Genomic DNA, 144,179 nt, shown 5'->3' on the forward strand with positions numbered 1-144,179 from the left:
ATCTACTAACATTAAATATAAAAAATATATGTAAAATCTAAAAGCAAACAACAACACAATCACAAGTTTAAAAAAAATTTAAAAAAAAATGTGAAAGGACCTGCGGATAATCCGATCCCCTATAATCGGGAGTTTACTGTACTTTAAACCAAATTACTGTTGGCACAGAAAAATTTGACAAAGGGGACATTTTTGGTGGTTTTTGAAAACAATTGTATTTAGAGTTCTTTTTAGTTGCGAAACCAACAAGTCGATGCGACGGTGTTTACATTTCACAAAGACGGTACCGCATTTGTTTGCTCGTTTTGGAACTCAATAGAGGGCCAAATACAGTAGACCCCCGTTTTACGTGGGTTTATTTTACCCGGATTCGATTATACGCGGTTTAAGATTTGACACTTTTATTTTATTTTATACGGATGAGTTTCGGTTTTACGCGGATGCGACAATGAAAACAGGTAACATTTTCCTCTCTTTCAAAATCGAAACCCCTAAAGATTGCAGATTACACGTAATAAAACTGCATTTTGGCGTGCTAATAATCGAGCTTGGGCTACGGGAGACATTTTATGCAATTAGTTCCAAAAGTAAAGTTATAAAACTCACACAGCCCAGAACTCACTGGAAGAAGAGCTAGTGACAAAGGTGGCCAAAACCGACATCGGTGACACAAACCAAAAGCGTTCACATTGAAAATTTGGAGCCATTCCTTGACAATAGAAATTATCTTTCTGATTTGTTAGTGAAGGAAGGTTCTATCATGGAAATGACGCAAGTGGTCATGAATGCGTTAATGCTCTGCAAAGAATTACGCAGAAAAATTCTTAATGACTGCCAAAAGACTATCATAGCCAGCTCCTCTTTATAAACAGGACACGAAATTAATTTATGTTTTCTTTATACATGTTGTGCATCAAAATCGATATAAGTACACATTAAACTTATTATACAATTAGTCATCACTAGAATGAAGTAGTTTTTTTATCTACGGAACCTAACCCCTATTTTAACACTATTATTAAGTCTCAATTTACGCGATTTCGATTTACGCGGCATTTCCATAGAACGTAATCCCAGCGTAAAACGAGGTATCACCTTTTTTGAAAAAGCGGTAAAGATGTCACGCTTGACGAAGTTGTCCCGAGTAACGGTAACAAGGAAAAAAAATTACGAACGCAAAATGTAGTTAAATATGTAAACTTGCAGAAAGTAACTTTAGCTATACTGCCGTGTGCAGGTAAACGGCAGTATCTGCAGAAATGAGTTTTCGAGATGTGTGTTAGAATTATACGTTTCTTTCGCGCCTTTTTTTCATCGGAAACCAAATAAGCATACTTAGACGATAAAGCTAACGTACAATAGATGACAAAAACGCAAAAAAAAAAAAAAAAAAAAGAGAAAAAGAAAGAAAGAAAAAAAAAATGAAAAATGAAAAACTTGCAGTTGCTGCCCTTTACCTGACCTGATGACTAATGAATTCATCTCATTCGTGATTAATTGCATGGAACATTAAATTTACTTTCAATGCGACCGTGTTTAATATTTTGCTTAACATTGCCTGTGACAGTTAAACTGTAAGTTCTGTAAGTATACAAAAGATACATTACCACAAACTTTCATTACTTATGTTAAGCATCCTACTTCTGTCTTGATGACTTCAGTTAAGTTTCTTTCTTTTTGGTTTCTTTTACTAAAAATCACTAGAAAAAAAATTGAGAACTTCTTTGTTTTGAAATCATGATTAATGATCAAAAGTTTCGCTGATAATAATGATGCGATGTTGGAAGTATCTGTAACAGAATAAGTGTCAAATTGCTCAATCGAACCCTGTCATACAAGAGGTGTGGTTGTGACGGCTCAAATAGATCCTTCAATGGTCTGATTCTGCAGACAGAATACTAATTTTATAATCATAGATTCTGTTTCTTTTCCTCCAACCTTTTTGCTGTTACTCGTCATGGCAAAGAAAAAAACCTCATGTTGTCATTATTTTAATTTCTTTTAATGGTCCATAACACAGAAATATTTTTAATACTGCTGGAATTGTTATGAAAGCGTATACCGTCATGACTTTTTAGCTCTTCTCAGATTATAAAGTTTTATTTTAATTTTCGAATAAATAGTCAAGAGTTCGATCCAGAACTTTATTTCTCGTAATAATTCAGCTTGATTTTATGAAAAGATTGAAGTTCTCGTTTGGAGTACGTTTCTGTCGGGAAACTTGATTTCTAACGATATTTTTGGAGTTGAACTACGGACTAAACCAGGTAAGTTTTAAAGGGCACCCAAGAAGCTCACACGGTTGGGAGATGGTTGGCCAACGGTGACTAACGGTGGAAACTGGTGGGGAATGGTGGGTTGGAAACGAACGATGAACCAACAACGGCCCTACAGTTTCTGGGCATCGTTGAGCCAACCGTGAATAATTTCGATGGGCCATCATTTTGAAATTGTAATACACTGTAGCAGGCCGTTGGCAAATGATTGGTTGGGTAACGGTTGCCAAAGCGGACATAGCCTACCGTTGGCCAACCATAAGCTCAACCGTTGATCAACCATCTTCCAACCGATTGTGCTACTAGGGCAATGATCATTTATTACATAAAAATAAAAATTATCTTTTGAAACTTTCTCTGGGACCCCATTTTGTCTCAAAGGCTTTGAAAATTTAAAATGTGGATCACTTAAAGCTTTAGGCTAGAGTTTAGATTAGGAGTATATTGACGACACAATCCATTTTAGAAAACCAGCAATTTTCTGCTTCGATTATACAGCAGAACTTCATTAATTCGGACAAATAGGGGATCCAGGTCGTCCGAATTAATGAAAGTACGCATTAAATAAAATAACATACAAATTGATCCAAAGTACAAAACAAACAACTGTACACAGTAAAAATTGTATTTTGAATTCGAGAGAGTGAAATATAGAACTGCGTAAGAGAAAATTACAAAAAAACATTACAAACTACAGAATAAGAATACGGATTACAAAAATACGTTATTGCGCAAACTCGCCTTTTATTTATACACTAGAAAGTCGCCCATCAAGGTATGACGGGTGAAAATCGTTTCTACTATTCTACATTTTAACGAAGCAATAGCCTATTTAGTGATATTTCGATAGTTGAAATTTTAACCCTAAATCCAATGGATTAATCCATAACTCCAGTAAGTAGTACTCATTGCCGATCCCTTTTTCGTTTCTTCGCCCTCCTAAAATGACGGTTTTACCAGCAAAACAGATAAGTTACCGGATCGAGTTCAGTCTTGTCACAATAAAGCCTTTCCCTTCGTGTCAAACATTAGCAAAAAATATTATCAAATTATCATGCGGTGGCGTGAGTTTCATTGTTGATGACGTCAGCGTTACTCGATAATTCGTTATTATATATATGAGAATTATGTACATTTAAATGGCAGTACAGATTCAGCGAAGTCCGGTTTAACAGGATCCGGATTAATGAGGGTTTTAAGGTCTGTGTTTTTTGCATCCTTACACAGGAAACGTTAGTATTATTTGCCGCCATGTTTGGTCTGCTAAATGTTACATAGAAACTGGTCATTTGGCTATTCATACATTCTTCTTTCTTCTGAGGCTTTTTGTAGCTTTCAGTTTATTTGTCTCATTTCAAGCACTATTTTTGACCATTCTACTAATTTTGGGACGTCATTCTTTAAAGAAAAAAATAAAAACGTCAAAAAGCACTGCAGATTACTGCATACACGTGTTTCGGCGTTATAAGGAATGCCTTTTTCAATGCAAAAAGTAACATCCATAAGCTCATTACTTTTTGCATTGAAAAAGGCGTCCCTTGTAACGCCGAAACACGTGTCTGCAATAATCTGCAATTTGAACTTTTTTGACGTTGTTATTTCTTTCTTTATTTTTCAGCACAAAGGTATTTATTTATCTTACGTCATTCTTTACTTTCACATTTTTAAGGTAACTTTATTAAACGAGGTTTCTTTCTCTCAAAGTTTCATTCTTTTCGACGCATTTGATAAGTACAGTTGGTTCTCTCTTTAACGACCCTCTATTTGACGACTATCTCTATTTAAAGACAGCTTCTCGTTGTCCCGAACAACCCCTCACTGTAGTGTTTCCAAAAATTTTGTTTAAGGTCGCAATCTACTGAAAGAGTAGTACTTTTTTGTAATCCCTTGAAAATCGTTAAACGGAGAACAAACTGTTAATTATTTCGTACACTGATAGAAAAGAAGAAAATAAAAACAAAAATAGTGCCCCTCATACGCCGATGAAATAAAACTACTGTAAAATTTCTCTTATGACTAACCGGGAGAAATATCCGCTGTGCAGGTGTGTAGTTGAAGTGTTTATCGTGCATTTGACATTTCGTTATGTATGTGATATTCGTTTTAATGCATTTATGCCTTGTGAAGAGATTTTTTTTAAAATACTGTTACGGATACGGTGCAACTTTCAACTTTTTTTAAGTGACGACACAGTTCTTGAGAAAACACAGGAGATTTATTTACAACTATGTACAAGAAATATCGTTAACAACTGCTAAATTAACCATAGCAAATAGGCAAATATCAATTAACACCGTAAACTCAACGGTAAAACACGTATTTACATCAAAATACGCAAAAACACAGCGCAAAGGCTAATACACACTTTCGAAACGCAACGAGAAACGAAACTCCACAGTTAGAAAGCAAACTACCTGACTCCTCCATTTACAAGATGCCCAACGTGTTACAACGAGCAAAGAAATATCCAGAAAATCCTGCAATGTTCTACAAATTTCTCATATTTTCTTTTTATTCCATTTACAAATCTTATCATTCAGAAATGGAGGGCCCATATACTTCATTCAAATTTAAGGGGGTTGTATATTCATAACAAGAAACTATTTACAGGTTACATTACTAAGATAATTTTAGGTGAAACATAATGGCATAAACGCCAAATGTAGCCAGATTACAACAAATTAATCATGTAAATAATTACTATTTACAGAATTTGTGACAATACTTTACAAGATTCAAATTTTGTAACGTAATATGTTTCACAATTCAAAAAGGAATGCTTGTAAAAACATAATACGTAAGTTTTTCAAAAAAGATTAATTTCCTTTCTAATTGCACTGTTTTAGGTCACCTGTGATACCTGGTGGACTCTTTCTAGTCCAAAAATCATGGTTTGAAGAATTGGGAGGCTTTGATAAAGGCTTGGAGATATGGGGAGCTGAAAATATTGGTATGTCTAAAACTTCCGCTAATTTTTCAGTAAGGATAAGAACAACAAAATCATTCCATATGATAGTGAATTCTGGCTAATTAAAGATTACAATTAAGAAGTTCTCAAAGTAACAGGCTTCCAGTACCACGTGCATAGGGGTTATCGGAAGTATAGTGGGTCGCTGATAAGTTGAGGTATGACATTGTTTACATCTTTTTGAGGATTTCAGTGAAAAGGGGACGTGTTACTGACGCAGATTTGAGCTGGAATCGCTTCGCAAAACTACTACAAGAGTTTACCTACTCAACTCAGCCCCGACTGCCCCCAAAAGAAGTAAACATTGTCAAAGTCATGCCAAGGACAAGCCTCAACTTATCAGAGCCACACTATATCGGAGTATCCCCATCGGATCGAAACAAAAATAACTCCAATACAGGCCAGAAAAAGTGTGAGCGTAAGTTATGAAGTTACTCATTTCAGATGTGAGATCGATCTTAAATTTATTTTCGCATTTACTGCTTCAAAATGGCAGAGAAGCTAAAAGCCTCCATCTATTCATGTAAGCCCCTAGACATAGGGGAATGCACAGAAATTTTGAACCCGTCAAAAATGATTTTTACTGCCCCCCCCCCCCCCTCCACATTGTTTACCACTACGTTCCTAAATATTTCACCCCTCATTTTAAAAATATCGGGTCCCTTTCAGGTTCGGGCCCGGGCCATCAGGTGTCCCTTCTCCCCCCCCCCCCCCCCCCCCATGCACGCCTCTGCCTAGACCCCTTCGATAGATTTTACTTTCAACTCTTAAATTCTATGTAGCTTTCTGGGGATGCTTAAAAAGAATACCCAGGTGGTTTGGTTTTAAAACGAATTTCAACGGAACGAAATTTTTTAATCAAAAATTAATTTCTTCATTAAAACTTGCTCTTTTTTCTTAAATTTTACAAATCTAACTTGCATAACAACAACTTAGTTGAGCGGATTCAATTTTTTTTTTTCATCTATTTTTAATTTTTCATAAGCTCTCATCACTCTGGTACATTAGTCCCGACTCTTGCACTATCAGTCACTGATAAACGATACAAAAATAAAGATCAAACATCAAGTGCAGTGAGGGTTTGCATAGTCTTAGCTCCATTCCATTAAGGTTATTTGGCATTGAAGTCACCTTCTCATTCATTTTTCATTTCTTAAAAGTTCTTGAGGAAAGATACAGGAGAGGAAACTTTGGGGCAAGCTTCAATGCAGTCGATTTCAGCAGTCAAAAGTGGCTTCCAAAAAATAAATAAATAAAAATTAGGAGTGGGAATTGCTTTATGAAAGAAAAGATTGCTATTGCCCCTTGTATAATATTTCTTCTTAAATGGAAAGCAATCGACTCAGCTGCTACAATGAGTTTATTCCTGTATATTTTTACGCCGATCTGCTATCACTCATCTTTCAGATGAATCTCAATTTGGTTTTGAGTACAATAATGGCCGCAATCCAGTTAGACGGTATCCCATCTAACCAGGAAACCACACAATTGTGTAATAATGATTTTTTTTTTAATAAATAGAAATCGAAAGAGCACGGTAAAAGATGTTTGTGTGTGCATAAATATTTTGCCTTCGTGCCACCGATATCGGAATATGAAGTCCTAAAAGTCTACCGAAACTTCAAGAAAAGTCGCCAAATTTAGCAAGCTTCAGTGAGAATAAGGGGACATCTTTCACACGAATTGTAGATGGATACAGATGGTCAAATTGAATCATCTAATTATTGCCAAGTCTTTAAATTTGGCGCGTTTCTTGAAATTTCGGCAGACTTATATCTCGATAACAGGCATACGACGGCAACTAATTTTTGTCGAAGGCAAAAGTATGTCTCAAGATGCTTTTTCGATTGCTACCTATTTAAACGTTTTCCATTATTACACTACTCATGCGGTTCCCTGGTAGCAGATAAGCAACCTTTACATAGCTACAGACCATGTAAAAATTTGAAGATTGCTGATTGTGGTTATCAAGTAAATGTGTCATCTACCTCCTTTAAAGCATATTTTGCATGCTCCAATAATTGTTTCATTTCCAAATACGATCTTCTCGACATTATTCGAAGAGGGAAGTGGGGTTAAGCACACTCAAACCAGCATTCAGAGCTTCTAAAGGACCAAATTTGTTCTCATACCTTGGATGGAAAAAAAAAACATGACCAACGGATTTGTATCGGCTGGCCAATCAGAAGCTCTAAAACTATTACAAGGTCCCTAGCTGAGTAAAGGTTGTTTATATGCTCCCTGGTAAGAATAAAAATCTAAACGCGATGGAGAAAAAAGTCCCGATTATGCGTGTAATACAAGACTTAATTGCATGGGAGCTCACGGTAGCTCTGCTCCAGCCCTTAATTTCTTTGTTGCTGATTTTTTCCTGATTTTACAGAATTTCATATAATTCACGTATGAATAAAACACTCTCATGAACAAAGAGCTCCTGCACTTGTTTTGTTTGAAGATATAGCCCTGATATGGAAATTTTTATAGTTGACCAAAAACTCATTCTGCTAATTGAGAAATTCTAACGATTTGCAAAGAAAATAATACTAAACAACAATGAAATCAATCCCTAAGTCAAAACGAGTCAAGCAACTTAATCAAGGACCCTCAATCAGTGTGTCTTGGGGGCTATTGTAAATACTGTCCAAACACGATCCCTGTGAAAAAATGGCAAGTGGCCAGTTAAGAAGATTCTATCTCAATGAGTCTTGTCTATCAAAAGAAAAAGAGTGAGAGTATTTTAGTGCACGTGTTTCGTTCATTTCGATGTGGTTCTGCTTCGAATTTGGCAAACTGGCACTCCTGCAAATTATTAGATGTATCCGTTTCATTTTATTCACCTTTCCTTCTAATCAGTGGTCGAACAGTACTCTTTTTAACCGTCCCCCCACCAGAGATAATATGAATTTTTATTCAAATATGTTGCTTGAAGATCTGATGGATATGTAATATAAGTATTCATAATTATGTTTTGGAATTGGCACTTAGAACTCATCTTGCCATTTTGCAGAAGTGTCTATCAAGGCATGGCTGTGTGGGGGAGAAGTTTTGACTGCTCCATGTTCTAGAGTGGGTCATGTTTTCCGGGAACGTCACCCGTATTCCTTTCCTCCAAACGGCAGTCTTTCAATATACCTCAAGAACTCTCGGAGAATTGCTGAAACGTGGCTGGACGAGTACAAGTATCAGTTTTATGAGACCGAACCTCAAGCGAAAAATATTAATTTAGAGATGTAAGTATATTTTAGCTATGGAGGAATATAGCCTGCATTTAACACACGCACGTTACAGCAGACCACGAACAAGATTAAATTTTAATCCATACGCTAAGGAGGAACTAAAAGTGATCGTACTGCTTCATAAAATGTCTAAATTTTCTGCTTAACTTGGCATGAAACTTTTGAACTGCAAGTCATGTAGTTTGTTTTAATAAAAATTCTGAAAAACATTTAAGACGGAGCAAAGAAGAAATATAACGATAGTTATAAATAAACTAGCTGCGTCGCCCGGCTTTGCACGGTCTACCTCGAAAATAAAACTTATGTCAAGTGACGCGTTTTCAACAGTCAGGCTTAAACAAAATCTTTCTTCTCAGTTATTTTCTTCACGCTACAAATTTTAATAAAAGCAATGTTACAAAAAGTTGAGTTGAAGCACTGAATAATAATTTGAATGGAGGAAAGCCTTCGAAAAATAGAGATTTTATGTCAAAATCCAAGTACTGTCTGACCACGGATTGTATGGAAAGACAAACATCCGTTTTACAGCCGGAAATAGACAAATCTATTATTTTTTAGCGATGTCAGCTTTTGCAGAAGAAAAGTCTCATTCAAATGAGCGGAACACGCGCATCAAATTTTTAATTTCCCCCCTTATTCACATAGATTCGTCTTATCTGGACGTTTGAAAATTCCATGCAATCCGTGGTTGGACAGTATCATCCATCATCCATCCACTATAATATTAAAATCTGTTCGCGTCTGTCTGTCTGTCTGAAGATCTATCTTCTCTAGAACCACAACGAATCGGGAGTCAAACGAGATACCGATCAATTCGAAATTTTCCAAAGAAAACAATAGGACCAATCTCGTAATTGTGCGACTTTAATTAGCAGAGATATTAATTAAAACGTTAATTAACATAACGTTATTAAGGAATTTTTATTACTTTCCTGTTGCCATTTTGCATATGCGCGAGCAAGTAAAATTCTAATAATTGTTTTGAAATAGATTTTTTGGCTGCTGTCCAAATCTTAAAACAACGTTTTCATCTAGAATTTCATTTTAAGTTAGTTTAAAATTGGTTGCCCTATTCTGACAAAGCCTTTATTTTATCGTTTGTCCTTTTTTTATTTTTTACATTCAACGTTCTTAACTCTTTTCAGCATAGGAAAGTTGTTTCTTTAGCTATTTTTATTGATTGTAGTGTAAGTTTATTATTCACCGACTTCATATTTTGGTACATTTAGGATGTGCGACTAATTATGTTTATTTTGTTGCACTTTTTCCCGTCACATGGGTGAGTTTTCGAATTGTAATAACTCTCTTTTTCCTTCCTGTTTTGTACAGTTTGTATCGTTGAAAGAACATGTTAAATTAAGATTGTTTGAATTTCTTTAAGTGAAACAGAGTTGAACAAAAATATTGTTTTTAAGGATTTTAACTAAAGCTTAATTCGAATCTGATGACTTGGTATTAAATTAATGCTAATTGGTATTTACTAAGTCTTGGTGCTTTAGTTTCACGTAAGCAACCAAAAAGTATGTGTCATTTTATGTAAAAAGCTGATCGTAATTGTACATACAAATGTTTCAGATATAGTCTATCAGATTTAATTCAGTTTAAAGTGAGTACAGATTATAATTGATAATGCATGTATTTTTATCTTTTGTGCTAATTGAAAATACGCATAACTTGCATTATCGATAACTATGATTAACTTTAAAGAGATTTTTTGCCAAAAATATGCTCTACTGGTGTTTTGCAAACCTTGCATTACGCGTATTTATTTACTCCTTAGCGCTTTAGAAACTGATGTCAGAGTAATGTAAAAACATCAATTGGAAATCTCTTTCGTTTTTTACGTAGCCTGTGCAACGCCGGGCAGCAGCTAGTAATTAATAATTCTTAATTGATATCTCCGCTAATTATTATCAGATGATTTTGTTAAATAGCCAAACAAAGACGGGAAAATTATGAATCTATCGATACTTGGTTCGATGATCAGTTCACTGGCGTTCTGGAGAAGTAACTCGGACATAGATACATAGATAGATACATAGGTACATACATAGATACGCTCAGTTTTTAATTATGTAAGTTTGTAGCGGGTTTATTTGTTAAAAGCAAAATTATGCGGCTTTGCATGAGTCAGTAAAAATTATGCGAAACAATAGCTATCCTTTTTCTTTTTCTCACGGTTTATTCAGAATCTTGGTAGATTCGATCTCCGCTAACTTCCAGTCACTTATCATGTGAAGCTTGACAAACTTACCAAAAACAAAATAATTACTGTATCTAAGTGTTTAAAGTTAAATAAAAACGGTGTGTTTATAAAAAAAAATTCTAGTTCTTTAAATACCAACAGAATAAATTTGGACATTTTCTTAAAAGTTGGATGTATTGATAAGTCGAACTTTCGCAAATTTGTTGAGCTGTTACACAATTTCGGATGGTTAAATCGTAAAAAGATATAATTACCGAAAATTTACGTGTTTTAGAATAGAGATACAGATGTGGCGTGAATTTCATATGCCAAAGTTTCGAAAATGGTTAATTTTACATAACTCTTAAGTCTTAGCCAGAATGCAAAAAAAATAAATAAATAAATAAATAAAAATAAAACAAAAAAAAAATGTCAAAAATTTTGGCTAAATTTTCGATCAATTTTAAAATATGAATAAAGGTTGTGTGAATATTTTTTGTGGATATTCAATAGAATTAAAAAAGATCACGTGACCTTTATCTACCAATCACAGCTGCTCAAGATATACTATTATGACAAGTTTCTTTCTCTTTCAGAGACAAAAGTACATCAGTGATCAAACAAAGGTTAAAATGCAAACCTTTCCACTGGTTTTTAGATAATGTGTATCCTGAATTGAAGTGAGTGGTTTTATATTGTCAGTTTTTCTATGATTTCTTTTTTCTTAAACAAGTTTCTCATTCGTGGCTTGATTTCTAATGGCACAAGTCATTGTTTCTAGGTTTCTAATGAAAGTTATGCAAATACAAATACAAATACAAAAGTGACGACCAGCAACAGGCTCTGGGCCCAGCTAGACTGGTGCTAGTCAATTTACAATCCCCAGTAAAGATCAATGGCCCTCTTAAAACTGTCTACTCCCTTGCTCATTACCACCTCTTCCGGTAAGCTGTTCCAAGGTTCCACTACCCTGCTAAAATAATAGTTTTTCCTAATATCCATGTTAGCCTGAGATTTAAATAGCTTAAAACAATGACCCCTTGTCTGTTTTCAGTGCCAAACTTCAGCTCCGTAAAATCTTTCATTTTAATAAATTTAAACAGCTGAATCATGTCCCCTCGGTCTCTTCTTTGCTCAAGACTGTACATTTTTAGCCTTCTAAGCCTGGAATCATAATCTAAGTGGGAAAGTCTACTTATTAGCCTTGTAGCCCGCCTTTGAACCCTTTCCAATACATTAATGTCTTTCTTAAGATAAGGGGGCCAAAACTGAACAGCATACTCCAAATGGGGTCTTACCAAACTTCTATATAAGGGCAGAAGAATTTCTTTAGATTTGTTTGAAATAGATCTATTGATAAACCCAAGCATCTTATTGGCTTTGTTGCTAGCAATGCTGCACTGTTGGCTAAACTTTAAATCCTGACTTATTAAGACCCCCCAGATCAGTAACTTTGTCTGCCTGACTAATGACTGAACCTTGCAAATAATAATTTGTACACTTATTTCCATGCCCTAAATGTAGCACTGAAATGAACATATTAAACCAATTTTTAGAAAACTTGTTTAAGGAGTCCACCAAGATCTTCAGCTCTTGGTCGGTTCGCTTCCGTATTTTATTTATTTATTGATTTATCTTTGAGAAATTACCAGCTGATTATAGCCATCAAGCAATGCTGGGTCTTTAAAAGTTCAATCAACTCCAAACAATGTTCAAATCAAATTATTTTGCGGGAAAACACCTGTAGCTGAAACTTAAGAATTTGAAAAAGCGATATATTCAAACGAAAATAAATCGATTAAAAGAAAGAAAGGAAGAACAAGAACTATGTCATTGAATTAAGAATTAAAAAAAAAAACTCTTTTCGAGTAAATCATAGCTAAGAATAGTCTCCATCAAATCACCTTTCAAAAGAAAAAAACTAAATCAAAATCGGTTCACCCGTTCTGGAACTACGATGCCATAGACAGATACACCATTCACAAAGATGCACGTTAAACTTAGTGCCGCGTTTTTGGAAAAATCGGTAGCACTTCGCTTCGGATTGACGTCATAAGTCAGGCCTCAAGCCGTGCGGGGACAGTTCTATGCGGAGAGGGTTTGAAGGAGGAATATTGATGTCAATCCGAAGTAAAATGCTACAGTTTTTGTTTTTTTTTTTTGCTGGCATACGGCACTTATCCCCTTCCCCTGCCTCGGTTTGGGTCGGATGTTAAAAAGAGACGTTCCTAACAGAAAGCTGTTTTCAATGAGGAAAATTTAAAAAATAGAAAGCAATGAGAAAAAAGAAGCTCGTTCCAAATAGTTTTATAATCGTGGATAAGGAATCAATTATTTCAATTTCAAGTAGCTCTCTAAATGGCCTTAGAACTTTTAGCTTGCTTTTTTGGTTTCCGTTGGAAATCAAGTCCGAAAAAAGCGTCAAATTTCAATATTTCCCGATTGTTAGCATGGAATACAAAACGCATTTCTTTCAAATATCTCAAAAACTCAATTCTACAGATGCCGCCCTTTACCTTCCCAAGGCATGCTTCTTATATGAATAGCTTCTAAGACATTTTCAGAAGCATATAAAAGTATTGCAAACGTAATCGAATTGTTTTTGCATGCTTGTGATTTCCCTAACTACAATTTAGGGGATTGGGAACCATATAAAAATTTAGATTTCCTATTGTTTCACTTTTTTTTTTTCTCGCTTCAAACTTTTCTTGTCTAAACTCTGTTTCTTATTTTAACCATTTTTTTCCTTTTTTTTTTGGGGGGGGGGGGGGAGGAATATTTATCTAGGACTAACGGTTGCAAAAATACCCGAGGCGGTAATGTGTGGTGTCATTCCTCCCCCCTCTACAAACGCAAGAAAAATAATAAAGGTTTTAGTGTTCTATGTTAACATGAAATTCATATTGAACAACCATACTTAGAACGAAATTTTAAGTTCGCTATTGCACAAAAGACAAAAAAAAAACTATGAACACCTTTTTATACTACGCCAAAGGGCGGTCACGAGCTCAAAAAAGAAAATGGGGTGTATGGAATTAATCGCTCCTTAATTATCTCAAACACAGGGAAATATAATGGGTTTCAGTTTTTTGGTTTAAGAGGAAGTCACTACTAGGTCTAAGTATTGACAATAGGATTATAGTACCAAACATAATAATCACTGCCTAGGGGGTTTCTCCCCCGGAAATTTTTCATAGTTTTAATCTTAAAAATGCATTTTAGATGAGCTTTGATAACATTTGAAGAAGAAGAGGTTCGTCGTGGTGATGCAACTGCGTTTGATATAGTAAATATAATTTTAAATATTGGGGATAATTTTCTGAATATAAGCATTTATATTTTTCAAAACCTTGCAATTCCACTTTGTGTGTCATCCCCCAGACGGGCTACACTCGGGGCGGCTCGATCCCGCCGCAAAACGGTAGTGACGCCATTGTTATATACAAATATATATTTTTCAAACCTCATCAAAGAAAATATTCTAATTGTTTTATTCTCTATTTAGGCCCGTAAGCAAAGATGCTTTAGCATTAGGTCAACTTCAGCAGGAAAAAATGTGCCTTCAAAGTCAAGCTAAGGGGAACAATAAAGCACTATTAATGTTAGCTCTTTGCGATTATAACAAGCCAGAGCAAGTAAATACAACAATATTTCAAAAAATTTACAAAATTTCAAAATGTACGCAACTTTTATTATTTTAATCAATATGTGTTGTTCCCATACTTTTATAGGAATGGGCATTTCGCAGCATCTGGTGAACTGCTTCAGAATCAAAGCTGTGTAACTGTGAAAATTTCGAAAAGACCGAAAATTTATCTTTCGAAATGCATCAATAGTATGAAGCAAGTAAGTAGTTTATTATTCATCAGGAAGTTTATCTGATGATAAGTTGTTATTAAAATACCTGTTCTTATTTTGCTGTAAATTTTGCGTCTACATGGTTCAATGTAGGTTATTAGCATAAAAAAAGTTGTTTATTGTTCTTGTAGCCAAATTTATGCAGTTAACGAATTCACAAACATAAATCTCACTACGTACCGCAATTTTTTCGGCAGTTTTAAAAACTCCGGTGTCCTGTATCAGATGGGGGGAGGGTGATCATATGCTGCAAATATATGCACGAATTGTGCCCATGAGCGGCAAAAAAAAAAGAAAAGAAAGCTACCTGTATCGTGATATGATTCTAGGTGAAATGGCAAGATTGGCATGATATATATATATATATATATATATATATATATATATATATATATATATATATATATATATATATATATATATATATATATATATAACAAATAAAAGTAGAAAAGAGAGAGAAAACACAACTTTAACTTAAAAATGCGCAAAGCAGCAATTACAAAAGTCAAATACAACAATGTAGTAACAAAAAATGGAATTAAACATTAAAAAAAAGGCAAAAAAAAGGGGGTGGGGAGAATATTAAAAAAAAAAAAGGAATGAACAAAGCAAAAGTAAAAGAAAGAGAAAGGCTGCTTTTGAGATTGAAAAGCAGAATTTCTCTTTCTTTTGCTTTGGCTTTGTTTATGTATATACTAGAAAGTCGCTCGTCAAGGTATGACGGGGTGAAAATTGCTTCTACATTTGAACGAAGTCATTGCCTGCTTGGCGATATTTTGAAAGTTGAAATTGTAATTCTAACTCCAGTGGATTAACCCTACACTCCAGTAGGTAATGTTCATTCTTGACTTTTTTTTCGTTTCTTTATTCTCCTGAAATGACACAGTCCTTACCAGTAAAACAATTAAGTTACCGGATCGAGTTCAGCCTTGTTAAGTAAGCATGTTAATCATTATATATATATATATATTATATATTATATATAGTAATATATATATATATATATATATATATATATATATATTATCTATATATATATATATATATATATATATATATATATATATATATATATATACTAGCAAAAAATACCCGGCGTTGCCTGGGTCAGTAATAATTATTAGAAAAAATCGTTACTTGCTTTTGTTTTCTGGCTTTAAGTGAAAGAATTTAAAACACATCTTTTTGACGTGATTAAAAATCGAGTTTCTTCCTTACCCATAAAACTAAAATAGCAATAAGTATAAAGAACAAAGTAGTATAGATTTAGAAACGAAAGCACTATATTTAAGCATATACAAATTTAAAAAAAATGAAATTAATCTTCTCATGTTTAAAAAGATTAATCTGTTGATACTTTTTTTTTTTTTAACATGGAGTCTAAAACCTTCTCTGTATGGCTAATGAAGTACGAAGTGATTAAAAAAAAGTAGCTGCGCTCGTAATCCCCTTATACTTGCTTTAGTTATTGCGGGAAATTTCATCATTGTGGCTCTTGGTGCGATTTTACCGAATTTGCGAAAGTCGTTTCGGGGTACCTTCGATGATGCTCCCCCATTCTTTCCTTACTTTGTAAAACGATATGATATTAATTTTCGTTACAGAGATATCGTAGCCAGATGCTGAGATATTTTTGGTCACCATAAAATGGCGCTAAACAGTTTCATCCGAAATGTTACCAAAATAAGTAATAAAATTTGGTGATTGTTTGAAATTGTGCAAAAAGGAAAATTAATGGAAGTTTTTGTGCTGTTTATGGATTTGCCTAATTTAGTTGCTGGATTATTTAACACAGTAAAAAAAGTCTTTTGAAAATTCTTTGATTGGCGATATTTTGTTTACATGGTGAAAGCTGAGAAACATTATGACGTAGTCTTCGGCTTCAAAAGCAGCAACGTTGAAAAAACTGCCAAATACATCAGCTACGGAAATCTTACTGCAAAAATTTTGGCGATCTGCTGGTTGTTTGGATAATGAGTAAGTGTTCAATCAGCATAAATAATAATAAAAACCATTAATTACATTAAAGTTCCGTTTAAATGGAAAATCACCAGCCAAATCATGTATTATTGCCAATTTTGTGCAAAAATCTTACTTCAAGATTTGACTTGAGAAAAGCCCTTGAACAATCACGAAAAGCAAAGAAAGTCAACAATACAACAATTGTCGCTATCGACAGGGAGTTGAGATGATACACTAAATACTGTATTGAGTTGAGGAAAGCCTTCGAACATGGATCTAAAAAGCTCATAACTCGTTTTTTATTCTACTTAGAAATTTCGAACAGGTGCCATCTTCAGCAGAAAAATCAGAGCTTTCGATGGACATATAATGTAAATATGTGCAAGTATTTTTTCATCCCAATATTAGAGAATTTATACAAAAATTGTGTTTTATTGCCCCCTAAGGGGGTTTTGCCCCCCATAACGGGACGAAAACTACCCTATGTGTTATTCTGATGCATAAGCTATATTATTGTAAAGTTTCATCAAAATCCGTTCAGTAGTTTTTGCGTGAAAGAGTAACAAACATCCATCCCATCCATCCATACATCCATACAGACAAACTTTCGCAATATAATATTAGTAAGATTCATGAATAAACGATTTAAATAAAACTAGGGGGCTATCGCCCCCTGCTCGCTATCGCTCGCCAACCCCCGGAACTGCTTACGCAGTTCCCTGTGGATCGCTTCGCGATCCATGCTCGCTTCGCTCGCTCGCTGTATGCCAATACATTAGCCTAGCTAAAATTTTCCGTAAAAATTAAAGTTGGTAATTGCATTTAGGTCACCCATCCATTTAACCAATATGAAAATTACGTTCATAATGTTAATTTGTCTGCTTTAGCCAGATTTTCGACAGTTTAACTTTGCTGTATGTAAGATGACTGCCTTGGCAATGTGCACAACTTTACCATTATAGATACAAAAGTGTCTGTCATTGCTTTGGAGAGATTGCACTTCTACCTGTTGGTCCGCGGAAGGTATTTTATTTCCCTTCTACCACCCATTGGAAAACCAATGAAGGCATTCCCCTATCCGCCACCTGGGGACGCGCCCTCTAGGGGTTACAGGCTCCCCCAAGGGATGTATTTACATTATTTACACTCTTATATATTTACATATTTACACTCTTATATATTCTAATCTGAGAAAACTTCCTCATATACACAATTAAAAATGTCCCGTTTGGGAGCCACAACTGACACTGCTTCAAAAGATCTTGTTCTTGATAATGCCACATAGAGCTGGCCATGACTAAAAACAGGCTCAGAGAGCACCAAACATATTTTCTCAAACGTTTGTCCTTCTTGTTGTTATTCTGAATCCTTGCCACGTCACGAACAAAAAATGGTTTAACTAAAAACGCGAAAACTCGCCAAGGCTACTTTGCTTGCACAATACTAAAACTACTATAACCCTAAACAAATTTGGCGAAACCTTTCAGCTGAGAATAAAAGGAATAAAGTAAATTCTTTCTCGGTTATTCATTTTGAACTGAACTGTCGTACTGAAGCAGAGAATAGACGACGCTCAAAGCGCCTACGCGTTCAAAACAACATTGCCGATGGAACATGATTGTGGAGCAATGTGTGAAGAATGCGAATTTTGTGGTGCTCTTTATTGGCAGAAAGAGCGTAATACTGCAAATAAATATACTAAATGTTGCCATGACGGAAAGGTGCGGTTACCGGCATTGTGTGACGCACCTGATCTGTTGAAGGAACTGCTGACTGAAAATTCCCCAGCCGCTAAAAATTATCGGCAGCGAATCAGAGAATACAACTCTGGAAATGGCTCGTCTTAAATTGGATTCAAGAACGGTTTCCTGCCTTCTTTGAGCTTTTCTTTGCTGATTAAGGTTGAAATGGGCCCACAGCCCGACTCAAACCTCATCTCAAAAAAAAAAAAAGTTCGTTGAGTATTCTGTGATTCAAGATTTCAAAACAACGTAGAAGTTTGTTTACATGATTTATCGGCGAAGTGTTGCCAACAGAGGTTTAGAAATTCACCCCTTCATTTGCCGGCACGTAAGAGAATTATATATATAGATTCTTTCTCGGTTATTCATTTTGAACTGAACTGTCGTACTGAAGCAGAGAATAGACGACGCTCAAAGCGCCTACGCGTTCAAAACAACATTGCCGATGAACATGATTGTGGAGCAATGTGTGAAGAATGCGAATTTTGTGGTGCTCTTTATTGGCAGAAAGAGCGTAATACTGCAAATAAATATACTAAATGTTGCCATGACGGAAAGGTGCGGTTACCGGCATTGTGTGACGCACCTGATCTGTTGAAGGAACTGCTGACTGAAAATTCCCCAGCCGCTAAAAATTATCGGCAGCGAATCAGAGAATACAACTCTGGAAATGGCTCGTCTTAAATTGGATTCAAGAAACGGTTTCCTGCCTTCTTTGAGCTTTTCTTTGCTGATTAAGGTTGAAATGGGCCACAGCCCGACTCAAACTCATCTCAAAAAAAAAAAAAAGTTCGTTGAGTATTCTGTGATTCAAGATTTCAAAACAACGTAGAAGTTTGTTTACATGATTTATCGGCGAAGTGTTGCCAACAGAGGTTTAGAAATTCACCCCTTCATTTGCCGGCACGTAAGAGAATTATATATATAGATTCTTTCTCGGTTATTCATTTTGAACTGAACTGTCGTACTGAAGCAGAGAATAGACGACGCTCAAAGCGCCTACGCGTTCAAAACAACATTGCCGATGAACATGATTGTGGAGCAATGTGTGAAGAATGCGAATTTTGTGGTGCTCTTTATTGGCAGAAAGAGCGTAATACTGCAAATAAATATACTAAATGTTGCCATGACGGAAAGGTGCGGTTACCGGCATTGTGTGACGCACCTGATCTGTTGAAGGAACTGCTGACTGAAAATTCCCCAGCCGCTAAAAATTATCGGCAGCGAATCAGAGAATACAACTCTGGAAATGGCTCGTCTTAAATTGGATTCAAGAACGGTTTCCTGCCTCTCTTTGAGCTTTTCTTTGCTGATTAAGGTTGAAATGGGCCACAGCCCGACTCAAACTCATCTCAAAAAAAAAAAAAGTTCGTTGAGTATTCTGTGATTCAAGATTTCAAAACAACGTAGAAGTTTGTTTACATGATTTATCGGCGAAGTGTTGCCAACAGAGGTTTAGAAATTCACCCCTTCATTTGCCGGCACGTAAGAGAATTATATATATAGATTCTTTCTCGGTTATTCATTTTGAACTGAACTGTCGTACTGAAGCAGAGAATAGACGACGCTCAAAGCGCCTACGCGTTCAAAACAACATTGCCGATGAACATGATTGTGGAGCAATGTGTGAAGAATGCGAATTTTGTGGTGCTCTTTATTGGCAGAAAGAGCGTAATACTGCAAATAAATATACTAAATGTTGCCATGACGGAAAGGTGCGGTTACCGGCATTGTGTGACGCACCTGATCTGTTGAAGGAACTGCTGACTGAAAATTCCCCAGCCGCTAAAAATTATCGGCAGCGAATCAGAGAATACAACTCTGGAAATGGCTCGTCTTAAATTGGATTCAAGAACGGTTTCCTGCCTTCTTTGAGCTTTTCTTTGCTGATTAAGGTTGAAATGGGCCACAGCCCGACTCAAACTCATCTCAAAAAAAAAAAAAAAGTTCGTTGAGTATTCTGTGATTCAAGATTTCAAAACAACGTAGAAGTTTGTTTACATGATTTATCGGCGAAGTGTTGCCAACAGAGGTTTAGAAATTCACCCCTTCATTTGCCGGCACGTAAGAGAATTGTATATATAGAAGATTGAAGATGCAAACGCAAGAACATAAAAATGAAAAAAGGTGAACCAGGGACCGACACTTTCTGAAGGGGAGGACCAGGAGGACCAGTCCCTCAGTCCACAAGGCCCTTTCAGTTTAGCAAGAGGGAAGGTCCCAATAACTTGCTACCCTCCCCGAAAGCCCCTTGGAGGAAAATTGAACAAGAAAACATACCTGGAAAATAATTAACGAAAGCGTATTCAGGTGAACCATCAAAAGAAAGAAACAATCAGAAAGTAGATCTTGAAAAAGAAATGATCTGCACGCGCCAGGCAAACATGCAGTTAGGACACGGCAGCAGCAGAACCTGGATTTGTAAAACATTGGAGTTGAAAAAACCTCGTCTTTAAATTTCGAGTTTATTTTTGACATCGCACACACATCTTTTCATAAGAATCCCTTTAATAGTAGAGAATAAAACTATAAACACAATTTAAAACGTCTTTTATTTTCTACAGACTTTATATTAATTGGATAATTGTTTTACAGTAGAGATACCAATTGCTACAGATTTACATATAAACGCTCTTTTTTTTGTTATTTATTTTTATTATTTTATTTTTTTAAAAATTACGGTGGACATCTTCCAGCTTTCCGCATTGCCTAGTTGTTTCAATTGCCCCAACAGTGTCGTAGCCAGAAAAAAAAAACTTTCAGAGTGTTATAATAGTTTTAGACCTTTTCTGCGATCAATATAGAAACTTTCTGAATTTTGGAGAATACATTTCCCCTAATTGCCCTCCTACCGCCATACCATACGCCCGCTCCTGGCACTACACAGCATACTTGTACCACTTCCATGTAACGTTATGTTTTACTACAGGGTGGCGACAGATCAGGAAAAAGTCAGGGATTTTGATCACTCAGGGAAAAATCAGGGAAATACCAGGGAATTTTGAAAAAAATAACAAAAATTTAGGAAAAATTGATCAAACGAAGAAAAAAAAAACATTTTTTTCCCCGCAAACTGAAGTACTTTGATTCCCTACGAATTTTCCGCCAATTATTTGTTTTAAAAAAGTAAAATTAATGAGGTGTGATTATACAGTGCCTCATATTTGTGCAACTTTTTTCCTCAAGGTCAAAGTATTCAATCTCAGGATGAGCTTCCTAAGATTGCTTCTGTGTCTGTAAAGTTGTTTATTTTACCTTGCTTGAATTTTCCTTCCAAGCATTCCAAGCTACGTAAAATAAACAACCCTACAGGCAAAGAGGAAGCCGTCATTAATGACTGCTCCTTTGCTTTTATTCATTGTCTTGAAGTAATTAGCATACTGATATCACGATTTCAAGAGAAAAAAATCTTTGTTTTTTAAATTAATGGTGAAAAAATCTTAAGTTTTCACTTAGCGATTTTAATTTAATTGCTAAAATAGAATTTTGACTGAAAATCATTTTTTTTTTTTTTGCCATGGTATTATTCACTCTCACTTCAGATTACAGATATTTCTTTAAGAGTGGTTTTAATAATTTCTTAGAATGCTTATGTTAACTGGTTCCTGGAAGTAAAGTATTTATTTTAGATTTCCTTTCCTACAATATTTCTCTGTTGATAATTTAATATACTATTTTACCAAAAAAAAAAAAAAGAAAGAAAAGAACATCTTTTCAAAAAAATATTTTTAATTAACAGCTTAATCCATTCTAAACACTGCATTTTTAAAAAAAAATATGCAATACTTTTCAGGTAGGGTAAAAAAAAGGAAACCTTTATCATTGGTAACGTAAATCAGGGATATTTGGTGAAAATCAGGAAAAAAGTCAGGGAACTTTTTTTTCCAGTTCCTGTCGCCACTCTGTACTAATGCCTTAGAAGTTTTTTTAAACCCTTCTTTAGATTATTAATTTAACGTTTCAAAAAAGACTCACTCTTAATTATACTTAAAATCCTCATTTGTCCAATGAGGTCGTTTCCGAAATTTTAAAAGCATTTTTTTCTGAAAGAGCATGGTTAAAAACATAGGGTTTGACAATTTTTCAAATAATTTGACAAAGTTTACTATTTTTAAAAAATTATTTAAATCAGTGCGCAGACTCAATTTTTATTTTTTACGCTTCTGCGCATGATGAACTGCCATTCACTGTTGCTATTAGCGCAGAGCGCATTATTTAATTCACTTCTTTACTCATACGTATAGCAACGATATGGTTGATAGCAAGCGTAGAGCGCAATGTTAAATTCGCTTCGGAATCATCATAACCTGGAAACGCGGTTTACAGCAAGCGTAAAATTCAACGCGCCTGTGGAATGCGCCAAAGTACATCATTTGTGACGTCATAAAGGCCACGCCTTGTTTGACATTTTAAAAAATAACAGTTGGGAAAATGAAAGTATTTTCTGGGTTCATGTTTTTTTTTTTTTTTTTTGCTCATTCTATCAACTTCAGTGACTAAAAGTAGTACTTTTGACTGAAGGAAACAACCCCATTCTAACTCCTGCTCACCTTGGGTATCTCACATTGAAAAATTCAATTACTTTCCAACACTCAGTGGAATAATGCTAAGTTTACTTTTTTCTTCTCTTCTACAGAAATGGACTCGTCGACGCAGGTTGCTGATTTTCCAAGGGCAATGTCTTGAAACTGTCTTGGATATCATCCGAGGACATTATTACCTCACCTTAAATCCTTGTAGAAAGGACGCTTATTCCCAGCAATGGGACTTTTCGATGGAACTGCAAGCTTGGGAAGACAGGTGACCTTAGAGCGGAGCAAATAGGATTAACTTCACCACCATCTCTTTGCCCCCAATGGTTTCAAACGCTTTGACGTAACTGAAATTACTATGAATAGCGTGAAACATTTTCATTCGGTTTCCCCTCCTTTTTTTATTTTTGAATAATATCTTTTTTTTTCTTCTTTTTTTTTGGAACTTCTGTGAGTCTGGAGATCCCACACGAAGCCATATTGAGAATTCGAGTTGCTTTTGTTTGGTATTGACCCGGATGTAGCCACGTTTCTAAGTCGGCAGGGTCTCAATGGATATTAAGTTAAATGGAGAAAAATGATAGATTATTTTTTTTTATGTGTATGAGGTTGGGGGGCCATTCCACGAAAAAGTCAACCCTTTGTCCCGCACGTGACGCTTCATCTATTTCATTGAAAAGTGATCATTTTAAGGGGTAACGACGAAATATTTTGCGAAAAAAATCACACATAAAGTTGTAATATTTTAATGAAATATACGAAACGTTACGCGCGGGACAAAATGACCGTTTTCCGCGAAATGACCCTATAGCATTTTTAAAATTCATTCTGATTTGAAAAATGCTTCGTTTTTAATGGAATCATTTTTAGAATGAAAACTAATACATATTTTAAGTGGGGTAAATATTGCTGTCCACAAAATATCTTTTTTTTTTCCCTTCAATATACTTTTTTTTAAATTTTATTATTTTTTAAAAATACACAAATGAAATGCTAAAATTAATTTCAAGTTGTCTGTGATAATAAGTGCTTTTGAAAAGTACGAGCGTAATATTTTAAATGTATTTTTATGAAAAACAAATTTGTACGTAAATATTTTACAATAAACTTCAATTATTACATAGAAAGAAAGTGTTTTATTTCCTGTAGTGTATGCAAACAAAAAACAAAACCTCACCTTGAAAATGGTTTTTATTCAAATGAATAAAATGTTGGCAACATATTAGTCAAGATGATTTATTTAATCAATTTAGGTTTAAGCTGTCACAAATTTTAAAAAAAAGTGTGCTCAAAACACACAAGCTCAGCCGGAATTTTCTCCTGGGGAGAGGAGGATTGGTCATGAGCCTTAACTTGGTACAGCCTGAAAGTTTGAAGAGACAAAGAAAATAGGTGGGAAAATATAAAATCTAACTTTTTATACGGGTCCTAGGTCTCCTAACTTTCATTAAAAAAATAATCTCTATTAAAAAAAGAATTCCAAGACAAAAAGTTTGGCATTAGTACAACAGACAAATATTCACGGAGATGTTATGTTGTGAAATGCGGAGTTATTGCGAAATGCAGCGTTTTGTGACTTTCACCACTTCACATTTTCAGGTAATGACTTTTGGAGGGAAAAAATACTGGCTAACAAGGGTTTAAAATTATGACTGTATAGAGTGCTTTTTCAAATTGTATGAGCTGTTGTATTTTGTTTTTATGTATTATGGCATAACATTTGCTTTAATTTTTCAATAGCAATGAAAAAATAGAAATATTTTGCTTATTTCGACAACCTGTCATTCTTCTGAAAGGGCGATAAGATCCAATCTCATCTTCTGTACGGCCCCTTAATCTCCAATATCCCCTTGAGTTATGGTGCAAACGTTTCAAATTTTTTTGCGTTGGAAATATTTTTTAATGGAGATTATGTCCCTAAATAGAAGTTATGAGGCCTAAGGTTTATATTAAAAAGTTAGATTTAATATTTTTTCACTTTTTTTTTTGTTACTTCAAAAATTTAACGTCTTAACTTTGCTTTTTATTTTGACCATTTTTGCAATTATAAATATGCGTTTAGGCCTAACGGTTGCAAAAATAGAGGTCATGCAGAGTAAACGAGGACATGCTGTATTTGAACATACTAAAATTGACCATATGAACTAAACCTAGGGTTTCAGGGTAATTTATCCCCTTTTACCATATTTCTGACACAGATACATTTCCGATGGAAAAATTTTGGATATTAGCAATCGGTATGGATTCTACAACACTGAATACAATATTGCATAAATTCTGCTGCAAATGTCCAGTTAAATGCCTCTTAGCAGTATGGTCAAGGTTCATACCCTGCAGGGAGAAAAACATTCAAGCACTTTTCAAGGGAAATAATTTTGTTTCAAGATCCCATGAGGTTTCATTTTGCAATCTTCAAATTAAAAGAAGTATATTTTCTCGAATCAGCAAGCTTAAAAAAAAAAAACTTTCATGAGTACTTATTATTTTTTTTTTTTCTTTCTTTAATGAAAAGAAACCAAAATACCAAAGTTCAATGGAATAGCCCGAGAGAAGGTATGAAGTCACCTCCCCCTCCCCCTTCGGTTCAACATTTATTTCCCACATTAATACGGTAGTTTATACATGCTCAAATAACTTCCTCCTTATAATAAAAACAAATGTACCTAAGAAGCAATCAAAATTAAAGAAGATATGAGACCCTTCGAAGAATCTATTCTTTAAGTAACTTAAGAACAAATTAGATGATTTCTTGAAACTTGGGTACGTTGATAAATTAAAATTTTGCAAATCTTGAGTTATCATACTTCTTTGAATCGTTTTATGGTGAAAAAAATATTATGAACGCCAGTTAACTTCTGTAACTGCTTTTATCTTATACTAGCGCGCGGTACCCGCACGACTTTGCCCGTAGTAGAAAATTAAAAGGTTATTTGGTTCGCCTGTATATTTACAAATAATGGAGGATATTCTTGCCCATTTGCTGTATTAATTTGCTCGCCCATGTTATAATTTACTCGTCCACGTTATGATAATTTGCTCGGTAAAATGGGTTAAAAATTGGAATAGAAAAAGAACAAAATCGAATTTTAAAAAATAGTAAAAAGTATAGTAAAAAACCATTCAACATTTAAAATAATTGAAATATTTGGATGCAAAAAGATTGAAATCTCAAACGAGGCATGCAACTTTCGGTCCAGCACGTGTTTGACGTCGTTGGCACGATTCCAAAACATACGTTTTTGGCAGATATGTAGATATCGCGGAGGATAAAGATTCGAAGGGGAAAAATAAGAAAACGGAAACCGAAAGAAAAGAAAAATCGTAAACTTTTCCGATTTTTGAGAAAAATAAGAACGCTATGAGGCCTGAGAGAGGCAAAAAAAAAAAAAAAAAGGAGGAAAAACTTTAAAAGTCAACAGAAAAAGACGGAAAAATCTCATCCCTGAATATAGCATTGTGGGATCTAAAACACTATCATTACTTAATACAGCATGTTTTTTTAAGTAGAGGAAGATATACATCCAAAGCATGAAATTAATTCTATTTGAGTTGGAGTGTCAAGTAACTGATTGAAAGATTGTTTCCTTGTTTGGAGTTCTTCGGTGTGTTTGTGAAGGGGGGGGGGGAGGAGTTTTATTTAATATTTTTCTGTAATTTAATGTTTTTTAATTTGTCGTATAGTTTTGATAAATTTGGTTGAAAATTTGAAAGTAGAATTTCTTAATATTTTAATTTTTTGAAATAGATTAAAAAAAAAGAACTAAGTAATAAAATTAGTGGAGCAAATATTTTATTCCATGAAATGTAATGTGTATTTTTTTTTCTTTTTCAATTTTCTTTTTATTTGATTAATTTTATGGCTTTGCGATCGATACTTATTCTAAAAGGGGAGGGGGGGGGGGGGCACGATTGAATAAAATTGAGTTATTGGTCAGGTGAATGATAATTTGCTGTTTTAAAGAAATATTATAAGTTAAATGCTTAACAATCATTAAGACATACACACAATTGAAAAAAAATAGATAGATTTAATCAGATAGATTAAAAATTTTGCTACCATGTCTTGCTAAATTTTTACTAGCCATTACTAAGCAAGAGTGACCAAAATTGTACGCATCCGGAAATGTTTTGAAGAAAAATTTTGATCAAAATATGAACAGGTCTAGAGATATTTTGTAAAGAATAAAATCTCTTTGTTTCAAGCTCAGTATTCAATCTGATTAGCTCTGAATTACATATGTGACTCTTGGCAAAACATCTTAATTATTAACATTTTCGTATGAAATCGATATTTTAAAGTTTTCTTTCTGAAACAAATAGAAAAACACGTTTTAAGATTCACAGAATTTAATTTTCTAATTTTACTTGATATTAAAAAAATAAAGAGGTCTGTGTCACGGAGTATGAAAAATTATGTGATATTTCAAAGCTCCTATTCACGTGATGATGAAAAAGGGGGGGGGGAATCGTACAAGATAAAGGTATCCTATTCCAAAAACTTGGGAAAAGTCTTCCAATTAAAATTGCTGAAAACTTTTATGAATGGGATGAAATAAGGTGAATACTACCAGGAGTAAAAGATTGTATATCTATACAAACATACAATAGGGGAAAGTAAAAACATCCCAAAATTCTATTCCCTGCTATTTGATAAACAGAAAAAGTTCCTATTTAGAGGTACATTTCATGAAATTCCCTCGACTTAAGCAGAGGATAAAACTGTTTGGAGGGTCAAAAATACTGACTTCACTGACCAAACTTTATAAAATACTGACTAATACTGACTAAATACTAACCAGATACTGACTAAAATTAAAAGAAATAAACTTTGGCATAACAAAAAAAAAAATATCATACTTAATGAAATAGATACTAGCTTTGCTTGTAATGTGCAGCAACATAATGTACAGCTAATTTAGTACAAATTTTGATTTTAAGTTTAGTTGAACTGATATATTTATTGTATGATATATAAAACTTTTCTGAAACTAGGAAAATAAATTAAAAGATCTTGCAATTGCTTAAAATATTATTAAGTGATTGAGAGCAGTTTTTTTTTTTTTTTTTTTTTTTCACTTTTTTTCTTTGAAAACTCAGTGGAAAACAAATTTAAGAAAAATTCTGAAAGCAGGAAATACAAAGTGAAAAAAAATATATAAATTATACACTTAGCCCTGTTAATTTTTAGTTAAAAACACCTTTTAGTAAACTAGAACACATTTAGAAGATTGTTTTATATTTACTTTTAAGCAAATATTTTTTCACATACAAAAATTACACCGTCCCAAAAATATAGAGACAAGCATAAAGTACATTTCACAGTAAAAATATGAATGCAGGGATTTATATTACATATGTGTATAATGATAACGAGTATGTGAAACACAAGTTAGGGTAATTTATTTTCAAAATACCAGGTGTTGAATTTATTAAGAAAATTAGAAAATAGGGTGTCCCATAATTACAGACACTTTTTAATTTATGAATTATATTTAAGGTTGAGAAAAACAATTACAATTGTAAATATGAAATTGTGTTTAAAGTTACCTCTAGTTAATCAAACACATGGTTTTCGATTGTAAGTATAAAGTTATTCCTGCGTCGAAAAATATTGGCTTCCAGTTTCATATAACTTTGATGCCTGATGTTGCCATACGTTTTACATTACTTTCAAGTTTGGGCTAACCGATGAAACTACAGATTTGTAGAAATGGATGCATCAGTAGGCGCTTTGTCTTGCTGAAATACAGTATGGTTCGCCCAGAAAGTCCTGCATTGGAATAAGATGGTCCTCTAATGTTCCCTAATACTCGAGATTCGAGAAAGCTCATTTTCTTGTTACAAATCGCCAAAAATGTTAGTCAAATAAATCCAATACCACAACAAACCCTACGTTTAAACCGGGCAAAAAAATGACGTCTTATGGTGACAAATAGCTTTCAACAATACTGAGAAAAAGAGGAATTTGGATGGACCCAATGAATAAAAATTTTACTGGTATGATTTAAAAAGTGAACAAAATTTTTTTTGCAGACAGGAAAGATGGAGGATAAGTAATGATTTCAGATGCTTTTGGATTCAATAGACAAGCATTTGTGGCAATTTCTAGCAAGAAAATGAACTCCCATGACTATCAGCAAACATTATAGGGTCATTTTATTCTGATGCAGGATTTACTTTGAGTACCACTCTGTGCATTTAAGATTAAGCACCTACTCATGTGCCTAACACACCAAATATGTACTATCAATGTCATGGACTGCCTATCGCTTAGTCCAGACAAAAATCCAATAGAAATGTCTGGGAACATACAGAAATAAAGACTAAAATGTATAAATAAATGGACTTTTCTTATGCTAATTCATAAGAATGCAACTTTATATTTGAAGGGAGAAGTTTATGGTTTCCACCCGCCCAGATTTTTGAGGCCCCGTTCTATACTTTTAGAGGTATTTTAATCAGTAAACTAAAGCCATCTAAAAATATAGCCTAATTTTACAAAAAAAAAAAAAAAAACAGCTTCAGGGGCGCCGCCCTGTACTTCTGACTCTTTGATTTTTTGGTGCACCACTTGCCTATGCTAAAAAGTATCAAAATTATGGGATACCCTAGTTCCTGTTTTTCTTCTATACACGATGCCCACCCCTTTAAGATCAAGGATGCATCCCCATAAATATTGCAAAGGCCCATCCCCTCCCAAAAAAAGGAGAAAAATACCCCTTGTCTCGGCCAGATTTATTCAGAAGAAGACACCGTGGCAGTAAAACATTGTGAAATGAAATTGGCAATAGTAAGAGATAAAAACAGAATGCATCATTCGAACGTTAGTTATTTCAGTTGTGTTTTGAAGGCGAAAGCCTAAATTTTAAGTTCCCTTTAATGTAAATAAATTTTCAACTTTACTTACCTCATGGTGTTTTCTAACTTATTTGAATTCTACAATTTACATACCTCAAAATAAACCCACCTAGAAATTTCAATGACATAATCTTGGCCATGACCCCCCCCCCCCCCCCACCCAGGTAGGCACCCCTGTATGTTTTTCGAAAAACTAGATCATCTCAATTCAATAAAATAGCATAAATTTTTATAAAGTAAAACTGACTACCAGGTTGGCGAAATTGGGCTGCTATATTAACAATTTATTGCTTTGTTTTGGCATTTATTAAAGTTTATCAGAAAACGAAAATAAAATTGACCATGAACATTATCTTAAACTTGATTAATTAGTAAATTTGCAAGAAAAAACTGACTTTACTGACTAAATTCTGTAAATACTGACAAACTTTTAAAATACCCACTTTAACCGACTTTTACTGACCAGTTTTATGCCCTGTTTAAGCCTAAATCTTGCATACTAGCAGGTCAGAGTGGAACTCATACGTATTTGTAATGCATCACCCACAAAAATATGAAGATGGTGATCGAGAATTTGATTATCTAAGACCAGTAGCTTAAAAACGTAGAGTAATTCTACTTTCAAACTTTCACCCAAATTTATTGAAACACATGAAAAATTTAAGAACACTAAGTTTCAGAAAAATAATATTAAGAAAAATCCCCCCTCCCTTTCACAAACACACATCGAAGAACTCCAAACAAGGAAACACTCTTGCAATCAGTTACTTGACACTATCCAACTCAAATAGAATTAACTTCATGCCTTGGATGTATGTCTTCCTCTACTTAAAACATACTATATTATGTGATGATAGTGATTTAGATCCCACAATGCTATATTCAATGAATTATTTCAACATGAACCCATTGTGATCCCACTTTGAACTTCTAAAGCAATTTCAATAATGTATAAACATTTTTTTTTAATTTAAATTTAACTAAAACAAATTATTTTCAAACCTAATCATGTTGCATATCATTGTAAAGGTCATTCAAAAGGCTGTCAAATGGCACTTGTTTCAGCTCTCTATCTTAATTAGAAAATGTTCTAGGCAGTTTTGGGCAAAATTGGGTCATTCACGTGTTTTGACCTATTTTCGGTTCTTTTACAGCGCTGTATCTTCAAAACCGTTTCGTATTTTTCGAAAAAAGATAAAAATTACATTTTTCTATGTCTATATAAATACTACCTATGTACAGCACAACCTCGATATCTCAAATCTCTCGGGACGGGGAAAATTGAGATATCAAGTTATCAAGGTTTTTAAAAAATTACCACTAGTAATTCTCACATTTACACACACGTACACTATATGCATTTATATATGTACTATGGGACCACTTCGAATTACGATTAATAAAGTAGTCTTCAATATTTCACTAGATAATTGCCGAAAGTACACAGGATGAGATTTTGAAATGAACAACAACTTCAACTTTGTTTTTACACCTAAAAATTTAAAAACTCTAATTTTATCTTTAACCGGTAACCTCACATTCAAAAAGTTCTCAGCAGCCATTTTGTAGGAGTTAAAAAAGCTGAATGATGAAAATGAGGAACGCATTTTCCGTTTTCGCTTGAAAACTGCCAGACGAAAAATTGATCCCACTTTCCTCAAAGTGGACAACATGTTCGAGAGAAATGCACAAAGATTCTAAACTCTGGGGAAAACACTGCACCCCTTCATGCCAACACTTCCCTATCCTCTTGCCCCAATCCCCTATTCACAAAATTTCCAAGAAAAGGGATGAAAAACGTTAAGCAATTGTCTCTGGAACTGGTTTTACTACAAAAATTGCCAAATCAAAACAACAATTGAAACTTGCTTTGTGCAAAAATTTAAACATATCAAGGGTTTCGAAAAATAAATTTCGAGATAACTATGGAAAATACATAGGGGTTTTTATATAAAATGCTGGGGAAAAATTTTGTTTCGAGACATCAAGGTTTGACTGTACCGAATTTCATCAAAATCTAAAATGGTGAGGTAAAATCAGTATGATGATTTGACACAAAATGACTCATATTTGAGTTAATTATTTTGGGAAACTTTAACTATTGTGGGTTCTTGGTGCAATTTAAAATATTACCAAATTTGCAGTAATCTTTTTGGGATACCTTGAATAATTCTCCCCTCCTTACTTTGAAACACAGCATGTTACTGATTTTCGTCAAAAAGATATTGTGGGCAAATGCTGAGATACTTATGGTGACCATAAAATGACGCTTAAAATGTTCATACGAAATGTTTCGAAAATAAGTAGTAAAATTTGGCGATTATTTGAAATTTTGCAAAAAGACAAATTAATGGAAGTTTTTTGTGGTGCTCAATTCAGTTAGTTGTTTGTATATCTTTTCATTGAAAACAAATGCAATTATAACAAATAAAAACTAAATCAATAAAAAATAATATCAAGCACAGTAACAAAATTAAACCGATGATATAAATGATTTTATTCATGCAAAAATGAAAACAAAATAAAGCGAGCAGTGTAAAACTTTATGAGTGAAAAGCAACACTTTTTACAGAACGCAATCTTCAAGATAATAAACTCGCCAGTATTCACTCTTATGATAATGCAAGGAGTGATGCTATAAAAAGTTATTTTTAAATCTCATGAATATTATATGAAAGCTGTCACAACTTTTCCAAATATAGATGACAAATGAAACTATAAAAATGCAAAATTCAGGTTTGTTTTTCATTCCTGGGCTGTGCAAAGCGTCCTCGATTCCTGGATCAATGGGTGTTGTTGAAATAGGCTCAGTAGTTGTGGGTACTGAATGGCAAGCTACCCCCAACAAGCATTTGACACGGCTGAAATGAGATTTATGCAATTTTTTAATGTTTTGCTAGGCTATTTCAGATTCATACTCATGCATGTACTTTGATGCCATGCAAGAAATCCCAACTTCAAATGCGTCTTCATGCACCTAAAAAAGAACTCCATGCAAATACTATTGGCTAAATGAGATCTCCACCATGCACATGAGAGTTTCAAACTAAAAGGTACAGTATGAAAGTTTCACCTATATAGTACTCCCCCTGTCCCAAGGTTAGTTCCTACATTTGCATACTTTTGTATTGCTGATTAATTCTGATTGTTTTATGACTTAGAACATTTTTTTAGAGATTTCATGGTGCTATGTTATCAACTAACATCATTTACATGAAATACACCGCCAGCTCAGTCAATTCCAGCCAAGAACTGCAGTTTCGTGCTTATCAGCACTCATCAGCCTGGCATAGGAGTGACTGAGCTGGAGGTGGAAAATCTCTTAAGGAAGCCTTGAGTGCCAAACAAACTGGCAGCTAATGCAGAATTAGCACTGACCAGACGAGTGACCGAAACAATGGTTCGGTTCAACTCGAATATTGAAGACAATTCTGCATTAGCTACCAGTTTGTTTGGCACTCTAGGCTTCCTTAAGAGGTTTTCCACCTCCAGCTCAGTGACTCCTATACCAGGCTGATGAGTGCTAATAAGCACGAAACTGCAGTCCTCCGCTGGAATTGACTGAGCTGCGGTGTATTTCATGTATTTCTGCCTAAGCCCTGGCTATAGGGCGGTAACTTACTGAATATAACATCATTTAGTTACTAAGCATTTCTTGCCACACTCTTTAAATTAGCAACAAATTAGTTCAAAAACAAAATCCAGATTTTGCGCACTTCTAAGCTTTTTACCACTTTGTAAAGGATCTATCACCAGAATACAAGAAAGATCAGCTTGTTTTTTAGTGAATTCAGGCATCATTAGCAAGAACAGTGGTGCCCAACTCTTTTTTAACCTTGGGCCAAATCAGATATTAATATGATTCTTGACGGCCAGAACATGGGGAGGGGGATGTAATTTTTTCTCTTTTTTTTTACTTGACTGCAAAAGATAAACGGAAAAGGAAACACAATTACTGAGAATTTTTGCTAAGAGACCTTGGTACTAATGCTATGAAGGCAAAGTTTGAATCTGCTTTCTAAAAACCAATTTATGAACATTTGGCTCCAACTTTGTAACATTCTGAATAATTGTGGTTATTGTTTTACAACCTTTAAGGAAACAGCAGGTCACATGGGTCAGCTTCACAAGCCACATGTGGCCTGCAAGCTATAGGTTGGGCATAACTAAGAAAGAAGGTAGTTTCATGCAGGGCTGCAGAGTCGCAGTCAGCATGATTTTGGAGCAAAGGAGTCGGGAGCCCAAGATTTTTAATTCCAAGAGTTTGAGTTGGTCATTTTGTCCACAATTCTGTTAGGGCGAACAGTTAGGAATTGGACATTTTCCTCCGTTTTCGCAGCCCTGGTTGATTACTGATGAAAGAGCCTTTAAAAAATGGAGTATGACTTAAGGGTAAACAAACCCTGGATTCTTGAAACTAATTTGTCACTGATTTAAGGATAGACTGCTTGGTAACTCAATGTTATTGATTGATAGCATTGTACCCTGAAATCGCCGAAAGACGATTAAATAAAATGATACTAACATCAGTTTCAATATTTAGAACAAAAGTGTTCAAATGTAGCAACTAATTTAGGACAAAATTTTCAGCCTAATTGTAGTGACTAAATTTGGGATGGAGAGAGTATATATAATTATCTAAACGCACACATATATACTATATCACAAATGCAGCTACTAATAACATAGGTTTTGTGAAATTCTAGTCAGAAAGTATTTAGTACACAGTAAGAAGACAAGTGTTAATATGTTAGAAACAACAGGAAAATTTGGTCAAATAACATTTATTACAATAATACAACAAGTAGGGTGTAAAACTTTTCCCACAGTCCGTCACATTATTTTTGAACATGATAAAAACACATGCAATAAGATAAAAAGACACAACACATATTTTTAAAACATATGCAATTCATGAAAGTGTGTTGTACAAAGAAAGAAGTCAACTTATTAAACACAGTCATATGAAATAGTGAGAAATTTTTTGCTGTGAAAAATACATTAATATCTAGTGCAACAGAAAGTTCATTGTTTATTTTTATTTAAGTACTCGGCTCACATAATGATACTAAATAAATAAATTTGAAGTCTGAATTCATTGTACTCTTTTGCTGTCTTGAGACATACAAAACAACTGAGATAAAATGAATCATTTGCAATAATGCTGCATCTTTTCGCTCGATTGAGAGGGATTAAGCAATTTAGGTCATAAATAAAACCTACATGTCATTTTCAAAACGCTTTTAAATGTAAACTCACTAAAAGCATGTGAATGAACATAAATTAAATAACTAAAATCGAAAACTAAAATTTCACTTTGTTTATATTCTGTTAAAAGCAAAGTTAAATGTATTTCTAACTTGCCATGGAATGTTTTCAAAATACTTTATTAAAAAAATAGAAAACATTTGGATGAATATTTCGAGTAGCAAGCAAAAAAACAAAAGAGGCTTGCACTTTCAAAATTTTAAATATTTGTGTGAAAACTTTCTTTTGTGTAATTTTGTTTTCATATCGTTATGATATGAATTTACAATATTAACCTGGAATGAAAGTCAGTCATTCCTATTTTCCTTTCATTCTTATTGTTTCCTAAATTTATACACTTATTGTGATAAACACTTAAAAATTCCAGTATTTAATATAATTAGAAGATATCTTTAGTCTTGTAACCTTTTACAAAGTGAATAATGAAATTATTTTAGTTTTATGTACATCATTAAGGATATAAATGTTAAAAAATTATTATTATTATTATTTTTTTTGAAAAGTAATGCTAAAAGAACATTAGAAAATAAGGATATGAGGTCAAACATTAAGAATTCTTATGCTTAACCATGTTCCACTAAGTTTCTGATGACCATCTGTTTATTCATTATTATTTTTATTACTTCACTTATTTTTTGGCATGAAATATATTTTGAAAATTTAAGTACATAATTAGCTTCAAAAGAGTCTAAATTAAGTTTTCTGGCATTGATTAAGTGGTCAAGTCATCAGATTAATTGCATCGATTGATTTTTTAAATCGTCATTGAAATCCTTGTGGTTTCAGTTTCAAAATTAAAGTAAATTTTTATCAGAAAGGAAAAACAATTATATATAATACAAAGGTCAATTGAATGACATAGCAATACACCAAGACTGAGAAATAGACGGATATGTTTCAGATCACAAATGCTGAAAGGCACTATAAGTTTTCAGGACTGGTCAAACAAAGTGTTAAAGCAAAAACATTGTTTAAACAAAGAGATTTTTTTTTTTTCAATTTATTACGTGATATCTTTGAACTTTCCAAGTGGATGAGCATATTCTGATGCCCAGTCTCGTTTGAAAACATCTTCAAGTTGATCCCGAACAGGGTTGTTCACTTCAGTGGAGTTCAAGACAGAATTTCTGAGAATGATTCCAACACCACCAGTCGTAGTAAAATAATCTTCAGCCCAATTAGACGTTCCTAAACCATCACAGAAAGAAGAAATGTTTTAAGTTCTGAATGAAGGGGTTTGAAGAAAATCAAAATCAAAATTTAAATATCTAACACAATTTAAATTTGGAAGGGGAATTTTATAGAATTTCCAGTAAAGCCTCATTACAGTCGTTTTGAGAACATACAACCAGGCAGGGGAAAGAAACTACAATCTGATTTTTATTAGAAAATATCTAAAGGATTATATTGTAATAAAAATAAATGTTATTAATGTTGCAAACTACTTGTTTTGGGAATTTCCTGAAAATAACTGAATTCAGCTAGCATGACCATTGTTTTTAATTTGATTATAACTTAGCGAGTGGGATCATCAAAACTTCATTAAAAATTCTTAATATAAAAGTTTTGACAGGACATGAAAGAAAATATCTTTACTACTGCAAATGGAACTCTATAAATATGCATCATAAACAAGAAAAAGTTACCTATATAAGCAGCATTATCTGTAACCATGTATTTATTGTGATTGACTCTTGAAAACGGTATTCTACTTTGAGCTTCAGTATAAGTTGGAACTATAAACAGTTTCTGGAAGAAATACCAATAAATATTAATTACACATATTTTAAAAAGTCATGCATAAGAGAAAAATCAAATTGCTTTTTGTAACTAGGTGCTCTTTTTATAATTTTATCATTAATATTAGTAATATGAACTCCCATGCAAGCTTTTAGAAAACATACACTTTAGCACTTAACTTTTGACACAGATTTTTGACTTTTAAATTTTATTACAATATTTTTACAAGAAAAAGAATAAAAGGTAAAAAATACTGAAAAGTGTACTCTTATATTCTGAGCTCAGCTGTCAGAAATAAGAGTTTTAAACCAAAAAAAAAAAAACTTTTCAAATACAAATAGATGTGAGAAGATTAGCAACATGCTCTAGGCCAACCTACGCTGGTCCATGGGGGGCCGCCAAGAAATAAGGCTGTCTTCTTGTCAGTTTAGTCCTTGGGGCCACTCCCACATACAAAACTTAAAAAAATTATATTGCTCCAGTTCTGAGCCAAGCCTTTAAAAGGGCCTGGCCTATAGTTTCGAACATGGCCACTCGTCAGTCATGGAACCAGTTCAATTAATGAATCCGTAATGAAGATAAGTACTATCTTAAAACTCTTCACCTAATTGCAAGAAATGACTACTTTTAGTAAAATACTTTAAAACTCTATACTCTTATTAAAGTAATAATTTTTATTAATTTCAAGATAAGTTGGGAATTCGGATAGCGTTGATTACTTTTTTTTTACTTTTTTCCCAAGTGGCGGACTGTCTATGAAAGAAATACAGTTGGCTCTCTATTTAATGACTTTCAAGGGACCACAAAAAATCATCCTTAAGTAGAATGGGTCCTTAAATAGAATGCTTCTAAAACTACAGTGGAGCATCCGAAACCGAGAAAATTCGTCCTTAAATAGAGAAAGTCGTTATGTAGAGCGTCGTTAAACAGAGAGATCGTTAAACAGATTGTCGTCGTTAAACAGATTATCTATTTTTTGAGAATAAATTTCTGAAGCTGCATGAAAAGTCATTTTGTTACAGTTTTCAAAATTATCTTTAATGTATAACCTGAAATGTTCTGAAGATAAATTTTTGTTTCTGATTTTACTTTAAGTTTTTCACAAATTCTTACGCTTCAGTCTGAAGACAAATAAAATAAATATTAAATGAATATGCTATTATTTTGTCAACCCCCAGCAATGCTGCGACACTGAAAAATTTAAACATAAAAACAAATTTCAATGATTTTTTTTAATTGTGCAACTAAGAGTAGAACCACTTCTTTTACAATTTTTTTTTAAATAACCCTACAATCTCTGATTCAGAATATGCAACAGGCTTTTGAATCTTCTATTTATTTTCTACACAGATACAAGTAGTACGCAGTACATTAGATTTCAACCTAGAATTTGCCATTAACAAAATAAGCCTTTGTTAAATTTTTGTGTCATCATATAAAACTGTAAACAAGCAAAGATAAATAAAGTAAACTTACTACTTCAATATCAAATAAATCACTGTTCAAAGCTTGAAGGGACTTCAAGTATGACATCATTGCAGGTTTAGTGTGGTTCCAATAGCTTGCTAGAATTCGAACTTGAAGTCGTTTCACAACAGTAACTCTTCTCAAGGCATCGTCAATGGCAGGCCAGTAACTAAAAGTAAGTACAAAAAGTCTCAGTAAAATAATATGGTTTTTAATGAAACTTTTGTACAGTGAACAAAGCCTAGTATAGTACAGCTCTGTTAAGAATAAGACAATTATTATTATTTATTTTTTTTGGGAGTTCATTGAAATAGGGGAGGGTTTTTGGTGCTGAGTTAACTTTGTATGAATATCGAATAAGTATCCCAATTCAAATATGCACCAATAACGCATCTTTTTTTCAGCAAATTCAAGGTCGGGCTTTATATTATCACAGTCATACTATAGAATACAAATTCAAAATAGTTTACTAATTTAAGCCAAGACTTTTTTCATTGTTTTAAACCTTCCACTGAAAAAATGTTAGAAAGAAGTTATCATACCAGAAAGCAATTTAACTGTTGCTTATACTGCTGAGCTAAGCAAAAATGTCGTATCTGCAACTGAGTTCAAAATGAGAAATTCCCGTTAAAGTTTTGCATCTCCATGCATTTGATTCAGATGCTACTTTCTCAGATTTTTTTAAAATAGTATTTCCTATTGACAAATGACTATAAAGCATTGTATTTAGGTGAAATATGTGACAAAAAACCACCTGGTGGTTGTAACTCAATTTTGATAAAAAGTGCAGGTAGGACTTAGTACTTAGCACAGCAGCATACTGAAATAACAGCAGTTTACAGAATGTTGGATATGATATCTTTTATAAAATTAATTTATTGGAAAAAATTTCCCTTCTGGGTATTTAATGCACTTACCTACTTCAAAGTAAAATAAAAAGGGCAATTATACTTGACAGTCAAAATGTAAGAATGTTGTTTAACATATTATACTGTAAAAAAGTAAAAATAAATTTCTGCATAAAAATTGTGCATTCTGTTACAGGTACTTAAAAAGTTCCCCTTTAACACTGATACAACACATGCACTGCTACTGAATGCTATTTCATTGCTAGCTAGTTCTGATTGTCTGTATCCTACTGAATATAGTTCCACATGTCCTTGTAATCAGAAATAAGGCTACCTGGAATCAACTTTTGCTGAAGGTTTATAATTAAATTAATATCCTGGAGAAACTAACTTTAAAAAATCAAAGGTAAAAATATATTTGACACAAGTATGTCATTTCAAATTTTTCCAGTATGGAGAGACGGGACAAAGATTAGTTAGCCAGAAAACAATAAAAAACATGCACACATCTACGGGTGGGGGGGGGGGTAATTGTCCCTTCTGACCCTCCTAAATAATGGGACTGATTTTATAACATTCAGAACATTTCTAATTGCATAAATAAAATATTCACAAATGATTGTACTAAATAATTTACCCAATGGAAAGTTAATTTTAAGACAATAAGGTAAATTCAAACATTTACTGAGTTTTGTCCATGTAAAGAGATGATGGGAAGTAGTCCATCACAGCAACATAAACAAAAGTATGAGCTCTGTTGATTGTATCTAGAATGCTGTCCAAATCAGATGTACGACCTTTAGCACAAAGAGGCGGTGGTGAACTCTGGAAAATGTATAAAATTAAGATGTATTTCACAAGAGGAAGAATATAAACATTCAAACAGCTAACTTTTAAAAAATCTATCAATTAAAAGCAAAACTATCCAAAGTAAGTTTTAAAATTTAGTAAAATATACATATAGCAAGCAATTATGCAATATTAAAGAGCTCATGTTTAAAATTTAAATTATTATATTTAGTAGTTGAATCTTTTTGAAGAGAAACTTTTTATGAAAGGGCTTTTACATTCTGTTCCTCAACTTTTTTGTGAGATGGAAGAGACATAGTTTTTTTAATTGTTGCCAAAAACAAAGAAAAATAATTGTGATTATAAATTTTGTTTTGTTGATAAATATAACAAATTAATTTCAAGGCTGAACCTAAGCAAGCCCATATTTGTGAACTTCATTCATTTTAAACTTTTCAAAGAATGCAGGTTTTTGAAGATTTCTTTCATTCAACTCAAGTCATCTGCTTAAAAGTGCAATCCGCATTGCTTAAGTTCACCCATTAAATAAGTTTGTTAACCTTCATTAACAAAACTAACTTTTTAATTACCATTAATTTTCATTGTTTTTGGCACCAATTAAGAAGCTGATTTCGAGCAATGTTTAGTTTTCTTGCTGATTATAGTATATGTTCCATAGACTAATAATAAGAGTAGACCGAGCTTTCTCATTCTTGCTGATGAAAAAAATTGGTTCATACATGTATCATGTGACTGGTGTGGGGGTTTGGCGAAAACTTTGGCAGCATGGTTGCTAGATGGTGCCATTATCTATAGTTTGGCACTCAACATTTATTTTAAGATGGAATCGACTTTCCTAAGTTTCTTTTTTCTTTCCCCGGTAAAGAGATTGAACTGTTTTTCTTTTAGTTATGAATTATTTTGACATTAGTAATTAGTTTTAGATAACAGTTTTCAATAATTTTTATTTCAATTGGAACTGATCATTTTAAGTGTAATGTTATGCATTGACTAAAAGTATTCGTTGCAAACGAGTTGAAACAAGTCGACTTGTATATTATGCTGAAACTTACTGCCTATACTACATTTCTTGCAATAGTGAAAGAAATTAAGGGATACTACGTTTCTAATGAATGCCGAAGGAATTAAGAATTTCTAAAAGTTGCTGTCTACGGAAGTTGTCCACCGTAAGCTATACTAGATAGTAGCCAATTTAGAAATCTGTCACTGTAGTAATAAACTAAACAATGAATTATTTTCCCACTTTAGATTCTTAAATCAATATGATAGAAATAAGTTGTCTTCTCAAAACAAGTTTGGTATTTCAAACTGTCTAAATAACGTCAAAGCATTATTAAAAGGATATCATTACAAATTAGAGGAATCAAATTTGACAATCTCGAAAATTTTAAAATTTCAACATATAAATACGAATTATTTAAAGATAGTACGTGTACATAAAAGAGAAAACTAAAAATCAAGATTATTTTCATTTTAAAAAGGGGAACTTTCCAACTGGCGGAAAAAAATTGTCGCCAACATTAAGACTAACTTGCTATTACATAAAAACCTTTTCAAAATGCATTTCACTTTCTCTGAGGATAAAAAAATACTTCCAGAAGCTAGCAAAATAGTGTATAAAATGTATTCCTATGAGTTTCACTGATAGAACTTAGTATTTAATAGAAATAGTTATGAACTTCATATCGAAATACAGCTAGGAAAAGAATAATTGCAAGAAATGAAATAAAATGTAATATTAATAGTACTGCATACTTGTGAAATGTTACAGGTAATCCTTTTACATATTTTTCTATGCAAGGAAATGTGCAGCAATAGCGAACCATTTTTCTTGCACTTGGATGTTATGAATATGAAAGTAAACATAGCGCTTGGCTTTCTTTAGGTATGGAAGATGTCGTCTGCTACAATCAACACTCGCCGTTGCTAGGATACCCACTAGTCACATGGTTTGGTTTGTGAGCAGCAAAAGGGTTACTACAGCTCGGTCTACTCTTATTATTAGTCTATGATATTTTCTTCATTAAAATATAAAATTTTTTTTCTTTCTTTTTCCTTTTTCTTTTTGAGAATATGCCTAATTCAGAGGCCGAAAGAACAAGGGTGAAAGAAAACATGTGAGTGAAATGACAGTTCAAAATGTAAAAAAAAAAAAAAGAAAGATAAAAGGTTCATTTCTTTTGTGTCATTACAACACACATTTTTTTTAAATATATTAAATCTTTCATAATAAGAGTTCCAATGATCTTGGTGGAAATAATACAAAATTTTTTGTTAGTTTATGTACAAAATCACATCTTACGGACATATAGGTCAAAATCTGGGAGTTATTCATGGTGACAGTAACTGGATTATCCTTATTGATTGTTGTCTGCACATCTGCAGGCCACTCTGGCGGTATGTATGGATTAGGCACTCCCAATCTCCAATATATTTCGAAAATTTTGAAAAGGTCTAGGGCAAGGCAAGAGCAGTTGTAAATTGCTACACCAAGTTCTTTAACCTACATTGGAAAGAAATATAAATGCATATCAGCAGTACTCAATTTAAGTTGGGAAAGTCAACATTTAACTAGTATGTTGGGGCCATTACGAAACTTTCTTCCATATTTTTCTTTTTTTTTCTGACCCCTCCCCATGCTTGACGAGGAAGCAATATTCCCAACAAAAACAAAATTACACATGCAAAAACTTGACGACCATCCCAATGTCTGAATTTTTGCAAAAGCAAATCAAAGAGCGAAAATTGAAAGTTATTTTAAAAGTCTTGCTTGAATTAATTACAAATACAGTAAAACCCCTCCTAACGGACACCCCTCAAAGGCGGACACCCCTCTTATGCGGACAATTTTTAATTCCCCAGTTCCAATGCAAATAACATTATTAAACCCCCGTCCTGCGGACACCTCTCTATTGGGGACACAAAAATTTGTCCCGTTAGTGTCCGTATTAGAGGGAGTTTACTGTATTTTATTTGTAAACAAACATAAGATGGCAACAGTTAAACATTTTAAATCATTGAGATAATATTTCCGATCATTTCCATACAATTAAAATCACGAGAAATATGCAGACGACAATCTATTACGATTTATCTTTCTTATTGTTGAATCAATAAAGCTATTTTTATTCGCAAAAAAAAATCAACACATCTTGGAACGATTGGCGTCAAAATTGAACCAAAGCCTCTTTACATATGGATTCACATATATTCCAAATTTCAACCAGAACGTAGCATTACTTCTTGAGATAGGGCACTCACAATGGAAAAAAAGAACGGGTGATTGCGCTACCCCCTTTTTAGCTGTTGACCACCAAAAGAAAATCAGCTCTTATACCCACTAAGGGCTACTTGCCGATAAATTTTTCTTTCATTCCGTTCATTATTTCTTGAGATACAGCAGTCACAATTGACGACAAAAAACGTTCTATAGCTCAACCCCCGTTTGAGTTATTGACACCAAAATTGAATGAGCACCTGTTCCTGTTACTGGCAACATATGGACCAAATTTTGTTTGATTCTGCCAGTTACTTCCTGAGGAATAGCAAGCACGCGTAACTCAAAAAACGTCCCATTGCTCCACACCCCTTGGAGGAATTGGCACCAAAAACCAATGGGCACAAGTTCGTATAGGGGCACATATGTGTACAAAATTTCGTTCGATTTCATGCGGTAGTTTTTGCTGTAGAGCGGCCACAAAAAACTGGTCACACACAGACGTGACACAGACACACAGACATTTTCCAAAAATAGTCGAAATGGACTTAGCACACCTCAAAACGATCGAATCCGTCAAAATTGGAAATTTGAAAATTTGCACGAATCCAATACTTTCTTCTATATATTAGATATAGAAGAAAGTAAAAAGCAACAGTATTTACTACTTTAATTTAGATAAGGAAACAGCTTATAAAAGTGTGGAACAATGCTACAAACAAAAAGAATATTTGAAATGTTAACTGCTAGCCACAGCTTGTATCAAATACACAGTAAACATAAAGGAAACATGTAAGTACAGTTTAACATTTCAGCAAAAGTTATTCTTAAATCATGATTACATATAGGGAAGACCGGGGCAAGATGACGAATGCCTTTTTTTTTTCTGTTTTCCTCTAGTTAACAGCATCTACTGCATACTACTGGCTCTCCTATCCGCTGTTCGTTCAGCAATAGTATAGAGAAGCTGAAATCGCCACATTTGTGTTAGATCTGAAGCTCTGATTGTTTACCGTTTCCACGTTATAACTTTTGTGCATGTGTAAATGAGCTATGCTACAGATAAGATATCTTGTGTCTCTTTAGTATTTATGAGAAACTTAGTTTAAATACTACTTATTACCATGATTAAATGTCAATAAATTGCCTTCCTTTATGGCAATAGAGACAAATCCGATCAAACAGGCAACCCGGGGCACAATGATGGGTCGAACCGAGGGGCAAGATGACAAGCTTTATTGGAATTTATTAAACTAACTACTGTCTGTTCTCGAACTCCTCGACTAGCAGCCACAAGCGGTTTGATTTGAAAAAGAGGTAATGGGTTAAAGAGGTGCGCCTCCCGATGTCTGCTTTGATTCGGAACTAGTGAAAAAATTTGGTTTGCATTTCTAGTTTCACATTGCATTTGTGCAGAAATTGTTAGTTTGGGTTCTGTTTTCTGCGCAAATGTGAAGTGGACTTGGTCTGTGTAAACATGTCGTATCATCGTGCTTTGTGCGGGAGGCTCTATGGGATTTTTGCTGAATTCAAATTTAATTTATAAGGCCAATACAACACAAGGAGACCTCCATGGGCAGATAAATTCAAATGTCTTTGAAAAATGGGCAAGAGAAAAACTTATTCCAAATTTGCCATTAAGTGCAGTTATTGTTATTGACAATGTGCCATATCACACAATACTAATTGACAAGTGTCCCAACTTCAGTAGCTGCAAAAGAGAAATTTTGGATTGGCTTGCTGCAAAATCCATTATTCATTCTCCTGATGCCTTGAAATTAGAGTTGTTAGAGCTTGTAAAATTAAATGCTCCTAGGCATAAACCATATAAGTTCGATAAATTGCTTCAAGAACATGGCCTTCAAGTGCTTTGTCTCCCACCCCACAGCTGTAATTTTAACGCAGTTGAAAATATTTGGGCCGACATGAAAAGAGAAATAAGAAATATAAATCCCACAAGTGACTTGAACATGAATAAATTGCTAAAAGAAACATAAAATGTTATAAGTAAAATATTTAGCACTAGGTGACAATCTCACTGCAATCACATTGAAAAACTAGAACTTAAATCTTGGGAAAAAGACACTATAATTGAAGAAATATCTGAACCCCTGCAAATTGTATTGACTGACACTGAAAAAAGTGACAAGGAATGGGATAGTGAAGCTACAGTTTCGGCAGAGGAGGATGAATAAATATAATGAGTGAAGGGTTTTTTTTCTGATAAGTTCTGGTTTTATTTATTCTTCTATAGCAACTTTTCATGTTGATTTTTTTGAATAAGGATTGAAAAAAAAAAGGAATTTTCTTGTCCATCATCAGCATTTTGTTTTGACGAATATTTTATTCGTTAGATACTTTTTATGTATTATACAGCGCTCGCCGTTTATTAAAATCACATTGATTCTGAGACAATTTGATTTTATAAATCGGCATCCCTGCACTTTAAAACGTAAGGGGTTTTAAGTCTCAATACTCTGAAAAAAAAAATGAATAACTTTATTTATATTTTATATTAAGTATTTCAAAATATGGTTGACATTTTAACTAAATATAAGGGTTTTTTCTTTTTTTACATAAGGATCTCAAAGTATTGGCGTATTTTTGTGTGATTAAGAAGTGCTTTTCTAACATCTATTACAGAGGGCAAATTTGGCATTGCGATTCAATCCTTTTCTTACACACTTATTCCCCCCCCCCCCCACCTTTTTTTTGGGCAGAATATATAACTTTGGAATTTGTAATGTCTGTTGCAATTTTTTACGAAGCATAAATATCTCTTTCCATTTTTAACAGATCTTTCTAAAAGCTTTATTTTATGAAATGGCATTGATTTTATTAAAGGATGGTTTTGACATGGTCTGGTAATGTAATGATTCCGTTCTTCCAAATTTGACTCAAAAAGTGGCTGATATTATTATCCAGTGATTTTATAAGTGGCAGTTAATGCATACTTATTTATTTTATTTAAAAAAAAAACTGCTGTAAACCTATTTGAAGTTCAAATTGAAATTGGTATAAAAGAAAATGCACTAAAGCAGCATTTTTGATAAATCCAATATTATTTTCCTAGATCTGATAAGGAAGAAATTGAAAAAAAAAGAAAAAGAAAAGAAAATGCAAACCAGCTCATCTAACAAATGCATCCTGATTGAAAAAAAAAATCTCCTCACATCCTTATCTCCAGCACTGTTATTTTGATCAAATCAGAAAAGACCTGACGCATGCGCAAATTCAAGCAAAGTTTCGCTTTAAAATGTCAGACAGTATGTTGTCCATTCTATTAAATCCTGCAAACTCTTACTTGTCTGTGTGTTTGTCCACGCAACCTTAGGGGCTAAAGGACGCATTGAATATAGGGAGAAGTCGTTTGAAAACGGATGCCCAGAGGTTATTTATAAACTAGTTGGCAAAATGACTAGTTGACTGAATGAAACCAAGCAAAGAATCTCCTGCTCTGTAGATTATTGACAATCGTAAATCTCACATAACTTTGCAGGCTATCTTATACTGCTGTGAGAAAAACATTATCATGGTTGGGTTGCCGCCCCACACATCGCATCATCTCTAGCTCCTGGTGTGTTATTTTTCTGCTCATTAAAAACTTACTATCGCCAAGCAAGTGACAACTTTATGGTCATTTATCTAGAAGAGCAGTTCCCAACTGGTGGTTCGCGAACCCCTGGGGGTTCGCGAAAAAAATATTGTAATGGCAGAGTTTTAACATGCCTGTTTCGGATGTTCAAGTGGTTTCAGGCAAATTTTTTTCCTTTTTTATTCATTTGTCTCTCGCACATTCGATTCTCTTAACATAAAAATATTTGCATACTTCCTGACACATTTTACATTTAAATGGTTTACTCTGTCATTGCAAAGTGCCAGTTTTAGCGCTTCCATTGACAATGATAGCCCTGAAGCCATGCTGAAAAAACTCTTTTTGTGAATACAGTGTCCTCAGATGAAAGAATTTGAAAGCTTTCGTCTCCTCACAAGCTTTTGACAGAAAAGTTTGATTAAACTTGATAAAAACATTACATGGAGCACATACGAGTGTCTAAAATATTTTGTTGTTTGGTTTCTTTACCATTTGAGTCCAACGAAGAGCTATGGCTCTTCTTTTGTGTTGAGTCAAAAATGAAGAAGTGAGATTACGCTGTTGTTAGTTGCTATTATTTTCACACTACATCGACTAGAATTTACTTCGAGCTTTCTTGTCGAAAAAGGGAAAGAATGGCTAGCAATCCAAGAATACCACGGGAAGTATGAAAAATTAATTACTATAGAAAATTTTCGTGGTTGAAATTTTGGCAGTGTGAGGTTTACCCAGTAAAAAAAAATCAACCGACTTTAACCATGCAACTTAATTTGCGCTATATGTAAATAAGGTATTTATGAAATTTGTGTAGAAAATTTCTTTTGTAGTAAGTGAGCTTAAAACTATTTGTCTTGGTAAAAATTATGTAAGAATTGGAGTAAATGCGTATATTGGAAATAGATGCTTCTATTATTTTTTAATATACGCCGTTTATTCACGCAGTATATCTTTATCAAACAGTTAGGCTCGTAGTCCTTTTCAAGAAGACTTAGACCTAGAGATCTGTCTCATTTTATTTCAAGAAAAAAAGTTCATTTAGTTAATCTGAGAGTTCCCTGAAAGGTATTTTAAAGATCATTCTTTAATTGATTTCTGATTTAGTTGTTGGAGATAAATATATGTATCCTAGGTCAGAAAAATGTCAACCAAACTTTATTTTTGAGCCTCTTTGTTCCACAAATATCCCATTTTCAAAATTTTTTCATAGTCGATGGAAGCTCAACACAGAATAATCACTGTGTTTATTTTTCGGTGAATTTGTTTTGTATTCATTTTTTAGCAATGATTTTAGTTCGTAGCAATATTTGTAATTCTATATTTTGCAATTGTGTTTTCGTTCTTGTTATGAACTACGGAGCAGCATCAAACTAAAAAAAATCTCTCAATATTATTGTCAATGCGTGTGGTGTGTGCGCGCGTCCCCCCCTCGTTTGTTATTTATTACCTAGTACCCAAGGGGTTCACCAACTTCTTTCGGAGTTTGGAAGGGGTTCGCAAGGGGGAAAAGGTTGGGAACCGCTGATCTAGAATAAACTGTCACCGACAAAAATATTGGAGTGTTTTTGAACTGCTTACTTCAAAGCAGCTACAGTTGGAAATGCTGATAAAGGGTTTAAAGAATGTATGATAGAGACTCCTATTTCTCTTGTTTTTAGCGGACTATAACGTTGTTAGCAATGAAACTGAGAATAATAGTGCTAATCCTCAGACCTTGGTAGTAGAAAACCAATGTATAAACCCTCCAGACGAAGCAGAACTGATGGCAAATGCTGATTCCGATGCACCAAAGAAGCCTGTTAGCGTTTTTGATTTCAATGCATTGCCTAATGCAACACAATGTGAGAAAAAAAAAGAAAAAGCTGAAAGCTAAACTTAAACATTCTTACAAGTACACACATCAAAGCAATGTCAGAACAAGGAGCAAAGTTGAAGGAAAAAAGGATTATTAAAAATAAATAAATAAATAAATAAATATGCTCGTGAAGCTAAAGAGGGAGTAAAAAAACTCAAACTAAGTTCCTGGAGGCTCAAGTCTATACAATTCATGACAAGCAATCCAGTTGCATCAACTTCAAAAGATAGTGTTAAAAGATACCCTGCTAATAAGAGGAATATTGTGATCCTCCAACAGAAGAATGGATCCAGTGCTGTAAAAGCCAAGAGTGGTGAAAAATGTACCAAGTATGAAAATGGCATTTTTATTTGTGTCTATTGTTAGCTGCACAACTAACCACTTCAACATTAGGCTACAATGCATGACGCTTAACTGGATACATTGTAAGAAGTAAAAGAAGGGTTATCTTTTGTTAAACTAGGTAACAAAATTCAAAACATAAAATATGTTCAACCTTTTTCAATGTTGTCATCTTGCCCTAGTACTGGGGCAAGATGACAATTTGTTAAGGTTTTGAAAAAATAAAAATATCCTTCATTTTTTTTATTTGAAAAATGAAATGGCAATATATTTAATACTGCAAAGGATTTTTCTAAAAGCTCATGTAAAATTAATTTTACTGTCCTTAAAAATAAATTAATAAAAAACAAAAATTGTTAACATAGTCATCTTGCCCCGCTCTCCCCTACAATTTAATATTTTCATGACATTAACAGCCATCTGTAAAAATCAATTGAAAAAAAAATAGAATGGATATAACTTGCATCTGTAGTGAATTCAACAATACCTGAGTCAAGGAACGCCAATCCATGTTTGCACTTCCAATATAAAAGTGCTTTTTATCAATGAGAAACATTTTTGTGTGCAGAACCCCACTTCCAAGCATTTTTTTGAAATCTACATTTCTTACTTTGGCAGCACCTATGACGAAACAATATATTTAAATATCGACATTGAAATATTTTTCTCAGCAACAAAGAAACTACAATCAAGATAAAATTATGTATACATAAAGCTTCCACAGCTTTTACATAGTTTGTTTTAAATTTGAGCATGTAAAATATCCTTTTGCGTTGGGTTTGGGACAGAAGAAATAAACTTTTGCATCAATTTTGGAAAAAAGAAAATTAACTTCAACGTCATCAAGAGCAGGTATCAATTAATCATTTTTTGAGCAATTTTTTATAATTTTGTAAAAATTGTTTCCTTTAATACGGCTTTTTGAAGGAAAAAAATGGTGTTTTTGAAAGTCAAGTCTACAAAAAATTAAGATTCTTCAAACTAGGGAAAAAAGTAACCACAAAACAAAATTAAAAATAACTTGAGAAAGAACAGTTCTGTCATCCTTCAAATGCTAAAATTGGATTATTTTTGAATGGTTAAAAATGCATAATTAAAGAAGGGAAAAAAATTAATTTTGTTTAAATTTCTAATTATTAGTTCACAAAAAAGTTTTTTTTTTTTCCTTCTATGCTTAGGATCACAGTATTTTGTGTAAATACTAGCCGCCTGCGGCGACCAGTTAGTCCGCCTTCTTATGCCATTCGCCTTTCTATGCAAGCAGCCACCTACGGCGACTGCTTGGCTAACTTGTCATTTACCTTTTTACGTCAAGTTTGCCGCCTTCGGCGGCAATTTAAATAAATTTGACAGCAGTATTAATCAATCCATCTCCATCTTTTATGTGCCATTCATCTTTTTACACCAAGATTGCCGCCTTCGGCGGCTATCTACCCTTACGATCTATCTTTAAATTTTCTTATCCATCTCTATTTATTTTACCCCCGCCCATTTCCTAATAAAAACAAAGATCACTCAAAAAAAAAAACGCTTTGTTTTTTTTAAGTAGAGCAAAAAAATAGTTGTCTTCAAAATTCCCCGTGTGTGCAAAAAGTAGCAAAACGTAGCGTTTGCAAAAGCAAAAAAAAACTCTTGTTTTTTCTGTTTTTATTGAATTAAATGCCCACAACTATGTAAGGTATCGTAATATAGATACAGCAGAACGTTCAGCTTGAGGGGGGGGGGGGACATTGGAAAAAGAAATAAATGCAACCCCTAAATAAAACGGAAAAAGGAAAGAAAAAAAGCAAGTCTGCCGGAAAAACACATGGTCATGATGTCATAAAATGTAGAAGTAAGCAATATAGTAAAAAAAAAGGATAAACATTGTAGCGATTAAGATTCGATCCCTCAATATTTAATCGAAATCCAGGGTGTTACGTCAGCAGATAAGAGAAGAAGGTTTTTTCGACCGATTCGACCAATGGATGAAAATATGATGTTCTGCATTTTAAAAATTGTAAAAAAAAACTACTGCATATTTTTGAAAACTTTTTTTTCTGAAGAGGGTGAAATGTTTTCACCATTTCATACTTAATTTTCAGAAAGGTATCTTTTATACTTTTTGCGGGATGCGTTTAGAAAAAAATTAAACCTAGGAAAAGATGCAAAATAAAGATTTTTTCAAAAATTCATATAAAATGCAAAAATTGATCCGTCTTCAAAATGTTTTCGGTCGTCACATTTAAAATTAAATTTCCTACACTATAGTACAAAAAATATTTGCGTGGCGTGATTGGTTCGGGGTCTGTGAGGTAAAAAGTACTAAAAAGTGCTTAAAATCACATAAAACATTAAATAACTTTTTTCTAATTAAAATATCAAAAATCGAAGCCTGAGGTGCAAAACGTCGGTAAAAACTGCACCTATATACCAAATTTAATCTTTCTAGGATTTACCGTTTTTCCGGGATGCGCGCCACACAAACAAACATCCTATTTTTTTACATTTGTAGATGTATTTATTCAAACTGATACAAAGTATTTATTTTAAAACTTAATAAATATTAAATTTCATTTTTTTAATACTGCTTTTTATATCTTTGTCAGAATACAGATTTTAGATTCAACCATTAAGATGGCAGTAACAGCAAATTTTGATTGAATTGAACCAAAATCGCATATTTTATCAGAAATATCAACATTAAAATTTGCAATTTATACTAAATGTTTGAAACAAAGCTAGTTTGCTATCTTTCAGTATAATAATTATTTTACTAAATAAAATAAATTTCTCCATGTGTAACTTATCTATAAATTGTAATACTATTATTGTTAATGATAAAGATTATCTGATTTTCATAATTTTCAAGAAAGTTAAAGTTTTAAATTACATATTTTAACTCAATTAAAAAACAAAATACACTTAAAGTACTTCCTATTAATAATGTGTTGAAAATTTCATAACATCCAATAATCAAAAAACTTGTTTGTTGTCAATTAAAGTGTTTTATAGAAGTAAAAATAGAGATCAAAGTTGGTAGAATGTTTGAGTCTCAAATATTATTAGTCATACAATGGTGTTAATAAAGAAACTGTTACATTAAAAGGAAACTAGTGCTTTTAATGACAGAAATACACATTTAAATCTGATATTTTTTTTTATTTCATTGGTTAAAATTTTTTTTTTCAATGTTTACCTTCTCAGTTTTGGAACTTTGGTTTAGCATCTACTTGAAATTAGTAGCGTCAAGTGTTTTCAAATATAGATCAAAGAATCATACACTTCATTACAAAAAAAAAGATTAAACAAATATTTACTCTTTTAACATATTTTAGGTTATAGTATGCTTCATAAAAAAGCTACAGCTAACTCGCTTCTAACCAGCCCTGATTTAACGATAACACTCATTTAACATGGAAATCAGAATTACTTGGTTAGTACAATGCTAAGTCTACGGGCTTTAAACGTGCTTTTAATGAGTATATCTCGCTTAATGCGAGGTCTGCTTGTTAAAATCGTTGCAATAACTTTGTGATTCATAAAATTTTATAGACTTCCAACTCAACTTCACCTTTTTTGAAAAAATTCCTTCAATGCTCTAAAGACAAACGAATGTCCAAATTTTTTTCATAACTTGGAGCAGAGAAGCATTACAAAATTCTACATTAGTTGAGCCAATTTTATAACTTTCGAAGTACAGTGAAGCGCCATTTATACGTTTTCGTCAATGATATGTTTTTTAAATTGGACCTTGCAGTGCCTAATACACATTGACCTATACTTGTTATACGTTTTTTCATTTTTACACTTCTTTTATACAGTCCCTTCAAAAACGCATTAACAGTGCTTCACTGTACACATTGCGGATATAACTTGTTCTAGATTATAACTAACACAGAAGCAATCTACTTTAATTAAATGATTAATTTAAAAAATATTTTAAATAAAAAATGCAATGGATTTATCATATGATAATTCTAATACATGCTATGATGTAAAATCATTGCAATAATTTTATGCCTTAAACATCAAGAAAATTAGTGGCTTTTATTTTATTTCATCCAAATTTTTTCTGGCATCCCAGACTTTCTACGAAACAAAAAGTCAAAATGGCAATCCTGTGTTCCATACCTTTGACTTCTAGTTCTTTGGTATCATAATCAGGCATGGATTCGGAAGGTTCATTCTGCACAATTCTAATTCTAATACCACGTTCTGTACCAGCTTTCATGAGGTCACTAAAAATCTTGTCTCCCTAAAGAATAGAAATAATTTTGAATCAATACAATATAAATTTTAAATAATTACTCTTCTGAAAGAATTATACATAAAAACTGTCACAAGCATGATAAGGCGTCATAACTGTATTCATCATAATACAGTTCAACCTCAATATCTCAAGACAGGAAAAAAACTCGAGATTTCGAGTTCTTGAGTTATCAAGGTTTTGAAAAAATCGCACAACTACCTCTCTCACTTACACAAGCATACCCAATATACATTTATATATGTACTAGGGGACCACTTTGAATTACGATTAATAAGTTAGTCTTCAATATTTTACAAGATTTGAAATTTTATAATTGTTGAAAGTGTACAAAATGAGATTTTGAAACTAATAAATATTTTGACTTCGTTTTTCCATCTGAAAATTCTAACTTTATCTTCAACAAGTAAACCCCCACATTCAAAACCTTTTTTGGCAGCTATTTTGAACAGCTAAAAAAGCAGAATGATGAAAATGAGGAATGCATTTTCTGTTTTCACTTGAAAAAGGACGAAAAATTGACCCCCGTCCTCAAAGTGAACAACATGTTCGAAAGAAATGCACAAAGATTCTAAACTCTGGGGAAAACTCTGAGATAAAGAGAACCACAGCACCTTCCTCATACTCCCCTATTATCTTGCCCCAATCCCCTATCCTTAAAATTTCAACAAAAGGGATGAAAAACTTCAAGCAATTGTCTCTGAAACTGGTTTTACTACAAAAGTTACCAAAGAAAAACTACATTAGAAACTTGCTTCTGTGTAAAAATTTGGACACATTAAGTGTTTGAAAAAATTACTTTTAAGATAATCATGGAAAATATATAGAAGTTTTTGTGGGAAATGCAGGGGGAAATTTTTTTCCCTGAGACATCAAGGTTCGAATGTATTACTGTATTTTCAAATCAGTAGTTTTGTACAAATTCATTACAGCAAAATGAAAATTTTTGAAGATCTCTGTTACTTCACGAGGGAAATCCAGAGAATCTTTGAAGATGTTTTAAGAATTTTAAAAATTAGCAATATATATCTTTTTAAAAAGTAGAACATGTTGTTAAAAAATCTATGCACAGTTAAACACCTAGAGTAAAATTAATTGAGATGGATTAGTTAAATTGAAATGTACTTAAAACGAAATGGCACTAGTTATTTCCTGCTGATAACCAAACTCATTTTAGAGTAATAATAAAAAGAAGTGAAATAATAACAATATTAATAATATAGTAAAAAAAAATACAAACAGGTCATTCCATATCAACCAATAAAAATAAATTTTGAAGGTCAATGTTTTAGATTATTATAATGTTTTGTCTGCTTATTATACTTACCTTCAGGATGAAAAAACTGAAGTTTCAATTTTTTTCAACAATTCTTTCCAAAGTTATTCATTTTTTAAATTTTGGATGAATCTTAAATTTTGCATCAATCAAAATCTTAAGAGGTCTGTTATTAAAGTACTATTTGACTTAGAAGTATCCAATTGATGCTGTTTTGTTCAGTTCTTTATGAGGTTTTAAAAAATATATAAAAAAGTCTAGTTGCTAAAAAAAAAGATTGATTTTTTAATTTTTTTTTTAAATTTGTAAAAATTCAAAATCAAAATTTTCAATTTTCTTGAAAAAACTATTTGTTGCTTAGCCTTCTGTTAGCAACATATGTTCAAAATTTCAAGCAGGCTTTCTTTTGGCATCATGCAGAAAAAAATATTTCTTCTTTCAACAGTTGTTTTAATTCTAGTTGTAAAAAACACCTGATCTGTTAAAGAGTAATTCAAGTACACATCATAGCTATTGCATGAAAAAAAAAAAAAAAACAAGTACTTAGCAATTACATGCAGTTGCAACAACAAGTACAAGTCATTTTTTGGGTGAAAAAATTTATAATTGAAAAACAATTAAATTTGAAATTTTAATTTAAAAAATTGATTTACTGAACCTTTTTAAGCACTATTTTAGTAACAAATTAACTATACTTTTATCCAATATGTATATTATACATACACAGGCACTGGCGCCGACTCCATGGGGCTTGAGGGGGCCCGAGCCCCCTCAATAGTTTGTTTTGGGGAGCAGAGCCCCCTCAATAATTTAAGAACATTATTTGTCATATTATGGTTTCTAAAATCACAAAATTATGTTGGTATTTTTTACTTTAATTGTTTGAAGATAGTTACATTGTAAAATACATTCAGTAATGAATAAAAACAAATAACTATTGCTGTAGTAAGCAGGTTAATTGAAAACTAGTGGTGTGAATAAGGATAGTGTTACGGTGCTGAGAGCACTCATAGAATTTGTCCCAGTGCGCTAACCTTCGGATGAAGTCTCGCTGGCGGCGCTCTCATCTAAGTGTTGCTGATCTGGAAAAAATATATCAGGGTTTGATTTGTTCATTTAATGGAAGGCGTGATAGTTTTCTTCAATTATTAGAGTTAATGAAGTAATCTGTTTATTAACTTTTTTAACTCTATTAAAGCATTAATTTTGAGACATTATTTTTATTTAATGAACTCTGGGCCTTATTCAAAGCAAGCTTAAATTAGTTATTTCACTTTTAGTAATCAAAGTGCGACATCAATCTTTTATGCTTTATTCTTTTAATGATAGTTTAGATTTATTTAAATATCATTTCAATCTTTTCAGAGCTATATATTCACTGCTAATAGATTAAAAGTATAATTATTACTGTAAATTAAATTAACTTTTCACAAAAATACCATTTTTTTTTTTTTCAAAGCCAAAAATTGTGTCGTCTTGTCGATTTTCTCAGAGTGACGATTTAACGAGAGTCGAGTTTTTGGGGTTCTAATGTTGATCATATGACTCTAAAATGCTTAAAAAACTTTAAAACTCACTATTTTTTTTATCTCAAATTTAGAAAATTTCTCCTGGCAAGGCCCCCGTTACGGTAACCTCCCCCCAATAGTTGTTTTGAATCGGTGCCACTGGGAGTGCCTTTCCATGCAACTCAAGTGCACTACCTTGTATAGTGCCGTAGCCTAGCTATGGTACTGCACGTCTCCCCACAAAATGGAACTGTAAAATTATCCCTCACTTAAGGCAAGTGACATGATCTGATTGAAGCAGAAAATTTGTGTACCAATTTTTAGATTGTTTTACTCTGAAAACGCCCTGTCACATATGTTTGTTTGTACAAATTATACACACCAGAAAATATGTAAGTTGGCATTTTCAAGGCACAAAAATCTGAATTTTTTTCGGGGGGGGGGGGGGCTCCGTGCTTTAACATACTCCCTAGACCCCGGTAACATCCGGCCCCCCCAATAATTTTTCCAAGTCGGCGCCCCTGTACACAGGGTTATTTGGTTTTAAAAAAATGCTTTTTTTTGTACAACAAATTTTGATTTTGAGTTTTTTTGAAATTATTATTATTATTATTTTTTTTTGAAAAAATAAATTAAAAAATAAAGGAAGAGTAACTAGTCATGTCATCCATATAAATAAAACAAAGAATATGTGTGTATGTGGGTAAATATATATGTGTGTATGTTGTCTATACAAATCCCATTTTGTCAGATCTGGATCAAATTTGGCAGGGAAGTACTTGGGCACCCAAGAAGGAACATAGAAGGGGGGGGGGGGGTGTCGAAAGGCCAAAAACCGAACCATTCGAATTTCAATTTTAGGACCCGAAAATGGTATTAAATGGCTCTTGCTACCCGAAATAGTTATCCGGCCAGTTCGATTTTGGCGGCATTCGAAAGCCCGTGAGAAATACCCATAGATTTTATTCACTTTCTTGGAATTTAAAAAAAAAGAGGCTTTAAAATCACCGAGGAAAAACTTAAAAGCATATTAAGCCTAATGGAACTGGGTTTTCACATCAGAAAATTATCGTTTTCGTAATCTCATTTTAAATTAGCGTTCAGAAGGTTGCCACCTTTTTTCCTCGGCTGTGATTGAATAAAATTTTGTTTTTGCTTTGAAGTAAAAATTTCCCCTTTTGATTATTATTTGGCAATTTATCTCCTTTTTTTAAAAATGATTTCAGTAGCTTGCATTTAATTTATTTGGGAATTTTTGAATTGTCGTTTTCTTTCTTTGAGAATGATTATTTTGAGGGGAAATTATATTTTTTTTGTCCAATTGAAACCTGATTGTTGAACATATATCACTTTTATTTTTGAGGTAGACCGTGCAAACCCAGGCAATGCAGCTAGTATATTTTATAAAACCTCTTCAAATACTGAACAAAACAGTGCCAGTTTTAGCTCTTTAAGTCAAATAGATTTTTAACTATCTACCTTTCTAAAATTGTTCAGTAATGCAAAGATAGTGACTTCGTCAAAACTTGAAAAAATTTATAAATCAACAACGAATGATCAAAACAATCCCAATGAAAAAATATGAGGTTTTGGTCATTGGTTGATTTGATGTGGAACTACCAAAAAAAAAAAAAAATCAATTGACAAGCTATTTCCTGAAAGGAAAGAGCTAGTATCAAAACTTTTTTGTACGAACCCTAGTCACCCTCCCCCCAACAAAAACCCTTAATGTGTCATTTAGTCTAATCACTCATTATTTCATTTTACAGCCCTATCTTTAATTTTAATTACTTTCTTACTTGCCAAGATGAAGGATCTGGATCATCAGGTTGAACATCCTGGCCTTTGAGTGTAGAATAAAATGTCGCTATATCTATTGATCTTTCAGCCAATGCAAGTAGCTGAGACCAACTCTCAAATACTGATGTATGCACAGGTTCACCATCGGCATATGTTAAGTTCTCTGGTATACTTTCGACTAATGAAATGCTATGAAAAGAGAAATAATGGATGGAAGAAAGTTACTAATAATTAATGAAGTAAAATGAAAAATGTTACACAATTAATCACTTAATAAAAAACTTATTTTTGGTAAAAAAGGGAAAATCATTAATTCAATATATACTAGGGCAGGGTGACATTGGAATTTTAACACCATGATGAATTGCTAGCCTTAAGTTTTGTTACTGTAATACATCCAAGTGTAAAATGTAACCGTAAATATGATCATTGAAAATAATTGAAATTAATCCTAGTTTTGAATAATTTGATCGATTGTATACGCTTTTTTTTAAAAACATATAGACTCAATATAACTTTTATTTTGAATTCATATTTTGAACACCGTGCTATTTAAAATGCTAGGGAGATCCACCCCCTGGCGCTCACCGACCCCCAAAGATTGCTTCATAATTTTATTTGATCCTCAAAGATTTAAATAGTCGGTTAGAAAGAATCAGATTGAAAAGTTTTCCGAGCACTTAGAACAAAATGGAAATACACTTTTCCGTTCTGTAAAAAATAGAACTTTAGTAAAGAGTTCATATTTAGAGCACAATCCTGCTAGCACCCGAAGACAAAAAGAACTTGATAGAAATATACATAACCGATATTTATAAAAAAGCGGTCAGAAGAGCATTTTTTCCCCGGGTTCCTAACTAACTTGTACCTACTTGTATAAGGTAACCAATAAAGTTCTAGCCATTTTTAATGATGGAAAAAAAGTTGGCTTACAGGAAGTATAGCCAGTTGTTAATCCTTGAAATAATCTGCACCGTCATCAAGGATCTTCTGCCAACCTGTCTCTAGCTGTGCAATCCCTTTGCTGTAAATTTGGGTGTCTTGGATGCAAAGAAGTCTGAGTGCTTTGCGCAAGTCTACTTCTCTCATGAAGAATTTTCCCCGAAGATAAACGCACAAGGATTGAAAGATGTGGTAATTGATTGGTTCAAGGTCATATTAATACAAAGAATGGTACAAAGTCTCCCGAGCAAGTCGTTAAATGGTATCCATGGTCACTCGTGCAATTTACGGTTGTGCGTTATCATGCCGGAAGAGTACTTCCTTTGTGATTCACCAGTGACGGCTCCTTCGTTTGCAATGCTTATTGTATATGTTACAATTGCTGCGAGTACATGGCCTCAGTGATGGTTTGGGACTCCGGAAGCAGCTCATTGTGAACAACTTGGCGACTAGTCCACCGTAAACAAAATATGTTATCGTGTGGGAGCATAGGTGGCCATGCGGTGAAGGGGCAGTGACCTGTGATGACAACCAATGTTTGGAACACTTGGGAGTGTCATACATGCCCAGCTTTTCATAACTAGAAATCACTCGATCAAGTATGGGTGTGCTACAGTGCCGAGAAAGCAACGACACATAGGCTGCTACTCGTTGGTTCATATGAATTTCTAACCGCTTGTGCAGAAACCACTTGCTTAGCCTGTATGACTTACCTAAAGGGTGCAGATGAAGTATAATTGTTTATCAGAATCTTGAAGCTATCTTGCAAGTTCACCACATGTTAGGCTACTGTCCTTGTTGATGATCGACTGCAGGGCTTCATTATCCGAAGTTGGTGGACGCCCACTACGAGTTTCATGACTAAGAGACAAAACTCCAGATCGGAATTTTTGGAACCGTTGCCTTGCTGTATGTTCACTCACAACACTGTCCCCAAATACTTGACATATTTGACGAGTTGATGCAGCTGCTAAAAAACCATTTTAAACTCATAAAGCAAACAATATTGAATGAGTTCCTTTGACTCTTCCATTTTGCTATCTTACCGTATGGGTCCTGCAAGAGGTAATCTCGTCCGACAGGTGTTAAAAACATGTGATACACTAATTTACATACCTGACAGCTGCTTAAACCCAGTGACATATGAATTTGCATACCTATTATCACTTCTTTCAATGGCAAAGTAAAAACTGCAAGAACTTGATTGGTTATCTTATACAACCATAGGTGCTAACCCCCTGCTCCCTGACACTCACCAACCCCCTGAAAATTGCTTCGCAATCTTATTTGATTCGCAAAAATTAAAATCGTCAACTAGAAAGAAAGATTAAAAACACATTATGAGTTCCCTTTGGAACTAAAAGCACCCTTTCCCCGGGTTTCAAAATAACTTGTACCAACTTGCACAGCCGTAAGGGCTAAGGGGGTCCTGAGCACTGTAAAACTGCAGGTTTGTATGTTTGAAAAGTAGCACTTCAAACTCATGGTCTCTAGTAACATATTTTGCTCCTTAGCCCCAGGCTTAAATTGAGTTGAGCCAAGAACTTTTTGCTAAAATCGAAACCTATCTGCTGTTCTAATTAATTGAAGAAATGGGAACAAACTTGATCTGATACAGAAGGAAAGTCTCTTTTGAATGACATAGAATGTTAAGGGGTAATGGAAATCTTTCACCGCTTAGTAGGCAATTTATGTGAAATTTTAGCTTAAAAAATTATTACAAATAAACTAATTCAAAACTTAAAAATAAAATTTACCCAGGTGCACACTCCACCTGGGCTCAAAGTAATTTTGTACAAATTTCAAGGCTATGGGTGCTATGGGCCTAATGGACCCAGGACTACAGACTTCCTTTCACCATTTTTTTGACTTTTTTTTTTAAATAAATAGAGAAAATACATGATTTGTGATAGAGTAAATTAGGAAATAAAATAAAAACGTGGACCAGATCAGAAACTGGACTAGACTGACTAAAATCTCAAGCCATTCTTTGCACTGAGCAGCATGAGTGGATTTTAACTCAGTCACACACGGGTTTGCGACAAAGAAAGAACATATGGTGAAAATATGCTATAGTGAATGTTACATTAAAAAAAAAAAAACTAAATGCCCATTTTGTAATCCAGACAAGTATACCAGTATTCATTGGATGTTACAGTAACGGAAGCGCACGTTAAATTAATTTAAATATAAATTAAAAAGTAGATGTTTGGAGAGATTATATGCATATGCGATTATTGATTATTAATTTATATATACCCTAGAAACTCCATAAATCCTCCTGGTGGTTGATTTTCTAAGTTAAATGTAATATTTTATGTATATGTGGAAATAATATCAACACTTAATTTAATGATATTTTGACTTATATTACTCATGCCGGTACCATTGTTCTGCTTTAATTATTACATATAGAACTTATATTTCAAAATTCCGACTTTTTCCCTTGGTCCATCTGAGTTCGCCTGTACTGAAAATTCATAGTATATCATGTTACTTCACTTATCTCAGATATATCAAATCATCCAATTTTTACTGAATAAAGATACTGCGTTAAAAAAAATATTTTTATGCAAACTTCAAATCAGTTTTAAAGTTACATTAAAATGTATAATTCTGTTATAAGTGACTAAACAAGGCAACATCACATAATAAATACAATTTTAAACTGTTCATTTTGAAGTTAGTAAGTGTGTGAGTGAGAGAATATGAAGTGACAGTATAAAAATATACAATGTCAGGAGGGGGGACATGGGTTGAGGCCTGGAATTAAAATTGGTAGCGAGCCCCATTGGAGGTAGAGGCGGCCCTGGTACTCACTATATACAGAATACAAAAGTAATGTTTTCTCGTCCAGAATGAAAGACGTGAGCAAGCAAGTCATTTCAAATTTTTCCAGCAGGATACATTGCACTACTCAATGCAAATTTTAACAGAAAACAAAAACCATAGTCACTTATATGTAAAAACATTAACTTTTCAAAGTCAGGCATTTAACCTGCTAACCTCCCAAAACGCCGGGCCTTGGATGAGGGATCAAAACACTCACTGTCAGACTGTCACATAATCCCAAAAGCAAATTTATCCAGTCTACTAACAATAACAACTTTCTTGGTTGGTAAAAAAAGAGTTAAATGTACAATTTGTATCACATTTACAATATACAACATATTAGAAAAAGACTTACGCGCAAGGACTGGAACAATTTTTAAACACAGGATCATAATCTCCAAGCGTTATGACTTCAACTGATTTCACTTCATCCTGGCCAATGAGAGGCAATAAAACAACCAGTATGATGAGGACAAGAATGATGGTGATAGGAATACATGAAGGCTTCAACCATCCTTTCCATTTTTTCTCTTCAGTCTCTCCCTTAAGCATGTAGCGTGAGTCGAAGAGCTGAAGTTCAAATTCTCCAACGTCGAGCTTCCCAGTTCGCTCGACGACAGTCTAGAAAAGTAAAAAAGCAAATGATAAGTACATCAAAGATATAAATATTTTACCTAGAATGGTATAACAAATAAGTTAACTGCAGCTTTATTCTCCTTCCTGCATGAGCTATGGCCGGTAGGTAAAATCTGCATAGATTTATAAATTTGAAATGGGAACTTGGAGAACTTTCAGTTCAAGAACATATTTACGTTGTACCAGTTCCCATTAATGAATACGGAGGATCTTTGATAGTCTGGCAATAAACCCGGGATCCTTCAGTAATAAGCCTGACGTCACTCTCTCGATGTTGTACTATAGTGAGTATAACAGGTCTGACATTTCGAATTTTTCCGACTGGGGGAGGCGGGGGGCAAAGTGCATCAATATTTTTTTTAAAAACATAACCACATTTATTTAAAGCTAGGGGGGAGATTGCTCCAACCTGAAACGTAAAATGATAGGCTTGCAGCACATTGTAAGAATTACCTATAATAGTAAACTGTTTCCCAATTGTTCAATGAAAATGCAGTAACATGATAAGTCAAAAAAAAAGCATGTTCATTTTGATGTGATAAACAAGCAATTTTTGTCTGCATGTACCAAAATGGATTTTGAGCAATACAAATGATTGTAAATTGCACAAAACATAACATAAAATAATAAATATGGTCTCGTATTTATTCTCAAAAATGCATCATTTTATTTTAAAATATTTTCAAAGAAAAACAACACAAAATAGGCAAGATACTTCTATAAAACAAAACTGATAACTTTTTAAATTGTACACTACATACGAATTAAAATACTCATAATCACAATAATTTCAAAGTTCAACAAAAGTGGTACAATACTAACATGAAACGTTGTGTAACCGAACATCAAAACATTCTAATAAACTTAAAAAAAAAATTTTTAAAGCATATCCACTTGATTTGAACGCATTTCCATTCTGTTTACAAGAAAACATTCATACAACTCGTTGTTTGTACTGCTAAAAACACAACTAAAACTTCCAACAAATGAACATTTCGTACAAAATATAAAATATAATGACCTTAAAATAACTCACTTATGCATAAAAAATACGTTCAGCAACACCGTTCACCGTGTGAAAATCGCTAAACCTACTTTAATTTACATAAAAACCTTCAAATCCACAGAAGTCCCAAAACAAAGTTTACCTACCTACCCTCACAAAAACTCAACAAGGAACGAGGACTTAGGTTACTTGAGAGAGGGGAGGAGGAAGGGGGGAGAAACCAGTTCATCCGTTCAACGCGCATGTGTTCCGTTCTCCGCGATGTGAGAAAGTCGGTTTCTCTTTTTGGCGCTAAAATTATTGCGGCGTTTTCGCGCTTTTTAAAACATTAAAAAACAAAATTCTTGCCCTGATGACTAGCTAAGCAATCGAAAATTTTTAGTAGCATTTCTCTTTGGGACAGTGCTCTGTATTACTAATCTAAATTTACATCGGAGATAGGATGGTATGGGGTAATTTTCTCCTAAGAGAAAATGTATTTTACTTTCAGTTTTCATAGTTCAGATTTTCAAAAATAACCTAGAAAATTACCGTTTAGGAAAATGGGTTTGTGACATTAAATACAATATAAAGTTGCGTACACAAAAGGACATAACATACAATTACATAACGTTACAATACGCAATTTAAGTTTTTAACAAAATTAAACAAAAATTAACTCTTATTATTACTTACTGAAAATAAAGAAAAAATTAAAAATATTTTACAGTATTGCATGTGCGTGATTTTCAAATGCAATTGACATATTAGGTTCGACACAATTTGAAAATTTTTGTCGTTACAAACATTAAAATGTTCCTAGGTTCAAATTCTTTAAAATTTATAGCTTTCTAACTTCTAACCAGAGGATTATTTGTGAGTTAATTTGCTTAGATTTTAGAAATTTAAAAAAAACTTCTTGGTAAGTCACCCGTTTTTCTCATGAGTGTTTCCTTTATAAAAAAAATTATGTAATTTCTTTTCGAACAATAAATAATCTAACTATTTAGTTTTAACTCCGTACTTAAATACTCCGTAATAAGTCAAAATGGGGTGAAAAAAATTATTCAAGAAATTTTCAGTATCTGTAAAGAATTTTCTCATGAGATTTACTTTGTTTCCTAAAGAAAGAGTAAAGTTTACGATAAAAACATTAAATTCAGCATTAAATGTTTTCGTTGCAATTACCATGAATAGCTAAAAAAAAACTTCAATATTGAAATCCATTTTTAAAAATTAACAAAAAAGTTTACTAATAAAAATGCTGAATTTTAGCTATAATGACCCTTATGAGAGACGGTAACCCTCATGAGAGATAAACTCATGAAATAATTTATTGTAGAGTTTGGGCTTTAATTCTCCTAAAATATGTAGTTATTTGAATACCATATGTTAAGAGTTAAAGATTTTTCTTAAACAACGCACCCAAATTTCATTTTTGCAAACATTAGCATTGCATCAGTGTTTACTTTTCAATTTTTTAATAAATGTGAATTTATGTATGTCTATATGTGAAAAAAATATGTCTCTTTGATAAGGGTATGTGTTAAAGGTAATACAATATCCATAGCTATGGTTCTACTCATTACTTTTGGGTCTCTTTTATCATGAACGAACGTTACTCCCTTCTCATCAATGTTACCTTTTAAAAGTAACACTCATGAGTGAAAACACTCATGAGATGTATAGAAGAATTCTTCGCTGGAATAAATTCTACCGGTGTTTTTGAAAATTTAATTAGGTCTTTTGTTTCCTTAACAAAAAGCATTACTCTCTAATTGTATGTTTCTATACTTAAGGAATTATGGGTCAAAATACCTAGACATCTTAATATTTTCTAAAGTATATAATATCCTGAATTAAGTATTAAAAGTAAAATATCCTGATAAAAGGATTTCATTTGGCAATGGAGTAGGCTTACACAAATTAGAAATTATTCAAATAATTCCTTTACCTAAAATTGCTTTATTATTTATTAAATTTAAATTTAAATAAGCGACCAAGAATTTCCCCGGATCGGGGCAATTATGGGTCACACATGGGGTAAATATGTGTCAATTCCTTTTTTTTTTTTTTTTTAAGTAATTCCATTTCAAAAGTAATTATACTGTTCTAAATTATCATTTCTTAGCCCACAAAAATTGGTTATTATTCTTTGCTCTAAGCCAGTTGTTCCCAACCTGTGTGTGCGACCCCCAAGGGGGGTCGTGAAGCCATTTTTAGGGGGTCGCGACACTATCCCTACATCTAAAAATATACCATTGCATAGTTTAAAAATTAAAAATACATGGGAGAAAAAGTAGCTTCATTTTAGAGTAGCGGTCGAACTTGAGCGCAATGACAAATTCAGGAGTAGAGCAATGGGGGTTGCAGCAACTTCCTCCCCTATCTCTCATGCCAGAGTAACCTGATATATATATATATATATATATATATATATATATATATATATATATCTTAATATATAAAAATCAATGTCCTGAGATAATATATATACATATATATATACATATATATATATATCAACGCACAGCCGAAACCGCTGAAAGCTTCAGACTTGAAATTTGGCAGGCATGTCCGCATGATTACGAAAATAACCACTAAGAAAGGATTTTTTTCGAAATCTCAATTAGATCGGGAGAAATTAATTAAAACCTCTTAATTTCTGAGAAATTAAAACCTGTCATTGAATTCAAATCCCTTATTTTCGAAGGCTTTCCTCCATTCAAATCATTAATTCAGTACTTCATCTCAACTTTTGGTCGATAGCGAACTATAAATTTGATATTGTTTTTGTTTCTCACGTGGTTCTTCGAGGCTTTTCTCAAGTCAAATCATAATGTTTCTGTCTATTGCTTTCATTTCTTCAAAACTAGAAACGAAGTTTTTAAGAACATCATCACAGGCGAACTATCCTTTTGAACTTTAGAAGAGTACAGTTTCCTGTTAAAGTTTGCTTTGCAATAACCATTAATAAATCACAAGGACAGACATTAAAAGTAGCTGGGACCAATTTAAGAGAAGACTTTTTTTTCACATGGCCAATGTTATGTAGCTTTCTCCAAAGTCAGTTCATCAAGCAGCTTAATAATTTTAGCACCAGAAAAAAAAAACTAAAAATGTTGTATACAAAGAATGTTCTTGCTTAAACATAGGTATATCAATAAAAATGTGGATGGCCTGTGTTTGCAAAGATAATCAATACTTTAAAAGGATCGTTAATAACAGTTTAAAGATCGGTTAAGGACAAAGGCATATATGTAAGGAGTTCAGGGGCCACGGGATCCTCCCCAAATTAGAAAAAGTTATTGGTAATAAGTAATTATTATAGGGGATTTTCGAAACTAGGTGCACCAAGCACTGTTAACCCCTGCTAATTCCATTACCCGAGCAATGCCGGGTACGGGAATGCTAGTGTATATATATATGTTATCTCAGGACATTGATTTTTATATATTAAGATATATATACATATATATATATCAACGCACAGCCGAAACCGCTGAAGCTTCAGACTTGAAATTTGGCAGGCATGTCCGCATGATTACGAAAGTAACCACTAAGAAAGGATTTTTCGAAATCTCAATTAGTTCGGGAGAAAAATTGATTAAAACCCATTAATTTCTGCGAAATTAAAAGCTGTCATTGAAATTCAAATTCCTTATTTTCGAAGGCTTTCCTCCATTCAAATCATTATTCAATACTTCATCTCAACTTTTGGTCGATAGCGAACTATAAATTTGATATTGTTTTTGTTTCTCACGTGATTCTTCGAGGCTTTTCTCAAGTCAAATCATAATGTTTCTGTCTATTGCTTTCGTTTTTTTCAAAACTAGAAACGAAGTTTTTAAGAACATCATCACAGCCGGAATATCCTTTTGAATTTTAGAAGACTGCAGTTTCCTGTTAAAGTTTGCTTTGCAATAACCATTAATAAGTCACAAGGACAGACATTAAAAGTAGCAGGGATCCATTTAAGAGAAGACTTTTTTTCACACGACCAGTGTTATGCAGCTTGCTCCAAAGCCAGTTCATCAAGCAGTTTAATAATTTTAGCACCAGAAAAAAAAAACTAAAAATGTTGTATACAAAGAAGTTCTATCTTAAACATAGGTATAACAATAAAATGTGGATGACCTGTGTTTGCAAAGATAATCAATACTTTAAAAGGATCGTTAATAACAGTTAAAGATCGGTTAAGGACAAGGGCATATATATATAAGGAGTTCAGGGTCCCCGGGATCCTCCCCAAATTAGGAAAAATTATAGGTAACTAGAGGACCCGACAGACGTTGTTCTGTTCAAACTTTGTAAATTGAAAAGTAAAAAAATTTCAATAAACTATCAAGTGTTTGAACTGTTTTGTTGAAAAAAATAAGTAAAAAGAAAAGGTTTTAAGCTGTTTGGTGTCAGAATGCGTATATTTATTACGACTTGATTTATCTAATGCCCAGTGAGCAGTTGTTTTATTAACTATTTTTTCTCCCGTACTTGATGGTTTTTTCTTTCAGCCATACTCAAAGGATAAAAAGCGTCCTCAGATATTTTAAGTGTAAAAAACTAACTACCCATCTAGAACAAACGGGAAATCCTGTTGCAACATTCCCATATGAAAAAGAATAAAACAATAAAAAAGATATCGTTTAAAAAAATGATAAAGGTAAAAACAGTTCTCTGAATAAGCGAAAATCACTCATCTCTCCCCCCCCCCCCTCATAACGATGTAAAATAAACGCTTTCTTCAACTAAAATGACTAAAAACTCTTTAAAAACGAAAAGCAACTCTTTGCAATTGGAAATCATTCGCCAAATAAACAAAATATGCAATAAATTACATTAACAGTAGCTTTAAAATGTAAACAAATGATCACACAACTCTATTGTTTACAGCCAAAGTCGCCAAGCCACCACGTTACTGTAATCCAGCCGATCAGAGAGCGCAGCCAACTCCGACCGATTAGCGCTCCGATCTTTTGATCGAAAACTTTTTAAACTTCATATATTGCCTAATTTGTTCTTTCCACCAAAGATAAAGATCTCCCACTGCACTGATCTTTCGTGTACAGAACTACCCTATTGTAATTTATCTGGACGAAAATAAAATTTGTTTCGTCTTTAAATTCTATCATCTTTTCCTTTAATAATGTACTGATTAGTTAGATAATCCTTAACGTATTCTTGACATTGGTGCCAAAACTCAGATGGATTTCAGCCGAGAAACAAATGTTGCCAAGTACGGACGGTACTTTCTGATCATTTGGTTTGGAAAATCTAAAGCACCGATCCGGTCACATGGTTCAACTACGACGACAGAACACACGTTTTGCGTGAACCTTCCAGTACTTTACTTTAAAATATATCACGGAACCTAAAATCGTTGCTTTTAAGAAATGGAAGGATTCATTCTCTCTCTACGTTTTATCTATTCTCAATTGACATATCACAGTAAGAAATTTCATTACAAAAAGCAGAACTGGCTTTCTTATTGTCCTTTGTCAACAGGTTAAATATTTATTTCAGTTCTCGCTCAACAATAGGTTAAAATAAATATTAATCATTTGGGATGTATAACCGTCCAATGTTTAAATTAATTAATTAATTAATTAACAAAAACGTTTCCGATTCGATCCATCGCGCTTCGAAACCATGCTTGCACACAAAAAATTTGATCAAAATTGGTCCAGCCGTTTAAAAGCCTTATGGTGACAAACGTCCGCACAGAAGATTTTTATATTTTAAGATAAGTAATTATTATTACAGGGGATTTTCGAAACTAGGTGCACCAAGCACTGTTAACTCCAGCTAATTCCATTACCCGAGCAATGCCGGGTACGGGAATGCTAGTATATATATATATATATATATATATATATATATATATATATATATATATATATATATATATATATATATATTTATATATATATATATATATATATATATATATATATATATATATATATATATATATATATATATATATATATATATACAGTAAACTCCTGGTATAGATATGGGAGACACATAGGGGGTCACGGGTTGTTTCGTTGGTGAAAAAGGGGTCGCGACTTGGAAAACGTTGGGCACCACTGTTCTAAGCCCACGATTCAGTGAAGAAATTTCTTTAATATTTGTATGCTAATTTCATCAATCATGTTTCTATCAACTGCGAGGATTTTTCTTTTCAATTTCGATTAACTAGACTGAAAAAAAAATGCACTTAGTTCAAAGTAGGGGAGAGCGGGGCTAGAAGTTCCGTTTTTTAAACAAGCTCAAAATTTGTTATGAAAACGTTGTTTTAGAATTATTATTCTGAGATTAAAATAGAGTAATATATGCTCCTGTGATGTAACAACTTTTTTTTTTAGCATTTTGTAAGTTTTTTTAATAATTAATTTTATAGTACCAAAAGTCGAGAAGGAACAACTTGCCCCTTCTTGGGACTAGTTGTTCCGCAGGTGGGGCAAGTTGTTCCGATATCAACACGACGACGTTAAACGATGATGACTTCGAGGTGAACATTGTTTCGAGACAAGTATTTGTTGAAGGTCTAATTTGTGATAAAAAAAATAATTGTTGATAAAAAAAAAACAATTGTTTATGTAAAGATTAATAATCAATATCGTCCGAATAATCAAATTTTTTTCTTAAACTTAAAAATAAATTAACTTATTTTACATTTTATCATTTAAAATTTGTACTTAAAGGTTGAATTATTACACTTTAAGTACAAATACATATATTAAGGCACACTTAATAAGTATAGTAATATTATAATATATTAAAATAGTAAAATATAGTAGGAATAGAATAATGCAGTAAAATGAAATAAAATATTTAACAGCTTCTGTAGCTAATAAGCTACGACAACTAGTTCAGTCTGCAACCATAACAGAAAACCATCTTCGATTATAACTGATACGATACTTCGCAGACGATCCATAAAAGAGGTTAGTGCAAATGATAACAATGAACTCCCAATCCAAACTCCATATGCCTGTAAACGAGTGACCGAGCCAGTTTTGCTAGAGAAAATTCTCCTGATTTACACGTTTTTGGTGTAACCTAAGTTAATTTGATCTGGTTGATCGTTTTGCAGGATTTTCTGTGTTCCGTTTGCAGTAATGAGCATTTTTTTTTTTTTTTTTTTTTTTTTTGCATTTACGTACATTTTCTACATAGTACAATTGTCACTTTTAGTCTTAATAGTTTAATTGTTTGCCTCTAGCATCGTTTTGTAAGTCTGAATGTATGTCAGTGTTCTTGATTTTCATTTGCTCTTGTATATAGGTACTAGTGTTGTTTTTCTTACCTATTGTGCAACATCAAACAAATATCCGCGAAATTTGCTTATCCGTGGTTACAGTGGCACCCTATTCCGCGGGTAACCAGGAGTTTATTGAACATGCATGATATTCTAACTACCATTTTCAGCGACTGTTGCAACTACCTTTCTCTGGATTACGAAGAGGAAGATTGCTTGCCTTTTTAATTTACACCTCCAATAATGAAAGTCCTGCACAAGTTTGACCAGGAGGCTAAACTCACAAAGGAGAAGCTACAGTTTCTGGCTAATGACGGCTAAACAGGTAAAGCCTAGACGGATCCACTCGCGTAAGATATGATCTGTTTAATAAGATATCTGTCTTCTCTGAGCAACATTGAACTGCTTTACCTCTCTGATTATTTTCTCAAACCACCGCCAGGCGGTGTAATCAGACTTTAGAACAACAAATTTCGCAAATTTCATACTTTCATATGAAAGTACGAAAGATAGTTTGATTCGCATTTTGATCTTCAAAAATTTCATTTTTCTATCTGTCTATAAGTAAACAACGAAATATTTCCGATGAATCACCGGTGAGAGTTGACATTCTCCGATTTCTATATTTTACAGTAACTAATATTGACTTGACTTGATTCTCTTAACGCCTAGTGGCGCTAGCGTGGCATTCCATCCTAACCGGTTTAATGTCGCCTCCCTGGCACTCCACTAGCTTGGCCAACCAAAGGCATTTCTTTATTGTATATCCATCTGACGCCAGGTTAGTTTTGGACGCCCGCGCTTCCTCTTGCCATCAGGGGTCCACATGAGAGCAGTTCTTGTAGGGTCTATTGTCTGCATTCTGAGAACATGTCCTATCCATGACCGTCTGTGCTTTTTTATCAGTGTGGTTATCGGCTTGCAATTTGTACGTTTGTACAGGTCTGAATTCGATATTTTATTCGTCCAATATATGTTTAATATTTTTCTCAGGCTTTTAGTTTGAAAAGCATCAAGCACTTTTTCTTGCTGTCTAGTTAGCTTCCATGTATTGCTGCCATAGAGTAGGACTGGTCTAACTGTTGAATTGAAAATTTGTATTTTGAGTTTTGTGTGTATGTTGTTAGATCTCCATATTTTATATAAAGATTTAAAGGTGGATTGAGCTTTTTTAATTCCTTTTAATATATCATTATTTGTACCTCCCTCAGATGAAACTTATGCCCCAAGATAAATAAAATTGTCAACTTCATCAACGTAACGAGTATATACATATAAATTTATTTATATGTGTTTTTATTTACTGCACTGCTGCTATAGATAAATAGGGGCAAGGAGTTTCTTGGGGCTAGTTGTTCCTCGGAACAACTTGCCCCGTAAAGAAGGAACAACTAGCTCCACAAGCACAAGTCCTTGAAAAAGTAAATTTTAGGTTTGATGACGAAACGTAAATCATTTCAGCGCAATATTTTAGAATGCACAATAGATATTTGCATTAAAACACCAAAGAACTAAACTCTATCATTTAAATTTCGTGAAAAGACCAAAAAGTTCAAAACGAAATTTTTTTCAAAAGTAGATCAGTGACACACGGTCTCAGCTTTTAATATTCCGGACGCCACTGGCCTATCTAATATGACTGCTAATTCGCGTTGCAACATTCCATTTTACCAGGCATTTACAAAATACATTTATCTCTTTTCTTCATTTAGCTATTTCAAAGAAAACAAGTAATCCGCGGAATTTTTAGCCTCTCCCTCCTCTACTTCTAAAAATGTCTCGCTTGGACAAATTAAAATTACCAACACCTCTTGCTCCAGAAAATTCATTTCTGCTTTTTCCTTGTCCAAAGTTTAAGTTACTTTCGCATTTAATCCAGTAAATTTAGGCCAAAAATAGGGTCGATGTACCACAAATTTATAATTAGTTGAATTTTGCCTTCCTTATATCTAAGTCAAAAGTGAAGATTTTTTGGTTCTGAAAAAAACCTGTAGGTTCTAAAAGTGGTATATGTACTTTCTTTAAGTGGTATATGTATGTGTGGCCTTTTGATACATAACCTAAAACAACCAATACAAAATTTCAAACATTTGTTTTGACACTAAAAACTGAAATTTCGGTGTTCTACGTAATATGCTGCAGAACACATAAGCTACTAAAATAAAGATTTTTTTTTTTTTGTGGTATTTTTTAAAAAAAATATTTTCACTCATATCTTAGTCATATTTTGCACATAAAAAATATTTAATTCCATGGGGTCCCCTGGGGGTGAAATATGATAGAAAAAGAACATTATCTTGTTCAGTCTTATATGTATCTGTATGCTTCCAGAACAGGGTATTTTTCTGTTTTCATCATACTTAATTTGCAAAAGAACCTATAAAAATAGAATTACAAAACACATTTCTGACTAGGAACAGTTGCAAAATCTCTATTAGTGGTTTCCATGGCGTTCACCGATCTTTATTTTTTGTAGAACGAGATTTTCTCGCTAACGAAAAATGGTATTTCCAGCTCCTTTTTTTACGCTCATCTGAAAGAACACCATGGGGAGGGGGGGGAACTATTTTTATAGGAAAAAAATTTGTTCTTTCTAATGGTATCAACGAAAAAAAAATGCAAGAGGACAAACTTGAGCTACAGCGCATTAAAAATAGGCTGGTTTTTCATGTGGACGATTTGACTGCTACTTTGGATGCCGATAGCTTTTAGAAAATCAATATTTACGCTCTGCAACTATAACCCATTAACAACATGTATATTGATAATAGAATTACAAAGTACGAGCTTTTGAATCATTTTTGTTCAGAATTTATGACATTCTAAAATCCAGGAAAAAGCTTCTCCACCGCGTTTTTCTTGCGACTTTGCATAGTGCTACACAAAAGCTAATGAACTTAAATTCATAAAAATACTAGAGCGTTTTGACAACCAAAAGTACTTTAAGCTCCTAAAATGTCAGGCTTCCAGTGGGATAAAATTTCCCGTAATCTGAGCTTAAACATGGCAATTCGTTACGACAGACAGAATTTCAAACTCATTTTTTTTTTTTTTTTTTTCAAAGCTTTTTGAATCTGGGAAGCTGATAATTCGCATAGGTTAGTCTCAAAGGCATCTCTATGCCTCTGTAAAATTTCATCCAAATCAGAGATGGTCGAGTGGGGACGATTTGAAGAATTATGTCAGTTGACGTGGAATGACTCATGCATAGATCCAAATATGACCTGTGAATGACTAGCGAACTTTTAATAATGAAAAATTGTCCATTCAGTAAAATTTCTTTCTCTAAAAAGAATTACATTTTGCTCAGTGATTTCTTTGAAATGAAATGATTATCTCATATGTATTTTTAGGTCTGTTTGCTTTTAAGAAACACGTGGTAAAATATCGTTTTCTTGTATAGTATTGTAGTTACTTATTGAACAATCACGAATTGCTTTTATTTTCACTTGACCAAAGTTGATGTTGCTCTGATTTTTTTGGATTACCATGATGTTTTTAATATTTGTTTTAGAGAGCGAAATTTTCATCGTCATTGTTACAAATCGTCTGCAGTTTAAGTTCATTCTTTTTTTCTTTTTTTTTTTCAGGGATTACCTCAAGGAGACTTTATTTAAAAAAAAGTTAAAAAAAAATAAAATTCCTTTTTTTCATTAGAAAGAAAAATACCTGTCTAGATGAACTTAAACAGCAAAACTTCATCTAAATACAAAATTTCTATACTACTAATTCCCATTATTTACGAATGATAAGAAATAAAAATACACAACGTTATACGCTGTAAATAGTTTTTATGATCAGTGTACTGGTGCATATCAGCCATAAAATTTTTACTTTTATTACTGCATCCCAATCACCATTTCTTTTTCATAGATATGATTCGCATTACCTATTCTACAAAATCACCAGTCATCATATGACGGGTGCAAATTTCTTGTCCATTTCTATTCCATTATCTTTGTAGAAACTAGAAACCCAACGGTAGGGTCCTATCGCAATTTGTGGTTGCGGAAAACAAGATTTGAGTTCAAGATTTCAAAAATTCAAATTTATTATCTTAATATTAGTGGAAGAATAGAAAACTTTTTCAAAATTTCTAGTTTATTAAATTCATTATGCATACATGTCTTTTTATTTCTGATTCTTAGTGTTGTAAACATTCAGTTAATATTGACAGCCGAGAAGTTTAAGCCCAAAATAGATCGAAAATAAATAAGAAAATTAAATTTAAAAAAATCATACTGAACTACACGCAGATTGATGATTCGCAACTGATTCTTCCGCGCCATAATTTGTTTTCGTGTCACAAAAAGGATCAAACTCATTTAAAAGCGATGCTAAGTCTGGAAATGGAGAAGCACAGGAAGCAGCTGTGAAGTTTTCATCACAATTCATCTGAAGTTTATACTGACTGTGATTGTAACCCTTCGGTTTTGCAGTTTCGCTTAACGAACCGATTTTTTTCATTACCTCCCGAAAACTTAGTTCAGTTTTCTCTTGAGAAGGTTCAGCACTAAAAGAATCTAATATATCTAAACAGTTCACGTGTTCTTTAGGGGATCCTTCGAATATATCCAAATAGTTTACATGTTTTTTAGCGGGCTTTGTGCTCTCGAAACCGTAGTTACTGTGATCTTCGACATGCTGATCATTGAAATCAATCAATTTTATGTCTTCGCTATAATTTGATTGTTTTTCCGAAGAATTCGATGTTGCTTTTGATTTTAATGAAGCTAGTTCTAGAGGTATATACTCTTCATCTAAGTCTATTAGTTGAAATTCAGCACTCTTGTTAGAAGAATCTTTACTGCCAAAAATCGAAAATTCATTCTCATCCAGACTACTTAAATTTTCACATTCAAACAATAACAAGTGATCTAATTGCTCCGAATTCTGCTTGTTATTTTCACTTTTGTTGGATTTTTTTGCGTAAAACTTCGAATGATTCTCAAAATATAAAGGGTTCAGTGACATCTTTGAATATATGTTGAGTTCTTTTGCAATCTGGAAATCATAACCTAAATGCAAAGGAATGTCACGAATTACAGAGTCAATAACACCAACAGCATTTTTATTTATTTTACAAAATTTCCTTTGGTACGGAACCAAAGCTTGAGAAAATAAATTGCTTCTAGACAACAAATATAGATCGATTTTTTGCATCGTCTGTAATTTCCCAGCATCGAACTGCATTTTCAACTTCTTAATGTGTTCTTGTATTCTTCGAAACTTCTTGACCTTCTTCGTCACGTCAGGATCTAGATCAGATGATTCGTTCTTCATCCACATGAGTCCTGACCTATAAGATCTTCGACATTTTTCCATTTTCGTTACGCTCACCAAAGCGTCTGATGTGGCTTTGAAATGGAACGTTTGGATTTCGTTTAACACTTCAGTTATTATCGTCTTCAGCGAACTCAAACGTTGAGCATTTCTAGTCAGGGCCCTTCCGCAATCGTACATCAACTTCCCTGCTTTGGTTGAATCTTTTATGCCGTATTCTATTAAAGCTGTACCTAAGTTCTCTTTTGTATCTATGAAATGTTTCAGGGCATGTCTGTAGTTTTTTAACACAAACTCCAAATCATTGAAATGGTTGTCTGCGGATTGCAGTAATTGTAGACGAGTGTCGAGATCTCTGTCACTTGAAATGATACAGCTGTCTTCCTTATTTCCGACTGATTTGTTAAAAGCTTGTTTTGCTTCCCAATAAACTTGCTGTACTTTGGTAAAGGCCGATTCATTTTTAGTGTGATTCATGCTAGGCAGCGAAATTCAAGCGAATCTAAATTTGATCTTCAAAGAAAGAGAGTAAAGATCTGCTTAGCTTTCAGTTGAAGGCTAATTCACCTCCTTTTATACTATTAAAACACATGAAGTGCAGAAACTTTTAAAATTTCATGAGTAGTTCTGACAAGCGTAACTGGAAGCAGCACAGTTTTTTTTTTTTTAGGAAAAGGTTTAAAATAGTTTCTTAATCTATCGTGTTACTTATTAATCGTTCAAAACATATGACTGAATATCAGATGAACATTTATCACATTTAATCACACCAAACAAACCAATCGTTGCCAACTTTCGTTGTCTTTATTTTTTGAGATTAATTGTTTGCATCTAGATCTCTTTTATAGTACAACCTCCGATATAAATACCGACACCTCCGTTATCATAATATAGGTCTCCGTTTCCAGAAGAAAAATAAATTATGCATGCAAAATAAAGAAAGTAATCAAAAGCAAAAATTAATTATTCACTGAAAGATATGACCCAATTTATATTTAAATTTTTCGTTCATAGTCGATTCTTTACGTGACAAAAAATCAAATGAAGCTTTAATTTATGAATATATCATATTCAATGATGTAAATCAATCATCAATCAAATTATTAGTTGATGTTTCATTTGAATTTAAAAAATGATGAGTCTAAGAAAATTAACGAGTCTTAAATTTAATTTAAGAGTCAAATTTTTGGTGTAAATTTTATTTTGGTAACCCTGCTGCTTTATGGTATCTCTGCGAATATATATTTCCGTACTCTTTGTTTAACTACGCAAAAAAAAAAAAAAAAAAAAAAGAACTCTAATTTGAATTCCGAAACTTTGAATTCAAATTATGTTTTTCGCAACCACGAGTTGCGACAAGACTCTACTGGTTAGAGTTATTGTTTCTAGAAATGGCTCCTTCGCCCAAGCACGTCCCTCCTACTGGGTGCTTACGTGTATATAGTTGTGTGCGTGTGTGTAGGCTTACGTGTGTGCACGTAGGCTTACGTGTGTATGTGTGTAAAGGCGTGCGCGCGTAGGGGAGTCTGTATGAGCATGCGTGTGTAGGACATGGACGCCACCGCCCAGCAAAAGTGGATTCCGGGGGATAGTGCTCAGGACCAGTCGCGCCGCCGCCGGTTTACGGTGGTGCTGCAGGCCTGGTCCAAGCTGAAAAAGGAACCGGAACATCAAGAACTGTCAAGTGAGAACAATAAGCAATCGTGATTGCTCAAAAAAACATTTCTCAGTGCATGCATTGGTGCCAAAAGTTTGACGATAATGCATAAAGATCGTGTATTTCCCGATTACCCCCATCGCAGCCACCCTAATAACCTGTAACTACTTTTACAGGAAACTTTCGATAATTGGGAGCACGGCGATTTTTAATCATTGGAGTCAAATTCTTGGCATCAAAGCCCTTCTTCGAATGTTGCAGTAGGCTTTGGGAATTCAGCACCTTTAATCTGTTATCATTTAATGCGAAAAATTTTTAAATAATTAAATCTGCGTACATAAACAAATAATAGGAAATATTCATTTGCATAGGGTTACTATAAAACAACAGGAATAGCAAGATAGTCATTAACGCCAAACATTTGTCGAAAGCGCCAGAGTTCTGAGCAAAATGTTAAGCTCGGAGTGCGCTAACTGAGACTTCGGCGTGGTTGCCAAATTTTGGGTACTATTCGTCCCGTTCGGCCAATGTCAATTAGGGAAAAATATATTTAGCTTTTAGTATTTGGCTTCAAATGATTTAGGGACAACTGAATAGAAATACCGAGAAACTCGGTTATCGAAATCTCCTCCAAGAAGACTTTCGACTATGAAGGCGTTTGGTCAGAATTATAGTCACTTTCTTTTTAACCCCCCGATACACAATGGAAGAGGGTTATAAGTTTGACGTGTCTGTGTATCTGCGTGTCTGTCTGTGGCACTCTAGCGCCTAAACGGATGGACCGATTTTGAAAAAAAAAAAAAAAAAAAAAACATTTTCCGAAAGGAGAGTTGATCGAGAGTGTTCTTAGCTTAGGTTGCATCTTTGGATGACATGAATGGGATCGTTTCCAAAATTTTAAAAGTATTTTTTTCTGAAAGAGCATGCTTAAAAACATAGGATCTGACCATTTTTTAAAATAATTTATTTAAGTTTAATATTTTAAAAAAATTACTTAAATCGGCGCGCTTTCATTGTTTACACTTCTGTTGTGTGACATCACAAATGATGAAATGCCATTCAATGTTGCCATTCACAGAACAAAATATTCAATTCGCATCTTTACTCACGTGTATTGGCAACGATATGGTTGGTAGCAAGCGTAGAGCACAATTTTAACTCGCTGCTTGATTATCATAACGTGGAGACGTAGCAGAAAGATGCGCCAAATTGCATCATTTGCGACGTCATAAAGACCACGCCTTGTTTGAAAAATCGGCCATTTTAAAAAATTAATTAAAAAAAACTGTTGGGAAAATGAAAGTATTTTCTGGGTGTCTATGTATTTTTTTTTTTTTTTTTTTTTTTTTTTTTTTTGTGCTCATTCTATCCATTTCGATGACTAAAAATAGTATTTTTGACTGAAGGAAACCACCCCATTATAACGAAAATATTAATTAAAAACCTCTAAAAGATTTTCAGCGATTTTTGCAGTGAAAACATAGTTAAAATTTTAAAAATTTAATACCAAAATAAAGAGAATTTTTTTTTGCATGTGGTGGAATGTGTTTGGAACTTCCATGTTTCATAGAATTCGAATTATAACGTTTTTTAAAAGGAGATTTCAATAATGGCTAAGCCTTTATTCACGCGATTGATACTGAATTTATTGTTGGCCGACAAGGAAATTAAAAGCAATGATTTAAAATTTTTATCTGTTGCCAGTTTGTATTTAATAGCAAATAAAATACTTGACATTGACTTTTAATAATATAAGGCTTTTAAAAGGAGTTTCAATAATCCCTCTTGATTCTACAGTTGCACTTGACGTTAAATCCTGGTTATCACAAATTTGACATTTCAGCTGCGCTTGCGCGCGGACTTTGCTTTTTGGGCTTTCTGTTTTAAGATTTCGTGTTGCTTGTTTATATTTAAGCTGAGCGAGAGTCCCACCAAATTAATGAATGCGATTAGAATATTTTCACAGCGACTTCGTGATATATTATATGAAACTACGGATATGAATAATTGATAATCTTAAGAGAAAAATGACACTTTAATATTTATTAGTTTGGAAATATTTATTTAACATAAGTGTAAAACACGTTGTGTACTTCAAAAATAATTGGAATATTAGTACAGAAATCCGTCTTTTGCGGATATTTTACGTTAGGCGTAAACAGCTTAGTATTATACATTTTTATTTAGGTTGAGGGTTCGGCTCTGTATTAGAAGTGATGCTGAAATTCTAGTACGCTCTTCTGAGGTTAAAAATTTGGTCCTGAAAAAGGACAGACGATTCAAACACCGAATCCATTAATAATTAAGACGCAAAATTCAATCTTTACCGAGGCCTAAAAACTAAATCAGAAAAAACTTTGTGATTTCTAATTTTTATCTCTTGCCATCTCATATTTATTACCAAATTTAAAATGTTTGTAATTAATTTAGCAAGAGTTTTGAAATTAGCAAAGTCCGCGCGCAAGCGCAGTTGAAATGGCAAATTTGTGATAACCGGGATTTAACGTCGAGTTACAGTTGTAACTCAGTCGGGGATTTTCAAAATTTTTAAGTTTACCGTTGGCTTGCAGCATATAATATTGATTCCCAGCTAGCATAATATACTGATTGGAAACCAAATTTCTTTGAAATCCTTACAACAGGCGACCGAAATTTGGTAAGATTCTGAATCATCTGTCACTAAAACTCTCAAACTCGAGAATTTTCCCGAATTTCTCGAATGCCAAACTCAATAAGGGAGAAGAAAAATGAATTTCGGCTATCGGGTTTTCAAAAGTTTAGTTTCAAAAGTTTCTTAGTTCACAGCGAGTTCTTTTGGTTTTCAAGGTGCTGAAAATTTTTTGCGTCCGTATGTAAATGGGACCTTGATTACTCTTGGACAAATTAAATTCCTAGAGCAATTTTATATCGAAGAGTCTAAATAGGGAAACTGGACCTCAAAAGTCTGTGGTATAGGTAATCCATCGATAGAGGTGCCACATGAAAGAATGGACGCCAGCTCATGGGGAATGCACTAAGTTTGCAAATGGTGAGAAACCAATACGCAGCCCCATTATTAAAAGAAAAAAAAAGTTCAAGACTCGAAATTTAGAGGCTTATCGCTAAAACATTTGGTGAGATTCTATTCTTTGTCAAAAAAAAGCGTAAACAGAAGTCTATTTCGTAAGAAAAGCATTAGGAAATTGTAGTCGGCATAAATTATCACGTAGAATAACCATGGAAATCGCGGTATTATTCTCCAACCACCTGAGAGAACATTACCGCAATATTTCTATGGAAACAAAACATGGAAAACAAGAACGAAATAAAAATATTGCACCAGAAGTACCAACACTTTGAATAAATGAAAAAAAAAAGTGAGTTTAAAGTACAGCACAAAGTGTCCGATTATTAGCATGCAAACAGCAAATGGCGACGCATTACTTCATTTAAATGTGCTTAATTGTGTTTAATTTGGATTTAGACACTGTAGTTTGAAAAAAGTTATTTTCGTAACTCAATTTAACAATTTGAAATACAATACAAAAAATCACGTTAACTTATTTTTTTTTTAAAATAAACTTAAGCATATGCGTTAGTGTTAATAGAAATACGTATAGGTGTGTGTGTGTGTGTGTTTGTGAGTGTGCACGTGTATGTGTGTACGTACTTCAAATTATTATAATTCTGTGACAATAACATAGCTCGAAAATACCTGCAACAGAAATGTTTACTAGAAAAGATCTTTCTGTCGTGGGCAGGTATAGGGCAGTAACCGCAATTTTTTTTTTTTTTTTGTTTGCATTTTTATCATCTATAGTACGTTAATTTTAATGTACAAGCTTGTTTCTTTGCTTTTCTTCGAAAAAAAAAGTACAAAGCGAACGTCTAATTTCAACATTTTTCTATTGTTAGTATTAAATCCAAAGCGTGCTTCTTCAAATATCTAGCAAATTCATTTCTTCAGATACTGCAATTTACTCGCCCACGGCAGTATTAGTTTATTTATTTATTTATTATAATAGTACTTATTATTTTTCAAACCTTTTTCACTGGTAGAAAGTCTGAGAGCCAAACACTTAATCCACAATCATTTCCACTTCTTGTTTTGGACAGAATTTTAGATATAGGTCCCTTCCCACTAGATATGAGCCCAGGTAAAGCGGTTTGGCTGCATAGCCCATAGTTTAGCTGCAACGAGGGCCCAACCCAAAGCTGCTAGTTTGGCGCCAGAAATGCAATGGCGTTTCCATTGAAATTTCAGACTTCGACACTATGTTCGACATCCCGACACATTTGGCATCTTTTGTTAGTACAACGAGTGGAAGGGAGCACACCTATTTATTTATGAGCATTATTTAAGTTACTTGAAAAGTTGAAACGATCTTGTATTTTAGTTTTTTTATGTGCTATAGCATATATAATAATAAGTTCAGCATTTAAGCATAAATCAAACTAGCATAAACCCAACTCTAAACCATTTATTAATAACTCGCATTCCATCAATTATTCAAATGTTGCCACTCACATTGTAACAATACTACATCCCTTCTTTTCTTTCTTTTTTTTTAAAACTCAAAACAAACAAAACTTTAAAACAAATAAAAGTATACTTATGTACAGTTCTTACGTGAAAATATAGTCCTGGTGTCACTTAGGTTTTTGTCTATGTCGTATCGGTCGTGATAAGTTTGTTGACATTGTTGATGTTGAAGCGTTTGGATCTACCATTAATGTAGATCGATCTTCCTGTTCATCTGTTGTTTCATCTTCATTTACGTCTTTAATACCAGCTGCAGTTTTCGGATTTTTTTCTTTTGTATGACTGATATATTTCTTAATATGAGTTATATTTCTTCGGTAACAAACTCCGTTTGGATCTTTTATAGTAACTGCATTTCCTTTTCTTCCAACAACAGTCATCGGTATTGGTTTGAACGTAGTCGTCAATTTATTTTCTTTCTGTTGCTTCATAATTACTATGTCTCCTACATCAATGTTACTCTCTTTGGCTTTGCGTTCTTGATCTGCATATTGTCTTCCTTTATCCTTAAGAAATTTATCTTTATCTCTGATTTCTTCATCTGTGAATTTAACAGTATTTTCTCTTATATCAGGTAGCTTACTTCTGATTTTTCTTCCAAACATTAGTTCTCCAGGAGGAACACCGGTGGCAGAATGTGGTGTGACACGATACGCAAAAAGAAATTCTTGAAGTTCATGTCTCCAGTTCTTTCCTGTTGCATGTGCAATTCTCAGTCTTTTCAAAATCGTTCGGTTTTACCTTTCAACTTGGCCATTTGCTTGTGGCCATAAAGGAGTTGTATGATGATGCTTAATACCCCTTTCTAGTAAAAACTTCTTGAAATTTTTATCAATAAATGTCCTACCGTTATCAGTCATAACATGTTTTGGAAAACCATACCTAGCAAATATCTCTGTCACTTGATTAATTAAAACTTGTGCATGTAAGAACCTTGTAATTAAAACTTCAAAATATCTACTATAATAATCCACAATAACAAGCAAATATTCTCCTGTTGGTAGGGGGCCTAAATAATCCATCGAGATGTACTCCCATGCCTCTGATGGTAATTCAGTTCGTGTCATTGGCTCAGGTGGATCTGGAATAGTAACCAGTTGACATCCATGACAAGATCTCACGAATTTTTCTACGGCTTTGTCCATGTTGTACCACCATACTTTGCTTCTTAGTAACCTTTTCATTGCTGTCATTCCCATATGACCTTCATGTGCTAATTCTAAACACTTTCCTTGAAGATCCGCTGGGCATACAATTCTTGTACCTCTTAACAGAATTCCATCAATTTCACAAAATTCATCTTTTATTATTTCATAATGTCTCTGATCTTTAGCCCAATTGTTTGTTCGTAAACTGTTCTTTAATTCCTGAAGATGGTGATCTTTATTTGTAGCAATTTTTATGTCTTCTAATTTAAGAGCTATGGGCACATTAACTTCAACAATATTACGTATGTAATTCTGCTCTTCGTTAGATCTTGCTTCATCTTCTACCGATTCAGAAATATCCAATAATCTTGATAATGGATCGGCAATATTTGTTTTTCCAGGCTTGTAAATGATTTCGTACAAATAGCTCATCAGCCGTAACACCCATCTTTCATTTCTTGCACATGATCTATGACGAATGCCAAATATTGTCTGCAAAGGCTTATGATCTGTGACCAGTTCAAGCGTTTTTCCAAATGTATAAATGTGAAATGTCTCACAGGCCCAAACTAAAGCAAGAGCTTCCTTTTCTGTTTGAGAATATCTTTTCTCCACACTACTAAGTGTTTTACTTGCATAGCGAATGATTCTGGGTCCTTCCTTCTGAAACTGGACCAACACTGCTCCGAGTCCTACTGGACTAGCATCACAGTAAATTCTTGTACGTGAATCTGGATTATAAAATCCTAAAGTTGGCGAGTTGGCGATTATTTTCTTCAATTTATCAAAAGCTTCATTTCGTTTCGGTCCCCAGTTAAAAGATTCATCTTTTTCCGTTAGTTTTCTTAAAGGCTCCGCAATTGTTGCAAGATTCGGAATAAATTTTGCAGAAAAATTGACTAATCCTAAAAAACTTCTAACTTCACTAACTGTTTTGGGGCATCGAAAATTTTCAACTTCATTTTTATTTTTCACTGTTGGTTGAATACCTTCTTTGCTAATGTGGTGATTTAAGAAAGTAATTTCTTTCAACCCAAATTTACATTTATCTTTATTTAATGTAAGTCCTTTTTCTCTTACAACATTTAAGACATTTTCTAAATATTCATCATGTTGACTTTTATTCTTTCCATAAACAATTAAATCGTCCATATAAATGCAAATTCCTAGGCAGTTCTGAAATGTTTGAGTCATTACTCGCTGATACATTTCTGGTCCACAATTTACTCCAAACATTAGGCGTTTGTAACGAAATAAACCTAAATGTGTACAAAAAGTAGTAATGTTCCTCGATTTTTCTTCGAGTTCAATTTGATGATATGCCCATTTTATATCCAGTTTACTAAACACTGTGCTACCATTTAGTTCATGCAAAACTTCATCAATTAGAGGAATAGGAAATCTTTCTCTTTCTATATCTTGATTTGCAATTCTCATGTCTACACATAGTCTCCACTTTCCTTCTTTCTTAGGCGTAACGACAATAGGTGATACCCATGGAGTTGGACCATCAATTTTTTCAATTATGTCATGTTTCAGCAAATCATTTATCAACTCTTTCACGTGTGACCTTAAATTGTATGGTAACCTTCTTACTGGTTGTGCAACCCCTTTTGCATCATCTTTAATTGGAATTTTTAATTGAAAGTTCTTTAATTTACCAATGCCTTGAAACACATCTTGAAACTTTCCAACAACATCTTCACAACTTGAATCCTTCTCTTCAGAAGAAATATTTAATTCATTTACATTGTATCCTAATTTCAGTACATTAAGTTTGATAGCAGTCTCTTTACCCAATAACGAGCTTCCTTCACCTTCAAATACAAAAAATTCAACATCTTCCAACTGTTTACCATGCATTACTTTTATGCTTGCTCTAAAAGCACCCAATACTTTTAATGGCTTCTTATCTCCATAGGAATATATCTTCTTATCAACTAAATAATTTTTGCATTTGATTTTAGATGATTTTAATCTTTCCCATTCTTTTTTTCCAATTACATTACAGCTAGCACCCGAATCAATAATCATAGGTATCTTAACATTTCCCAAAATGCATGTAATTACTCACTTTTGTTATTATATGGAAGTGAAAATACAAATTCATTTTCATCTTCATTATTAGAAGAATTAAGATTTCTTACAACCTTTTCTTTCTCTTTAAATTTTTTCGGCGCTTTACAAACCCTTGAAAAATGTCCGAAAAATCCACAGTTCAGACATTTCTTCCCCGTGGCTGGACAGTTTAATGATTTTGAAATATGGCCTTCTTTCCCACATTTCCAACAAATTAAATTATTCTTTTCACGAAAATTTATTTTCTTCTTTTGCATTGAACTCGTTTTCAATCTATTAAGGTGTTCTTCTGGCGATGAAATATTTTCTATGGCTGCTGACTCCAAACGAGACTGTTCATAGGAACGACATAAAGCTTCAGCTCTTTCTAAAGATAACGCATCTCGTTCATCAATTAATTTAATTCTTAGTTCTTTATACGGACATTTCACAATGATTTGATCTCGAATATGTCGATCAATTTCACTCTTTACAAATCCGCATAACATTGCTTGTTGGCGAAGTCGAATTATAAATGAATCCGTACTTTCATTTTCCCTTGGCGACATATCTCTGAATTTTAAATTTTCAAACGCTTCATTTCCGGAAACCGCAAATTTCCGTGTTAGCATAGAAACGGCAGTCATATATTCATCAGCCGGTTCAGTTCTATCCTCTTCAAGTTCTGTCAATGTTTCAAAAATGTCTTGAACATCTGTTCCAGCATAATGTAATAAACAAGCTTTCTTACGATGTACATTAGTAATACCTACTTGGCTTCAATAAACAATTGAAAAGATCGCAACCATTTTGTCCATCTGATAGCTCTTGTACCTTTGTCGCCAAATGGATGAAATTTCGGAATATCTTCAGATAATCTATCCATCTCTTTCAAAATAAACCCTTTTTCACTGCTTTTCGCAATTATTTAACTCTCGTCGCCAAAATATAGCATATATAATAATAAGTTCAGCATTTAAGCATAAATCAAACTAGCATAAACCCAACTCTAAACCATTTATTAATAACTCGCATTCCATCAATTATTCAAATGTTGCCACTCACATTGTAACAATACTACATGTGCCATGTGCATGTGTAATAAATTAGAGCTTTTTCTCATCTCCTTCTTTTTGCTCATCATTGTGGAATATCTTTGATGACAGTTGATAAATATCCAGTTAAAGTAAATGTTTTCATTAACAGATGATAAATACTTTTTACTAGCAGAGAATTAATATAAAAGGAAAATAATTAGTTTTATTTGCAAACGATAAATACCCTGTAACTATGTTATTTATTATGCATTCAAGTTATTGAAATTAAAAGTAGTGTCGAATTTAACTTTGAGAACTACTTATTAAAAATTAGCAATCAGCGTAATTAATTCAAAATTAAGTGCCTGCAAATGACTCATACTACAGTACAATGGTTAAAAAAGGGGGGTAAAAATGGTAATTCTGAAAGAAATTCCATTGCAATATTGGGTCCAAATTATCAACTTTGGACCCCCGTTGCAGCCGAACTAGGGCCTATGCAGTCAAACCGCTTTACCTGGGCTCATACCTAGTGGGAATTGACCTATATCTAGGATTTTGTCTAAATCCGTGATCCTCAAGGTCGTGCCATTTGGTAGTCAGATTTTTGTTTAATACTGCTACATTAACAGAAAATTTGTAATTTTTTTAGTATTCCTATTTTTTCTAATATTGTATTCTTGTGTTTCCTTGTAGCACAAAATACTTTTTTTGAAACAAAATACATTCCTTTTTCTGTGAAAATGGTCACTCAGCATAGAAAAACCTCCCCCTTTTTGGTCCAGGGAAGTCACTACAAGTAGATATAATCAGCAAATAAATTATGCAAATATCATGAGAAAATGTCTTTGACCGAAGATGATGTTGACGCAATGCCAGTTATTAGTTGTTCTCATCAGTCTGTTTTTTTCGGAGTATCATTCCCATCGATTTTCTTACAACATTATTTCCCTATGCACGCAACAATCCAATTACCATACACAAAACAAGAAGATTCGTATACATTCGTCTCATGTGCATATGAAAGATAGGAGAGAATATTTTTTATACCTTGAACGGGAAAACAGAACCAATGTTTTCGTTTAGGGCGGAAAAAACTGCCTGTATTTATTCTTAGAGCTGAATAATATGTTTGTATATTACGCAATACCGAGTATCTCTTCAAAATTGTTTTTCCCTGCCATTTTGCAATGCAAAGCAGAATACTATAACGATGTAGAAGAAGTTGTTTCTTTTTTTCGTATTTTAATATACTCAACATTCGCATTTTCATTTTCATAGTACAATGAAGTCACATTTGGTTTAAATTAATATTTTTATGGCAATTTGTTTTCAGCGGATCAACACGTTCCACTTAAAAGTAAATATATTTTAGAATAATAGGAATGTGTCGTTCATGAACGAACAGATAAAAAAGAACGACTCCTTAAAATGAACAGCACAGTAGGATCTCTTAAAAAATGAGCGGTCGTTCTTTTGAACGGCGAACGACTTTTAACATCAACTTAAAGTACATTCGTTTCAGTTCGTTCTTTCGTTCACTTTTACTTATTTTGATCTTAAGTTATTCTATATAAGTAAAAATAAATTTTCTTCTCTTCTCTACTTTACAACAAAGCATTCGGCATTACTTGCTTTTCAGCTTTTTTGTCATTGTCATGTTTGAATTATTCGTTAATTGTTTTTATATCCTTCTTTCCGGATTTGTTAAATATTTATAGTTAACTTAATTTATAATTTTTAATAACTTATGATTGACATTTTTTATGAAATTTTTAAAAATGTAAGTAATTTTTTTGAACGAATGAAGTTGTTTAAAAGAACTAGTACAATGAACGGCTGAAAGAAATGAACGATCTCTAATGAACGGATCGTTAAAAAGAACGACATTGCCCATGACTATAGAATAATGCAAAGCAAATTTTAGAACCTCAAGATTTAAATTATTACTATACACTGATTTTCATGAGGTCTCATTAAAAATGTATTTTTAATTACATTTACGTACATCTAAAGAGTGTACCTAATGGTGCTGAAAATACTATACCTTATGGCTTGGTAGGCGCTTCGAAAACAACGAAGAAATGATTCTCCGTGGTTTCCTAAGTTTTCCAGTTTAGAACGAACTTTTGATTATCCTTTACATTTTACCCTTACTAATAATTTATCCTTAAATTTCTCCAATTTTTCAATGCATCAAAACATTATTTTATAAATAATTTCTCAACTATCTGTACCTCAGAGTCAGAAGGACTTAAGTCATATTATGGTAGTTTAAGTCATATTATGGTAGGAAAAACTTTTTTTCTGGCGCATGTAAAGGATAGGACTCGCGGTCTTTTAACGGATTAGGATTCTACTTACATTATGCTAATGAACCGTAAATCGCTATTTTAAAACTAACGTCAGTCTGGTCCTGAGGTACAGAAATGTGCTTAACCATTATCAAATTTCAGGTCTTGTCAATAATAAACTTTTTCATTCTCTCTGTGCGTAATAATAATAATATGTTCTCAGAACATAGTTGATTTTTATGTGTCTTTTTCAATGTCCCACTGTGCCCCATAATGGGACAAAATGAGAGAACTTGACTACCTGTACTAAATTATTATTATTGTAATGGGGTCGTTTCCAAAATTTTAAAAGTATTTTTTTCTGAAAGAGCATGCTTTAAAACATAAGACCTGACCATTTTTTAAATAATTTGTTTAATATTTTAAAAAATTACTGAAATTTGTGCGCTTTCATTGTTTACGCTTCTGTCGTGTGCATTCGTTACCGTCGCAACAGAAAGCTCAAGAACTGAATTGGTTGCTAAGGAGTACGTCATCAAGTTTAGGCAACTTTATTTTCACTAACATGCATATTCCTTAAGCTTATATAAGCTCCATAAGCTTATTTTATGATGAAGTTCGATAGCATATTCCAAAGAAAGTTATCTCCGAAGGATTTGGAGTGTATTTAATACGTTAAAAGTAAGTTGTGATATTTTTTGTCATATAACATTCTGTCATAATCATGAAAGTAACTTTTCTTAAGCACTAACTGAGAATCCAGTTAGTTGCCGGAATAGTTGACTATGAAACATAGCGGTATAATGCTTTGACAAACAACAAGTTGAAATTTACTGGATAGTACAATTCAGATTTTCTTAGCGGAATTAAAATATTTATACACGGACAATGCTCGTCCAATGCTTTGACAAAACGACAAGTTGAAATTTACTGGATAGTACAATTCAGATTTTCTTAGCGGAATTAAAATATTTATACACGGACAATGCTCGTCTAATTGAAAATTTCTTTTCTTGTTGGTAAAAGATGCACTTGATTTTAAAATTTAACCAGCTGATTTGAAAGTTAAGCCAAGAAACTAGCTAAACTTAAACATTTTCCAAAAACCGTATACGAAATTTTCGCTATGAGATGAAGTTCATGGATTACCTGTTTAAAGAATATGGAATGTTTGAAACATTTAGAGTAATACATTAACAAACTGTAATTTTTGTCTAACCGAAAATGTAATCTAAGATTATGGCAGAGTTTTCAAAAGTTTGCTACTTTTCTGACGTTTTGTCTCGCCGACAATTAATCTCGCCAAAAACTTGCAACGGGCGTTTTAGGAAAATCCGCTTGTAGACTTATTTTCTTTCCTTCTCTCTCTCTTTGTGTGTGTGTTTTTTTCTTAAAAAATTACACTTTGGTTTTAACCAAGCATTTTTGCAAACAAAATATTTTGGCGTGATTTCAAATTTGCTGAACTTGCGCTAGTAATTTAAAGCACGATTTTCGGCATGATTTTAAATGCCGGAAAACAATGTTAAAACATTTATTCATATAAAATAATTAGTCAACTAAATTAATGAAGCCGCAATATAAATTTTAAATGTGCATAATTGAGCGTGTTTTGGTATAATTTTAAAACCCACCAAATTTGCGATACTCATTTTGGAAAACTTTGAGATAGAGATTTTTGGCGCAATTTCATGATCGCGAAAATTTTCTCGGCTTTCAACGAATTTTTTGGTTTTAACAAAATTTTAACTGCGCCCTGACTTTTTTAAATTTTTTTTTTTTGGCTCTGAAAGGTTTTTGAAGGTTTGATTTGTAAAAAAGAAAAAAATCCCATTTAAAGAATTTCCAAGAAACTTGGTAAAGTTTTAAACTGCGCCAACAATCAACGTTATCGGAAATCTGCTATTTTTACTGTAATGGTTGGTTGGTAATTGGGTTTTCTTAATAGGCTATGCTGCGCCAAACAATTGTTAGTTAGTTGAAAGTGGTGCATTGTACCATTAGGTTTAGTGTTAATGCATAGAGTCGACAACCTAAGTTCGATATTACCGAACAATTAATGGCAAGTCAAAGAAACTTAGATCCAAAAATCTAGTACACATTGCGCTTTTGTAAAACTTTCAGGCATGAGTAAAACCTTAGTCATTAAAAAAAAATAAGTTGAAATAACTCTCTCTAAAAATAATTATGAATATCCATATATTAATATGTACAGAAAACTTTAAAGTATTTCCTTGCAGTCTTTGTGATCTGTGACGGATCACGGATGCTGATCATCTGGTCATTTGCCCTGCTCTTTCCAAACGCCCTCTTGCGGACCGAAACTGGGAGGTCAGGGCCCTTTTAGATTCATAGACTTTTGCTACACATGCTTTTTTTATTATTTTTTTTTTTTTGTATCTTTGTCCACTAGTTTATATCCTTAATCCAATTGTACTTTTTTATCTGTAATTGCCATAAAATCTTGCCATTAGAAATAAAAAGTTTCAAATTAATTGAATTTTTGGCATCTTGAATTCAAATTATGTTTTTCGCAATCACGAGCGTGGGTGTTTGTGTAGGCGCATGTGCTTGGGTGCGTGGGTGCGTAAGTGTATGTATGCATGTGTGTGAGTGTTGTGTACGTGCGTGTGCGTGTAGGTGTTCGTGTGTGTGTGTGTGTGTGTAGGCGTTCGTGTGTGTGTAGGCGTTCGTGTGTGTGTGTGTAGGCGTTCGTGTGTGTGTGTGTAGGCGTTCGTGTGTGTGTGTGTAGGCGTTCGTGTGTGTGTGTGTAGGCGTTCGTGTGTGTGTGTGTAGGCGTTCGTGTGTGTGTGTGTAGGCGTTCGTGTGTGTGTGTGTGTGTAGGCGTTCGTGTGTGTGGGACATGGACGCCACCGCCCAGCAAAAGTGGATTTCGGGGGACAGTGCTCAGGACCAGCCGCGCCGCCGCCGGTGGACGGTGGTGCTGCAGGCCTGGTCCAAGCTGAAAAAGGCACGGACGCAAGTGAGAACAATAAGCAATCGTGATTGCTCAAAAAAATTAAAAAATGATACATTTTCACTTATTTATCTCTTTTTTTTTTCAATTCAATAAAATCAACTTATTTCTCAACAATGAAAAGTTAATCAAAACGTGCCAAAATTAGGCGCCAACATAATCCGGTTGCCTAGGTTGAGTGACGTCATATTTCAGCGCTTGGGCTTTGTGTTGCGACGGCATCGGTGCATCACAAATGATGAAATGCCATTCAGTGTTGCCAATCACAGAGCAAAATATTTAATTTGCATATTTACTCACGTGTATTGGCAACGATATGGTTGATAGCAAGCGTAGAGCGCAATATTTAATTCGCTTCTTGATTATCATAACGTGGAAATGTGGTAGAAAGATGCGCCAAATTGCATCATTTGTGACGTCATAAAAACCACGCCTTGTTTTCAAAATCGGACATTTCAAAAAATTTATTTAAAAATAACTGTTGGGAGAAAATTAAAGTATTTTCTGGATCTATGTTATTTTTTTTACTCATTCTATCAAATTCAGTGACTAAAAGTACTATTTTTGACTGAAGGAAACCACCCCATTGTTATTTGATTGATTGATTTATTTATTTCAAAAGAACATAATAAAGATAAACTTTGTAAAAATAACAGCTATACGTTTCTAAAACTTGACTGTTGGGAAAATGAAAGTATTTTCTGGGTACATGTTATTTTAAAATAACTATATAAATCAAAAATAAATAAATTTAGAAATCCTTCCAGCATTAAAGTTTTCGTCTAAGCTAAAAAGAAAGAAATTATAATAACACAAATGCAAATTGTCCCGCTGTGTCCCCATTTCCATTATGTAACAGGGAAAAATATCTATTTAAGCATTAGAAAGCGAGCAACTCTAAAAAGGATATTACATTGCTGAAATGGATGCACTTTACAAAATCTTCCTTCAATCTCAACTGTAAGACACGTAGACAAAGCAACATTTTCCGAAAAAGGATTAAACTTACCCTTTTTTTTGATAACTCCATGACACGTTAATGGTTATCTTTTCAAAGAAGCATATTTAGTTTTTAGTAACAGCTTAATTGCATGCGTAAACTATATTCGTAATTTCTACTCAAACACACTCAAGATCGGCTGGGAAAATATAAAATCGGGCATTAAATAAAACTGATATCCAGGTTACGATATTTAATACGAAAGATAAAAGCGATAAAGAAAATGTCTTGATGCTGGAAAATTATCATCTCATGTCAAGCAAAAACAAACTGATAAAATTAATGCTGCTAAGTTTAGCAAAGTTTTATCAGTTCTTGTTTGAATAATTTTGAAAAGAAAAAAAACACACACACACATTTGCACTTTAAACATGTTTGTTTAAATTTAAGGCTGACAAACAAATGTCCGTTATAAACAGGAGGTGAATCTTATGAATGGTTGGGGCTTGAAAGTAGGCATGTTCCAGGCATTCAGTATGTATGAAATAGAGTAGACTTCGTTATAGTGAGCTAAAAGGAACCGTGATATTTAGTCGTTATAACCGAGTGCTCGCAAAAAATGGGTTCGGATAAATCATGAATATTACATACGTATTTGAAATCGAATAAATACTTTTGTGTTTGAAAAGAAAAAATAAGAAATAACAACGTACAATAGCGCAAATTTGCAGATGACTGCATGCACGTGTTTCGTGTTACAAGGTGTTCGAGGTTACTTATTTTTCAATGTAAAATAAGTGAGCTTGTGGGCAGAAAGACACCCGGACAACCATACATTCACTTATTTTGCATTGAAAAAAAAGCGGAGTCAGGTGGGGTGGAATGGGTAGTTTATTAATCTTTCGAGTTACATTAAAGAAAAATAATTTTTTTTTTTAAATAAAAACACTCATGCTTTTTACAGTAGTTTGACTTTATTTTGGAAAAGAAAAAACTGAATAAAAGCAGTCAGTTTAGTGGCAGTCTTCTTGTAAGTTATATTGTAAAAATCAAAACTAACTGATATCGTTGAAACTTTGTTTTTAGGATTTTGTTTGAATTTAGATAGCATTCTATTGCTGTTATTTTCATTAAGGGAAGTCTTCTTTGTCAACTGAAAAAATCAGAAAAGAAAATTTTCATAGATTTTAAGAAATATGTTAAGGTTTTAAGTGGGGTGGAATGGGTATAATATTAGGCTTAATGACATAGGCTGTGAATTAACATTTTTCTCATTAAAAGTTATTCTCTGACGTAAGTTGTTCATTTTACCAACAGTTTTATACTCTGAAATCCTTATGTTATGGAGTTGCCTATGGTTGTACTAAATCTGGTTGGATAGAAGACACAATCTTTAAAGAATGGTTCAAACTTTTCGCAAGGCATCTGAAAAGACATGCAAGCCAGCTGACCTATGAAACTAAAGCATGCTATCGTTAATGAAATTCTCATTTGCCTACCGCCTAATACGAGTGTAAATAAAAAATAATGAAGAGAATAAGAAAGAATAAGAAGAGAAGATAAGAAATAAAGAGAAAAAAATAAATTGAAAACCAGTCTGAACAAACTCCCAATCCCATTCCACTAAGTTTATGTTCAAATACAATATCTACAGGAGATAGGGTGCTAGTTGAATACAGTATTAAGAAATTTAAAAAGTATTTTATTGTTTAATGTTCTAGAATCTTTATATACCTGTGCTTATGTTGTAAAAATTCTTAAGAAGTCTTTGATGGGAAATTTTTTCACCTTCCCCAATAATGCGAAAATGGAGATTAAAGAAGAACAGATCATCAAAACCTAAGGCAGTCAATCCTCAATAATCGTGGACATAACACCTTTAATTGCAGTGAAATTACGGACTACATTGTTCAATAGATTTTTACACTTATATTATTATATTTTTGTGAAAAAATAATAAATAAATTCCTGTTTTCACTCTAAAATTTGATTTAGAGGAATACTACTCATTTCACCCCACCCCATGGGGTGGAATGGGTACAAAAACAAACTTTGAAATAATAGCTTCCCCCCCCCCCTTAATAGTAAAACTATTTCAGTATTAATAATTATGGATATGAGAAGTGTATTGTTGAAACGTAAAAACTCAGTTGAGGTTTTTTAATTGTTGGATATCAAATTTGAATAGTTTGATGATCATTTCAAAAATACTTGTTTTTATACCCATTGAGGGACGTTACATAAACCATAGTACAAGGTTCCTTCAACAATGTGAGTTTTTAAAACTATGATTTTACCAACTGCAGAATTTGTGGAACCATACAGCCATTAATACACTAGACGTTAAATCCCGGTTATCACAAATTTGCCATTTCAACTGCGCTTGCGCACGGACTTGGCTTTTTGGGCTTTCCGTTTTAAGATTTCGTGCTGCTTGTTTATATTTAGACTACTAGAGTTTCAATAAATTAATGAATGCGATTAGAATATTTTCACAGCGATTTCGGGATACATTATATGAAATTACGGATATGAATAACTGATAATCTTTATAAAGAAAAGAGAAAAATGACACTTCAATATTTATTGGTTTGGAAATAAACCTGTGTAAGTTGACCACTTGCGGTGCAGTACTTTGGTGGTCAACTTAGACAGGTGGTCAACTTATAAAGGGGGGTAATGATTTTTTTTTTTTTTTTTTTTTTTTTTGTCATTTCTTGCACCATGTATTCATTTTTTGACTAATCGACACTTATTCTTTCTGTTCAACTCACTTTCATTGTTTATCATTACTTTGAAACAATAATTTAAAATGTTATTTAAATATTTTTAGAGATTATTTTCCCAGAATGACATATAATGTGTCATGCAAATTTAAAATTTCAGTAAATTGATCAAAAAAAAAGTCTTATTGTTTATGAAAAGTTACTCATTTGATATTAATAGTTCCTAAAAATTCATAGCTAATCAAAAATTACAAATTTTTCGCTTTATTTTTTTCTCATATACATTTATAACCCCATGATGATCTACTCAAACTCAAAAGGAGGTTTAGTTATGCTGCTGTTTCATTTAGTTGGTAAAATGCTGGTCTGACGTCAAAAATATTCTTGGAAAGCTATAAAAAAATAATAATTAAAAAAAAATTAATTTGCTAAATAAAATTTTAAAAAATAAACCAAGTGGTCAACTTACAAAGGGTTTTTTTCAATACTCCAAACCAAATTTGGTGTTCATTAGTGGTCAAGATAGACAGGTGGTCAAGATAGAGAGGTGGTCAAGTTACAGAGGTTTTTCTTCATTATATAAGATAGGACTAATTCCGTTCCAGACAAAAGCGGTCAACATAGACAGGTGGTCAACTTACAAAGGTGGTCAACTTTACAGGTTTTACTGTATTTATTTAGCGTAAACGTAAAACACGTTATGTACTTCAAAACTGATCAGAATATTCGTCTTTTGCGGATATTTTACGTTAGGCGTAAACAGCTTAGTATTATACATTTCCATTTAGGTTGAGAGTTCGGCTTTGTATTGGAAGTGATGCTGCAAATCGAGTACGCTCTTCTGAGGTTAAAAATTTAGCCCTGAAAAGGGCCTTTGTTTGATAGAAAAATCAGACTCCGAATCCATTAATAATTAAGACACAAAACTCAATCTTTACCGAGGCGTAAAAACTAAATCAAAGAAAGCTTTGTAATTTCTAATTTTTATCTGTTTTTATCTCATGTTAACAAATTTAAATGTTTTTCATTAGTTTGAGCAAGAGTTTTGAAATCAGCAAAGTCCGCGCGCAAGCGCAGTTGAAATGGCAAATTTGGGATAGCCGGGATTTAACGTCGAGTCATTAATACTGGTAACCTTACACAAATTTTATACAGTGTATCAATCTATTTGATTGACTTTAATATGTCTTCCAAATACTAACTAGCAGAGGGCGGCGAGTGGGGCTCATAAGTGCGGGGGAATTTTTTTTTTTTTTTTTGGGGGGGGGGGGGGGAGGGGAATTTGAAGACTATTTTAGGCTACCATGAGTGACTGCGTGGGGAGGGGGGTTGGCTTCTGATGTTCTCTCGCGTAAATTTTTCGGAATTGTAGTTTTAAAAACGCCATTTTAGTTGTGTTTTTGTCAACGTTTGAGGAACGGAAAGGGATTTCCAGGGTTGTGTCCCCACAATGTTTTTTTTAAATAAAGTCTAATTACTAATAATAATAACAAAATCGAAGAAGTTTGGACTGTCTTTGGAAATGTAAGGGTAAGGAAGGCTCTTCCCGAAAAAAATCTTATAATGATGTGTTAAAGACGCAAATTAAAATCATCTTTAGCAAACTTAGAGCTAGAGGTTTAGGGTTCGCAACCAGAAATTTTGCAAAGTTTAAAACGTCCTTTAAAACGTTCTTTCTGACTTCTCTTTTATTGACTGAAGGAGGAACGAAAGTGTTCAGAGGTTCTTCTAGTATTTCATTTTTATTTATTTATTTATTTATTTTTGAACTGATGAAATCCTAAGAACTCCGTTTTGAATTTCCTTTTGGGACTTCAGAAAAAGATATCCGGATTTTTTTTTCTTTCTAAATTGGAGTCTTAAAAACGCAGTTTTTACGATATCTAGGGGGATTCTTCCCTGATTTTCCCCCTTTAAACTAGAGTCTTTATACTGCAAATTTCGGTCATCCTTGAGTTTAAAGGAAGGAGGGGAGTGCGCTTGGAGATTTTCTCCAGGAAAATTTTTTAAATTGAAGCTTCAAAACTGAAATTTTAAACTATATTTGGTGACGCTCGGGTAATCTCACTGCAACGTTGAGGCAATCGCTGATGACGTGAAAAGTGCGGAGGTGGTTCCCCCCCCCCCCCCCCAAATCGCCGCCACTGCTAATTAGTTTATCTATTTCTGCCTATCTACCCAGTATTTATATCTTCAATTTTTTATCACATAAGTATCTTATCTGTCCATCCATATAAATTTATGCTTATTTAAGTATCGAATTCCTGTCGACAAAAGCAGTTGAAACTTTTGTTTTGCTTTTCGTTTTTATGTTCACTTATCTTTTAATTTATGCCTTCTCTTTCACTTTGTTCTATAAACTTAAATTTTTATTCGTTTTAAAACTACATTTATTTATATTTCCATAACTCATTATTCATTAAGAATATGTCTGTAAATATAGTTACAGAAAGATTCAAATTCACAAAATTCTAGGGGAAAAAATGAGAGGAAGGAGAGAGGGAGTAAAAAAACAGAGAGAGAGAGAATTTATAAAAAAGTTTTGGGCGAAAAGTAATCTGTTTTTTTTTTTTTTTTCCAGAAATATGTTTAAAAAACGCAAACAAACAAAAACACAGAAAAATTAAGTACTTCTCAAAAATTGTCTACTCAAATATTTAGGTATTTTATATTTATTAACACTATTTAGCCCCCCCCCCCCCACCCCCGAAGTTTAACTTCTTTTGCTTTACCTTTTGATTTTCTGTAAACTAGCTCTATTTACATTTTTTCATTACACTGAGAAATTATTTATTTTATGTACTCATTATTCATAATAATTAATAAGAATTAATCCTTCGGACGTTCAGAAAAGAAAAAAAAACATGCATATGGTTTAAATGTTCAAGAAAATAAATCAAGTTATTCTGTAACTTTAATCCGATGGAATTCCACATTTACTGATTGTCTCAAATCATGAAGAAACAAACACACATATATATACAGTGTCTCCCAAAAGTGTTCGTACACTTTGAAATTTTTTAATAAAACCAAAATAACTCGAAACTGAATTCGAATATGAAGTCCAATATTTTTTCACATCATTCCTATGTCATTCTAAATACAACCCATTGATTTTTTCAAAATATTGACGGAACTTCTTTTTGAAATGGGTCAGAAAAAGAAGAGACAGAGAAATAACACGCCACAAAAGTCATCGTACACTCAAATATTTCCGAATAAATTCCTGATTAAAATTATCATATGCCGTTTTATTAATATTTTTGCATTGTGTTGACTCTTATAAGTCATTTGGCTTTATTTTTTTGTTTATTTATTCCTTAATATTGTGCTTATTACTGTAAAATGGCTGGTATTCGTAAAAAAAGCCAAACACCATTCAAAATTTGAATTTTTTCCCACAGTAGTGATAAATTGGTTTGAAATGTCTCTAAATCAGTTAATTTATTTGTTTGTATAGTAAAGTGCTTGATAAAATGCTTTAAAGAAAGGAATTGGACCGAAAACAAGGTAAGAAAAGGTCAACCGGCAAAGTTGACAAAACGTGATCGGAGATTTAAAGTTACAAAAATTATGAAAAATACACATTTGAGTGCTGTAAAAGTTTCTGCAGAGTTAAATGAAACATTTTACATTTAATTTTCACCTAAAATTGTTCGCCAAGTTCTCTGATTAGCTGGATTAAATGGGAACTCTTCCCGCAGAAATTTTCTTGGTCATGCGAAAAACAGAAAGCTTACGATTTTCGTCGCAAATCAATGCTAAATAAGCTAAAAATGTTTTAGAATCACTTCTTACTTACAGATAAAAATGAATTCAACATTTTTGGGTATTTTTTGGTACAATTGTATGTAGAAGAAAAAATTAGGGACTTAATCTTAAGAAATTCTTTGGATCATTTAATCAGGACGGTGGAAGTGTTCTAGTGTGAGGGTGCATATTAGCATCAGGGCTTGGTAGTTTGTAATTTTTTGATGAAATAATGAATTATGCTGTTCCTTTAAATATTTTAAAAACCAATTTTGAACTCTGAGCCAAAAATTTGGTTATTGGAAACAACTTTGTTTTTTTATCAAGATAACGATAAGAAGCACACGGTTTTCAACGTTTGCGTCTGGTGCCTCGAAAATTGTCCTAAAATTTAGAAAATACCCCCTCAATCTCAAGATTTTAACTTAATGTAACGTATTTAGAGATATCTGGAAGCTAGATTACGAAAATTGGGCGTTAAAACGAAAATAGAGCTAGAAACAGTAAGACTCGAAGTGTGGTTGAACACTTACTCAGAAATTACGCAAAAAAAAGAAAGAAAAAGAATGAAATCTATTCCCAGACGTTTAAAAGGTGTTATGAATACTGTATGATATTCCACTAATTAATAACTTAATCAAAAGTTAGATTATTCAATAATATATAGAAATTTTATAAAGTGTACGAAGACTTTTCTGACATAAAATTTCCGGCACTTTTTGGTTTTTGATTTTTAAAAAATTAAGTTTTAATATTTTTTAAAAACGTTTCATGTAGTTTTGTTAAAAATGGATCATCGACCTTATAATTAAATACCTATTCCGAAATATTAATTCTAACCAATGGAATGGGGCCTATTTCGTTCAAAGTCGTAGGTGTACGAAGACTTTTGGGAGCCACTGTATATACATGTAATACAAAAGAACCTTGTTTTCAATCAAAAACAAGCATGCGCATGAAATTAAAAATAAGTTTTTAATAAAAATCGACCAAACATAGTTTTTATCGGCTGTGGAAGAGCCCACCGAATAAAAATAAAAGATAACAATATTTAGTTTTGCTAATGTAAGCTCCATTCAATAATATGTCCTAAGCTTTAACACGGAAAAAAAAAATATTAGTCACATTTTATTTCTCTAGTTTCGCCATACATAATCTAATTTTTGCTTGAAGCTTCTACAACATCGTTTAGCTTTGAGTTTACAGTACATGAAAAAAAAAAAAAAAATCCGATTCAGAGATCTGTACACATGCAGGTGGATTTCGTTACAACAGATTTCTAGGCTCTACGTAAAAAATTCAAAAATTTATAAAGTTTTAAAAAATGAATGATTTAAGAACAATAAATGAAATGGGTTTCAACGATTTTGTTGAACCAAGTTGATTTGCGTTAGACCTCCCGGGAAATATTTAGGGGGTTTAAAATGCATAAAAAAAATTTACAAAATTATAATTTTTTAATGTTATGTATTCTATTACACGATTCTCAGTATAAATAATGTTTTTCATAAGGTATTTCCTGACATAACAATACTTAGCATTCAACAAATCATATAGGTAATTTAACTATGGAAATCATGATCGTTACTTGCAAAGACATCAATTGTCTTTATTTACATTTTTCTTTAATAATCTGATAATCTGTTCTGAAACTTTTATCGTAATTGAATTAAATATAGAACGTTCTTTGAATTGTCTCAAAAAACTCGTTCCACCGATTTTGTACGCATGAAATTCTACCGGAAAATCTATATGGATTATTTTACCTCCATATTTAAGAGAGTAAAAAAAGAGAGAGAGAGAGAGAGAGAGGAGAAACATATGCAAGAAATGAAGCAAAAAAAGTTTAAAGTTCTCTAATAATGCTTTTCTTTTTTACAATCAGTCCAAGACCAAGAAGTTCCACCCAAAACTAAACCCGAGCCTACTTTCCTGAAAACCAACATCGACTGCTAGAATCTGGTCAATATTCTTTGAAATAGCTAAGACTACAAATTATGTAAGACATACCTTTTTGACATTTGATGTTGATTTCCAAAAACAAAACATGCCTCCCTCATCTGGTGAAATGTATACGTAAAATATAAATAAACGAACAAATAAAGTAGTATAGCACCTTTTAAACAAAGCAACTGAAAACATTTTCCAATAAAAAAAATTCTATAATCGTTTTCAAAAAAAGGGGGGGGGGGTGAGGGGAGAAAACGCAGTAAAAATAAAAAGTATATCAAACTATATGCATTATAACGAAAAAAACACCGTGTTGCTTTCTTTAGGGTAAAAATAAAGCGCTTCGGGTTTTATTTTTCCCTCGTTGCCAAAAATTGAATTAAAAAAGTCTGTTTAGAAAATGAATAAATAAATAATAAAATGTCCTCTTAAATAAATAATTTTCGTAAAAAAAATCAAATCGTCAGCACAGTTCTTTCTTTCTGCTAGGAAAAAAAACACTTTCATTTTGCATTGCCAAAAAACAAAATTAATTAATTAAAACTTTAAAATGAAGATAAAACAAATCATCTCAACAATCATAATTTCACAGTAAAAAACAGGACTGCGGAGTCAGAATGATTTTGAGGAAATGGAGTCGCAGTCGGAGTGGAGAGTTGCAGGCTTTAAAATTCCAAAAGTCGGAGATTTACCTTCCGGGTCTGTATTTCTACCAAGATTGCGAAGTAGAGTGTTCACAAAAAAATCAACTTTCGAATTTCAACTGCAGCACCCAGCTAAAATGTGTCAACAAGCTAGATGTTATTTGTGAAATTTTAGCTCAATTGGATAATATTAACACGTGCCTCAAAAAGGGTAAAATTAAGAAGGACAGCGATTTTTAGCAAAAGATCATGGTTTTTATACTATAATAAAAACCATTTGTCCTATAAAACTAGTTCAAGCCTCATTTTGTAGGAAATTTTATCCTCTTTAAGTCCTACCTCAACAATTTTTCTGCTAAAATTTACTGAGAGATAGTAGACTGCTCTCAGAGTGATATTAGACTATTCTCAGGTCAGGTTTTTGTGGATATCCTCAAAAAGGTGTTTTCACGAAACAGCCTAAAAAAGTATTATAATAGTCAATCACATTCACCTGCTCTTTGTCTTTTTCCTGTTGCATAATAAAATACTTTTAGTTTGGGTTATTTTTTAAGAGTAAAATGCCACAATTTTCTGATTTAAAATGAAGGAATAAAGAGTTAAGATGAAGAAGCAAACAGTTAAATGATAATATAAGTTCAAATGCATTTTGTGAGTTTTACTGTTAAATTATGCATAGTTGTTCTTTAAAATTGAATTAAAATAGTAATCGCATAGATTTGGGAACTGCTTAAAATACCGATAAAATGTTACCCTGCATTCAACTACAACTTGTTATAGAAACTTTCTTCGTTTCACATCTTTTGTAAAAAAAGGAATTGAACTCTTGAATTAATTATACTCTTCTTTCAGCTGTGTCACTAACAACTTTTTAACCATGTTTTATCCTTTAAATGACATTGATTTCTAGACAACAGATTGGAATCAGTACTTAAATAATCCGTTATGATTTAAAATCTCTTTGAAAAAATAAAGTTCAAAAAGAGAAAAAAGCAGTCATTTTCTTTGTTCGTAATTGATTTTGATTGAACAAGTTGTTTGAAGTTATTTTAAGAAATGTTGTGTTAATTTCCTAAAATTGCTTTTCGAAGACAATTGCAATTTTTTGAGCAATTTTCATTTTTATTGCAAGTAGACTCTTTTCTGAACTTTGCCTTCAGACTTTTTTATTGAAGAAGAATCAAGGGTTCCACAAAAGAAGTGGACATTAAAAGTGGATCCCCATCATATAGCACAAGCCTGAGACCTGAGATGTGTGGGCTAGCCGAATCTTAGAAAAAATCTTTGCTATTATTTAAAGTTTAAGTAGCAGAGAAATTTTTTTTAAATAAATCTGTACCTCAGAGCCATACTAACGTTACTCCAAAAATGGAGTCATTTCCAAAATTTTAAAAGTATTTTTTCTGAAAGAGCATGTTTAAAAATATAGGATGTGACCATTTTTTAAATAATTTGTTTCATGTTTTTAAAAAATTACTTAAATGGTTGCGCTTTCATTGTTTACGCTTCTGCCAATGACATCACAAATGATTTAATGCCATTCACAAAGCAAAATATTTAATTTGCATCTTTACTCACGTGTATTGGAAACGATATGGTTGATAGCAAACGTAGAGCGCAATATTTAATTCTCTTCTCGATTATCATAATGTGGAAACGCGGTAGAAAGATGCGCCGAAGTGCATCATTTGTGACGTCATAAAGACCACGCTTTGTTTGAAAAATCGGACATTTTAAAAAAATAATTAAAAAATAACTGTTGGGAAAATGAAAGTATTTCCAGGGTCCATGTTTTTTTCTCTTTTTTTAGCTTATTCTATCAATTTCAGAGACTAAAAGTAGTACTTTTGACTGAAGGAAACAACTCCATTGCGAATTTCCGTTTATTAGTGCATTATATATAGAATTCTATTCCGCATCGAGTCATGTGAACATAATTCCAAAAAAAAAAAAATCCTTTGAAATTATTTATCAGTGTTAAAAGAGCGCGCGTTCCATCCTCTGCGTGCGTCCGACAAACATTTTTCTTCTCTCCTGTAAAGTAGTAATAATGTGACTTACGTTATTGTGGCTCTGAGGTACAGAAATGAAGACAAGCTTTTAAAGTATAGTCTGTTTTACGATTGTTGTCACTTTGTAAACTACAAAAGTCAATTATTTTATGAGCACACTGCTTGCAAAATTGCAAACAAGCGACTGTGCCTCATTTTCTCAATTCTGGTTTCTCTAATTTTCAATTTTATAAAAAATAAATAAATAAATAAATATAAAAAATCGCCCGAAGACGAATGCCAGCAATCTTTAGATGGACTACACGCAAGTATTAGTGGTGATGTTGGAAGAGTGGAAATTGTGAAAAAAAGAAAAAAATAATAATAACAACTGAGACACTCTGGTTTAGCACGAAAGCAATCGAAATCATCGCCCGAAAACGATCTATTCTTCTTAGAAAACACTTTTCTTACGAGTATTTCGCAAAAGAAAATTTGAGCATTAACATTTATTATTTCCAGAAACTGATGTATAGGCATTTCACAGGATTTTCGTATTTAGAACATTTAGTGTTGTTAACAAGAAATAAAATGGTTTATTCAAAAGTACTATATTACCCCACATTATCCGGCATGGGGCAAAATCCGGGGTCACCAGATTTTCAATAACGCCTGCCTGGTCCTTTCCGGCAGGCCGGAAAAATCGAGGTTAGGGAAAAAAATTAATACTATGAAAAATAAATGTTTACTTTTAAAGTGAAAACAAGTTCTATACATATTTTAATTAGTATTAATAAACAGCTTAATTCTCTAAAAATATTTACAAACAATGTTATTTGTAATTTTAACAAGAAAAATATTGTTTAATAACGAATAATTTTATAAAAAATTAAATTAAAACTAAGTAAGGAAACATTTAAGCAGTAAGTTGCCGCCCCTAAACCAGTGATAAAGAATTTACCATAGCTATTCAATAAATAAAAATTAAACTTGCCTCTCTAAAAGAAACCTAAAATAATTTATTTAAAAAAATTATGACCAAAACTCAGCAACGATGATTGTTTTTGAATTGATTACTTTATTGGCATATAATTAAATCCATTAATAATGACCTACCATAAAAAACAAGCACTTATTATATGCAATACACATTTTTTTTTTTTTTTGAAAGAAAGTTACTTTTGGGATTTATCTATTTTTTTTCCTTACATGGTCATTTTTCGGTATTTTTGTCATTTATGTAGAGTCCGTAACGTGACCTTTTTTTGCCATATTTTTTTAATTTACTGTTTGATTTGCAAATTATTTTAATATGAGTTGATGTGTTGGTAGAAAAAGCTCAAAGTAAAATAATATGCTAATCAAACAATAAAATAAAAAGTTATAGCAAAAAAAGGCCACGTTATGGACTCTACATAAGTGTCAAAAATACCGTGAAATGACCCTACAGTGGTTTGCTTTCTGATTGAAACTGAATGAGGAAATTTAGTTTTCTTTTGTTGCAAAGTAAACCTCAAATTATCTAAAATTCGTATTTTCCGGCATTCTGGTCAACCTCGCCTTTTTCTGGCATGCCGGATAATGCGAGGTAGTGCGGTAAGAATGTCTGAAGTTTTCCGAAATAAGGAATCTTAGTCGGTGAAACATTTTTAGCTCTAAAAAATATCAATCGGGGCTAGAAATTAAGGCTTTTTTTTAAGAGAAAAGCCCTCCATTAACAAATTACTTGATTCAAATACATCAGGAAAAAAACTTGTATAATAATCTAATGTTTTAAGTTATATACCCTTTAAATCATACAACTGAAATACACAGTCCAAGAGCCCCTGTATTGTATTCCTTTATAATACCGAGCAAAAGGAAACTATCCCATAAATTAGGGCCCAGGCTAGTGGCTAAAGGGTCTCGAGCTCGATACCGGAAGGTCAAAGACCTCAAGTGGGAAAAACTGAGCAGTTGCTTTCCACACTACATCGTAGCTCTACTCGTCCCGTAAATTTTCGTCAAACCCCAAACTGTCAGTGTATCTACGACGTCATTACATAAAATTTAATTTTAAAAAAAAATTCAAAATTTTTCCCAAAATTTTTTTTACAAAATGTTCCCAAAAGCCGGGAATTAATAGAGCGGCTAGAAATAACAATCTACGAAGGAGAGGGGAGGGGGGGGGGGGTAGAATGGTCATAACATTCTTTACTTTGTGAATAAACAATAGTAGAAGGATTCGTAAAATGTGTTAAAATCGAGGCCTCTGGTAGTTGATCCTTCCTCTTTGCTACGCCACTTGCAATGTTACTCAAGAAAGAAGAAAAAAATCATAGATTTTTAGTTTAATCAAAATTTTTGAGATAACTAGCAAGCAAAATTTTTCAATTTCTTGAATTTGGTATGCAACGTTTCGTGTGGTGTGTAATACAAGTTGTGAAATTTATTTTTTCCACGGTATGTTGCGTGAAATATTGAACTAGAATACTAAATAGAAAGTGAAGAACAGGAGATTGAGAGTTTGGCAAAAACAAAAAAATATATTTTTTTTTGTGCAAAAGAACGAATAATAGTGTTTTTAAATCAAGGTATATTGGAATTGGCACAGTGAAAGGCTAGACATCTGAAGCTGCGCTATGAATTGAATCACTTTTCTTTCAGGCAATTATTTGTTGTTGGTTGCAGGTTAAGACGAACTAAGGCATTGTCTTTATAACCAAAACTAAATATTCAGAATAGGATTTTGTCATTGTTTGCTGTACTTAGAGCCTTCAATATCGCTCGAAGGTAGTATTAGAAAAACGTCTCTATACAGAAGGAGGGACAATGAAAGATATAATAGACGATATTTTACACAACTCTGCTCTACATCCAGGAAATAAAAAATAGCTAAAATTGATTGAACAAAGATTTGTATCGATACAACCTAGCAAATCAAATTTCTGTTGCTTTTGATGGCGTCGTGGGTAACTTTCAACGAGATATCATTTGCTAAGCACTGAGCCTAGCTTTAAAGAAATTCAAAGGCAGTTGAGATGAATCACTGTTAGCTACATATGTTTGTATGTAACGAAAACTGTAAAACAGAAAGTAAAACCATTGGATTTTATACAGTTGGAATGAACCACTGTTAGCTATAATTGTTTGTTATGTAACAAAAATGTAAATTAGAAAGAAGAAACATTGAATTTTATACAGTTGAGATAAACCACTGTTACTTAAAGACTTAAGTATCGATGAAATACCAACAACTGGTCGTCAATTTATGAATTACTTCAGCCTGTAATATATACATATATATACATATATATATATATATATATATAGATAGATAGATAGATATAGATAGATAGATGGATAGATATCCATCTATCTACTTACACGGCTCTCTCTCTCTCTCTATATATATATATATATGTATGTATTTCTATCTATATTTATCTATATCTAGCTGTCTATCTATATCTCTCTAACTAGCTGTATATCTACCTATCTGGCCCATATCTCTATCTGTATCTATATCTATTTATCTAAATACCTATCTATATATCTATTTACCTACCTATCTATCTATCTACCTATCTATCAATCGAACCATCTATTTATCTATCTATATATCTATCAACCTCTATATATCTATCCACATCTATATATCTATATCTCTATTTGTATATCTACCTATCTATCTCTCTTGATTGATAGACAAGTAGATAGGAAGATAGATAGACAGGAAGATAAATAGATGGGTAGATAGATAGATGTACATACAGATAAATAGTTAGATATGTAGATAGACAGGTAGATGTATAAAAATAAATGGGCAGATAAATAGTTAGATATGTAGATAGACAGGTAGATGTATAAAAATAAATGGCCAGATAAATAGATAGATAGATAGTCGGATAACTGTGTAGATAGACAAATATGCAGATGTACAGATAGACCGATAGATATGTAGGTAGACAGATAGAGATATGGATATATATGTATATATATATATATATATTTATATACAGATCGATCGATTATTAGATATATAGGTATGTAGATAGACCGATAAGGTAGATAGATAGACAGATAGATGGATAGAGATAGATAGATATATAGATAGATATAAATAGTTAGATAAATAGGTTTAAAAACTCTTAGTTTCTTTTTAAATCAAAATTTATCATGTTCATTCACTGAACCAATTTGTGTTCATTTACTGATCGGAGGTGTTCATTCACTGGTTCATTGTGTAATTTTTTCTTTAAGCACCCAAAAAGTCGGAAAAGATACCATTTAAGTTTCCGTAATTTTTTTTAGATATTTACATAGATCAATTAAATATTTTAACTATCGCGATCTGAATAGTATAGTATTTAAAATTACTACGATCTTTTTTTAAATGAAATTTTGCTTAAGTATTCCTTCACTGGTCGGTCTACCCCAAAAGAACTTTTCTTTCTCATCCGTAAATTATACTCTATTTAAACCTTAAGAAACTTTGTTTTGAGTGAAAAAAAAAGATTAATATCCAAAATAGTTATATTACAATTAATGGACTATTTCTATACATAAATCAGAAAAAGCATACCGAGTATTTTATTGGAATAAAAGTTTCTTCTTCTTATTATGCAGCTATTTACTTATGAGACATATTTAAAATGTTTCTGACAGTGCATTTTTAATCTTTTTTAAATGGGGCTGTTTCCTTCAGTCAAAAGTACTACTCTTATTCACTGAAATTGATAGAATGAGTAAAAAAAAAAATAACATGGACCCAGAAAATACTTTCATTTTCCCAACAGTTATTTTTTAATTAATTTTTTAAAATGTCCGATTTTGAAAACAAGGCGTGGTCTTTATGACGTCACAAATGATGCAATTTGGCGCATCTTTCTTTCGCGTTTGCACGTTATGATAATAAAGAAGCGAATTAAAAATTGCGCTCTACGCTTGCTATCAACCATATCGTTGCCAATACACGTGAGTAAAGATGTGAATTAAATATTTTTCTCCGTGAATGGCAACACTGAATGGCATTTCATCATTTGTGATGTCACACGACAGAAACGTAAACAATGAAAGCGCACCGATTTAAGTAATTTTTTAAAAATATTAAACTTGAACAAATTATTTAAAAAATGGTCAGATCTTATATTTTTAAGCATGCTCTTTCAGAAAAAACTACTTTTAAAATTTTGGAAACGATCCCATTATGAGAAAATTAAGGAAAACAAGCGCATTTTTTCATATATCAGCGTAAATAGATGACTATAAAATTTTCACTGTGAATCGACATTATTACTTGCGTAAAATGCCTATGTTTATGATTTTTACAATAAGAGGTATTTTAGATTAAACTGCATTTTTATTGGTTATTTATTTAATTATTTGAAAGAAAGTTTGAAGACTTCCACTCCAGAATAAAGAAAAGTGCACGCTTTAACTAAAACTAGCTTTACGAGTACAAGTTGAATATTTGGGACAGGGATGCCCCATTTCGAGGTCACTGTGACCTCCCAAAAAATGTTTGTTCGATTTTTACATTTTTAAATAATGCGCATTGTCTTCTAATTAAATGCACCTGTATGTATGTATAAGTATATAAACGTTTCTTTATTTCTATTTTTTTTCTTATAATTTTATTTTTTAACATTAGGTAAAATTCGGAGTTTCATTCGGTTGATTGAGAATTCCCTCACCCAAACATTTTGATTCAGGAACCCACCTGATTGGGGGAAAAAGGGACAAGTTAACAAAAATGAAGAATAATTATTTTTCAACAATAAAGTTATACGGATATTGAATTAAAGAACAGAAAAGCAAAAAAAAAGGGGGGGGAGAGGGAGGAGGTGTGAAATTTAAAAATCAACAACAAAGATTAATGTTTTTTTTTTTTTTTTGAGTTTTTCAGTAAAAAAAAAATGATTAATGAACTAATTTTCAAACAATTCAAAATGAGTCAATTAAGATCTCAAATAAATGATTTTTATTTCATAATATTATTTTTAAATTAATCACAAAAGATTTCAATGTTGTTCTTTCAATAAAAATCAATTAAATGTTCAACAATAAAATTGCAATTAAACTTTTTAAATGCTAACATTCAAATTCAGTTGCTTTCTGGTTTTTTTCAATTCAATTTTTTTATAGAATACCACTTACCTACAAATATCGCCAAAAAAAGATTCCTGCTTTATTTTCCGAGTATGTTGCCACCAATTAACTTCAATAAGAGCAAAAATTCCGTTCAAATGAAATAATGAAATCTGTTAGTTAGCAATCCTCTTTAAAATGCAGAATTGACGCAATCGTACCAATTACACAGAATAAAATGCAGCACATAAAAGAAACAATCCTTCCGCGAATTCCAAACAAATGTCATGTACTTAATTCGAAAACACTTTTATATCTCGATCTTCCAAAGCTATTCACGTGACGTCATCATATGATGTCACGGAAATGGAAGCTTTCCTGATTGGCAGATCCATGGTCAACTGACGAGAAACTGCTTGAAAATTAATGCTTTGCCGTTTCGATTTAAAGCAAGATGCCTCTGGATTCATAAAAAATATTACTATTGTTTTCACGGACGCTTGTTTTTTTTCTTCCATTTTTAAGCTTCAAACAGCTGTCTGTGTTATGGGAATCGTGGCTGAACGCTGAATGTTTCACTTGCTTTGGATGAAGCGGTTTGCTAAAAAATTTCTGAAACACGCTGAGTTTTTCACTGAAGCTCTTGGTGCACGAAGGGGACAGCTCCACTTTTTAAAAACTTTCAGGAATTGCAAAAAACCCGTTTTAACAATTTATTTTTTAAAGATTTTGTGTTGAAATTTAATGTTGGGGGGGTTCAGGGGCGCCCTGATGAGAAGTCACGACCTTCACGGGGGGTCACCGAGACCTTCGAAAAATTTCCTGTCAAAATTTTCATAATGGGGCTGTTTCCTTCAGTGAAAAGTACCACTTTTAGTCTCTAAAATTGATAGAATAAGCAAAAAAAAAAAAAAACATGGACCCAGGAAATACTTTCATTTTCCCGACAGTTATTTTTAATTAATTTTTTTAAATGTCTGATTTTTCACACAAGTCGCGGTCTTTATAACGTCACAAAGGATGCACTTTGGCGCATCTTTCTACTGCGTTTCCACATTATGATAATCAAGAAGCGAATTATTCTTGCGCTCTGCATTTGCTATCAACCATATCGTTGCCGACACAGGTGAGTAAAGAAGTGAATTAAATATTGCGCTCTGCGAATGGCAACAGTGAATGGCATTTCATCATATGTGATGTCATCGGCAGAAGCGTAAACAATGAAAGCGTACCGATCATAGTATTTTTTTTAAAATATTTAACTTAGTCAAATTATTTAGGAAATGATCAGATTCAAAGTTTTTAAGCATGCTCTTTCAGAAAAAAATACTTTAAAAATTTCGGAAACGACTCCATTCGGCAAAATTTTCATCATTCGGCGAAATTTTATGCTCCATATCCGGCAAAATTTTGAGTTCCATTTGGCGAACTGAGAATTTCCTCCCTCAAAAAAGAAAAAAGAAAAAAAATTGAGTTTTGGGTGCCCTCTGTTTATTTTATGAAACCAATTTCAGTGTGGAGTCAATAGAGTACATCCTTCTCGGCCACTTTGCCGGTTGTGAATAATGAGCCACATTTTGCCGATTAATAGGCGGAAAAAATATTTTTCGAAATATTTTTTTTAAGCATTCCTTCAACAAGAAACTATGATAAATACATTTATTTGTTGTTAATAAATGTTGTTATTAACAATAACAACATTTGTTTTCTGTTGTAAATATTGTTTCTGCAAACATTACTATAGAATGTAATAAAAGTGCAAAACCAAAACAAATAGCTTAGACAGTGCTTAAAACTGATTGAAATATGAAAGAAGTGGAACTCTCGCAGCTGATATTCACATGGCAATTCTATGAATAATTTAATTCCAAGACTTTTAAATAGGAATGCAAAAAATGTTTATATCACTGACGACTCAACCCCCACCACTCTTTTCGCATCAGTTGCCTTGCAGCCACTTTTTGCTTTTATGTTATTTATATTATTTCTATTTATCTTTTGAAGGGCAGGAATATAGCAGAAACAAACAAATGCGCATATGATCCCACAGCACGATTCTAATAATTAAAATTTTCAATTTTGAATAAATATACACATGTACAAGGTTGCCATATTTTTCATGCGTCGATACTTTTCCCTTCAGAATAGTGCTTTTAGACAATCTTATCATTTTTTTTATAAAAAAACTATAATCTTTGATTAAATGCTACTGACAAACAAATAATTAAAAAAATTAAAAGTGATCTTAAATTAACCTGCTGACTATAGACTGTTCCTCTAATATTTTTTAACTTGAACGTCTAGTTAACATTGCGTAGTTTTATAAACTATAATAAGAAAATTGGCTCAAAGTAATTGGGAGAAATTTTGAAATTATAAATTAGGAAAAAGGAGAAAAGTTAATCATCTTACAGAAATAAACAATTTACTGTTTCTAAAGAAGAAATGAAAAAGAAAAAAAAAATTGAAAACATAATGTAAATTCGAATTTTTGCTTATATTCTGATGCTTTTTTTTTTCCAAAAGTGCATTCAATTCATACCCTTTGCTCTCCACTGGAAAACTTTGAATTGATGGATAAATTTTTCTTTATATATGGGAATGTGAGGCAAAGCGAAATATTTACGATGGCTGGGCTTTTTCAAAATGAACAAATTGGAAATTTAAAAATTACAGTATATAAAGAAAGAACATTGTATTTTGTAGTAACACTCGCATTGAAACATTAATTTTTATTTTTGGCAGTAAAATTGAGCCTTCAAAAAAAATTGGAAAATTTTCGCTTTTTTTTCATGCGGCAAAGCGAAAACTGAAATATTTGTCGAATGAAATATTTTCTATTCGTTTGTGAATAACATTTTTGAACGAAGTAATGAGCAAGTAAAATGATAATTTTTATAAATGAAAAGAGAATGAAACGATTAATTTATAAATAAATTTATTAACTAATACATGAGGAAAAATAAATGCGTGAATGAAATAGTGAATGAGTAACAAAATAAGTGAAAGAATAAATTAATAAGTGAATTATTAAATGAAGGAATGTAAATAAATTAGTTAATAAATGAATACTTAAGTGATTTAATAAATGATTGACTGGGTAAACGAAATGATCTATTTCACTTTGCTCCATCCACTTTGCTCCGCATGCATTGATTTTGTGAAAAATATTAATAATACAAACATGCTAAACATTAACTAAATAAATACTGCACCTAATATTAGAAGGTCCCAATTAAAATTTAAAAAGTTAATAACAAGAACTTTATCAATTAATAATATCAAAATAATTTTTGACTTACAACAAAATCTTACAATTTGAGTATCAATTTTTGAAAATTGCTTGTTTTATCATATGCTTTGACTTTCAGAGATATTTTTTTCTTGGATGGAATAGACTGCATATGTTAGTACATAGTGAAAATATTACTAGGTAAGTGGTACTAAAAGCGGAGTAAATATTTCTCCATTTCATTTTGCCCCACTATTTCAGTTTGCCCCACATTTCCCAACGAAAAGTTTAAATTAAAATGTGTATTTGCAATAATAAATAATAGTTGTAATTATTTTTAATTTACGGGAGCATTCCTTTCTTTTTTTTCACAGTATCACTTTTTCATGGTTGTTACGAATAACAACTCTTATAAACAATTTTCTGGAGTTTTGACTATTCGTTTTAACCGAATTCAATTGTATTAAGCTCTAAAACTCTATTTTCAAATGACTTATCACGAAAACATACAGTGTTTCGCAAGAAAGCAGTTCAACGAGATGAATATTTAAAAGAACTTTTAGCTCGTACTGACGTTACGATTTCAATAAGCGAATCTCTGACTGTTTGATTGGTCGAAAAGCGGGGGAATTCCAACTAATGATCCTATCCCAGGGGAATGTTTTGATAAATATTGTAGTAATTAATTTACTATACCAACATTTAAAAGTTCAGTTAATGAATTTTCAAGCATGCTGATATATCAGGTACCTGACATTTCGGAGTACCAGATTCATACGGTTACTTACAAGATTTATACGGCTACTTACCTGTAATTCATAGAATACATAAAACATAGAGAGTGCATAAATAATATATAAGACGTATAAGGATGAAATTCTTCCTTCTTCTAAAATTCCATTTCTAATTAATACATTCTTGATACTGCTATTTCATAAATACTGGTGTGTTTAGATATTGATTGAACTTAAACTTCGTCTCATTTATATTTTACTGACCAAAAGATATTTTGGAAAACCAAATATTGCTTTTATTTTAACATTCATATCTTTTTAATCTGATAAAATTATGTTTAAGTTTAAAAAATATTTCCAAAATACTTTTAGATAAATAGCTAGTATGTTGTGGCTGTCACGAAACTTTTTTATATCTTTAGTTATTATTAGAAAGAATGAGCATAAATAATAAGTTTTTAATCATCTCAGCCTAAAAACAAAAGTATAAATTTTATAATAAGAGTAAAGTTATATTAACTAGAGTTAGTTCCGTGTATTTTTATATAAAACTAAAAGTAACGTTGCATTTAAAAAGCACAAATTTGTCAAAGTAGCTTAACAATATATTTTTTTCAAATAATATCTTTTCAACAGATTACACAAAGTTCTTTTTGATGAGATGTTATAACGGTTAGAAAAATAATTATTTGTGCAAAATTTTTATAAAAGTAGACACATATGTTCAAACAGGGCGAAAAAAGTTTAACAATAAACTTCGTTAAAATTTCAATTAGGTACGTTACCAATGGCATCACTCTTTTATTTTAAGACAAGAATCCCTTAACGTTTTAATTTCTAAGTATTTTTAATTTCAATCAGTCTTTTCAACGCATCCGTAAGACTGCTTAGCCCATTTATTCTTCAGAATTTCTTTTAAAAACCTTTAAAAATATACATGTAGTATAAATGAAATACGTTCGCCAAAATTAAGATCCTTAAAATCTTTAATTTAATTTGTTGATAATGTTTATAATGATATTAGTTCACATTGTAGTAGTACGTATGTGAGTTAATTTAAGTAACGAAGAAATCACAACTTGAATTAGTTTCATAGAAAACAACTTATTGAAGTCATATGTTTACACTATGAGTGAAACTATGAATTTGTATGCCAAATATCGTCGCCTTAGAGCAACAGTAAACTATCTTAGTGCTATTTCTGGGATTAGATATCTTATTGTTGCTCTGAAGCGACGATATGTAATAAGATCAAAGATAACAACACGTATGCTCAGTTCAAAGTGATATTTTAACTCTTTTTCGCAATAAAGTTAATAAAATTAAAATAACAAATCTAGTATCAAAATATATACTTTCTGCTGGATTGCTATTGATCCTCCTTTGACAGGTATTTCTTTACATTCAAATGCAGAACAATCAGTAATCATTTTTTCTTAAAACAAGTTTTCCTTGTTAGAAATACATCCAATGCTTTTCCGCAGTGCTTGCTTGTCACGTGGTGAAACCAGTTTCGTGTTGGAGGGAGAAAGGGTAACCTTAAACTTCCTCGATTGTAATGTTTACTCTGTATTTTACACCAATCTACTTCTGCGCTACTATATACGTACTCAAAGAAAAGCTAAAGTACCACACTGATAATAATTTCCTCTGCATTCTCCATTTGGGTAAACTAAATAAATGACAAAATGTGTAGCAGAATTTTTCTCATTTATTGTAAAAGTACTTTTTTTTCGTGAGGCTTTAAATTTCGCGATTTTCGCGAGCTCATTGTAATCGGGGGAATTTAAGTCTCGCAAAATATTTTTCTGTGGTGGAATTTTTCAACTGTCGGTTCCTTAGAACAGGAATTAGTAAATGGAGGGAGCAGGTCCAATCATTGGCTTAGCAAAAGATGAGGCAAAGACTTCCAATCACGTGACTCAACAAGGACGAATGGTTACCCGTTCTGCGTGAAACTAGCGAAAAAAATCAGATTTCTTCCAATGCTTTGCTTTAAAATCCATCACGTGATCTGGGGTCTTAGCTTCATGAATTGAAGTCTTCATTCCCTCCATTTTATCTCTTCTCAATGATCGGTTCTGTTAATATAAAATTCGGGAAATTTTCAGCTCGCAAAATAACAGATATTTTCATTTTCGCTTTTACAGTATTTCGCTATTATACTGCCGTGTGCTGGTAAAGAGCAGTAACTGCAAATATTTCATTTTTCTTTTTCTTTTTCTATTTTTGAATTTTTTTTCATCTGTTGTAAGTTAGATTTATTGTGCACTAGTGGCACCCGCACGGCTTTCTCCGTAGTAGAAAATTAAAAGGTCTTTTGATTTGCCTGTATATTTACAAATAATGTATGATGAATTTCACGCCAATTGGCTTGCACATGTTGCGGTTCCACGTTATGTTAACTTGGTAATTTACTCGTCCATCTTATGATAATTTTGCTCGGGAAAATGTTCTTAAAATTTGAATAGAAAAAGAACAAAATCGAATTTTCGAAAAATCGCTTCAAGGTGTACACCCCCATGCTACAAACTAATACTGTGCCGAATTTCATGAAAATCGGCCAAACGGTCTAGGCGGTATGCGTGTCACGGAGATCCTGACAGACAGAGATCCGGACAGAAAGAGGTTGAGACAGAGAGACTTTCAGCTTTATTATTAGTAATAATAAAGAAGCTTGCTTATTTGGTTTCTGCTGAAAAAAGGCGTTAAAAAAAAGTCTAATTTTTGCATTTTTCTCATCTATTGTACGTTAGCTATATTTTACAAGCTTACTTATTTGATTTCTGCTGAAAAAAGGCGTTAAAAAACGTCTAATTCCAGCATTCCCTCTTCTTACCATTGAATCCAACACACATTTCTTCAAATGTCTCGAAAACTCATTTCTGCAGATACTGCCGATTACCCGCCCGCGACAGTATATTTTTTGGATGACCTAAACTGAATTCTGAAGTTTTAGTAAGAAAATCCAATAAAAAAGGTGTCTCTGACATTGATGTTCATAGTATCAACTGGTAAACGCTTTTCTTTTAAGCTATTAAAGTCACACGAACAGTAGATAGCTTCAAAAATGTAGAAGGACGGATTGTTTTCAGAAACTTCTATTCAATAAATAGCTCTTGCGTGCATTTCTAGACAAGAGGATGGGAACTGCACTTTGCGGTTAGATTTATGTGTCTAGTCTTCTGTCTTGTAAAATGTATTATGACATGATTGCGAAGTAAATTCTATGCAAGCGGGATTATTTTGAAAAACTGTATTTCACTGTTATTCCAATGCAAAGATTGAAAACTTTTTCAACTCAATCGAGATGTAGTGTCAGGGAACGAAGTATTTTGTTGCAACTGCTTTGACTTATTTCAAAACCTTACGGCTTGAGGTGCCGGTTTGTTTTACAACCCAGAAGAATTGGACTTGAAATTCAAGCATTTGTGTCTAAAGCAGAAGACTTTAAATATCCAGCCTAAAAACTTGTAAAATTACCTTTTACATTGTATTTAAAAGTCATCCCAACCTTATTTAACTTTTTTACTTGCATACTTTGCTCATTTTAATGTTTTATGATCTTATATTGGTTTCTGTATACATCAACATTGTTCCAGTGAGTGTCGCTCGTGAACTGTTCTGTTCCCCTCCCCCTCAATCACCACATCCGGTTAAACCCTCACCAGGGTTGGTACGGTGGTGATTGGTGGGATTTAAGTAAATAAATAAATAAATAAGAATGTGTGGGTGATTCTCAAAAAAAAAAAAAAAAAATGACATTTTTTAATCACAACTTCTTTTAAAAATTAAAATGCTTTAATTTTTTTTAATGTATACTGAGTCCTTATGAGGAGTTTAATTAGAGAAAAATAAAGATAACTGACTTGAACCATATTATATTTTAACTTTACTGTCCTGGTATAAAAGTTAACAGAAGAGGGGCATTTTTTACATAAGGAGAATGACATTTTACTTACATAGAGTATATTAACAAGGCCCAGAAAAATATTTAAGGTTAAAAATGTTGCTTTTTTTCTTATCATTTAAATTGCACATGAAATGGTTAAAAACAACAACAACTTCTTTCGGTGGAACTGCAGATGTAGTTCCAGAGGTTGATGAGTTTAAGCAAGCAGGGGGCGGTAGACCCGAAATTTTTGACAATAGGGGTGAGGATATCATTTACGTATGGAAACTTCTTATCAATAAAATTAACATGTAGTTATCGATAACAATTTTTCGTTTGTAATTCTCTTTCCTTTTCTACGTTTTCCCATGCTAACAAAAAATATTTAAATATATTTTAATTTTAAATGTACCCATGCCCACCGGATTCATTTTAATATTACAGGTGCGGCCCTCGGGTAAAATAAAGTTGGCCACCACTGAGTTACATAATTCTCTAATCTGCTGTGTTTTCGATTATATTGCCACTTACCACATGACATTGCAAGCAACGTAAAATTGAAAATAACTCTACACAGTAAGCAAACAAAAGATCATGAATTTGAGATTTTTTCAGTGATACGCAACTTCTGTATGTGGATGTTCTGTATATGGATGTTCTGTATATTCTGATTTATCTCGCTTTCATCTTGCTGAATCATTTAAAACTTTTATTTTATCCATGGCTGCATTTATTTTGTAACGTTCCTTGGGCGTGTTACATCCACACCGCAAAAAAAAAAAAAAAAAAAAAAAAAAAGAAGAAGAAGAAGGTGCAGTATGACTAGAAAAGGAAATGGGCTTCCAAAAAGATTTCTAAAAACGATACAGCTTCTTTTCGCTACTTGAGAAGAAACTGTATCCCGACTATAAACATTTATGGCAGTCCAGTTTCCTTGCGTTTTTCTAGTAAATTAACAGTTTTTTCTTTCTTTTTTAAGTGTAATGTGAGCGCCACAATTTGATCAGAATGTTTCAGAAAGGGAATTTCATGTAACTAGGGACATCACAGTAAAAAAAACGTCATATATTTTTTTTTTTTTATTTCATATGAGGTAAAAAAAGACTATGTTTATAAAAGTATGCGAAAAAAGTTATAAACACATTTTTTCCAAGTTTTATAGGTGAATTTTGACAACACTACTCAGTGGCCAGGTGTCGTTGTATAAGCGGTTCTAAAAGTTAATTTTTTTTTTCACTTAGGAAATTAATTGTTATGTCTACAATCTTATTCTTTATTGAAATTTAGTTCACATAGGAAGGGATTAGACCAACAAAGAAACTTTAAACTGTTATAATGGTCTTGTAACAATTGTTTGTAAACTAGGCCTCATACTAATGTAACATCAGTCACAAAATTGTATAAAAGTTTGCATTGCTTAAACAAAAACAAACCCAAGTTTATAAAAAGTCATATTCTCTTCATTTATGATGATATCTTCAATATTAATCCCTTAAATATTTATAAATAGTTGAATTTAATTATCTAAAACTTATTTAAAATGTGTAGCATCAGTCACAATAACATCAGTCACATTTCTCTTTTCGTTAATAAACCTCAACAAATTGCACAAACGTCATTAACTGCTGCAGAAAGGCAAAAAAAAGAGGCGAGATAAGTTAAGAAATAAAGGAAAACATGAAAATTAGAAAAAATAAAACAAAGTAGAAGCTGAAAGGAGCAGATGATATAAAATAAATAAAATAATTTTTAAAAACCTATCATAATTACCAAAGTTAGTTCAGAATAAAATTAAAAAGAGATATTAGGTAAAGAAGTATAACAAGAGTACAACAAGTTTAAAGTATTGAAGTCCCAGGCTTAAATTAGCAGCTGCATTATCCCTCTTTAAAATAATGAAATCTTGGTAACAACTGCTAGTCATTCAAAGGGCTTTTTTTTACATCTTCAAAAAAGAAAACTGCAGCTGTAAAAAAATTTTCCAGTATGCAATTTGACAAACAGATACTCTTAGTTCTTGATGATTACATTTGGATGAAAGTGCTACATCATCGATACAGAAATAATTTTAAATGTCACAGCGTCATGCAAATTTCAGAACTACCACCATCCGACTCGCAGTCATGTTATAAAGAGTTATATTTGAGTAATACTTTTTTTAAATTCAGAAGTTGTAGCAAGTGTTTAGCAACAACCCCCCCCCCCTCCTTTTTTTACAGTAAAAGAGGGAATCACTTCCAGCAGGACATGTTCCAAAATTGTTGACTGAGACTGGAGAACGGGTTCTTGAAGAATCTGACAAACAATTGTATCACGAGAAGTTAGATTCATTGAAATTGAAAACTAGGAGTATTTAGTAACTGTCAAGTTTCAAGCAGTAAAACATTGGAAATAGCCTGTCAATGTGGATGAAATTTAATATTCACACAGGAAAGGAATAAAATATTTAGCGCACTAGATGTAGTAAATGCAAGAGGACATTTTATTTTATGAAATACATCAAAAATATAACTTTTAAAACTTTATAAATGTAATTTTCTTGTAATTTAAATACAATTTTACAATTTAAAAAAAGCATATGCTAATTCTATTTTCAGTCAGAAATAATTTAAAATTGCAGCAATTTATTGTAAATGTAACACAAAAAAAATCTGTCACAAAATCTTAATATCATCAGTCACGGGAGTTAAACTATTTTTATACTTTCAGTTTTCATGTTTTTTCAATAAAAAACAAAGTGTTTTCATCAAATCTAAAATCTCTATTTTAAGGGTAAGAAATCTATTTGAATTTTAAGTTATTCGTTTGAAGAGAATTTCAAATTATATAAAAGTCACTTTTTTCAATGTCTCTTCTATCTCTTCTATGTAACATCAGTCAGGTTTTTTCATTCCCCTTAAATTCATAATATATATATATATATATATATATATATATATATATATATATATATATATATATATATATATATATATATATATCCTCAAATCTGAAAACAAGTGTGGGGGCAGTGATGTATTATTCCATGATATTTTATATCGATTTCAGAAGAAACAAAATTTAATTTCAAGACAGTGTTGAATTTATAAGTTAAAAATTGAGTCAAACTGTAACATCAGTCACCGTGGCAGGGGAAAAAAAGTTTTGCAACTGTTGCAAAAGTGACCAAACAAAAAATGCATATTCGTGTAAGAAAGAGATGTATCAATGACTTTCATGTTAAAATTAAATCAAATTCGTTAGGTAAATAAATAGAGGAAAATGCAGAAAAAATAGTTTTTTGAATCGCATCCTTATTAAAATTTCTTTCACTATTGTTTTTTATCCTTTTTGCTTTTTGTAGTACCCTAGTGTGCAATGCAAAATTGCTTAAATGAATCAATGAAGGAAGAGAAAGTAGGATTTACTACACATTGCGGGCTTTCGAGGCGCAAAGATTATATGCTACACTCTGATCTTGTACTTTTGATGATTTAAAATGAGTAAAAAGTTACAGAAGTCCGGCCTTATACAGGGTGAGAAGGAATAACTTGGACACATATGAAGATACATTATAACTTTAATGATAATGAAAATATTACGACCAAACTTCAAAATAAATCAAAATACATTATTTCGTCTAATAAGTTCACCTTACCGTCTAATGTATTTAGATATAATACAGAGCTTTAAACGTACCACAAAATTTTCGGCTGTGGGCCGCAACTCACTTACTGGTATTTTATCCCATTTCTTGCATAAGGATTTCTTTAAGGATGCCAAAGTTTTATGAGATCTATGTAGCATAAACCCTTGTCTCTAGGTCCTTCTTGCATTTCTGAACATGCAATCCACAACAACAATCTGTAATGGTTGGAGGCGGGATATGTGCTAATGGAAGAACATCACTTCCTTTTGTTAATCAAGGGATAAAGATTAATCAAAAAATATTACGCAATTTCATTTTAGAAGATGTTGTCTCACCTTGGTCGCAATAATTCTTTGGAAACAAAAGATGGACCTTACAAAAGGATTCCGCACATGCACACAGAGCTTAAGGCACTCAAGATTGGTGCGGGACACATTTTCCGGACTTCATTGGAGCTCAAGAATAGCCACCGCATTCCCCAGATTTGAACACAATGAATTATTCTGTTTAATCCATCTTGGAGACAATGGTGTGTGCAAAACCTATAAAACTTTGGCATCCCTAAAGAAATCCTCACAGTCAAGTGCCCATACTTGGGACAATTTTGAACTTTTATCTTTAGTAGCACATTAATCATATGTTTCCCATTTGAGCGAAGTATTCTAATTTTAGGATGTGCTTTAGTACTGCACCTGAGGTCAAGGTATAAATGTGTAGATATGTCCCTACAAAAATAAAACTAAAAAAATTTCATGGTCCCAAGTTAAGCACCCCACCTCCTAACTTGGGACACTTAAGATTTTGATCTTTTCTTCATGTATGCAGTAATTAATACTCGTTTATGTGACACCAACTGTCATTTTAAAGAAGTTTATTTTACAACTCAATAAATTAAAAAAAAATCGTTACAAAGAAATGGTATAATCTTGTAAGCGTTCAAAGATTTCAGAATGTATACTTGCCCCTGAAAGTATTGGATGTCTGCCTAACCATCTTATTTCTTTTGTATGTAATATTTCCACGTTTTCCTCTATATTTGGAAGCGGAAAAGCAATCGTGATCCCAAATAATTAGTGGAGAGCTAAACATGGAGGTGATTTTGAGCTCTCCGTGTTCCTCACTTCATATCTTTTCACGTTCATTTTCATTCCTTCATAATACGTAAAATTCACAAGAAATAAATTAGTACCATCTATACTTTGAGACTCATTTTCATGAGTAGAACTAACATGTGTAATATTTTGACAACACGTCTTTTGCTCATTAAATTTTTTTTTTTTTTTTTTTAACAATGACAACTTTTATGTCCTGTTACTGTATGACACATTTATTGTCATCAGAATAGCCATCATTTTTTAAAATTTTGTATCTATACTTTTTTCTTAATACAATTATACACTTTATTTCCACAATGTTTCTGATAGACACTTTTCATGCCTTAGAACCCGAACTTGGAAAAGTGTCTAAGTTTGGAGCATATTTGCAATTTTTCAAATTTATGAATACATAAGTTCAACTGAATTAGTTGGTAGGAAACGAATTAGCCAAAATATGGCGCAGGTACATAGGGGTCATTCCGTGTCAAGTGATCCAAAATTTGGGAAATTTTTTCCCTCACCCTTTTGTATTTCTTTGAAATTTGGCTCATCGATTGTACCCTTCGAGGTAATCAAAAGTTCAAATTTTAAGATTTTTATATCTATTATTTTTTTTTATTTATGACACTGATTTTTCGAAAAACCCGCTTGTTTTCATGGATGTTTGAACATAAAATGAACGATAACTCAGCACCAAATATAGATAGAAAGATTTGGTAAAAAGCGTTTTAAAGTACATTAGTTGCTGTTTAATTGGATATGCAACATGACTGATTTCAGAAACTTTTGAATTTTTGAAAAATGAAATTTAAATTTTAAATTTAAATTTCTCAGAAAAGGTATAATGATTTTTTCTTTTAAAATTCTCAAAAAATTGTGTGTATTTTATCTTTATTTGTGCAAAGTTTCAAGTTGGGATCTCAATAAGATCATATTTTTATGAATTTTTAAATAAAATTTGACTTATGAAATAATGATTTTTCAGATTCTAACTAGTTAAATATGGGGTTTTCTTACTGGGGATGGTCTAGTAAGTAGTAATTGATCATGATTAAGCTTGAAATCAGCTGACATGAATTTGTAGATTGGTAAGTCCCCCCCCCCCCCACCACCACTTTTTTTTTTTTTTTTTTTTTTTCAAAATATTTCGAAAATTAAAATTAAATAAATAAATAAATAAAACAAAATAAATATTAAACTTATTAAAAGTTGTTAAATAATCTTGTTTAAAGCAAGAAAAAGCCCCCTCCCCCCAGCACAACCACTTTTTTTTTTCCAAAACTATTTTCAAAACGCAAAAAATAAATAAGTTAATAAAATAAAACAAAATGAATAGAAAGCATATAAAAAGCTGGTAAATGTTCTTCTTTAAAGCAAGACGAAGTACATTCCCCCCCCCCCCACCCACACATACGATTAACACTATAATAGTATCACGCCTCACCTGACGCTTTTTTTTTCTGACCAAGTGTTTCTTTTCCAATCCGAACTTCACAAAATGTACTTGATTAATTCACTATCTGATAAGGAAAGTTATGATTCATTTCATCCTCTACCCCTGCGCCAACTTTCAATTTTGGAGGGAGGAAAAAAATAGTTTGTTCCAAGATCATAGCAAAATAGGACTGTTTCCCCCCATTTTATTTCATTCTTTTCACACTAAACTAAAAATCAATCTAAATATCAGATCATATGTCTGTCCGCATAAAACTAAACGTCTTTCCACACATTTAGAGTGCAGCTGTTTTTTTCTTTGCTTTAATGCTAGCTTTCTTTTAATTTCAGTTGTAAAAGAAAGCATATATGTATCTCCGCATAAAACTCATTCTACAACATTTGGAGTGCGGCGGTCTTCTTTTCTTTAATGCTAGTTTTCTTTTTAGTTTCAGTTGTAAAGGAGAGCAATGCAGCGAGATCTATTTATGCATATATTAAAAGCAGTTATAGATCAAACAAATTTTGCTAGTTTGAGCATAACCTTCCATGTTGTTAAGCTTCGTTCCAGATTGCTCTTCCCCCTCCCTTTTCCCCTCCCCTTATCGTCCCACTTTTCGAAAGGAAAAAAAAAAGCTGTAAATGAGTGATTCTATTTGTCTGTTAAAGTTTTTCTGACTTTTAGTTTTTATGACCCCGAACCCATTTATAAGCTTTAGTCACTGCTGGTGTTTAGCAGCGTGCATCCCAGTTTATTATGATTATAACTCTTACGTGCCAGCTTTTTTTTTTAAATACAGTTTTGAAAAAAAAAAAAAAAAAAAGATAAAAAGTGGTTGTGTGACAGGGGGGGGGTACCAATCTACAAATTCATGTCAGCTCATTTCAAGCATAGTCATGATCAATTACTACTTACTAGAGCATCCTTAGTAAGAGAACCCTATATTTAACTAGTTAGAATCTGAAAAATGTCATTATTTCATAAGTCAAATTTTATTTAAAAACGCATAAAAATATGATCCCATTGAGATCCCAACTTGAAACTTTGCACAAATAAAGATAAAATACACACAAATTTTTGAGAATTTTTTTAAAAAAATTCATTATACCTTTTCTGAGAAATTTAAATTTAAAATTTAAATTTCATTTTTTAAAAATTAAAAATTTTCTGAAAGTAGTCATGTTGCATATCCAATTAAACAGCAACTAATGTACTTTAAAATGCTTTTTACCAAATCATTCTATCTATATTTGGTGCTGAGTTATCGTCCATTTTATGTTCAAACATCCATGAAAAAAAGAGGGTTTTTCGAAAAATCAAAGTGTCATAAATAAAAAAAAATAGAGATAAAAATCTAAAAATTTGGACTTTTGATTACCTCGAAGGGTACAATCGATGAGCCAAATTTCAAAGAAATACAAAAAGGTGAGGGAAAAAACTTTGGATCACTTGATATGGAATGACCCATAGCCGAGATGAAGTGTGAAACAAATTCAAACCAATGCTGTTCATTTAGCGTTGATAAAGAAAGTTATTTCCATGCTTAAAAATCGCAAATTGTTTTCGAAATTTTCAAAATCATTATATTAACCTATAAAGCTAAAACATCAAAGTTTAGCTCACACAGCCTCAAAAGATAATTATTCATTCATTCTGTAACCCCATTTATTTTTTACTGGTGAAATACTGGCAGGTGTACCAGCCCTCTAAATTAAATTCGGCAAAATGTCCCAAGTTAGGGTACTTTCCCCAAGTATGGGCACTTGACTGTATACAAGGAATTTGATAAACTATCTCTAAATTGCGGCCCATGGCCGAAAAGTTTGTGACACGTTTAAAGCTCTGCGTTAAGGCTAAATGTAGCCACTTTGAAAATTTTTAAATATATTAGAGGAAATAATGTATTCATATTTATTTTGAAATTTAATTGTAATATTCTCAGTAGCATTAAAATTATAACGTATCATGTGTGTCCAAGGAATGTCTTGTCACCCTGGACATTCTTCAGGTTACTTCAAACAGTAAAACATACACAAATAAAATAAAACGTTGGTACTTCCAGTAATGTATCACAAGATCAAAAGAGGCACAAAACTTAACTAAAACATAAAACATCAGCCTCATAATGTCCTTTTTTTATTCGAGTGTTACGAGCTTTTGAAGATGAATCATCAAGACAACTTTAATAACGTCCCAAGTTCATTGTTGAAGCGACATTTTTTATGAGCAAATATCCTTCTTTCGGTTATTTAATGGCGTCGTTCTACATCAGTTCTGAAATGCTAAAGCAAAATAGCGGAAGGCATTCAAAATAGAAATAGCCATACACGTTATTTCTTTGCTTCGAAACATAAAAGGAGAAAAAGGTATTTATGAAAAGCGAATATAATATATAGCAAAAAATAATGACATTGAAGGTCTTTTTTTTTTCCAGCAGTAACATTTGTAAGTATGTGAAGTCTTCCCACGCTTAAGAATGCTTCCCGTGCGATGACAAAGCAAATACATTATGCCTCGACAGGTATGTAAAAAGAAGCGCTCGTTCTACCCCTCTACCTGAATCGAACATTCTGTCTGCACCAGCGCTGTAATTGTGAAAATACCCCCCCCCCCAAAAAAAAAGAAACTCAACTCTTTCCCTCCTTTATTTTTTTAGCTCTCTCTTTTATTTAATTTACTTTTTTCAAAAATTTTCTTTTTTTTTTATTTTTTAGTTCTCTTTTTTGTATTTACTTTTTTAAATATTAATAAATTTATTTTTAATTATTATTATTATGTTGGAAAAGATATGTGCTACGCCAATGACATGTACACACAAACTATGTAGTTAAAGGAAATAAAAAAAACACACACACACACACACACACACACATAAATAATTTAAATTAAAAATAAATCAATAAATAAATTTAAAGAAATAACTTTAAAAAAAATTATTAAAATCCCCCACCCCATTTTGATGACTCAACTTGCGCCATAATACCCTCTATCTGTGGGCAACCCTGCAGTACCCTCCCCCCTACCATCCCCCCACCCAACCATAGCGTCTTTTTTTTTTCTTTCTTTCTTTTTCAAAATGACGAATATTTTGAGACAAATAATGTTTTAATGTTAAAACTAAATTAAATTAGTCTAAAATTTCTAATGTTTTTACATTAAAAATGAGTGTGGACTAACTAACCTCCATAGGCGTCGGGAGCGGGGGAGCTGGGGGAGCTTGAGCTCCCTCTATAATATTTCAGACCGGCTCAGCTCCCCCGGAAAAATTCTAACCGTATAGCTTTTTGCAATACATTGTCAATCTCAAACCTGATTTCAAAAATGAGATCTACCTTTTTTAGGAATTTCCACATAATAACCAACAAAGAAAAGAAAGAGATGGAGTGGTCACTACGGTCAGTACATTTGTGTTTCCCTCTTTTCAAACCTCTCGATTCCCGGAAGAAAAAGAAAAGTATTAAAGACAAGTTATGTACATAGGGGTGTTTTCCGCCCTCTCCACTTTGAGCTCGTCTTTCGCAAGTGTATTACACATTACACTGTAGCTCAGTTTAATGTTCTTAGTTTTGCATGCCATTTGTATCTCACACCTCCACTAAAAAGAGATAATCGTGAGCCAGTTTTGTATTTAAATATGAAGGTGCTCCAGACACGTATCAAAAAGAAGGTTTCTAAGGTAAACAACATCTGACCTTCCGGACGCTATCTAAAGAATCGCCGGCGAATCCTTTTAAATTCGTTGATTAAAACAAACTTGTAAAATATGAAACGAAAGTTAAATTAAAATACTGAGTGGTCATATAATATTTTTGTTTATTGCAATTATCAAAAAAAAAAAAGAGAAAAAAAACAAAAACAAAAAACAAACAAACAACAAAAAAGAAAACCAAGTTCAATTTACAAACAAATTTATTTAGCATTTTTATCCATCGTTTCTTTCTCTTTTTCATTTTTTTCATTTCTTCATAAAAAGTTCAGCCCCGATCAAAGAAAATTCTTTAGCGAGTTCTCAAAAGTTTAGCAATGTAATTATAGAACAAAAAATAGTTCTAAACTAATTTTCGAGGGATTATGATCGTATGTTTCGGGTGTTAAATTCCACGTTTCGATCAAAAGATACGATCAGATTGCGAAAATATCATTATTCGATGGTCTATCGAAACCAAAAGTGATCTTCTGTCAGGGGACATAGACTAAAAGCCTGATATACATATTCTTCGAACACATTTTTAAAATTCTATAAAAGTTATATTTATTCTTTTTGATTGAAAATATTGTCAGAAGAAACAACCTAAATCAGTAACATACCCAGAAATTACTTTTTCGGATACATATCATTGCTGTGATAATAAAAATATATATATATTTTTTCCAGAACTATCCCACGGTAGAAACTAAAAAAAAAAAAAAAAAAACTTTTTATCCATTATTTTGTTATATTTAAACCGTGAGTGATTGATTTTTTCATGAAGTTAAAAATTTGGAAAGATAAATATAATTTAAAGAATTCTAAGGTACTACAACACAGAAACAAAAATTCTCACTAATCAAAATCGGTAGTGAAATCTCCATTAGAATATTTATAAAAAAAAAGACTTTAATAATTGTGTAAACACTGTTACGATGTTAAAAACTGCGAGTTTATTGAAAACAAAATTTTTTTTGAACATTTAGACTTTATGAAATTACATTTCTTCTTCTTTTTTTTGTTTTCTCAAAATTAAGGTGTTTTTTTTTTTTTTTTTGTCACAGATATGTTTTTATGCTAAATATCTGCATGTGGAAGAGAGCACTTGAGCACCCCTCAAAATGTTTGAGGTTCTGGGAAACTTTTCATATCCATTTTCACGATTAAAAATGTTCCTTTTCACTTATTATTGTTAGAAAAAAGCACCAACAATATTTCATAGTTTCTCTGAAGTACTTTCACTACTATTTATCTGAACTATACAACGAACGTTTTATTTAAACACATTTCAGGCGCACTGTTTCTCTTCTCCTCTGTTTCTAGTTCTCATAAAAGAAAGTCTTCTAAATGCTACGCTGCAAAAGCCCTCCCCTACCTCCTAAATTATTAAAAAGCGTTGCAATGTTCGTTTTTAGAGAGCGATTTCCTGAAAATTCGCGGAAGAGAACCCATAACTGAACACCTTGCCCTCCACAATATGGTAGATTATACAATATTCCGTTTAATTTCAAAACATTGCTATGCGTCTAACATTAACAAATATGATCTATCTCGAATAATTTTCGGAGAGCGACACCCGAAACTCCTCTCTGATATCAAAAAAGAAAGATGAAAATTCAGTTTTTTAAACTACAATTTCTAAAACTTTAAGGGGAAGGAATCTTTTCCAATAACCTCATTGAGGAACGCTCTCTAAGACTTCAATTTCTAAAAAATTCCAGAGAGCCCTAGAACTTCCCCCTTTCCCTGACATCATTGAAGACTGTCTTCAATTGCATTTTTGGAACTTCAATTTTGAAATATTGGGAAAGAGATGTAAATCGATCGAGGACAATCCTTGAGTCATATCATTTTCCCTAACGTCATAAATATGGTCCGAATTCGCGCTTTCAAGACATAAATTCCGAAGAATTTCCAGGGAGGGCGTTCGAACATTTTCTCTCCTTAACATTACCAAAGACCGTCTAAACTACGTTTTTAGAACAAAGATTTCGGAAATTTTCCGGGGCTGAAGCCCCAGGACCCCCCTATTGATATGTGCTTATCTTCGAGAACTGACCGACCCCCTTCCAAAAAAACCAGAATTTTTATCACCTCATTCTCTCCATATACTATTGAGGCGGTGAGAAGCAAGAGGATGTAAGTAGCAAAATTAAAAATTTGGAGATAACCAGTACAAATAGTAGAGGAACCTTTCCTCTGTCTTGGGGTAAGAGATAATACTAGTATAACGCTGGTAGTTGCTGCTGTACAGCATGATTTAGAAAAAATATCAATGAAGGCTTACCTGAGACGTTATCTTTAAACGCGTTTTACTCAAAACTTGAAGATATCCACTTACATCCCTTTGTTTCTCATTGCCTCAATTTATATATTAGATATGATTGAAAACATTACTAGAAAAGGGAGAGGAATACGAAAGGATCGACAATCATTTCAAATAAGAAAATTTTTTCACGTGCTCCCCTCCCCCTTCCCCGCCAAAAAAAAAAAAAAAAAAAAATCTAGTGGCGCTACTGCTTCTGTCCCTTGAATCCCTATCATGAGCCCCAGCTCCCCCTACGTTTATATACTTCCTACGCCTCTGCTAACCTCTGGCTTTGCATAAAAATTCAAATTAGAGATTGTCTATATAAAAGGTGTCACACTTTTTTCAACACACTTATTTGACCTCCCCACCTCACCCCCACATCTCTCCTTTGCCACAAAGTGTCACATATCACACTACCCCTCCTCTTCCCTTGTCACATTTTACGCTATATTGCATGAATTATTGTTATAAAAACGCTTTTATTTCAACCAAAAAGTATGATGTCACACTTCTCGTTACCCCCTCACAGCCTCTTGTACCAAATTGTCAGAAGTTCAAGAATCCCTTCCTAATCCCCTCGAAGTGACATCATTTATGAACGACTCATTTTGGAACGCTTTTACTTGAATCAATTGAAACTGCAAAATATTTTGATATCTCATTTCCACTATAAGAGTTATGAGAAATACAGTAGATCCTCGTTTTACGCGGGTTTATTTTACGTGGTTTCGATCATACGCAGTTTAAGATTTGACACTTTTATTTTATTTTACGCGAATGAGTTTCGGTTTTACGCTGATGCGGCAATGCAAAGAGATAACATTTTCCCCCTTTTCAAAATTTAAACTCCTAAAGATTGCAGATTACGCGTAATAAACTGCATTTTGGCCTGCTAATAATCGAGCTTGGGCCACTGGAGACATTTTATGCGATCGGTTCCAGAGCTCTTTCCATAAGTAAAGTTATTAAACTCACACAGTTCCGAACTCAATGGTAGAAGAACTTTCAGGAGTAACAAAAGAGGGCAAAACCAACGAGGATACCGACATAAGTGACATACTACCAAAAACGTTCACATTGAAAATTTTGAGCCGTTACTAGACAATAGAAATGATCTTTCTGATTTGTTAGTGAAGGAAGTGTCTATCATGGAAATGATCATGGATGCGTTCATGCTCTGCAAAGAACTACAGAGAAATATTCTTGACTGCCAAAAGATCATCATAGCCAGCTCCTTTATGAAGTACCATTTCATTATTCACGAAACCTAACCCCTACTTTAACACTACTATTATGTCTCAATTTACGCGGTTTCTATTTACACGGCATTTCCGTGGAACGCAACCACCGCGTAAAAAGAGGGTCTACTGTATGTTCATTGTTCATTCACTATGCATTTTTTCTTTTCTTTATTTCTAATTTCCCACCATTACTTATTAATTTAGTTTCGGCACTGCTGAATGAGATTTTGAAAATAATTTTAAAGTCACGTGTCTTGTAGAAAATGGGATGAAAATCTAGCATTTTCGGCAAGGGAAAAAAGCTCCTTTATTTTCTGAAAGAGTTACGTAATGAAATTTAGGTAGCGGTGAGGATTTATTGTTTGTATCCTAATTAAAGCAATCGACGGCATTTTAAAGTGGTTGTTAGATAATATAGAATACGTAGGATCATTTTCTTGAATACTGTAAAATTTAAAGTACGAGTAGAAAATAAATTGCTTAATAGCGGGATTTTGTGCATTGTTCTGTCAGAACCAACCGATTTCAACCTTAAAGTTTTTTAAAGGAGTTGAATGCCGTGAAATTTCAAAATATCATATCTATTTCAATACTTTCTCCCTCCATTATAGTTTGGACATTGGTTGAATAACTAAAACTTTTAATGAATAAAAAATTGTTAAAGCAAATTTGAGCTCGCTTTTGAAATTTTTAGCAAAGAAAAAAACTATGAAGGATCGAAAGATTTTCACCTTCATTTCATTCTCAAGTTCGTTTACAATGTGATCAACTCTCTGCTGAATTTTGTGCAGCTGAAAAAAAAAAAAAAAATGTGCGGGGAAGGGGGAGCAAAGGGACTGATTTTGAGGGTTGTCTTTTTCGATAAGAACTGTTTCAGACAGCAGCGGGATTCTGTCTGTGCTTTCTTCGATGCGAAACTGCACTAGGAGGTTAATTTTGACAAGCTTATGCAAGGCCAAGCGGATACCCAAGAGATCTTTTACATGCAGCATAATCATTCGACGTGGACGCTGACATTTTTCTGCTTTTTAATATCCTCCGACTAGTGCCAGGTTTAAACTTCTGCCTTTGGGTAGAATGGCGTAATGATAGGCGTTTGGTCAACGCCTTACACTACGCCACTCTGCCGACAAAGAATATAAATAAATATCTGATATATGGAACACAGAAATCTAACACAACTGATAGCTGCTAAAATGTGTCGCTTTAATACAGTGGTGCCCAACCTACGGACCGCTAGCCATATGAGGAACCCGAAGCTGACCCATGTGGCCCCTTGTAATGATCAATATTACGAATCAAAAAATGTTTTCTGGAACCTTTCAAAACAGCTATTCATCTTCATTCCCCATTCAGAAAGATGTAATTCTAATAGTAGATTATAGAATAAATGTAGTAAATGTAGATAGAATAGCCAGAAATCGGTTTCCAAAAACACAGATGAGAACTTCGTATTAAAAAATAATCTTACAGTAATGAAAACGAAAAATTTTGGTTTGAAATTCCAATTCCTTTTCATCATTTTAACTTATTAGCTAAAAACAGTTAAATTATCTTTTATTTTACGAGGCATGTTTTTAAAGTAAGTACTGTTTTTAAATAAAAAAAGAACAAGTACAGATAGAACAAAGAAATTTATAGTAAAATATCTACCACCCTTATTACGCTATTTTTCGACATTACTCCGGTGGTTTTCTAAGCATTTGTCTAAGCGTGGTACAGGTTTTTGCATACCTATTCGTTGAAAGTTGCCGCCTGTGTCGTCAATCATGGGGTAACATGTTTTCTGAGCTCATCATTGATGTTGTGCTATCAATAGCCAAGAAAAGACTTTTGATGCCGAAGCAAATGAAAGTTGTTGCGAGCGAGGTCGGGGCAGTCCGGAGGATGTTCAAAAACGTCCCAGCCAAAGCCCTGTAGTCCTCATGGCTGACTGTACAGGCGGAAACTTTCTACGAATAGGTATACAAAAACCTGTACCACGCTATGACAAATGTTTATAAAATCACGGGAGCGATTTCGAAAAATAGCGTAAGGGAGGTAGATTTTTGTCCAATAAATTTCTTTGCTCTATCTGTACTTGTTTTTTTTTTTTTTTTTTTTTTCGAAACGGTACTTACTTTAAAAACATGCCTCGTATATGAGAACTATTTTATCAAAAGGGAACATATCCATTTTCCAAAAATGTTCAAGAGGTGAGAAAAACGAATTAGGGTAAGCGCAAAATAGTTTTATCAATTTATCTGGATACAGAACTGAGCACAAAAGCACAGCAAATCATGGGTCAGAGAACGAAATGTTTGTTACAAAAAAGGAGATATCGCCATATTAATTTTGGATGTGTGCCCTTTTGAACGAAAACCTGAATGTTGAAAATTCCAATTTCGCTAAAACTCTAATATTTCTTTAATTTTCACGTTTGGACGTCTTGAGAGTAAGTGATTTGATAAAAGTCATCTGAAAGATTAAGAAAATGTCAAAAAATGGTTTTTTCAAAAAAGTGGATATGTTTCCTTTCGATAAATTACTCCTCATATGTGTTCTGGCCCGCGATATTCAACTTGAGGTGTGGCCCTCGGAAAACAAAGTTGGGCAAAACTGCTTTGTAACTTTTTTTTTTCAATAAGAAAACTGCGTCAATTTTACCAATGCTTGCATCAATTGAAATTGATGAAAAAAATATTTTATAAGCTCTGACTCGTGAAGGGGAAAAAAGCATTCTTATAGACTTGGGTTTAATTTCTTTGCCAGCCATTGTATGCAACTTTTTTCACCTTGAAAAAGAGCGAAAAAAAATTTTCTGGGGAAAAAAATGCTAGTGCCCTTGACATTTATGTCGACTCTCAAGAGTGGAAGCGAAAAGGTGACTGCTGATATCGTAAGTGTGTGACACAAAAGTGAAGTGAGTAAGAGGAGCTGAAAGGGAAGTGCTTCACTCCGCTTTATGTGATTCTGCACACGCTAGTGCCAATAAAACGGAAAGAAAAAGTGGACGCTTTTAGAAATTTCGTTTCGTTATGTCTGAATGTCGTTTTCCTTCTTTTGTATTATCGTCGATTGTATATTATGGTTGAGTGGGGAGAAACAAAACTTAGAAGGGTATGAAAATAGATCCGCCGCTTTAAGACTTCTGAGAAGTTTAGTTTTGTTTTATTATACTCTCGAGGTTCAAAAGAAAAAAAAAGATACAGCAGTAACGTACCTAACATGGGTGACACACGTAGCGGTAACTTGTGTTGTCACTCCTCCCCCCCCCTACAAATGTGAAAGGAAAAAAAAATTAACCATGAAAACATGAAATTCATGCAGTTTTAGAAACAACTACATTTGTGTTATAACGAATTGAGTGGCCTAATGTACAAAACAAAAACAAAAGTGGAGGAGGGGGGGGGGGGGTTCGGGGCTTTACCCTCGGAAAATTTTCAAATTTGTACTTTTAAAAATGTATTTTAGCTTCATATTAAAAAAAAAAAGAACTTTCATTTCCACTTTGGGTGTAAGCTCCCAGATGTGTGAGAATCCGGAGCGAACCGCCCCTCCCACCTGTAGTGACGCCACTGGATACAGTAAAAAATATAATAAAATAATAAAATAAAAGAAGTAAAATATTCCAACATATAACAGGCCTTTTTTTCATTTATTTTTCTTAATTCTAAAGGTGATGAAATATAAAGGCACCTAAGCGAGCAGTTTCATCTAATGTTTGTGAAGATGGAAAGAAAAAAGAAAAGTTTCGACAATGTAAGAAAAAGGTAGGATTCTTGACATGCTCGAACAACACACGACAACAAGGTACAAGTGAATCTTCTATACGTACAATTAAAAGTCAAGAAAATGCAATCTGTAAAAGTTCAGAACGTAGTTTCAATGTTGAAGCTCGCCAAGTAGTATCTAAGCAAAATGCAAACATTAAGAAAATGGAAGGAGTTGTAAAAGAAATGGCGAAGCAACTGTATTTCGAAATTTACTGGAATAACGAACTGATAGAGCAGTATAAATCATCATCTTCATTTTGTGAGCTATGAATATTATAACTACTGTACAGTGCAGCATTTTATTATTACTACATACTGCAAGTACCGAACTGTTTTTTATTTTATGTCTCTCTCTTTCCTATTGATCATTGATTTTGTGCATCATTAAAGTGTATTATGTTGAATAATGCAGGTTTTTTTTTTTAAATACAGTAAAAACTTAGCTTTTTATGTAAGAAACGGTAATACATACTTTAACAATGGTTTAAAACAATTTGTGAGGAGTTTGCAAACATCTAAAATAATTGGGTATGTATATTAAAAAAATCGCATTTATGCCCTTTTCTACAACGCGAAATTTCGACCCATCCCTCTCGTAAAGACTCGACTATACCGGTATACAGCCGTGTTTGTCTTTCATATATTTCTTGCCAAAAAAAAAAGAAAAGAAAAAGAAAAAAAATCACATCGAATGCAAGTTTTACAGAATAATATATTTTTCGGTACGATTAGATAACTTAGGATCTTTGGATATTCTGGGACGTAGATCAAAGCTTCTTTGCGAGGGCATGGGCTATCACCCACTCACCCACGCCTTGCTACGCCACTGTCAGACAGCACAAGAAAGATTTGCAGCCCATAAGAGAGGAAATAACACCCAGGGCTCCGGTAGGAATCGAAGCCATTACCTCAACGAAGCTTTTTATCTCAGAGCCACGGAGGTTGAACAACATGGTTCAAATTCACTAAATGCCTGGAACTGACATAATCATTAGGGTGGTTCAAAAATGCATGTAAAAAAATAGTTTCTCCAAGATGACGGGCCATCCCTCAATATTTTTAGACTTGTGGATAGTAATATACTGGATGAGTTTTGACTTCCTATTTCAACTGAAAGAGGGTGCTCAACCCCCTCCCCCAAACTTCGTCGGCATAGAGGATGGGTTAAAAAAACATTGAACTGAAAAAACAATACTACGTATTATAATAGTATTATAATATACACTAGTAACATGCATATACATTGCAATAAAATGGTTATTTACAAAATAAAAAAAAAGTGGGGATAAAATGAATGTTTCTAAACTTATATCATTTTCTATACTACGGCTAATGCTAAATTAAGGGGTCATTAAGCACCTTCTTAAAACTTGAGTAAGAAGTTAAAACTCTTACTGCATAATACTAGTAAGTCTAAAATATACATATTTAGTAATATACTTAGTACATACTTAGTAAGTCTAAAAAAAATAGGGGGTGGCCTGAACTCTAGCTGAAAACATTTTTTTTTTTTTTTTTTGAATCACTCTAATGATCATTGCCATGTTTCAGTCACCATAATTGACTGAATTAAGGAAATATTTTATCGCACTCAAAATCTACATACAATATGTCGTTTCTCCGGACTAATTGAGACCAATGGCAATATGCTTGAATAAAAATCCGGATAATCCAAATAATAAAGGTAATATACCGAACAAATTCTTGAATAATCAGACATATCTTTTATTACAGCAAAAAAAGTAATGCAAACAGAATTACATGCGGTTGTTTCGCGTAAAAACTTTATCATTCATAGTCCAGCGGCAGTAATGTCGGACTGACGCGCGTACTGCGATATATTGTTTATTAGATTTCCATAATTGTAAATTAATCAAAATAAAAATCGAATGTTTGGCGGATTTATGGTTCAGCTCATTGAGAAGAGAGAAAATGGAGGGAGTGAAGACTTTCTTACGGTGAAATAAAGACCCCAAATCACGTGACAGGTTTTAAAGCAAAACATTGGAAGAAATCAGGTTCTTCGATAGTTTCACGCAAAACCTGTCTACCATTCGTCATTATTGAGTCACGTTACTTGCAGTCGTAGCCTTAGCTTTTGCTAAGTCAATGATTTGACTTGCTCCCCCTATTTATATTCCTGCTCCAAGAATCAGCTGTCATAATTTAATTATTATTTATGTGAAAATAAAACTTTTTAAAAGTCTACAAATTAGATCCAGATAAAGAGATGTTGGATGAACGAGGTTTTTCAGTAATTATTACAGATCAAGATTGGAAAAAAATTTCTAATGTGTTGAAGCAATTCATGAGTCGCCATTTGTTTTTCTTGCCATCACTTTTTTTGTGAACCAAAAAAGTACTAAAAGCATAAACGAATTTGGGTAAGAGCAAAATAGTTTTATCATCGGTTCTGGGTGCAGAATTGAGCACAAAAGCACAAAAAATCATGGCCTAAAATAAGAAATGGCTGTGTGAAAACAAATAAGGAGTTGTCGCTATCTTAATTTTGGATATGTGCCTTTTTGAACGAAAACCTTAATGTTGAGAGTTCTAATTTCACCAAAACCCTAATATTTCATCTTCTCACATTCTCTTACCGAAGTACTTAAACCTAAAAATAGTGGATTAAAATATGAGGATTGTGGACATGTGTTCTTTTGAATCTAAAAGTCTTCGTACTACAGATTCTTTCCCTTTTGTTCAATATAAAACGTGCAGAGAACGGATCTGTTACCTTTTGATCAAAAAGTCAAACTAAAATATAAAAAAAAAAGTTTGCCTGTTTGGATTTCTTGAGAGTAGGTGATTTGGGAAAGGTTAACTGTTAAATTGTTACTCTAACATATAAATTATAGGTTTAAATAGAGGCTACTATAATATTAATTTTTAGGAGAAATGTTCCCTTCAAACTGAAAATTGTTTTTGACTTTTTCATTCTTAATTTCACTCCTCCATATTTTAAGAACTACAAAAACTGCCTTAAAATAACTAGTTTTCAAAAAAAAAAAAAAAAAAAAGACTCTTTGCAAAGGCCATAAATTTGCTCTTTTGCTCCGCACAACATTAAACCCATCGAGAAGAGATAAAATGAAGGGAGTGAAGACCTTCATTCGTGAAACAAACACATCAAGTAACGTGATAGATTTTAAAGTGAAGCATTGGGAAAAGATCAAGTTCCATTCCTCGTTGTTAAGTCACGTGACTTTAGTTCTTTGCCCAAGCTTTTGCTAAGCCAATGATTAGACTCGCTCCCTCCATTTATAGTTTCTGCTCTAAGGTTAAACCATCGTACCTCCCAACACCAGTTACATCAAAGTCGTTTGGGGAAAGTGGTGACTCGTATCCTGATGAATGCTAACATTTTTAGTCGCCACCTTTTCTACTTGGTCTCCAAATGATTGTTTGGCGAGATGTGAGCGCTTTTTTTTTTAATCTGTAATACATAATGCATATCATTCTGAAGAAATCACATAAACACACCATAGCGGCAAACACAAAATAATTCATCCTTTTCGACAAACACGCAGATGTACGTATTTACAATCCGCTGAACAAACTTGACAACGTACACGCATGTCTCGTTGGAGATTGATGGATAACACCTGTCTAGATTTTTTGCAGCCATTAATAGACTTTTTTTCAAGAGCAAAACTTGCATGTAAAAATTAGAAAATAGGAGACAATTTTTCTGAGTGTAAAATAAGATTAATGCATAAGATGAACAATTTGTTTTTCTCTACAGTTGATAAATTTAGGCAACTACATGTCTTCTTTTATTAAATAAAAGTGACATTTTTTTAGTTTGCTCTTATTTAAAAAAAAATTAAAAGAAAAAGAGGACTAATTTATCAAAAGGGAACATATTCATTTTCCAAAAATGTTCAGGAGGTGAGAAAAACGAATTTGGGTAAGAGCAAAATAGTTTTATCATCTTTTCTGGGTGCAGAATTGAGCACAAAAGCACAACAAATCATGACCCAAAATAAAAAATGGCTGGGTAAAAAAAATAAATAAATAAGAAGTTGTCGTCATCTTAATTTCGGATATGTGCCTTTTTGAACGAAAACCTGAATCTTGAGAGTTCTAATTTCACCAAAACCCTAATATTTCATCCTCTCATATTCTCTTGTCGAAATATTTGAACCTAAAAATAGTGGATTAAAATATGAGGATTTTGGACATTTGTTCTTTTGAATCTAAAAGTCTTCGTACTACAGATTCATTCCCTTTTGTTTAAAAGAAATCGTGCAGAGACCGGAAATGTTACCTTTTTAATCAAAAAGTCAAACTTTACCCTTAAATAAAAAAAAGTTTGCCCCGTTTGGACTACTTGAGAGTAGGTAATTTGGGAAAGGTCATTTAAAAGATTTAGAAAATGTCATAAAATGAGTTTTTCTAAAAATTGGATACGTTCCCTTTTGATAAATTACTCCTCATCTGCGCACATTTGCTTGAGTGATTTTGCATAGTTCTGATTTAAATAATTAATGAAATTCTCGGCCAGTGTTCATTCAATTTACTTTAACTGTCCGAGTGCTTTAAGAACTGTGTGTGTGTGTGTGTGCAATTTGCAACAGTGCTTTTTCGCTGCTTCATAAATGATTTGTAAGCAAAAGTACCTTTCCCAACAGTGCGTTGAGGGACAAACATAAGCTTAGCTAAGCAAAATTTAGCATTCTTCAAATTATTGGCATAAAAATGCTCAAACAATTCTACCCAACGACAGTCGGTTCAAAAATTCTGTGTTCCACTCTGTCCCTTCAGAAAACGGGACATTTCAGCATCCAGCAACTAGGTGTGGGGACAAAGGAACATTCTGTTTGAAAATAAGACGCATTTGCACCTTATCATGCACAATTTAATTTAAGATTTATATTTTCACAAGTCTCAAAACTATTTCAGGAATATACGACATACGAGGACTTTTCAAAAAGTATTGGATCTCTGGCGGCCAAGCTTTGTGAGGATGTAGAGGGGACTGTCGTGCGCGTGCATGCACTGTTTCATGTCATGAGAAAGCTTCAGTCGCCGGCAGTCAGCCTAGTAGTGTAGTTGTGCTCGGCGGTTTTTATCAAGTTATAAAACGACAGAAAAACTTGAACAGCGTTACTGCATTAAATTTTTCCAAAAGTTTGGTGATTCGTAATATTCAACAGGCTTTTGGGGAGTCTGCCATGAGCAGTACTCGAATAAAAGAGTGGTACAATCGATTCAAAAATGATTAAACTTCAGTGGAAATTGAATAGCGTTCGGGCAGGTCGTCGACAAGCCGGACAAGTGAGAGCTTTAGTCACCGAGGACCGTCGTCTTACAGTCCGAGAACTAGTAGGAAAAATTGGAGTCGGCATTGGGTCAGTACATTTAATTTTAACTGAAGATTTGAAAATGAGAAGAGTGTCTACAAAATTTGTTCCAAAGTTGCTGACTATGGAGCAAGAAGCAACACCTTTCTGGTTCGCCATGCTCCGAACTCCCTCAACATTGCTTCCTGCGACTTCTGGCTACTTCTTAAGCTGAAAATGCTCCTGAAAGGAACTCGATTTCAAGAAAAAAAAAACATTAAACAGAATACGACGGCCGAGCTTAACAACACTCCAAAAGATGCTTCAGAAATGTTTTGAACAATTGCAGAAGTGCTGGGAAAAATGTGTGCATCACCAAGGAGACTTTGAAGGTGATCAAAGATTTGTAGCTCTAGTTCAATAAATGTACTTTTAAATAACAAAAGTCTGATACTTTCTGAACAGCCCTCGTACACATTTACTGAGTCTGTACTATGCAAAGTATTATGCAAAAGAAAATGGGGTATCAAATTTCTGTAAGTTTCACCAATGTAGAAATCGTAAACACAGGTGACTGGAGGAAAAATCGGCTAAATTTCGAGAAGGGAACTTAACTTGATAACTTGTTCGGCAAAAGAAGTAGTTGAAGCACATTTCGCCTCAGAAATTAAACTGTTGGCCCTGGACTCAGTCGATAGAAAGTCAAGTATAATATAATAAAGTTTTCACCCTTTTCTTTTTCATTGTTTGTTTTTAATGTATTCTATGATTTCTTCATTAACATAGTCAAGTTTAAAGACATTTTTTGTTCTAGGGACAGTTCTTTCATTTACATTTCCAGAGTTTCTAAACTTATGTTACGTTATAATTCTACAAAAAAACGATGTGGTATTAGTGCAACAGAAATCAGTCACATTAGTTACCTAGTTACTCAATAGATGGCGAAATTCAAATCAATTGTCTTTATATATAGTTTAAGTGGCGCCATCTGTTTAGTAATTAGATATTTAACCCGGTAAATCATCTAATACGCGAAGCTTTTAACTTCCTCAAGAGACTTTCCTGAATAAATTTCAGTTTAAATTAAATACAAATGTGAAAATCATGAGGATAAAACAGGGAATTAATTAACAAACAAAAGTGAAAATCTTGCATGGAACTACGAGAGAAAGGTGAATAGCTAAACTCCCGGAACCTCCATTTGTCTACGATCCTGAATATAGTGCTTCTTTTACTTTCTATATTCACTGTTTTAGTTTGACAAATACTTCGAACCAGTTTCAGTTTCAGAAAAGCTTTTCCTCTTGAATTAAACCAGACGTTTTTCAAGCGCTGATTTGATGGTACTTACGTACCATTCCGTCGACCTGTTTCTCGAAACAAAAAATCCACTCTACGTATCACCTTTGAGTCCACGTTTGAGATAAATTGCCAACAAAGGAATCTACAAACCTGTTTTACTCATTTTGGAAAACTATCTAACAGAAATATTTGGAAAAATTATCATCATTTGGCACTAATTTTGTTTTTGGGGAAACTGATCCTCGGGATAATATGTAAATCCTTATTCTTATAGATAAGTACCCATTTGGCAAACGCACCGATTGTTCTAATTAGGCGAAACAATTACTAAAAGTATTGTTTAAGCAAGTGTGTTTTATGGAAGTGTTGAGAGGAGCAGCCAAGCGCAAAAATGGCTCTCCGTGCGGACATTCCTCTTCAACCATACTGGAAATAAAAACAAAGTCGAGCGACAAATGTACTGCAGCACTCGAAGACACGACGCAATTGTTTTCCAGGCTCACCGTCCAAAACCTGATAACGCAATAACGCAACTTCGTTCGCCTTGGCCACACAACGTTCTTCGTGTATTTCGAATAAAATACTACCTCGGAAAGCACAAGGTAAAAAAAATGTATATATAGAAGACGGACCTACGCGTTCCATGCTCGTCAACATATTTATGCCGATACGACACTCACTTTCCCCATTGTTTTCGCAACCGATCCAAGTGTGTCGCTTTGGAATCGAAACGCCGAAATCGTAAAAAGAATTATTTGGCCTTTGTTCTCGGCAGCGGGGGCGGAACTTGATTCTGGGCTTATAGTCTGAGTTTCATGGAGATTGCCATTTTGTCGAGGGTTACTGCAAATGTTTTGGAGGTTTTAGTGATCATCGAGTCGTAAGCCAACATGCAGTAATGGTTTTTAAAAACAGTTTCGGCAAGGATCTGCATAAGCCGCCTTTCAGCGGATGAAGTCATTTTTCGGAGATGAGTTTTGGTTTCCTCAGATGAAGAAGTAAATTAAGCCGTTGTCACTTTTTTCCAATGGACTGAGAAAATTTGCTTATCTTCTTTGTCAAGTGATATTAGCTATTTCCGTCCTTAGAAGCTGTAGTGTAATCAACTGACGTGGGCAAGTAAATGGCAGTATCTGCAGAAATTAATTTCCGAGATACTTGAGAAAACACGTTTTGGACTCAATGCTAACAATAGGAAAATGTTGGAATTAGACTTTTTTTTCGAACTTTTTTTTTCAGCGGAAACCAAAAAAGAAAGCTTGTACAACAAAGCTAACATACAATAGATGACAAAATGCAAAAAAAATAAAATAATGAAAAATCAAACTGGCACCCGCCATGTTCTCCACATTTATTACTGGAGCCATTTGCAAGATCAGGCCACGAGCTCCGGTTTTGGAAATCTTAGAAATAAGCAGATAAAAATAAATTTTAACCTCAATCGTTTTTCATCCAGGTCGGTACCTAGTACTAACCAAGTCGGCTCCATGGGAGAATAATTACACCCTTTAAGAGCCAGTTTTTATAAGAACCGAGTAGAAATGGGGTGCTCGGATATACATCATTTTTGATTTTGCTCAAATTTTTATGGTGGATTCTTTTAAAGACTTTAGAAGACACGTGGTTTTTCTTTTCCTCCGAAAAAATGTTGGGGGACCTGAAAAAATTCGTAAAGTGGAGCCCGACGTAAAGGTTTTTCTAAATCAACGTTTTTTAAAATGCGATTATATCTACGTATTAAGCATCAGTCAAAAATATTCTTGTGTTGACAATATGACATTTAAAACCCAAATTGAAATATATAGTAAATTTTGTGACTGACCTTCAGTGCAACCTTTCAGGGATCACCAAACTTTGTCGAAAAAAATGAAAAAGTGCCGTGTTTGAGGTCCTCTGGTTCCCAGCATTCAGACTCAACCATGTTATTTGTACGTAATTTGAGTAAGAATATATATGAATTATTCAATGCCCTCATTAGTTGCATGGTTCACCCTCTGCGCAGCCAAAAAATGGTCGTTTTTGTATCGAAAAATACTAAAAAGTGCAGTTTTCATGAGCCTTTATCTGAGTGCACTGAGTGTCAGTGTTGAACTGGATGCCTGCATTTCAAACTAGAGTATGTGTATTTTCACGAACAAGTGACGGAAATATGGGCAAATTCTTTTCAAGAACACAATACGTATTTCAAAACAGTAAAATAAACTATTCAGTTTTCAATTCAGTCAACATATCCGGGTTTAAATTTTCCTCCAGGAACTTCCAGATACTATTTAAAAAACTAGTATGATCAAAAACATACCATAAAAAAGTTATAAACTTGCAAATAAACTGATTATGCTTACTCTCATAATTTATAACACGATAACTAGAAAGCAAAATGAAAGAGAAACATCAAAATATGATTAAGAAGTACTTTTTAGGGGCCTAAATCTCAGTGCACGGAGGGTTAGTGTAGAACTTGATGCCTACATTTCAAACTAAGGGTGTATGTCTTTTCACAAACAATTGACATAACTATGGGCAATGGTTCTGTAGGCTCATAAAATGCACTTCAAGATGAGGAAATTGCATAAGAGTTAACGACGCATCCAGTAAGTTGCACTCAAGCTACAATGCTTTGTCTTGCATTTTTTTACTGTCCCACAAGTCAGTTAGGCAACTATACCCTTGTTTTATAATGTCATAGTATTGCTTTTATCATAAGTAATAAAACATGACTAAGTAATTGTTTGCTATCATGGTATTTTAGTGCAGAGAAAATAATTTTGGTCACTATAATGCACAACCTAAACGAGTGTCAACGAACTATAATGCACAGTGCAAACGTAAAAAAGCTATCTTAATTAAAATAATTGAAAATATACCTAAAATACCTTCAAAAAAGTGTAACAAATAACTTACGTTTTTAACGCAATAATAACTTTTTTTTTTTTTTAAATTTCACTTTGCTTCCAGGTATCATATTATAAAGTATGCGAGAGGAAGCATAATCAGTCTAAGATAAATAAATACCTTTCTGCTGAATAGTAAAGTCAGACCAAACAACGTAAGTAGAAGCACAAATTTATAAATTACAGCAGACACGTGTTTCGGCGTTACAGGGAACGCCTTTTTCAATGCAAAAATAATGAGCTTATGGATGAAAAGACATCCGACAAAAGCCAAGAGCAGATAGATTTACCAATACGGAAATTGAGGATTTAATTTTCCTTACCCGTACTTGTCTTAAACAATGTTCTTTTGTTTTTAATGGGAATTTTTATATTATGTTAGATGGTCTGG

The 144,179-nt window shown here is 32.9% G+C and overlaps 1 protein-coding gene across 2 annotated transcripts; it reads right to left on the minus strand.

The window, feature by feature from the left end:
* Positions 1-32,093: 32,093 nt before the first annotated feature.
* LOC129222176 (5'-3' exonuclease PLD3-like) lies at positions 32,094-109,588 on the minus strand. Of its 2 annotated transcripts, none has more exons than XM_054856640.1 (11): positions 109,367-109,588; positions 61,722-61,987; positions 57,592-57,781; positions 52,873-52,996; positions 49,247-49,380; positions 42,056-42,256; positions 39,629-39,768; positions 38,105-38,264; positions 36,535-36,637; positions 35,896-36,076; positions 32,094-32,481 (listed from the first exon to the last, which is right to left on the minus strand). In XM_054856640.1, the coding sequence occupies exons 2-11, from the start codon at positions 61,916-61,918 to the stop codon at positions 32,256-32,258; spliced, it is 1,656 nt and encodes a 551-aa protein (XP_054712615.1). In that variant the 5' UTR covers positions 61,919-61,987; positions 109,367-109,588; the 3' UTR covers positions 32,094-32,255. The 2 variants fall into 2 exon arrangements, with proteins under 2 accessions (XP_054712615.1, XP_054712616.1); XM_054856641.1 differs by lacking the exon at positions 109,367-109,588 and adding an exon at positions 63,039-63,170.
* Positions 109,589-144,179: the final 34,591 nt, after the last annotated feature.

This window comes from Uloborus diversus, chromosome 5 (assembly GCF_026930045.1).
Source record: "Uloborus diversus isolate 005 chromosome 5, Udiv.v.3.1, whole genome shotgun sequence".
Lineage (NCBI taxonomy): Eukaryota > Metazoa > Arthropoda > Arachnida > Araneae > Uloboridae > Uloborus > Uloborus diversus.

Excerpts from the sequence above, each read along its gene's own strand:
- LOC129222176 (XM_054856640.1), bottom strand. The coding sequence starts at position 61,918 with ATGCTTAAGGGAGAGACTGAAGAGAAAAAATGGAAAGGATGGTTGAAG. Across the intron at positions 42,257-49,246 it reads ATTGGCGTTCCTTGACTCAG|GTTAAAGAACTTGGTGTAGC; the intron begins GTATTGTTGAAT and ends TTTCCAATGTAG. Across the intron at positions 36,077-36,534 it reads AGATAATGCTGCTTATATAG|GAACGTCTAATTGGGCTGAA; the intron begins GTAACTTTTTCT and ends GTGATGGTTTAG.